The sequence below is a fragment of the Solenopsis invicta genome, chromosome 5, assembly GCF_016802725.1.
Source record: "Solenopsis invicta isolate M01_SB chromosome 5, UNIL_Sinv_3.0, whole genome shotgun sequence".
Classification (NCBI taxonomy): Eukaryota; Metazoa; Arthropoda; class Insecta; order Hymenoptera; family Formicidae; genus Solenopsis; species Solenopsis invicta.
In genome coordinates this window covers 722,401-838,265 of record NC_052668.1, presented here as the reverse complement: position 1 = coordinate 838,265, position 115,865 = coordinate 722,401, and the positions used below count along the sequence as shown (strand labels likewise).

The window sequence follows — 115,865 nt, the reverse complement described above, 5'->3', positions numbered from 1 at the left end:
GTCTTAAATAATGGAACCATGATTATGCATGCTTTTTATTATATTTTTTGGTATGCTGAATTATTTATAAATGTTAATTTCAAGTTGGCCTGTTAGGAAATTATAATATTAACGTTATGTTGCCATTAATTGGTGTTTTACTAAATATTCAAACGCGTATTACTTTCTGGGTTAATAAAAATTTGAGAGAAAAAGAAAAAGGTGAATGTGAAAATTAACTATTTCTTTGAGTTTTAGACATCGCATTGATATGCATGTTATCATAAGCGCCATTTCATTGACATAATTCAGAATGTCAAAGATGCGTTTTCGGTCTTATTGTTAGTCTAAATGATACTCCGAAGGAACGTGAAAAGAGACATCGTTTTCGAAACATGAATCTACATAACAGCATAAAATGCAACATAAAAACAATAGGTGAAAAGTATTAATTAAAACAATTACCTTTAAATTAAACTAATTATATTTAAAATCAAGATGTAAAAATAATAAATAAAAACAAAAAGTAAAAAAATTTAATTAAATAAAAGCTGTACAAATCAGTGTTGTAAAATTATAAAAAAGAATTAAATTGCTTAAAAAGAAATTGTAAAACAATAATACTATACATATATTATACCTGTGTGTTCCGAAAACTTTATCTTATAATTAGACAATACTGTTACGAATGTCACATCACAGAGTGTTTGGAGACGAATAATAAGAAACGAACGAAAGTGAATTGTCAGAACAGAACGATAGGAGTGGAAAGAAGAGGAGATATGTTCAAGAATAAGAATAAAAATATAAGCATCAGGAAGGATTTTGGCATCACATTGTTGAGTCTTTTTCGTAGTTTTCTAGTACGTAACATCTCAGATATCGATCTTGTTACAAAAGATCGTTTTTTCATTTTTACGTTCTCCAATCAAAATCGTGATCATTCGCGATGTTTCGTGATAACGGAAGGAAAGCTAGATTTTCTAATATTCGCTTTATGAAAAAAATATAGATTACATTACAATAATTTTATATATATACTTACCAAAGATGAAAGGTCCTCTTCCGAGTTTGTCAACCAGTCCTCAATTTCATTGAAAGATTCTATTAAAGTAATCGGAAGTAGCCGACTAAATTTATTTATAGTTATATCATTATTTGTTGTCAGTAAAGCGTCTATTCCTACTTTCATATCTCTCTGATTTTTTCTGATTGTGTCTATTTCATATTTAATTCTTCTATTTGTGTATAAATCTTAGTTAATATTTCTGCAAAAAGAAGATGATAGTTATAACGCTTATATTAGAGGAAGGACGGCGGTCATGGAATATATCAAGGGTGGTGGAATATCATATCTCATATAATTCGCATTGAATTCAACTATTAGAATTATTACGTTACAGTCTACTTATACAGGGTGATTCAAAATAACCTATTGGTCCCGAAGCTGGCATATTCGTAATCGAATTCTGAGACGATTTTTCCTTTTGCAAAAATTTTTCCGGAGCTTAGTTTTCAAGTTACAATAAAAATTAGTTAGCGTATGACGGGTCAGGTACAAGTGGTAGACAGGGGCGGCGCGACTCACTGTTACACGCGGGTGTTTCCGTGGAGCATCTCCTGCGCTCAAATGACTGACAAAAGGACATCACATTCCTATTTAAACTTTCTCTCTCTCTCTCTCTCTCTCTCTTTCTTTCTCTCCGTCACTTTAATTATGCTACATTTAACTTGTCAAATTTCGATCCGGCCGTCAAATATCGGGATGACCGTGAAATCTTTAAGTAAGTTTACATTATTATAATAAATGTACGCCCGCAAATAATAAAATTTAATGCAAATTAGATTACTTAAATGTGCACTTGCAAGTTAAAAGTAGCACTTTTAAAACGCACAAAAAAGGAAGAAAGGAGAGAGAGAGAGAGAGAGAGAGAGAGAGAGAGAGAGAGAGAGAGAGTGAGAGAGATAGAGACGGGGGAAGAAGGAGGCTTTAAACAAGTTTAAGCACGTTCACTCACGCACACGGCAATCAGCTTATTGTTTCCACGATGCGACAGTTCAATTTAAATTTGTCCTTTATCCAAATCTATCCCTCGAAGTTGTTTCATATTTTACCACATTACTATTTACTCTGCACTTGATCGATAAAATCGGAACTACGCGACGAACCGATCGATCAACTTTATTAATTACTATTCTAATCACTACAATTATTCGATTAAAATTACTCGAAGAAACACGTGTTTACGTTACGATCACACAACACGTGTTCACTCGACGATATCAAGCAGTCGACTGGATATTATTGGTTATGTTGTTATAAGAGTGTCGAACGATTGGTTAAAGCCATAAGTCAAAACGCGGCAATTTAAAATGCAAATATTGGTTAATACAATTTACATCAATACAATTTATTAGAAAAATGTTGCAAATGCATATTTATCATTATTTGTTAAAAATTGTATGATAGTGACTTTATCAAGATAATTAAATATTATTCATTCTAAATATTCAAAAAATAATTTTATCAAAATCAATTTTTTCTAAATACTTTTTTTATTTCTTATTTTTGAATATTTGTGAAAACTGTGAAAATATTCCTCAAAATAAAATATTTGATTGCCCTGAAAAGGGAAAATTATCCGTTGCTGCAAGGAGATTTCAAGAATTATATCCTTAAAGTTCTTTTATAATAAATATTCTAAATAATTATCTTGATAAAGTCACTTACAATTTTTAACAAGTAATAATAAACATGCATTTGCCACATTTTTCTAATAAATTGTATCGATGTAAATCGTATTAATCAATATTTCCATTTTGAATTACCGCGTTTTGACTTATGGCTTTAACCAATCGTTCGACACTCTTATAACGACATAACCAATAACATTCAGTCGACTGCTTTATATCGTCGAGTGAACACGTGTTGTGTGATCGTAACGTAAATAGGTGTTTCTTCGAGTAATTTTAACGCATTGAATGATTGTAGTGATTACAGTAGTGATTAATAGTAATTAATAAAGTCGATCGATCGGTTCGTCGCGTAGTTCCGCGTTTATCAATCAAATGAAGAGTAAATAGTGTAAATGTGGTGAAATATGAAACAACTTCGAGGGATAGATCTGGATAAAGCACACATTTAAATTAAATTGTCGCATTGTGGAAACAATAAGCTGATCGCCAAGTGCGTAAGTAAACGTGCTTAAACTTGTTCAAAGCTCCCCCCCCGTCTCTCTCTCTCTCTCCTTTCTATCCCTTTTGTGCGTTTTAAAAGTTCTACTTTTAACTTGCAAGTGCACATTTAAGTAATTTAATTTGCATTAAATTTTATTATTCGCAGGCGTACATTTATTATAATAATGTAAACTTACTTGAAGATTTCACGGTCATCCCGATATTTGACGGCCGGATGGCAGATCGAAATTTGGCAAGTTAAATGTAGCATAATTAAAGTGACAGAGAGAGAGAGAGAGAGAGAGAGAGAGAGAGAGAGAGAGAGAGAGAAAGTTTAAATAGGAATGTGCTGTCCATGTACTTTTGTCAGTCATTTGAGCGCAGGAGGTGCCCCACGGAAACACCCGCGTGTAACAGTGAGTCGCGCCGCCCCTGTCTTCCACTTGTACCTGACCCGTAATACGCTAACTAATTCTCATTGTAACTTGAAAACTAAGCTTCGGACAAATTTTTACAAAAGGAAAAATCGTCTCAGAATTCGATTACGAATATGCCAGCTTCGGGACCAATAGGTTATTTTGAATCACCCTGTATATAAACATATTAAGAAAAGAAAAAATATATTTTAAGAATATTTATACTAGTACTGATTTATATTAAAGTTAATTTATTTTGGTTTCAATAATTGTATGTAAAAGAAGATATGCAGTATATGATATATGGTCTTGAAATACAATGTATTTGGCTTTTATTTATGACAAATCAACTATTTTAATTAATTCGTGTAATTTACTAATTCTAACCTAACCTAAATATTTGTAATTTATGAGATTTACAAGGATAACTAAAATAATTATCGTATTTCATAAATTGCATACAAATATCAAAATAGAATAATATATCTGTTGAGAATTTTTACTAACAATATTACAAATCTGTACAATAGTCCCATCATTTAATAATGCATAACAATTAGATTTAAATTGAGAACGAATTTTAAAGTGATATTTAGTAAAAATTACTTGTTCATACTGAGTTTCAGAGTTATCCTTATCAGCAAGAAACGGTCCACACTTGTGCTCACGTTTTAATTCCGACTTAGAGTTATATTTAAAAAAATTTAACTTGCTTTCCAAAAGTTGTCGTGACAATGATTTATTTCCAGAACGAAAAAATCGTTTTATTTTTCTAAGTAAATTTTTAAAATCAAAAGCACTTGTCTCATCTAATAGTTTTCCAAAGATTCTTACATCATTTGAAAGATAAATAAAATTATAAATGTTGTATATTTTAGAACCTGATCCAAAGAACCCAGGTAGCAGACAGTCGTCATAATAACGTGATATTTACGTCGATTTTTACGTCATTTATACTCAAAATTAACCGGAAGGTGACGTGATTTTGACGGTCCTAAGTCACAGACTAAAGACGTCATCAATGACGTCATTAATAACGTCACCAGTAACGTCAACTTGACGTCATTAATGACGTCATCAATGACGTCATCAGTAATGTCAATTTGACGTTATTCTAATTTACAAAATAACGTAAATAAAATATATCCCAGGTAGCAAGCTGATGTAATTTGTCGTCAGTTTAACGTTAAAATAAGGTCTGTGACGACATTTTGACGACAAATAAACGCGTTTAGTAGACTTAAAATATTGAGGTATTTATTTAATTAATCCTTTAAATTTAGAGCGCTTTCTCAACTGTTGAGTCTGTTGAATGTACCCTTGCTATCTGATATGCATATTACAAGTTGATAAAATTGTACTTTACATGACTTTAGCTTCCAGTAGCATAACTGAAACTTAATTAAAGATGAAGCATAAGTTTAGAATAATAATAATAATTATTATTATTATTTTTAAACAAAATTAAAAAAGGATAAGATAATAAAATAAATATTCTTTTCGAGATGTACCTATAAAATATTTTTAAAAAAACATGTAAATATTTTAAATTAAAATGATATATTTTCCTAAAGTACAAATTAAAATCTTATCACATTTTACCCCATTAATTATATTAAACTATATTACTATATTATATTAAACATTAGATATAAACATTAAATTGTATAAAACATCATTAAACTAGATTGGAAAAATGATTAGATTTTAAAAGGTAGGTTGCAATAATGTAATGCAAAATTTATGTATCATAATATTTATTTTTGAAATTATAATAAAAAATTATATATTTAAACACTATTAAAATTTATAAAATTTTAACAATTTTTGAATACGTTTAATATAAGTACAGTTAATTTTCACATGTATTTAATTTTCAAAAATTAAGATATTGTTAGGGCTAAGGATTCGCGACTCAGAGAGTCGATTAAACGAGATCAAGTTCCAATCAAACGTATATTGCACATGTAAAATATACAGAGAAGAAGTCTCCTCCGCGACAATCACGTTGCGACCGGGAAAGGCAAACTAAAAAGTAGAAAGATAACACCGCAGAAGGCGGCACAATCGTGGCAAGTCACTTATCTCTAACAAATATCGACGAATAAAAAATTTATATTTGAGGAAAAACAAAAAAATATTTCCTTGAAAAAAATTTTCCTTTTTTTTAAATGTGAAGTGTTCAATAAACTGAAAAGTTTTTTTAACTATTATGTGTTTCAAACTGATTACTATATTAGTAACTGATAATATTTCATTATCTGAATAGTAATCATTACTGATATAGTAATCAGTTTAATGAAACACTATCAGTTTTCTTTTTAAGTGTTAAACTAAAACTTCTATAAAAAACATGATTACAATAATCCAATAAAAATACATAATTAATAATTTGAAATATTTTAATTATATTATTTTGTAATTTATTATATATAATAGACACGGAAAGAACAATTTTGCTGAAATACACATTTGAAAGTAATTATGTTAAAACATTTAAAAAATTGCTTTGGACTCTATTAGAGAATATTTAATTTAATTACTAAAATGGCAAAATTGTGCAACAACATTATCATACTTGGGTATTCTACATAATTATTTTGATGGTTTAACATAAAATTATTTTCTGATCTGTTTGTAACTAAATTTTTAAATACTGCAGTAAAATCATTCTTTCTGCGTATGAAGAAGAGGAAAGCACACACAACTATTATTATGTAACGGTAGTAAAATACATTTTGCTTTTATATCTTCAATATCCCACATCTCTAATTGTTTAAATAAGTTTGATAAGCAAAAAATGTTTAATTGTCTTGAATCAAATGGATATAAGTAAAATGAATCGGATGAAACATATTTTTTTCCAATTAGTTTGGTAGAACCATTTGTTGTTAAAATTATATTATTAAGTTGCACTACTTCATTAGTTTTACTTAAAAAATGCGAATCAACAATACAATGTGAATAAATGCTTAAACTATAGTTTATATTACTAATCTTTTTAAATTGTTTGAAAACATGAATGTTAATTAATATGGGACCATTATTATGTTCAATAAAATGTTTGCGGATTGAAATATCCGCTTCATGATAATAATTATTTGTTAAAAATATTTTGTGTAGCCTACGACATACTTGTTCAAGTGGTTTCCTAGATGATTTTATTAAATTTTTTAATGAGCCCAAATAATTTTCAAATGGAAAACAAGAACAATTATCTAGAGATCCATATATTTTTGCATCACTTGTCAAGTGACATAATATGTGGACATTGTAAACAAGAAACTTAAGACCATAAATTTTTTCTGCATGGTTAACAAAAGTTTCAAGTAAGTTCTGAACTAATGATAAACCAAAATTATTAATATTGTTTTTTGAAAACAAGATAGACATGGATGAGTGAAATAACAGAAAATGTTCATAAATTGCTATATCAAGAACATCTTTCAAAACAACAGGTCCTAAATAAATTAAGAAACTTCTAAGTTCAGTTGCTTTCCATCTACACAATTCTGTTAAACTTCGTGGTTTTCGATTAAACTCAGAAGGTATAAATGAATTAAAGGCTACTAAATTTTCAGATATTGAATTAATTGAACGGTAACATAATCTAACATTACCCTTACCACTTACCCAAGTATGTAGCAGTTTTCTTGTAACACCTAAACACACTGCGTGCATATAATCAAGTGGAAATTGTGTAACCATTCTACATTTTAATTGAAGAATAGGTGAAACACCAATATGGTGATCTTCATCTCGTTGTGAAAGAAATGATTCATCTGTTCTTCTGACTGCATAAGTACTTTTAAAAATAATACGTCCCTCTACATATTCACCACCTTCTTCACATCTTTCGCAAGAAGAATATCCGTTATGATTTTTAATTTGTTTAATATAAGCTCGGGCAGGAGCATCACATATAAAAGTATGAATTTTTATTTTAAAATATCTGTCATTTACCTTAAGTCCATCTTTTAACAAAATGGAAAGTTCTTCTACAAAATCTGTTAAATATAAATGTAAAGGATATGGTTTAGATTTGCCATAAAAGATTCCTATAACAAATGGAGGTATTTGCATATTTTTTACCATACCTAAAATAGGCCATAAATGTTTATTTGTACTGTTAAATAAAGGAAGACCGTCTATATTGAAACTAAGCTCGATAGTAGTTCCAATATGAAATTTAGAAATATGTCGTAAGCTCTGTGTTAAACCAATATGACAGTATTCTCCTGTATCTAATTTTTTCTTATTGATAGTAAGTGGAGTTTGTAACAAAGTTCTAGAGTCTAAGGGTAATGTAGGATGAAACCCATGTAAGATATGCAAAAGATCAGTTAAGGCTGAGTGAGTTATATTATGTTTTATAATAGCCCAGTATTTTATCAATTCACGAAGATTAGAATGAGATGTGCTTTCATCTTTTGTATTATTAATTACATTTTTAAAATCAAAACTTGAAACTAAGGAAAACTGATTTGAAATATGATTATTATCACAAATGTTAGTGTCAATAGTATTATCAATAGTATTAGTGTTGGTGTCAATAGTATTGTCAATAGCATCATCTAATATTATTTCTTTACGTCTCTCATACTGCTGTTCTTTTTCATTAACATTTTTTACTTCATTATATTCCTGAGAATTTGACACCATTAATTCTTTTAACAATTTTACCTTTTCGTTGGCAATTCTTCGATATAATTGTCGTTTTCCAACGCAAGATTTTCTATATAACATCACAGACATTTTAAATTAATTAGATTTCTTCTTTATACGTTGAGGAGCGTGTTTCAACCAGACTTTAATTGAATCTTCAATAGCTTGATTGGTAGCCCCTGGTGTTGTAGCTTTAACTGCGTCTGATAATAAATTGAGATATAAAAAAATTATTTTGATATTTATAAATTATTTAAAAGTTATTTAATTTTAGAAAAGAGATATTAAATATTTTAATTATTTAAAATAAAATATCTTTTTTATAAAAAAATATTTTTAAAAGTGTCCTACTTATAACCATATTTTTCATCAATAAGGTGGAGAAAGATTTTTTTCCCAATCGTTTTCCATAAAAACTATAATTTCTACATAAATCATCGGTAAGCAATTGCTTTAAGATTTTATTAGTTTTGTTTGTAGTGTCTCGACCTCCCAAACTGGACAGAAATGAGCACTAGAAATAAAACTTGCGAATAAGTCTTATAAAAAAGAAATAATTAAAAATAGTTTAACATTAATACATAAAAAGCACATATGATATATAAAATAAAATATATGCGTACACACACATAGAAAAATAGGCTAAAAATATATTCAATATTTAGCAAATTAGAACAATTAGTTTCGTCATTAATATATTCTTCTAACAGATTGACATCTTCACTTGTTTTTAATGGTAGATGAAGAGGTAAATTTTCTGGTAATGTAAAAGTGACAACACTTCTTGCTTGTTGAGTATTCCTTATATGAGCTAATATTTGATTATTTTGTTCCTTAATAGTAATTAGAATATTTAACATTTTATTTCCAATTGCTAAAACAAAATATATATAAAATATATTGTTAAAGCTAAAACGTAAAAATTTAAAATATAAATTTAATGCTAAAACGTTAAAAAATATAAATCAGTAACTGAAAATTTTAAAAATATAAGATTCCCTAATTTTTACCTCCTTCATCCAATTCATTACTATTCAACGTTCTTGGTGTTAAAATGTCTGGTATAATATTGATATATTGAGAAGAATCTGTAATTACATTAAATTAAAATATTATATAACTATTTATATACGTACAATATAATATTTTATATTTAACCTTTTTCATTGATGTAGTTGGCACTGAAACTTCATTGTTTGCAAAGTGGTCTGAAAATCAAAATAATGTAAAAAGAAATAATAATAAGAAATGCCACTTTTTCGGTCAAAGTGGATCTTGGTGTTCAATAATATTTTTTATATCAATGAATTTTTAAATACATATTTTGTAAGCTGCATGCACTGTAGACAACATGGTTGTTAGACTTAAAACGCAATTTTAAACTAAAGGCAGAAATAATATTTCAAATTAATTTGATTGTCAGATTTAATAATAATCTTAAAAAACTGTAAATATTGCACTGAAATAAAATTTTTTAAAGTAAATTCTTGATATCTTTTTAAGACTGTAACATTACTTGCTTGTAACATTATTATTAAATACAATTAAGGATTAAATTAATTAAAAATAATAGTTCTTAGATTACGATTGTCTTTTAAATTGGACAATGTAGTTTATATAGTGGAAGATGTATTTAATAATTAATTAATATCAAAAAAATTATGCACATCAAAATCTACTTTAATCGATAAAATTTCTGTGTCATAATAATACAAATTTATTATTTCTTATATTATTCATATATTAGTTTAATATACTTATTGTAAAAATATAATGAAAATATAAGTAAACTTTAAGAAAATTTGTGTACATTGTAAAAAACATAACTTACTATTAAAATTAATCCTTTTTATAGGAGGTGGACGTTCAAAATTTGAAATTGGTTGGTTTTCCTCAGTTGATGAATTATCAGAATCATAGAGACGTCGTGGTGGTTGCCGTTTTCTTTTACTTATTGTATTACAGTCTACATCCGTATATAAATCACTCGTATTTTCCGCCTCTTTTGCTTTTTTTTGCGCTACTTCTATGTTGTCTAAAAAGTATAAAAAATTCTGTACATATAAAAGCAAAATTTATATGTTTCATAAATTAATATATTAAAATTTTACATTTAGAATATATATTGAAAATCTGACTTTAATTTGCATGTACATTTTGTACAATGTTCAAAAACATATATGAGAATTAAGTCAAAAATATAAATTAGTTAAATTTACCTGTTTCATAAAAAATTCGTTACACATTGTATAATGTCCATTCATTTTCATTAACATCTTCATGTTTTTTTAATGCTTTGTTAAAACTTGATACGTTTTTATATGGTGGCCAGAAAACTTCTTTCTTGAGTGGCGTCAACCATTTAGTGCTGACAACGGCCAAATTTGCCCCAGATTTTTCATCAAACTGAATAACAGTGAATCTTTGTTTTTTCCTATATGTTTAATACGAACACGATACAGATGATAAAATCAATAATAAAATCATTCCCGCACACAACTTTTCTGTCAAAGAACTGTCTTAAAATATATTATTTTTTTATTTGGATGATAAAATAGGAAATCTCTATGTAAGGAATAAATAGTACTCGTAGTAAACATTAGAAATGAAATATATAACTTATCTAAACTATATAATTAGGATTAATTACAAATTGCGAATATGTGAATGGCAATGCTGAGTATGCAATTTAAACTCATTCTACAATAGCCGTCACATAAAACCGTATAATTATAAGGCGTGGTGTTACAATATCTTACGGTCTTGTGTTTACGGCTATTGTAGAATGGGCTTTACACAGTGCACAAAATAATTGCATAAAGTAAAAAGAATAAACAACAAACGTGAATATGTTTGTATGTATGGTAGCAAACCACAATGAGGTTAAGGAGGATTGTTAACTGTGCCGTTCTTATTTGTTTCGCATTTATCATAAAAATTATATGACATATCACAAAGGATACCTATGATCTGTTCAATGCCACAAATCCTTTCGAGTGTGAGATATCATTTTCACAATTCTAACAAAAAATTTGTAGTAAAAAAAATTACCTGAAACAATGCCTTCTTCTTCCTTTGCCTGGACTAGTCAAGGCGGAGACGATTTGGCCATTAAATCAATATAGTTCTAGCTTTCAGTATAGTTCTAGCTTTCAAGATTAACGATGCTAGTCGTCCCGACGGCCGATTGTGATGTAGGTTCAAAAATATATATGTAACGGGCGAACACATAAGCAGCTCCAAACGGACTCTCAAAAACAATGCCGGTTGTGCCGGTCGCGTGCGGTCGCGTGTCGCGATATGTCCAATAGTGCGCATGCCCTTTCTAACTTTTTCTATCCGTTTTACGGACGAGTCGCTACTTGTGGTCGTATCACACTGTTCTCGCGTTCTCTGTGTACAAAAATTAAGCTCAGGTGGTCGATCATAAAACTTTATTAAAACAATGTTTTAAATTAGGTAAAATATTAATATTTTATTTATTATTTTTATTTTTTATAATTAATATTAAATATTAAAGATGATTTAACTATTAATGAAGAAAATCGTTCTCGCGACTTTCTCATGTAATTTAACTTTATTATGTATCAAGTTCATAATAAATTTCACGTTAATATTACATCATTATTGCAAAGTTTTTTTGACGTGTTAAAATTACGTTAAATACACGTCACTTAATGTATATATGACGTCAGTAACAAATTATAAATGAATATAGACGTTAAAATAATGATTGTCTGCTACTTGGGGAAAGTTGCTCGCATGTACAAGTTTATGATAAATTTCACGTTAGTATTACGTCATTATTGCAAAGTCTTTTTAACGTGTTAAAATTAACGTTAAATAAACGTCACTTAATGGATACATGACGTCAGTGACGAATTATGACCGGAAAAAGACGTCAAAATGACGACTGTCTGCTACCTGGGAAGTCATCAAAATATTTAACAAATTGTATTAACAAAGACTGCGTAATTACATAATTCAACTGTTAAGTTGGGAGATGAAAAAGTAAATATAGCGACATGGAGAATTTTTAAATGTTCGTAATGATTTTTTAAAATAATTCTATTAAAAACAAACATTTCAGTATATAATAGAAACAGGCGTAATTCTGTAGCTTTCCAACTTTTAATTTTGTTAAAACTTGGTGGTTTTTTTGCAAAATCGAAACAGGAATATATTTACGTAATGACTGTAATATTTCTGACAAGAGACTAACTCTTCTTGCATCCAACTTATAAAAATAATTATTTCCCTGCACAAATACAAAGATAAATCTTTTCATGGCTCCTAAATAAACTAAGTGCATTGGATCCAAAATAAATCCTGTAACCATACACGGAAAAAAAAATTTTTTATTATCAAAAAAATTTTATTTGACTTAAAAAAATGATTTATTTCAATACTCCTAACCAAGTATTTATTTGAAACTAATTCAAACATTTTATTAAGGAAAAAAAAAGTTATCTTTAAAGTAAAAAAATATTTGTTTAAAAAAAGGAATTGAAAAATTAAAACAGCAAAACAAATATTAAACGCAAACAAATATTTACTTTGTAAAAAATTTTTTTTTAATTATACTTAAAAAATAACTTCTAAAGTTAAACAAATTTGTTATTTCAATTTAATAAATGTTATTTTGAAATTTAGTAAGTAATTCATACCAGTATATTCATGAATTTTTTTTATCAAGTAAATATTTTCTTAATTTAAAGAAAATGTTTCTTTTTATCAACAAAATATATTACTTACCTTCAAATTAATATTTGATTTGAAACAAGAATTTAGACCGAAGTGGAATCAAAATCAATAACCATTCCATATCTCTTTCTTTAGTCAAACTGAAATCGTACGTAAATTATACCAAAATTCTCTATAGTTTATAACACCAGAATTATAACGGGATCAATAAAGAAGTTATCAATGATTCTCATGTTATAAACTTATAGAATTTTAGTATGATTATGATTTTTGTTCAACTAAAGAAAGGATTATGGAACGGTTATTGGTTCCGATTCCAGTTCAGTCTGGAAAAATAAATCATTCTTTTAAAATTATGCAAGACTTTCGATTATTATAACTCCTTTTTGTTATGTATAATTTTTACATATAATATGAAATTGCAACGCGAAAAATTTCAATACAAATATATGTATTAACAATGTTTTATGCACTATATATGTATATATACATAAACATTCAAAAAGATACAATTCATTATACAATTAATTGCATTAAAATAATCAAAAGTTTTTTAACGTTTCATAGGATTTACATTTGTCTTACTTTTCACAAAGATATAAGTTATACATGAAATTAAAAAAAAGGAAAAAAAATATATAACTAAAAAAAATATATAACAGATTTTTGATAATGTTTTCAATATTAAAATAAATGTGAACAATATTGTGTTTGAATATTATTTACCAAATTTATTTTTATCAATAAAATATGAATATAATACATAAAATTGAAAAGTTTAAAGTAATAAATGAAAAGTTAATACTTTTATTAACTTTTATTTTAAAATTAGAACTTATTAATATTGACTTAAGACAAAATACAACTAAAAGACATGAGTAAGTTTATTATAAATCGCAAAAAATGATATGTAATACTTTTTATCTGATAACATATTTATAGTATAAACATTATAATCTATAAGATCCTTTGGTGTAAGCAAATCTAATTCTATACTTTCTTCAATTTCATAAGCATTTAAATGGTTACAATAGTGCAAAATTTTTAAATTATGATAAATAAAAAAGGTTAAAAAAGTTCGTTATTATATATTTAATTTTTCCAAAAGAAATTGTATGTGAATTTAATCTAATAACATTGTCAACATTGTAATGAATACCATTAATTATCACCCATTTTATATTATCACAATTAGTTAAAAAATTTGCTGACAATAATTCTTTTATTTTTTCATTATTATCTAAAATAACTTTTGTAATAGAAGGTCCATGTGTAACTCTACCAGAAAAACCTTCATTGCGAACCAATCTATCACACAATTGTAATTGGTGTTTCAAAGATAATGTATAACATGGATTTTTACGTGATGTAATAACTTTACTATTCTCTTTAATTTGCTTATGCTTAGCTTCAAATCGCATTGATGACATGTTTTTTAATGGTCCAAATATTTTCATTATTCTAGAATAATGAACTAATAAATGATGTTTAAATTTTAATTTTATTTGAAATAATTTAAGCAACAATTTCAAATATTCAGTCACAAGTGAATCAAATAAATGAATAATTTCAGTAGGAAAAGTTGGGAGGACAGTAACATAAACAATTTCACGTAACATTAAGTATAGTTTCCAACAAGGATTATTTTTGGGTATTAAATCTCCAATTATCAAATTGAGATTTATTACTAAATAAAACATTTCAGAAGCTGATAGAATTATAAAATTATTTTTTATAGAATCTTCTTGTATTTCGAAAGAAACATTTTTAATGTTTTTATTACAAGAGTTGCGACTGTAATGGAATATTCTTTCATTTAAAATATCTAAAGAAATAAATTGTTGTTTATAAATAAAATTATTTAAAATTTGTCCGATGTCGTATCTACATATGCCTTCTAGTAAGTCATACATAGGATCTACGCTAATATTAGTTATTACATGAAAATTTGGAATTGTATTAAATATGCAAGTTTCTTGTACTCCAAAGCTTCTTTCTTTACAATGTTGTGAATAATTTGTTATAGTTCTCAAAAAAGTAACATTTTCTGTAACATTTTCTTTATAACTGGTTTTGTCCTCGTAACAAATTCTACAACTGTTCTTTGAATTAAAACTTTTAGTAAAGCCTAAAATAGTATTTAATCCTAAATTGTCTCCTACAATATAAACTAGTCTAAAGAATACTTGTTTATTTTGACCATTTATATTTATTACAATTCCAGAATTTTGTAAGTCTGTAATATGTTTGATAACATTGTAAAAAATTTTGTTTCCAATTAGCTTGTGATCACGATAACTGTGTATTTGAAACAAAAATATGTTTTGTAACATACTTGAATATTCTTCTGGTAATCCAAGTATAGTACAGTAAACTATTCCCAATTTATTTATTGATTTATGCGAACCTAAGGGATTGTTTATTTCTAGATCGTCAAAATATAAAATTAATGGAAATATTATTTTTCCATTCATATTATTTTCAACAGATCTCCAAAACGAACTATTAAAAAATGTAGTATAATTATTTGTTCTGCATTTTTCTATGTAATCAATAATACATTCAAAAACGTTTGGAAGCTCTAGAAATTTTTGTAAAATTATTTTTAAAGGAATAAAACATAGTTTTCTCTTACAAATTACAGTTTTCGTAATAAGTCCTACTTTTCTTGATGATAAAAATGTATTAACAGTAAATAATAAAGGTTCAATCAAACAGTTTATAGATTTCAAATATTTTAATGTTAAATATTCACTTTTAAAAGATTTAAATCCATTTTTAAAAACATTTATAAATGCACATAGATCTTTATCATTATTAAATCTATTACTAATGATGGTTAGAAAAACGGAAATGTAGGATTTATATAAATTATTGACTATTTCATGAATGACTTTTCTATTTAGTGAACCACAAGCATATAAATGAGTTAAAAATTGTAGTGTTGCTTTAAATACTTCTTCTTGGAAAATCTGAATGCTCATATTTTTTGCTGTTAGGACATCAGAATCTTCACTTTTTTCAGACACTGATACAAAATTTTTATTTTTTTGAAGCACTGATATGTTATTTAAATCTGGTAAAGTTATATTACATGGACTTCCATTAGATACATTCATTAGACTATTTGTGACAATTTTGTTTGGAATGTCTGATACATTTTCTGAAATATGGACACGTTTAATGTGTCTTTTTAACGAATAAACATGAGTATATTTTGCATAACAATTTTTAAAATTACATTGAACTTCAGAATTTATTAATGTCTTATGTTAACATAATATGTGACATTAAAATATCTATAGTATAAAATGATTTATTGCAAAAAAAACAAGAAATCATTTTGTCCTCTTTACAGTTTTAAACAGAATACAAAAAAATATCGTCTCCTATTATATTATATCAAGTAATATCTATAAATACATGTTTATACTAAAAACTTAAATTTTTACTTCTGATTTGGCTGAACACTTCTGTTTCAGCCAAATAAAAAAAATCTTTATATTATAAATATATTTGTATTTTTGATAAAAGCAATTGAATAACAATGTCTATATTAAAAACTAAAAATTTGAATTTTAGCACTTTGCTTTTATCCAAATAAAAACAATATTAATTTGTTAAATATATTTAATTTGTATTTTCAATTGATTCATTTGCAATCTGTTTTGTTAAAATTTCTGTTCTTCCATCCAGCAATTTTTTTAATATATATGCAGTAAAAGATATATTTAAATCCCACTTTGTCGTGAAACCATAAATACCTCTTTGAATTAACATCCACAGATGTTCACTAGCTGCTGGATACTTTAGTTGAAAAGCATGAAAAACCTTAAAACAAATATCTATACCTTCAATTGTAGTATTAATCTTGTATACAGTTTCATCAATACATACATAAGTGTCAATATTAGTTTTATAATCACCAACAGTTATAATATAAGGTTGAACAGGAGTCTTCAAAGTTTCAGCGTTTTTTTTTGTTTCATATCTAACACGAAGCATATCACCAGGAACCTACATAAAAATTTATTTGCATTATTTATAACATTGATACATTTTGTGTGTGTGTGTGTGTGTGTGTGTGTGTATGTGTGTGTGTGTGCGTGTGTGTGTGTGCGCGCGTGCGTGTTAAATATACATATTTTTACTAACGTTAGCATGATTTATCATACTATCCTTAACTGCTCCAATAGAGGCCTTATAACTATTTTTACCAGATAGAAACACTCTTTTTGGAGGAATAAAATGCGGTAACAATTGTAAAATAATAGCCGTTTTTGCATCTATAAATTAAACATTTGATAAGTTAAATAATAAATAATTTAATTGTAAATAATGTTGCTCTAGAATGAAACGAAAGTGTCATTTCAACTGCACTAATCATTTCGCTTTTTTTTAATTGTACAGCATAGATATATAATATAACACAGCATAAAATTACTAACTCTAATATAAATAATATCAAAATACTTTTTGCTAATTAAAATCATAGCATATGAAATTGCACTTTCGACAGTTCCAGTAGCTGTTTTCACAAATTTTTACCTTCGTTTACTTCTTTGTCTTCTATTTGTTGTAACATTAAATTTAAATTGTCATTTTTATATATTGTCATGATTAATATCTATATATCGTTTAACAATTTCGAAAAAATTCAACCACATATCGTAATTAAGATTAATTTCAGAGATATTCATACTTTTGAAATCTAAAGCTATTAACTCATAACCTTGAGGATACTTATAAAGTGGCCATTTTTCAAATATTTTTGATAAATTTTTGTCTTCACATTGTTTCAAATCCTTAAAGCGAATTGTGTAGCACTTATTCCAGTTTTCTACGACTAGTTCCCATGGTGCTTGATTATATTTTAGCCACTGCACACTTTCTTCTAATCACTCATTTTCATCTACATACAAATATTAAAAATTCTAATCAAATTACAATTCAATTTGGATATACATAAAAAGAAAGTAAAAAATAAATTGTTAGTTTCCTTCTTTTAAATAAACTTTTATTAAAAAATATTAAGTTATGTTTGCTTTAAATTTTTGTTTAGCAATTTTTCACATAAAACAAAATTTGAATGTAATTTAAATTTATTATAAATAAATATAACATTTTTTAATAAGTTTATCCAAAAAATTCATAAAAAACAAGAAAAATTAGTGTATTATAATTATTTTAAATTTAGATTTTTATATGTATATTTATATATAGAAAATGTATTACCATTTTCTTCAGTAACAGCAGATACTCGTATTTCCAACAATTCTTTTTCTTCTTGTATTTTTTTATCCAATATTTTAGTTTTGTGTTGCTTATTTTGCCACATAGTCATTAATTTTCCACGCGATGGAATTGATTTATTTGTGACAGAATTCTTTTTTGTAATAGGGGAAGTATAATATGTTTCTTTTACTTCATTCGGAAATGTTTCTATTATCATAGCAGAAACATATTCCGCTAAATCATTTGTCATGCTACAAATTAAAATATGAACATTTGTAAATAAATGATTAATAAACAAAATAATTATCAAGAATTATATAAAATATTCAATATTTACCGCAGTGATAAATTATCAATATGCGATATGATAATTTCGCATAAATTACGTCTTAATTTTTCACATAATTCATTTCTTGTTGAATAGTACGTTAGAATTTGTTGCCCCGATTTACTGCCATTAAGCATTGTTTTTATAGAAATCAATAATTGTTCAGTAACCGTAGAATTTGGAAAAGATAAGTTTTTTGTTTCTAATTGATTATTGTAATCGGGTAATGAAATATTTACATCATCTGCGAATTTCTGTAAAAAGTAAATTATAATATAATATAATAATTACAAAAATAAAATTTATAAATATTTATTAATGTAAAAATATATTATTTATATGTACTAAAAAATATTTACTCTTTTTTTATTTATACACGTATTATCCTCGTTATTCATTAATACTTTTTCTGAAATATTACTTTTATATTGTTTCCAAAAACTTAAAAATTTTGCTCTTTTACCAATAATAGGAATTAATTCATTAATCATATCTTCATTTAAATCTTTTAATACTTCTTTTGTTATTTCATTTCCTAAAAATAGTAATATTAATAAAATGATGTAGATAATACGTACTTCATTTAATACAACGTACTTTATTTAAGTGGCAATTCATAACACGTTAGTATGAGCAAGCAACTTGAGTTGTCTTTATTTTGAAACCTTCAGCAAAAATATGTATTATACATGTAATATATATGTAGCATTTATTTTAATAAAAAGATTAAGTAATATTGAATGACATGTTATTATATTACTTTTATTCCATATTTTTAATTTTTTATTAAAAATGCTACATAAATACTTCAAGTAAATGCAAGTGTGATTAGTTTTAGTAATTATTGTATAATTGATTAATATTATAAAGCTTCATAACTTTGAAAAACTTATTTTTAAAGCTTTATAAATGTAAGTAAGAAAAGTAAGATAAAATTGTATATAAACAAAGATTAAAAGAAATCGACTGAGAAAGAGAGAGAGAGAGAGAGAGAGACAGACAGACAGACAGACAGACAGACAGACAGACAGACAAACAGACAAACAGAAAATTTGATAACGTGGGTGTGAAATGAGCGAAGCGATTAGATTAGACTGATCTATTTATTCGTGCTGATACAAAGCGGCACATGCCATAGAAGAGAGTGTGTTCAGTAATGAATGTCTGAGTGTATGAACGAGTAAGTGTGTACGGTGGCGCTCAGTGCGCGCGAGTGCTGCTCTCCTGCTGTGAGAGCGGTAGCGCGAGATTTGACAAGCAAACCTCTTCAATCCCCCACTTTTGCGACGTTCAATCCAAGTTTATGCACTCCTCCTTGATGTGCAACCCGTCGTAGTGGCTTCGTCATGATGTCCGCCGGATTCTCGTTCGATGCGATGTAAGACAATGTGATTGTCTTTTCGTCTAGTTTTTCGCGTACGAAATGATGGGCAATATCGATATGCTTCGTATGCCCCTTCTCGACGCAGTTCTTCGAGAAGTCTATCGCCGCTCGATTGTCGCATCGCAATTCACTGGTTTGAGGAAGTAGTTCTGACATACCCAGTTCGGTGATGAACATTTGGATCCAAATGGCTTCCTTCACTCCTGTAGATAATGCGACGTATTCCGCCTCCATGCTTGAAGTGGTGATACTCTTTTGTTTCGCCGATCTCCACTGGATCACGCTCTGGCCCAAGGCGACGACCGTTCCTGAGTACGAATGTCTATCGTCGAGGTCGCCTGCCCAGTCAGCGTCGCTGTAGATCTGAATTGCAGGTGCCTTCTCGGCACGGTATGATAGGGCGTAGTCTCTGGTTCCGCTCAGGTAGCGCAATATGTGCTTGGCTTGATTTCAATGTAGTTGGCCAGGATCTGTGTTGTATTGCGATAGCTTTGTTACTGCGTGCATGATGTCTGGTCGCGTATACAGCGCCAAGTGCATCAGCGATCCTATGAGTTGCCGGTATGACACGTTGATCATCCTTGCCTTTTCGTCTGGTGACTTGGAGCTATCTTCTTTTGACAATTTTAGCCCGTGTTCGAGTGGTGTCGAGGCAGCTCAACATTCTTCCATGTTGAACCTGGACAACAATGACTCGATGTATGCTCTCTGACTTAACTGTAGATCGCCAGATTCGTTTCGTTGAATTTTCACTCCTAGAGCGTATGTAATATCACCAAGATCTCTTGTCTCGTAGCCATTCTTTATTAGTTGCACTGCTTCTAGTAACGGAGCCTTCTTTCGGGAGAATATAAAAATGTCATCGACATAAATTACCAGTATTGTCCAGCGCCCCTTGCAGTATACACAGCTTGCAGAACATAGTCTTTTAAATCCATTTTCGATAAGGAAATTGTTGATCTCAGTATTCCAGCTTCTTCCTGACTGTTTCAATCCGTAGATTGGTCGCTTGAGTTTGACTACCTTTCCTTTTTCAACTTTGTATAGTGGCACCTTCATGTACAGCTCTTCGTCTAGTCTTCCGTTCAAGTAGGCGCACTTTATGTCTATGTGGCCAGTGTACCATGAAAAATTTGCTGTTGCAGCTAACATGAAGCGTATAATTGAGAAGTTAGCAACGGGTGCGTATGTTTCGTGATAGTCGACACCCTTCTCCTGTGAGAACCCTTGCGCTATTAACCTTGCTTTAAATCTACATATCTTGCCATCGGAGTCCGTCTTGAGCTTGAAAGTCCATCTGCATCCTATGCATCGTTTACCTCGTGGTAGTTCTGTCACTTCCCAAGTTCCTTGTTTTTCTAGACTCTTGATTTCTTCGCGGATGGCTCGCTTCCACTCTGTAGCCTGTGGTGAGGCAAGTGCGTCGTTTAGATCACGAGGCTCGACAACTTCGACATGATGAATCTCTACCTCGCTATTATCCTCTGTGTCGCACGTACTTTGGTCATCTGTATTGGATTTGGGCTTCCCTTTTCTGCCGTATGGGTTTCTTATTACCTTCTTCTTCTTCGGTCTGCCAACTTTCCTTGAAGGTTCATCGGTTTCCCCCACTATCCGACATGCTTTAGTCTGGTTTATTGCTTTCTTCGTTGGACTTTCCTCACTATTTTCCGAGTCGTCTTCTGGGGATGACGATGATTCTTCTTTCTTCGTACTTGATCGGCTGTGTCGACGCGTTGTCGTCGGTTCTGGTTCCGATTCGCTGTTGCTCTCTGACCAAGTGTTGTTGTATCTGTACCTAGCGTGTTATCTCTGTAGAGCCATTCGTAGCCTATTTTATCTTCAGCGAAACGTACGTGTTTCGTTGTGATCACGTCTGATTTATCTGGACACCAAAGACGGTATCCCTTGGTTTGCGATGCATAACCAACTAGGAAACATTCTGTTGCTCTGTCGTCGAGTTTCTTTCGACCTTGTCTTGGTAAGTTTGCGTATGCTAGACATCCATACACTTTGAGATGTTGAACGCTAGGCGTTCGTCCTGTCCAAATGGCGAGTGGCACGTCTCCCTTGATTGACGAATGTCCGACTCTGTCTCGAATGTAAGCGGCTGTCACGACAGCTTCCGCCCAGAACCTTTGGGGGAACTTTGCAGATTTCAACATTGATCTCACCAGATCCATAAGCGTTCTATTAATTCGCTCGGCGATCCCATTCATCTGAGGAGTTTCTACGTTGGATCTTTCGTGTTTTATGCCTGTGTCCTCAAAGAAATCTGTAAGTTGTCTGTTGCAGTACTCGAGTCCGTTATCTGTTCGGAATCTCTTTACCTTTTTTCCTTTCTCACGCTCCACTCTAGCCATGTATTTCTTGACGCAGTCTGTGACCTCATCCTTGGATTGTATACACATGACGGTCGTTTTCCTCGAGTAATCATCGGTGAAGGTGATAAAGTATCTGTTGCCGCTTCAAGACTTGACGGGCATCGGACCACAGAGATCCGAGTGTATCAGTTCGCATACGTCCTTGCTTTGTCTCCTTTTAATCTTTTTACAAGGACTCTTCGTTGATTTTCCAATGTAACACGCGTCGCATTTGTATTTATCCATTTTGGTATCGTTCAGACCTCTCACTCTATTGTGTGTAGCGAGTTCTTTGATTGCTCTGTTATTTACATGGCAGAATCGACGATGCCATATGCTGCTGTCTTTGACTGAAGCAAAGTTTGTTTCGGCTGGAGCCTCAGTTTTCAAATCGACTTCAGCTCGGACGACGTACAGGTCGTTCTTTCTGTAGGCTTTGCACATTATTTTTCCTGTATGTGTGTTGCGTATTCTCACTTTGCCATCTTTTATTGTGAGCTCCTTCCCTTTTCTTTCAATCTGTGAAACAGACATTAAATTTTTTCTAATGTGCGGAACGTAGTAAACATTGCGTAGTACTATAGCTTTCTGTGCATTGCCGACGAATGTCTTCAATACGATGTCGCCTTTGCCCTTCGCGCATAGTTGAGTGCCCTTTTGCTTCTCGGGATTCGCTGCGGTGTTGATGGTCTCTCCTTCTATCTCATGGAAGTTCTGAAACCAGTTTTTCCGTTTGCACACGTGATGTGTACATCCGCTGTCCAACAACCAGCTTTCTTCAACGTCGAGGTTGTTCAGAGACACTAAAAATGCATCAAGATTCTTTTTACTTTTGTTGTCTCGTTGGGCTTGTTTGTTACCTGTTTTTGATCGGCAATTTCTTGCGTAATGGCCTGGCTTCTTGCAATTGAAGCAGGTTGCCGTCTTTTCTGCTGCAGACGCGTTCGATGTCTTGTCGCTTTTAGTACCTTTCGATCCTTTGTTTATTTGTAATGCTTCCATCGCTTCTGCGGAGGTATCGTCGTCGCGTGACTTTCGTGCTCGGCTAGTAAGACTCTTATTATGTCAACAGATGTGAATCTGTCATCGGGCAGACTCGCTAGTGCCATATTTAAATTTTCGTATGTATCGGGCAGGCCGGCGAGTACAGCGTACGCGAGGTCTTCATCTTTTACCTCTGCACCCGCCTGTTTGAGGTTAGCCGCCGCAATCTTAGTTCTGGCTACGTATGATGACATCGTTTCATCGTCTTTCATTTTAATGTGATAAAATTCTTTCTTTAACTGCATTATGCGAATTCTATTTATAGGTTGATGTACCTGTTCTAGCGATGACCACGCTTCGTAGGCGTTGTTGCAGTCCTCGATGTGTATCTGTTGGTTCGGCTCTATGTGCAGTCCGATAGCAGCCATGGCTTTGTCATCGTTGGTGCGAAAGACTTTTCTTTCCGCCTCGGTGGCATTCTCGTTCAGCGCAACGGTGCCTAAAACGTAATCTAGAAGGCCTTTACCTCTCAAGTACCACTTCATTTCTGTTTTCCACGTTCTATAATTGCAATCCGATAGCTTCGTTATACGGGTCTCGGTCTTTGCTTCGTGGGTGGCCATGTTGAGGTTATGTTCTTGTCGGGTGATCGTCTACGCGCGAATGCTATGAATCTATATCTTCTCGTGTGCCGGACTGGCGCTTGCACGATTCGCTTCCTATTTCTTACGTACCTGGGCCCATAACCATGATAACGTGGGTGTGAAATGAGCGAAGCGATTGGATTAGACTGATCTATTTATTCGTGCTGATACAAAGCGGCACATGCCATAGAAGAGAGTGTGTTCAGTAATGAATGTCTGAGTGTATGAACGAGTAAGTGTGTACGGTGGCGCTCAGTGCGCGCGAGTGCTGCTCTCCTGCTGTGAGAGCGGTAGCGCGAGATTTGACAAGCAAACCTCTTCAAAATTTATTTAATCAACAAATTGTACTTACTTTCAAAAATGTTAATTAACTCATTTAATTGGAGATTTTCCAATATTTTTTTCATATCTTCATATAGATGTTATAAGAAAAAAGAATGAGTATAATAAAACTCTGAAATAATATAAAATGTTACAGGTAAATTGATACGCAACATCTGCTTGAAGAATAAACCATCTATATAATGAAAACTTTATATACTTAGTGATTGTATTGTACCTTTATATAAATCGCGTAGATGTCCTATCTTAAAGAACAAATTTTCTCGAGAAGAACGTTTATAACATCTACAAATTTTTTTATAAAATGCTGAATTATGAGGGAACTCGTCTCCAAACACCAAGCACATTGGTTAAGGCACGGATACTAGTAAAGATGAGTGGCGTAGCAACAAAATGGTCTCGCGCCGATTCTCGATTGTCGCTTGTCAAGCTATCGCCTTTAGCTATGCACAACATAGAATACGTTTCACTTAATACTCGCAACATTCACGAGCATCATTTATTTTTATACTTAATATTTGATAAACAATAAAGATGAAAAGATTCCAAGAGTGTTGCAAACGTACATAGAATATATATTTTCATAGAAAATTTATTAAAAGATTTTATTAAAAGTTCTGTAATTGAATAAAAAAAATTTTTTAATTAAAATAAAAAAATAATTATTTTTCTATAAATAAATATTTCTTTTAGATTTACGAAATAATTTAGTTAAATTTAGTTTATCTTTGAAAGAAAGAAATTTTTATTTAAATAAACTTTTTACATTTAAAGAAATTAATTTTTTTTCTTAAAAAGAATGAATTATTTTCATTTATGTTACTGCATTTCAAATCAAAAAAATATTTTTTAGGATTAAATATCTCATTATTAGAATTATTATTTTTTATATTTAAAAAAGTATTTTGTTAAATTTATAAATATTCTTCTTTAATCCAATAAATACTTCTTTCACTTAAGCAAAATAATTCAAAAAAATATATTTCTTTAAATTTAACAAATTTTTTTTTCCGTGTAGGAAAACTGAAATTCTGTTAAAGGTGAAACATTGTTGTGATGTTCGATTGAACTGAGTGAGAACTTTTAAATTCAATAACCCATTGAGCAAAATCATTTACTAAATTAGAATTTGAGAAATCTTTAAAATCATTACTATTATTAAAAATTTCTTTGTTATTATTTTAACAACGTTCTTTGGTTACATTATTTTCAATGAAATTATTTTCTATTAAAGAACAAAATACGTTATCAGTCGCATTACATACATATTCAGAAATATTATTATTAACATTTTGTACTGAAGTACAAAATTCGTTATCAGACACATTACTTACATTTTCAACAATATTATTGTTTACATTTTCTACTGTAAAATTTTCATAAAATTGATCTTGTTGGTAATGCTCTGAAACATCAGAATTAATATGATATTGTGTAGGTTTCAACTTGATTCCTTCAACTTGAATTTCGTTTTTTTTTCAGAAAATTATTTTTAGTTTTATTATCTTGTATTTCAAGTATTGCCAAATATTTTTTCACTCTGTTGTTTATTACTTTTTATTTGATATTTGCACGTTTTATTGACGACAGCGTAATAAATAATAAATATTAAAAAACTCTATACATGTATATTTACATATCAAGAGGAATAATTATTTTTCAACAATTAAAAAAATAGAAGGGAGCACAAAATTTATTAGAAATCCTGTAAAATAAAATAATTAAAATATAATATATTATATATTTAATAATTTTTCTTTGCAATTTTCTTTATGTTTTATAAAACAATCATTTGTTAGCTTTTTAACTGCAATTTTGCGTATTAAACGCTCGGTGTAAATTAGTTACAAGATTAGTCAGAGTCTTTTTGTGTTTTAAGTCGTCTTTACGACTGATACTTTTTAATTCCAGGATTAGTTGTTTCTTTCAAGGACAAACTTTTTAAGCCTATAAATCGCAGAGAAGAAATTATTAGAAAAGACGAAGACTATATGTTGATGATAAAAAAAAAACAATTTTTAAAAACAATTTTTTTCTTTTTTGCATAAAATACAAAGATTTTTTTATTAATCTGATAAAATAATATTTAGTAACATTATTCTTGGAGAGAAAATAACCTTCCGGAATATAACCTTAATAGTTCTAAACTGATTTATATAGATATCATTTGGAACTCACCTTCATCACATTTATTTATAATGTATCCTTGTCGGAAGACAAACATTCATTACCAGCAAAGAGGCAATATATATTATTTGTTTCATACGAACAAATCACGTAGGCAGCCACTCGATCAATTCGCATCTATTCATGCGCGTGGTGTGAGCAAAATGCGATCATGCAAAATGGAATTGTGTAGATTCGCATGATCACGATTGTCATTTCACTATTTTTTTCGGCTGGGCTTTTTGAATTTTTGTTGTCTTTTACAAAATCAGGTCTGTCCATAAAAGAAATTTTTACACATAAAATATCTTCTATATAATTTTGAGAAATATGTTACATAATAATTTTTTAATTTTAGTTTAATTTAACGGCCTTGAATATGAATTAAATATACCATAAAATTTAGTGTGTATCGCAATGAGTGTATGTTAATTTTCGGTGTCTAATATGTAATTTTAGTTTTACTTTATTATTTCATTTTATATCTATTTGGTTTTATTATTGAACATAGCATTTATTGCAAAAAATTGTACATTTTTTTAGAGACTCTCAGTAATGCTAAAAGGAAAAAACTCATAAAGGAGAGGGTGCGTCTCATTTGAATAGTGACTCGAATTTTTTAAATTTCTTCCTTAATTTTTATATCATAAAAGAAAGTATTTAACATATTAAATATCAGTCAAAATCCAATAAATTTGCGTTAGGATAAGATATTAAAAAACGTTTTAAATTAAGAATAGCTTAAATTGAAAACATTTACATTACAATTATTCATCTAATATGCGTAAACTCAACAAAATAAATATTTACAAATATCATATCAAATTTCAAAAAGCAACTTTACTATTTACAGTGTGTGCACTTATGTAAGTATATAAATGTTCTTCGTTTTCTTTACGATACACCTATTATAAATGCAATAATAAACGAGAAAAGAATTCTGAATAACCTTGTTATTGCAATGCGCAACACAATTCAGGAAATAATTTGTTCTCACTTATATTGCATTATATAAATAGATATAATAATCATGAAAAGACGGATGTTCTGAAAGTGATAATTTGTGGTAATTCCGCTAATTAAATATAATAAATACACGTGTTCCGTTGGCCGTGATAAGAATTCTAAAAAAACTGTACAGTTACTGGAAGATATGAAATGATAAATACATTTTTTTAGGAAAGTGAGAAACATACTACATTTATAATAAATTCTAACATATCACACAAAAAATCATCCGTATATAAATATAATTTAATTGTAAATAACTGCTAAACATTTATTTGACATTTTAGAGATTCAATCAGAAACTATTTTATCATTATTCTTTATTTATCATTAAGTCTTTGAAAAAAGAGGTACTCATCTTAGAAATCTACTTCAGTATTATTTTGCACGTTGATAAAACTCAAAAAAAAAAAATGAAATTGTGAAAATGTATATTGTTTAAGTTTCAAATGCAAGATTGATTATGGTAAAATTCACAGATACAAATCGGAAAGACGGAAGATGTACCTCTGTCCTTCGGATTTATCAATTTGATATGGTTGCGTAATAAAATCCTTCCGCTCAAGTAGTGATATATATAGGAGTAATAAGCTCTGCAACAAATAATTTTACACATCACAGTGCAGAATATAAAAATACATACGTACTACATAGTGCAGCTTGAAATTTATATCTGCCTTAGATTGCTTTCTGACAATGAGACGGTTTATTCTTTTGTAAGTAAATAACAATTATTTTTTAATCCTGTTGTTATCATAAGTGAATTCAACGATTCCTAATTCTATTTTACAAAAAATTAATTTGTTTTCATGGATTAGAAAAGGCGTTGAAAATAAAAAAAAACAATCGAATATCATGTAAACTTTTTTATATTGTTTCAAATTCTAAAGCTCTTCGAAAAATGATATGAATTAAGAGTTATCATTTCTTTATCATCTTATTTACTATTTTATTATTTTTATATATTGCATTACTTATCATTTTCAATATATATGTACATTGTACTAATTTTTTTTCCAATTGTACGTTAAAGCGCCTTTATTGGCGTACTTTTAATGAAGAATGCAATGCCGTTTGAAAACCAAGGATATCCTTCACATCTGGCATGGTTATTTGACTCAAACAATAAATTAACTGAAAATAAAGAAAACAATGAGAGTGAACATAAGGAAGAAAACAAGCCTATCGTATGTCAAACTCAAGAGTGCGAAAAATTTGGTATTTGACAATGAAAACTATTCCTAGAATTATTATTATTACTAGTTACAGCTAGTGTGAAAATTCAAATCATAATTTATTTTTACTTTTTTTCTTGTTTTTTATTATCTTTCAGCACAAATATTATCGGGGAGCATAGACAAATCTGCGGATCCGTGCGACGACTTCTATGAATACGCGTGTGGAAAATGGCCGGAGCATAATCCCATTCCGGAAGGAATGGATTCATGGAATATGATGCATAGAGCGCAAGTAAATGTTGCGAAACAAATAAAAGGTTAATATTAAATCACTTACACTCTAGCTCGAAATGTGTATGTAATAAAATTCTAAAATATTATACAATATTTCGCAGAAATCTTCGACGAGGGTCCAAAGGATGACGATCTTTATGCAATAAAACTCGCAAAAAGATGGTATGCAGCTTGCATGGATACAGGTAAGCATTGACATAGTATAGATATAAGTAGTTGTTATAAGCCGATTCCGGACCACTATGTGTTAGTGTATACGTATACGTGTACGTGTGTGTGTGTGTGTGAGGGACGTTACAAGGGTCAGGTATATTTGCTGTCTTTCTCCCTCTCTCTTTCCCACTCTTTCCAATAACGGTTTTTCCCGAATCATTGTTATATGCTAAACTAATTTTTAATAAAATTGATATGAATTTTTGTTTGATTGATATGAATTGTTTGCTCGCTCGCATTTTCTTTTTTATATATACTAAAGAGGAAAAGTGGACAGGGCAAATCATTTTTAAATTTAATATATGTTTCAATTAATGGCACTCACGTTGCAGACAAATCTTTACGAGTCCGTACGGGGTAATGTTTTCGCTCGTACCCCCCGCTGCGGACAGTTTACTACGAATACTACCAATAGTACAATTTTTACTACGTATAATACTATTTCCATACGCTATGCATGCATATTCGCTCGCGTATTATAACACTAAAAAGGATTTTGACACGAAAACGGAATTTTATGGCAAGGCAAATAATCGGGTAATCATCTCCGAAAGAGATGAGACTCTTGACCGCTGCTTATGGGTAGAACGACCCACAAAAAATGGGTCAAAAATATTTGATACATGCTTAGGGAGGGAAGGTGAATAATATAAATAATATTAGACATTATTTAAAAAAAACTTTTTGCATTTATTAAACGTGTAAGGCATTATATACAATATTGTCCAAAGCGTACATTAATAGTTCACAGTCTATGAGTGAAGTTTTATCATACATTTCGCGTAACAATTTCGCCGCATCGCACTTATTGTTAACACAATTTTTGCGCAAAAGAGATACAAAATGTTTATATTTTTCGTTTACAGCATATATATTCTGGTATAACTGGTAATACGCATGCTCGACGCAATGCTCGATTTCCAATAAAAACAATATAGTTGACGGTTTCATGTACATGCAAGTACCACACGACGTCAACTTTACTATAGTTCCATTGCTCACATTTACAACTTGTATAGTTAAATTGCAAATGGTGAGTGATGCCGCAGCAGTTGCATGCACAAGTTGCTCGATGTCCGCACGTCTTTGAAGCACTGCCTTCCACGGTTCGTAAAGTAGAATTATTTGGTTGCCTCGGTTGTCTCCGATAATTAATTCGACAAAGGAAATCGGCCCTGCGCTGATCCCAATGTCAAGATATTTATAAGCTGTAGGCGTCAATGCGAATCTCCTTCCCAGAATGCGAGGCGTATACTTTGGTTCCAAAGGTGATCTGTAAATAAAAAAATAAGGATGAGTGAGGTGTAGAAAATAAGAAAAAATATAAAAATATTTATTTAAAAGTATGTATAGATACTTACAATTTTTTTTCACACGCTTCAGCCTGGATCGGAACGTAGTAATTCGCCATATTTTATGTTCTTTTTCGTTATTTCAGTGACTGATACTCCGATGCTAGATCCGTTCACACGAGCAACTAATGTACGACTGATCGCAAATTTTAACGTTTTTAGAAATAAGGTCTTATGGAATTTTTAAGAGGGGAAAACATCCCTTCTTTTCCCAAGAATTTAATCGTTGCCGCTTAAACATGTTGCGGCACGTATACGGGTAATTTTAAACTCGTAAAATGCTTTGTTAGTTTTCCTTACAAGCAATATTTCATCTAACACCTTCATAAATACACCGGATAACCTTTCCGTTTGATCTTTTCGAACAATAGTTTCGTATTTGACTCAGGTAAAAGACCGATGCATCGGTCATCACGAGTTTCTTTCTTTGTAAAAAAACCAAAACTAATCGATATATTTCACACAAACGTTCTTGCAAATTGAGTGTCACTTAAAAAAAAATCACCTATAATGTTGAAGAGAAGAACCTACAATAGTTAGTCTTAAGTCGCCTCTTGTAGCGAACGCATCGTTCGTGTCAAAAATAAAAACTTTTAAGAGTACAACTGTTTGTGAAATTTTTTCGTGTAACAGAATGTGCTATTTTAATCGCAAATTTTAAATAAAAGAAATGGAAAATCGTGCAAATATCGACGAAGACGATTTTTCGAGAATATCGGGAACATAGATCCAGAAAATCACGTAGACAGTGATAACGAAGCGTTCGAAAAAGTGAATTTTGAAGACATTTTGGACGAAGAAGAAGAAGAAGAAGAAGAAGAAGAAGAAGAAGAAGAAGAAGAAGAAGAAGAAGAAGAAGAAGAAGAAGAAGAAGAAGAAGAAGAAGAAGTAGAAGAAGAAAAAGAAGAAGAAGAAGGCGAGACGTTCTCCGACGATAACGGTTACAACAGTGATCGTAGTGTGCACCTTGAGGATTGCATGGAAAGAGATGTGCCATCTGCTATGCAACTCAATGCTCTGCATATGACTACGAAAGTTTGCAAGATATCAGTTTATTATATGCTTACTCTCCATGAAGATTACACTCAAGTAACATGTATTTCATGCATGATGGAATCATGGTGATCCCGCGGACTTTGGATTAGCACAAGTCATTCGACTCCATCAAACTGGGCCTTATATTGAGCTTTCTGACAAGTATTGCGAATGCTGCCGAAAACCAACGTTTATAAACATTCCGTGCAACATGTGCCCAATGTGTATGCCCACCCAATGAAAAACTGAAAAAATGGAAAACATTGAGCAAGTAGAACGTGAACTCCTCGAGCAATGCTCGCAGGTTGCGACTTTGGTGAAGTTTTTTGCGTGGCTGCAACGATGTAACGAGTGCCTCGAACAGCTTGAAGAACGCTGTAGTGCCAAGCGTCCTCGACTCGCTATTGGGCATAAACAATCTCTAGTTGCGAGAATCACACGACTCGCTAGTGCAAAGACTCAGTTAGAGAAACGTTTTGGTGGTGGGGAATACGCGAGCACTAGTGCCGATGATAAGAAAGCGCTTGTATGGCGTGAGATTAACGCCGCGTTCAAGAGCCGCATTTTGACCGGCGCGGTGATTAATATGGACTATATCGAGCCGCGACAATTCTTGGAGGACGCCAGTGATATGGTTATTGAGCATGTGCGAGACGCTATCCAGAAACATGATAATGTAAAAGTGAATACTGTGTTCAACGGTGAGTTTGTGAACACTCATGGTGAACGCGATAATAAAAATATTGCAACAAAAAATAATGAGCTTTACCAAACGTCGAATGTGCGTGAGTGGTACGAGCAGCGCGTCATCGATGTCACGTTGGCGATGCTCGATGAGTTCCAGAAACGCGAAAGCGGATGGGCTCTCATGCGAATACAGAATCTAACTGTGAACATTAATAAACTTAATCCCATGCACGCGGGATGTGAAATTGAGTTGCCACGCGAAATTATATTGAAGACAGCAGTGGTCAATTTGAAATCTATGGACAATGCGTGTTTTGCATGGTCAGTGGTTGCCGCTTTGTATCCAGCCAAACATCATGTGGATCGAATATCTTCGTATCCGCATTATAGAACAGTGTTAAATCTCGAAGGCATTGAGTTTCCGATGACGCTCAAGCAAATTAAAAAATTTGAACGATTAAACAACGTATCGATCAACGTATATTGCATCGAGAGGAAACGATCTGATATTTCGATTCTTCCAATTCAACTTACTGATGAGAAGATGGACAAGCACGTAAATTTGTTGTACGTGCAAAAAGATAATGACGTGGGCCACTTCGTATGGATCAAGAATCTGTCCCGCCTCGTTAGCTCACAACTCAACAAACATGGTCATAAAAAGTATTTTTGCGATCGGTAAGCATATGATTAAATAAAAAAGTATGCAAAAAATTTAAAACATATTTAAATTATTTTTTTTATTTTACAGATGTCTGCACTATTTTGGTTCCAACGAAAAATTGCAATCACACATAGTGGACTGCAGAAAAATGAACGACTGTGCCATCCGACTGCCGAGCGAGAAAGACAAATGGCTCGAATTTGACAACCCATGCAGCAAGGAGCGTGCACCCTTTATCGTTTACGCCGATCTTGAATGTGTGCTACAGAAGACAGAACCCGAGAAGAAAGTCACGTCATATTACTATCAACATCATCAGGTATTTAGCGTAGGATATTATGTACACTGCTCATACGACAACACGTTGTCGTATTATCGGTTTAGTCGCGATAAAGATTGCATCGCGTGGTTCGTCGAGCAACTTCAAGACTTAGCGCGCAATGTACATAGTATTTTATTAACTAATACATCGATGAAACTCACGCAAGACGACTGGGCAAAACATAATAGCGCAACGTGTTGCCACATATGCGAGAAACCGTTCACGCCGGATGAAAAGCGGGTACGCGATCATTGCCACCTTACCGGTCGTTACCGAGGTCCAGCTCATTCAATTTGTAATTTAAATTATAAAGATACGCGTTACATCCCCATAGTTTTTCACAATTTAGCTGGTTATGATGCCCATTTTATAATTGAGAAAATATCTAATGCATTTGAAGGCAATATCAATTTGTTGCCTATAACGAAAGAAAAATATATTTCATTTACTAAACATGTTAAAGGCACCGAGGATAAAAAAACACAGACATGCATAAAATTAAGATTTATTGATTCTTTTAAATTTCTAAGTACTGGTCTCGATAAATTGGCATCGTTTCTCAGCAAGGATAAACTACGTATAACGCAACGCGAATATTGTAATTTATCTAACGAAAATTTTGATTTACTAACGCGAAAAGGTGTCTTCCCGTATGAGTACATTGACAGTTTTAAAAAATTGGATGAGCCACGTTTGCCACCGCGCGATTTATTTTTTAGTTCTTTAACCGGCGATACCGTGTCTGAGAAAGACTATGCTCACGCCGTTAACGTGTGGCAGCGGTTCTCTATCGAAACCTTGGGCGAATATAGTGATTTATATTTGAAGACTGATGTCTTGTTATTGGCAGATATTTTCGAAAACTTTCGCGATAGTTGCATTACTAGTTACGGACTCGATCCAGCGCATTATTACACATTGCCCGGTTACACGTGGGATGCAATGTTAGAATATACGCGTATCAAATTTGAATTGCTCACCGACATTGATATGGTAATGTTTATCGAACGTGGAATACGTGGCGGTCTTAGCCAATGTTCTGGTAGATACGCGCATGCCAATAATAAGTACATGCAGTCGTACGATCCATTGAAATCATCGTCATATTTAATGTACTATGATGTAAACAATTTGTACGGCTTCGCGATGTGCCAACCGCTGCCTTACGGCGAATTTCGATGGGTTGAAGACGTTGAGAATTTTGACGTGAACGCGATCTCACCAGATTCGCCCACGGGTTATATTCTAGAGGTTGACTTGGAATATCCGCAAAATCTCCACGATGCGCACGCCGATTTACCGTTCTGCCCTACACACGATAAACCACCCGGCAAGCGACAAGACAAGCTTCTCGCGACACTATATGATAAAAAGCAATATGTAATTCATTATCGAAACTTGCAGCAATGTACTCGTCACGGTCTTCGCCTAACAAAAATTCACCGCGCGCTACAATTTGCGCAATCTCCATGGCTTCGCGATTATATAGAATTAAACACTAAATTTAGAACTAATGCAAAAAATAATTTTGAAAAAAATTTATATAAACTAATGAATAACGCAGTATTCGGCAAAACCATGGAGAACGTACGCAATCACGTTGATGTAAAATTATTGACAAAATGGGATGGTAGATTTGGTGCGGAAGCAATGATTTCGAAACCAAATTTTCACAGCCGCAGTGTCTTTGCAGAAAACTTGGTTGCCATCGAAATGAGTAAACTCGAGGTAAACTTCAACAAGCCGATTTATGTGGGTATGTGTATACTTGACGTATCAAAAGTCTGCTTGTATGAATTTCATCACGAGTACATGTTACCACTGTATCGTGAGAAATGTAAGGTTATGTACACCGACACAGATAGTCTTATATATTACATAGAATGCGATGATATATACAGCATAATGAAACGCGATATCAATAAATTTGATACGAGCGATTACCCATCTAATAATGCATATGGTATACCTCTCGCAAATAAAAAAGTACCAGGGTTAATGAAGGACGAGAACAATGGTGCGATTATGACTGAATTCGCAGGACTTAGAGCGAAAATGTACGCGTTACGCGTCGACGGTAAAAAAGACACGAAAAAAGTCAAAGGTGTCAAAAGTAACGTCGTAGCGCGAACAATAACGTTCGATGATTACACGCGATGTCTATTTAACGAGATTGAAATGACTCGTCGCCAATCGTGTATAAGATCGAAATTGCACAAGGTATATACTGTATCCGAGGCAAAAGTCGCTCTAAGTCCTTACGATGATAAGAGATACATTGTGCCTAATTCTACCGACACACTCCCATGGGGGCATTATAAAATACCATTGTAATACATGTATTTCATAAATAAACAACACATTTTTGTATTTCTTTATACTTTTTATATTTCAAAATGTCAATACATAATATGTTTTTTATATTGTAATAAACATGAGTATAATAATAATAATAATGTAGCGTATAATTTATTTTACAACACACTATCCTTGTGTATCCATGAATTGTGTGAATTGTCAAATCCAAGCCATTTCACATAAATCTCATCCCCCCTTTTGCGCAACACTTTTTCAACGAGATACACGTCAGGATGAGTAGCACGATGCAACTCGTACTCGTAGAATCCTCCGGCAACAGGTTTTCCATTGTAATCTTTTAGTGGATAAGTCACAGGATTAGTTATTTGTACTTTGGCAATTTTAAACACCTCGGTTGTCCAATTGGGCGTATATCCTTTCTCAAAGACTGTCTTGTACTTGCTAACGCGTACCGAATCGCCTACTTTGAATTTTGCAGGACCCGCAATCTTAACGTGGCTATACACCGTGTCCAACAGCTTTTCAGCAACAGCGGGAGTAACATCGATGGGCCGCATACCGATTGTTCGATGCTTTCGCGCATTATAGTTTGACACGAGACGTGGTAACAAGTCGATCCATTTATAGTTTCCATTGAGCGTAAATTGTTTCCATATGTCGTTCTTCAAAGTCCGGTTGAACCGTTCAACGATGGATGCTTTCAACACTGAATACGTGGAATAATGGTTGATGTCATGTTTCTTCAAGAGTTTCTGCACATCAGCGTTGTAAAACTCCTTGCCCATATCCGTCTGTAAGTTTTTCGGACATCTTCCGCTCTCTCGAATTATCCTGGCGATAGCTTCAGCCGTCTCTCTTCCACCCTTGGCTTTAAGCGGTATGGCCCATGCAAACTTGCTCAACGCATCGATGACGGTGAGTATGTAGTGATAGCCTCTGTTGGAGCTCGAGTACGGACGCATCTCGACCACATCAGCTTGCCACATATTGTCGTATCCCCGAATTATAACGCGTCTTCGTGGAAAATTTCTTCTTGCAGAGGCATGCAGTTCCTCCACCAGTCGTCGCCTCTCGGCACTAATATTTTGTTTTTCTTTACGCCTATCTGATGACATCATGTTTCACACCCAACTGTGGTTCTTTGACGTTTCGTTCACGTTATATTTAACGTGAACTGTGGTTCTTTGACGTTTCGTTCACGTTATATTTAACGTTAAATATAACGTGAACGAAACGTCAAAGAACCACAGTTGGGTGTGAAACATGATGTCATCAGATAGGCGTAAAGAAAAACAAAATATTAGTGCCGAGAGGCGACGACTGGTGGAGGAACTGCATGCCTCTGCAAGAAGAAATTTTCCACGAAGACGCGTTATAATTCGGGGATACAACAATATGTGGCAAGCTGATGTGGTCGAGATGCGTCCGTACTCGAGCTCCAACAGAGGCTATCACTACATACTCACCGTCATCGATGCGTTGAGCAAGTTTGCATGGGCCATACCGCTTAAAGCCAAGGGTGGAAGAGAGACGGCTGAAGCTATCGCCAGGATAATTCGAGAGAGCGGAAGATGTCCGAAAAACTTACAGACGGATATGGGCAAGGAGTTTTACAACGCTGATGTGCAGAAACTCTTGAAGAAACATGACATCAACCATTATTCCACGTATTCAGTGTTGTAAGCATCCATCGTTGAACGGTTCAACCGGACTTTGAAGAACGACATATGGAAACAATTTACGCTCAATGGAAACTATAAATGGATCGACTTGTTACCACGTCTCGTGTCAAACTGTAATGCGCGAAAGCATCAAACAATCGGTATGCGGCCCATCGATGTTACTCCCGCTGTTGCTGAAAAGCTGTTGGGCACGGTGTATAGCCACGTTAAGATTGCGGGTCCTGCAAAATTCAAAGTAGGCGATTCGGTACGCGTTAGCAAGTACAAGACAGTCTTTGAGAAAGGATATACGCCCAATTGGACAACCGAGGTGTTTAAAATTGCCAAAGTACAAATAACTAATCCTGTGACTTATCCACTAAAAGATTACAATGGAAAACCTGTTGCCGAAGGATTCTACGAGTACGAGTTGCATCGTGCTACTCATCCTGACGTGTATCTCGTTGAAAAAGTGTTGCGCAAAAGGGGGGATGAGGTTTATGTGAAATGGCTTGGATTTGACAATTCACACAATTCATGGATACACAAAGATAGTGTGTTGTAAAATAAATTATACGCTACATTATTATTATTATACTCATGTTTATTACAATATAAAAAACATATTATGTATTGACATTTTGAAATATAAAAAGTATAAAAAAAATACAAAAATGTGTTGTTTATTTATGAAATACATGTATTACAATAGTATTTTATAATGCCCCCATGGGAGTGTGTCGGTAGAATTAGGCACAATGTATCTCTTATCATCGTAAGGACTTAGAGCGACTTTTGCTTCGGATACAGTATATACCTTGTGCAATTTCGATCTTATACACGATTGGCGACGAGTCATTTCAATCTCGTTAAATAGACATCGCGTGTAATCATCGAACGTTATTGTTCGCGCTACGACGTTACTTTTGACACCTTTGACTTTTTTCGTGTCTTTTTTACCGTCGACGCGTAACGCGTACATTTTCGCTCTAAGTCCTGCGAATTCAGTCATAATCGCACCATTGTTCTCGTCCTTCATTAACCCTGGTACTTTTTTATTTGCGAGAGGTATACCATATGCATTATTAGATGGGTAATCGCTCGTATCAAATTTATTGATATCGCGTTTCATTATGCTGTATATATCATCGCATTCTATGTAATATATAAGACTATCTGTGTCGGTGTACATAACCTTACATTTCTCACGATACAGTGGTAACATGTACTCGTGATGAAATTCATACAAGCAGACTTTTGATACGTCAAGTATACACATACCCACATAAATCGGCTTGTTGAAGTTTACCTCGAGTTTACTCATTTCGATGGCAACCAAGTTTTCTGCAAAGACACTGCGGCTGTGAAAATTTGGTTTCGAAATCATTGCTTCCGCACCAAATCTACCATCCCATTTTGTCAATAATTTTACATCAACGTGATTGCGTACGTTCTCCATGGTTTTGCCGAATACTGCGTTATTCATTAGTTTATATAAATTTTTTTCAAAATTATTTTTTGCATTAGTTCTAAATTTAGTGTTTAATTCTATATAATCGCGAAGCCATGGAGATTGCGCAAATTGTAGCGCGCGGTGAATTTTTGTTAGGCGAAGACCGTGACGAGTACATTGCTGCAAGTTTCGATAATGAATTACATATTGCTTTTTATCATATAGTGTCGCGAGAAGCTTGTCTTGTCGCTTGCCGGGTGGTTTATCGTGTGTAGGGCAGAACGGTAAATCGGCGTGCGCATCGTGGAGATTTTGCGGATATTCCAAGTCAACCTCTAGAATATAACCCGTGGGCGAATCTGGTGAGATCGCGTTCACGTCAAAATTCTCAACGTCTTCAACCCATCGAAATTCACCGTAAGGCAGCGGTTGGCACATCGCGAAGCCGTACAAATTGTTTACATCATAGTACATTAAATATGACGATGATTTCAATGGATCGTACGACTGCATGTACTTATTATTGGCATGCGCGTATCTACCAGAACATTGGCTAAGACCGCCACGTATTCCACGTTCGATAAACATTACCATATCAATGTCGGTGAGCAATTCAAATTTGATACGCGTATATTCTAACATTGCATCCCACGTGTAACCGGGCAATGTGTAATAATGCGCTGGATCGAGTCCGTAACTAGTAATGCAACTATCGCGAAAGTTCTCGAAAATATCTGCCAATAACAAGACATCAGTCTTCAAATATAAATCACTATATTCGCCCAAGGTTTCGATAGAGAACCGCTGCCACACGTTAACGGCGTGAGCATAGTCTTTCTCAGACACGGTATCGCCGGTTAAAGAACTAAAAAATAAATCGCGCGGTGGCAAACGTGGCTCATCCAATTTTTTAAAACTGTCAATGTACTCATACGGGAAGACACCTTTTCGCGTTAGTAAATCAAAATTTTCGTTAGATAAATTACAATATTCGCGTTGCGTTATACGTAGTTTATCCTTGCTGAGAAACGATGCCAATTTATCGAGACCAGTACTTAGAAATTTAAAAGAATCAATAAATCTTAATTTTATGCATGTCTGTGTTTTTTTATCCTCGGTGCCTTTAACATGTTTAGTAAATGAAATATATTTTTCTTTCGTTATAGGCAACAAATTGATATTGCCTTCAAATGCATTAGATATTTTCTCAATTATAAAATGGGCATCATAACCAGCTAAATTGTGAAAAACTATGGGGATGTAACGCGTATCTTTATAATTTAAATTACAAATTGAATGAGCTGGACCTCGGTAACGACCGGTAAGGTGGCAATGATCGCGTACCCGCTTTTCATCCGGCGTGAACGGTTTCTCGCATATGTGGCAACACGTTGCGCTATTATGTTTTGCCCAGTCGTCTTGCGTGAGTTTCATCGATGTATTAGTTAATAAAATACTATGTACATTGCGCGCTAAGTCTTGAAGTTGCTCGACGAACCACGCGATGCAATCCTTATCGCGACTAAACCGATAATACGACAACGTATTGTCGTATGAGCAGTGTACATAATATCCTACGCTAAATACCTGATGATGTTGATAGTAATATGACGTGACTTTCTTCTCGGGTTCTGTCTTCTGTAGCACACATTCAAGATCGGCGTAAACGATAAAGGGTGCACGCTCCTTGCTGCATGGGTTGTCAAATTCGAGCCATTTGTCTTTCTCGCTCGGCAGTCGGATGGCACAGTTGTTCATTTTTCTGCAGTCCACTATGTGTGATTGCAATTTTTCGTTGGAACCAAAATAGTGCAGACATCTGTAAAATAAAAAAAATAATTTAAATATGTTTTAAATTTTTTGCATACTTTTTTATTTAATCATATGCTTACCGATCGCAAAAATACTTTTTATGACCATGTTTGTTGAGTTGTGAGCTAACGAGGCGGGACAGATTCTTGATCCATACGAAGTGGCCCACGTCATTATCTTTTTGCACGTACAACAAATTTACGTGCTTGTCCATCTTCTCATCAGTAAGTTGAATTGGAAGAATCGAAATATCAGATCGTTTCCTCTCGATGCAATATACGTTGATCGATACGTTGTTTAATCGTTCAAATTTTTTAATTTGCTTGAGCGTCATCGGAAACTCAATGCCTTCGAGATTTAACACTGTTCTATAATGCGGATACGAAGATATTCGATCCACATGATGTTTGGCTGGATACAAAGCGGCAACCACTGACCATGCAAAACACGCATTGTCCATAGATTTCAAATTGACCACTGCTGTCTTCAATATAATTTCGCGTGGCAACTCAATTTCACATCCCGCGTGCATGGGATTAAGTTTATTAATGTTCACAGTTAGATTCTGTATTCGCATGAGAGCCCATCCGCTTTCGCGTTTCTGGAACTCATCGAGCATCGCCAACGTGACATCGATGACGCGCTGCTCGTACCACTCACGCACATTCGACGTTTGGTAAAGCTCATTATTTTTTGTTGCAATATTTTTATTATCGCGTTCACCATGAGTGTTCACAAACTCACCGTTGAACACAGTATTCACTTTTACATTATCATGTTTCTGGATAGCGTCTCGCACATGCTCAATAACCATATCACTGGCGTCCTCCAAGAATTGTCGCGGCTCGATATAGTCCATATTAATCACCGCGCCGGTCAAAATGCGGCTCTTGAACGCGGCGTTAATCTCACGCCATACAAGCGCTTTCTTATCATCGGCACTAGTGCTCGCGTATTCCCCACCACCAAAACGTTTCTCTAACTGAGTCTTTGCACTAGCGAGTCGTGTGATTCTCGCAACTAGAGATTGTTTATGCCCAATAGCGAGTCGAGGACGCTTGGCACTACAGCGTTCTTCAAGCTGTTCGAGGCACTCGTTACATCGTTGCAGCCACGCAAAAAACTTCACCAAAGTCGCAACCTGCGAGCATTGCTCGAGGAGTTCACGTTCTACTTGCTCAATGTTTTCCATTTTTTCAGTTTTTCATTGGGTGGGCATACACATTGGGCACATGTTGCACGGAATGTTTATAAACGTTGGTTTTCGGCAGCATTCGCAATACTTGTCAGAAAGCTCAATATAAGGCCCAGTTTGATGGAGTCGAATGACTTGTGCTAATCCAAAGTCCGCGGGATCACCATGATTCCATCATGCATGAAATACATGTTACTTGAGTGTAATCTTCATGGAGAGTAAGCATATAATAAACTGATATCTTGCAAACTTTCGTAGTCATATGCAGAGCATTGAGTTGCATAGCAGATGGCACATCTCTTTCCATGCAATCCTCAAGGTGCACACTACGATCACTGTTGTAACCGTTATCGTCGGAGAACGTCTCGCCTTCTTCTTCTTCTTCTTCTTCTTCTTTTTCTTCTTCTACTTCTTCTTCTTCTTCTTCTTCTTCTTCTTCTTCTTCTTCTTCTTCTTCTTCTTCTTCTTCTTCTTCTTCTTCTTCTTCTTCGTCCAAAATGTCTTCAAAATTCACTTTTTCGAACGCTTCGTTATCACTGTCTACGTGATTTTCTGGATCTATGTTCCCGATATTCTCGAAAAATCGTCTTCGTCGATATTTGCACGATTTTCCATTTCTTTTATTTAAAATTTGCGATTAAAATAGCACATTCTGTTACACGAAAAAATTTCACAAACAGTTGTACTCTTAAAAGTTTTTATTTTTGACACGAACGATGCGTTCGCTACAAGAGGCGACTTAAGACTAACTATTGTAGGTTCTTCTCTTCAACATTATAGGTGATTTTTTTTTAAGTGACACTCAATTTGCAAGAACGTTTGTGTGAAATATATCGATTAGTTTTGGTTTTTTTACAAAGAAAGAAACTCGTGATGACCGATGCATCGGTCTTTTACCTGAGTCAAATACGAAACTCTTGTTCGAAAAGATCAAACGGAAAGGTTATCCGGTGTATTTATGAAGGTGTTAGATGAAATATTGCTTGTAAGGAAAACTAACAAAGCATTTTACGAGTTTAAAATTACCCGTATACGTGCCGCAACATATTTAAGCGGCAACGATTAAATTCTTGGGAAAAGAAGGGATGTTTTCCCCTCTTAAAAATTCCATAAGACCTTATTTCTAAAAACGTTAAAATTTGCGATCAGTCGTACATTAGTTGCTCGTGTGAACGGATCTAGCATCGGAGTATCAATCACTGAAATAACGAAAAAGAACATAAAATATGGCGAATTACTACGTTCCGATCCAGGCTGAAGCGTGTGAAAAAAAATTGTAAGTATCTATACATACTTTTAAATAAATATTTTTATATTTTTTCTTATTTTCTACACCTCACTCATCCTTATTTTTTTATTTACAGATCACCTTTGGAACCAAAGTATACGCCTCGCATTCTGGGAAGGAGATTCGCATTGACGCCTACAGCTTATAAATATCTTGACATTGGGATCAGCGCAGGGCCGATTTCCTTTGTCGAATTAATTATCGGAGACAACCGAGGCAACCAAATAATTCTACATTACGAACCGTGGAAGGCAGTGCTTCAAAGACGTGCGGACATCGAGCAACTTGTGCATGCAACTGCTGCGGCATCACTCACCATTTGCAATTTAACTATACAAGTTGTAAATGTGAGCAATGGAACTATAGTAAAGTTGACGTCGTGTGGTACTTGCATGTACATGAAACCGTCAACTATATTGTTTTTATTGGAAATCGAGCATTGCGTCGAGCATGCGTATTACCAGTTATACCAGAATATATATGCTGTAAACGAAAAATATAAACATTTTGTATCTCTTTTGCGCAAAAATTGTGTTAACAATAAGTGCGATGCGGCGAAATTGTTACGCGAAATGTATGATAAAACTTCACTCATAGACTGTGAACTATTAATGTACGCTTTGGACAATATTGTATATAATGCCTTACACGTTTAATAAATGCAAAAAGTTTTTTTTTAATAATGTCTAATATTATTTATATTATTCACCTTCCCTCCCTAAGCATGTATCAAATATTTTTGACCTATTTTTTTGTGGGTCGTTCTACCCATAAGCAGCGGTCAAGGGTCTCATCTCTTTCGCAGATGAATACCCGATTATTTGCCTTGCCATAAAATTCCGTTTTCGTGTCAAAATCCTTTTTAGTGTTATAATACGCGAGCGAATATGCATGCATAGCGTATGGAAATAGTATTATACGTAGTAAAAATTGTACTATTGGTAGTATTCGTAGTAAACTGTCCGCAGCGGGGGTACGAGCGAAAACATTACCCCGTACGGACTCGTAAAGATTTGTCTGCAACTTGAGTGCCATTAATTGAAACATATATTAAATTTAAAAATGATTTGCCCTGTCCACTTTTCCTCTTTAGTATATATAAAAAAGAAAATGCGAGCGAGCAAACAATTCATATCAATCAAACAAAAATTCATATCAATTTTATTAAAAATTAGTTTAGCATATAACAATGATTCGGGAAAAACCGTTATTGGAAAGAGTGGGAAAGAGAGAGGGAGAAAGACAGCAAATATACCTGACCCTTGTAACGTCCCTCACACACACACACACACACACGTACACGTATACGTATACACTAACACATAGTGGTCCGGAATCGGCTTATAACAACTACTGCAGTACAAATGTGTTTATAAAGCTGGCAAATTCTTTCCGCTCGAGGTGAGAAATATTATACCGATCGCTTTTTGTAATCTTGCGAGCTACATTGTGAAGTTGAAGATTAACAAATGTCCGCCATGGATCGTGCGATAAAACTCTCGATGCGTATAAATGCGTACGAACGGCTTCGATCTATTCACGTGGTAGCGCTCGCTCTGACGCAAATCGAATAAATTCTCTTTATTTTCAATTAGAAATGAATTCTGGAACTGTAAAACAATTGTTCAATTTTTGTGTAAAGAATTACTGCAAACTTGTTAAAAATGAGTCATGAAATCAAATACACTGTTAAAAATAGGCAGCAGAATTTAGTGTAAGCGATGGAAGCAAATTTCAAGTAAGTACATTAAAAACATTTAATCACATTTAATATAAATTCAATAGTCAAAAGTGCACTAAATTTCAGTTATGTGTAATTTAAAACACATAGAACCTCATAACTTTTCTAGCAGTGTACAAGCAGAAGAGACAAATAATATATTTCAGTGTATGTCAATATAAAAATAAAGAAATAAATATAGGAATTATTAAACGATGTTAATATATTGATTGCAAAATGTCAAAGTAAATACTTGACAATGAAATAGTTCGAACCAAGTCTTACAGCTAGATCGGAAACGTCGCGATCATTTATTTCGTTTATAATTTAAACGAGGCCGACGTCGAAACCAGATACCGTCGAGCTCCCGCCGAGGACGTCACCATAAATTCCGCGCGCGGGTGAAACCGCGCGGACTCGAGGGGTTTTCAGACGGCGGCGGGTCTCTCGGAGAAAAGGGCCCGACGAAGTCTCCGTGGCACGATGCAGGCCGGGGCGTTCCGTTCGCAAGGGCCGCTTAATCACCGGGGGTCTCGCGCGCGGGTTGGGCCCCGTTGTTGAAATTAATAAGCGCCAAATAAACGAATCCGCCGAGACAAATGGCGGCGCATTGTGCATGGACGAGCGCATTCGCGGCCGGCTTATTTATTTCGCCGCACGGGGAAAAGAGAGAGAGAGAGAAAGAGCGAAACGGAAAGGACCCCTCGAGGCCGAACACGGGTCCCGCCGTGATTAAGAATATGAACGGATACCACGGCGGAGATTTTTTTCACTCCTTTTTTCCGGGGTGCACCGCCCGATCCGTAACGTCCATCCATTCGCTCCGTTTCGCTCATCCGCGCGGCGTATACAGGGTGTCCCTTAGCCGGTCATAATTTCGAGATTTTATTCTCGTAACGCTAAAAAATATTTCTAGTCAAATAATTAATTTGGAGAGAAGCGGAGGCGGTTATTTATTAACTATGATGAATTGTTCCTGCAATCGTGCCTTTTGACAGCATTATCTGCACATACAATTCGTCAAATGATTAGCGACGTCATGCAACAGATGATGGAAAATAATTAATGTGATCCAACCGAGAGATAAATACTTGAATGTATATTGTTATTCGTGCGACTCCCTTGCAAAGATAAATTCTTCGTCGATGGAAAACGGGTTCGCCGAAAACGTGGTAACACCCTGTATACCCAGTAGAGAAGACCGGTGGCCTCTCTTCCGACGTCCGCGAGATGGGTAATGTACGATACAAACAAAAAGCCGCGCACGCTATAAATCAAGTATCGAGAGAACCGGGAGAGATTGCAGTCAGTCAGAGACGAGAGTGAGTAGGTACTCGCATCCGGTCGACTTCGCGGCTGATCGCCGTTCGACATTGTTAGCGGCCCGGCGTGCGAAGAGCTGGTTAACCGAGAGCTTTTTCCGTCGCCCCTCTTACCTTTTACCGGCGAGAGAGAGTGAGAGAGTGAGAGGGGGGGGGGGAATACTTACGAATCCAAAATGAAAAAGGCAACGCGTGGCAATGCACAGCTACGACGGAAAGAAATCGAGATCGTTAACTAGCTTTTAGCCTTCGCGAAAGAAGTTCGATAATTAAAGGGGAGAAAATAAGGTACTTGAAATATATTACTCGCTGATGATTAATCGCCGAAGACGCGGGGAGAAAAAGATATCTTTCAAGCACGTATTTTCGTCCTCGCTTTCCTGCAGCTTTGATTTAACATGACAAATTTTCAATTCTAATGCTCGCCGTCGTAATGAGATCCCGACGAGCCGCCAGTTAAAGTTGCAACATTTATCCCAGACGAGAATTTATGACTCGTTTGGCTCATCGGATCGTCTCCCGTTTCAAGACGTCAATGATCATCGCTCACGACCGAAAGAAATAAACCGGCCGGATGCCGCGACTGCGATCTGATCGCGAGCGCGCACCCAGTCGGATACAAATTTTCCGCGGCATAAATTTTAATCGCGTCATTAATGATCTTAATGCGAGCTGCGCTGAGGCCGGCGTCAGTAGAGAAAACTGGTGGCTACTGCGAACGACGACTCTGAAAGAGAGAGAGAGAAGAGAAGAGAAGACGCGAGTCTTCTTCCTCGCAAGATTGTTTTTTTGCTCTCACCAGGCGAACATGTAGCGTCCGGTATGTGCGCCGTGTTATACATTGGAATCCCTCAACGACGGCAATTCAGCCCCCTCGTTACAACGTCGTCGCTGCAGCGGCGATGGAACGACCGGTTATAAATCACGCAAAGAGTTAGGATCGTCACGAGGTGCGTATTAATTCGATATCGAAGCTCGACAAACTCGAGTCGCTTAATAGCCGCTAAGCAAAAGTCGAGAAGCTCAAAAAGAAGAGTCGTATAACTTAGCGTGTGGAACGCGAATTATTTGTTGTAAAAAAATAAACGACTGCAAAGAAATAAAATTCACGTTATGCTTCAAAGGAGAGCACATGAAAATGTAATAATAAAGCAAAGTGAGATCAACAATCGATGTCCTCGTCGTTGGTCTCGGATTAGAACGGTGAATTTAAAAAATTCAATATTAAAAATCTGATCATGTAGAAATAAAGAAAATTGAAACGCAATGTCACGTATGCAGTGCGTAATTTGTATGACATTTTATTGTTATCAGCAATTTTTTGCCCACACTTCCCGGCATTATAAATAATCTTTTTCTCTTTCAAATACATTAAAAAATTATGTCCTGTGGAATTAGTTTTTTATGTTTCTGCTCGGGGTGAATTTTGGCCATTTTCATATACCCGGCTTTAAATGTGCAATTAGAAAACAAACTGAAATTCCTACATGTAAAAAAATGTTATTATGTATAGTTCCAAAGTGATTTCTCTGTGATACGTTAACAAATGTTACACTCATGAAAATTTCTTCTTGCATTACATTTAAGAAATTAAGAATCCAAATAACTAAAATACATTTATAATATAAAAATATATTTATATTTTATATTTTATATTATAAATATAAAAATATATAAATAAAATTTCTGTCACAATAAATGTTATACCAAGATGCGTATATTTCGTTGCATCGCTAAACAAGGAAAATGAGGCGAAAAGAATTCAGGGCATTCCTAATCGTCACGCACGAATTAGTCGCTAATTAATCATTTAGCCTTCGCGAGTGGTCGACAGTGAGAGCGCGAAAACTGGATCGAGAACTCAAAGGAGATTTACCGAAGTGCCATTCATTGTTATTCGATAACGAGTTGAATGACGCACGATGGGGGGGGTCTTTATCGGTTATGTTAAACAGCCCTGTCATATTCAGTGAACCCAACGCTCCAAAAGAATCTTGAGAAGCATGTTTCGTTGCAAGTAATTAAAAAAAACCTTCTGGAATGAGCACTGAGACGGAAGCGATTTCGACAGAGACGGTCTTGCCGATTTTAGGTAGATAGCTAGAAATACTCTCTCCTCTTTGCCTCAAATATTGAGGAAGAGGAGAAAGAAAACGATCCCCGAGTGCGCTAACGTTAAATTATGGATTTTTAATTTCACTTTTTAATCAAGATAATACGTAACTAAACTTATTAAGAACGTGGAAAAAAAAACGAGAATTAATTTTTAATAATTATTAAAAGACTTCCGTCTGATCAATTTTATCTCAAGCAACTCTAAATGATAAGAGCTCAAATTACCTATCTACCTGTTATATACCTATTGAAATAAACGGAAATAAATTCGAAAATCTGCGACAAAGGCATGCTTCTTCCGTGAGCGAAACGACCGCAATGAGAAATCGAAGGGAACCCGGTTTGGCCATGCGAGGCTCGATTTTTAAAACTGTCAGCTGGCCCGAGGGGGCCGTAGATCTCCCGATAGTGCGCAACTTAGGCTCCATTAGAGGTGCGTAAAACCGTCGGAGGAGAGAAAGAATCGGCCGTCTCGGACGGTCGGTCTTGGAGAGTAAGCGGAGCGCGGCTGTAAAGGCACATCGGCCGATTTCACGTGCGGTACCTAACCGCGATTTTTTGTTTCCGCCGCAAGAGGTAGAAGCATGGTGGAAGGATAACATGGTGTGTGCAGTTCGCGCGTGTCTCTCTCTAAAAATTTGCCCTCTTCGTCTATCGGTGGGTTATAGTTAATAAGACAGCCAACTGTGAAAAGCAAAATTATTTAGCGTCAGCCTGTTGGTATGCTGAGTCATCTATCCTTGTTTCATGCACTTATTCAAGTATCTGCTTCTCTTTCTATCGGGAACAGTTATGCACGTGAAGTGTTACACTAATTTTTGACCGAAGATTCGGTTCATTCGGTTAGTTTCCTCCATTTCCTTTTCATCGTAAGAACACGTGTGAAAGAAATAGGAAACAGCGTAAGAGTGTGCAAGAAATTGACAAGCTTTTAATATGTTGTAAAACAGATAAAAATGTGGGACACGTATTTTTATATGTATAACAACGGGCCCATATGATTGTCAAGAGGATAAAACACACTCTTGAAATAAATTGATTTTTTAATTTCTGAATTAAAAAATCTTAATACTTAAGTAATACCATCGAAATGGTAAAAAATATAAAAAAAAGTTTTAAATAAAAGTTTTATATATTTCTATGTATTTTATAACACTTTGTTTAGATTTTTTTTAATGTTATTTTTCTCGAAATTTTCCTTCTCTTCTAAATTTCTGAAAAATTTAAAATTTACTTTATATCAAAACTTATAGCATATTTAACAACAAATTCAAACATGTATGGTGAAGTTATAGTTCGAAGACACATTTTTCAGAAATAAACTAAAAATATCTATATTGCTATACACGCGCCCCATCCATATCTGCTTTATGGCGTCTATTGTTAATATATATTTATTTTTTTAATAACTACAAAATTTTTCGTATTATTATATTTTTATATGTTTTTTAGGTTTAATTTTATTGTTTTTTATTTTTTATTTATTTATTTATTTACTTATTTAATTTTTACCTATTTACTTTTTATTGCTAAAAATCTATACAATAATGAGGACGCTCAGAATTTAACTGAACAAAAATAACTGTATTTGCTTGTCTTATTATTAAGTTTTTCCAATTTAATATTTAATTTTGATATAACAACAAACTTGTTCAATTGTAAAATATTAAAAAATATCACTTACATGCAAATCACACCTTCCTTCTGACGTATGTAAATCGAGCCATGAAAATATACATACAAGGATAGAAAGAGAAACTAACATGTGTGAAACAAAGAAGGTAGATCCAGCATACCAACAGGCTGACACTAAATAATTTTACTTTTCACAGTTGGCTGTCTTATTAACTATAACCCTTGCAGAGCAAAAGTGGGCGTGGTTTAGCCGAACTGCACACACCATGCTATCCCTTCCACCATGGGTAGAAGAGAGAGAAAGAGAAGAAATGGAACCCCGACCCCGTTCCAATGGGAACAAACGCGAGCCTTTGTGATTCACTGCCGCACGTCGTCGCGCCGTCGAGCGGCCTGCAATTTTCGCATGCAAGTTCGCATGTAAAGACCGTCCGGGAGCGAGCTTGGTTTCAATAATTTCCTGAGTTTTTCGAAGCGCGAGGAGAAGCAGAATAATGACTCCTTAAAAAATAAATAATAAAAGAAAGTAGAGAGAAGAAATAAAGAAGGAAACAGATATTAGTTTCTTCCGAGAAAAACTCGCATTCGGTCTGCGGTATTGTAAAAACCGAATGTCTTTTCTGTCTTAGGACATTTCGGAATTGTCCTACACTTCATCTTTTCATTCTTTGATGCAACTGAAGTTAATCTATTCCTTTACTAAAAGATTTAATCTTCAACGCGATCATTTTACACAGCTTCTTAACCAGGATAAGGTAAAAAGTCGTAATCATTTTTAACACTTACATAATACTTTTGTCTTTTGAAAGTTCTTCAAACTGATTGAAAAGTGTCGTATGCATGCACGAACGCACATTCTCAAGCTGCAATTTTATAAACCAAATCAATCGTAGCGAGATTGACAACGAAGTGATTCGCGTGTAACGTTTTACGCAACGCGCCGCTCGCTAAGCGCCGTGTCGTGTTAGATTTCGCGCTTCGCTGAAAGGTGCTAGACAAGAGTTTGACATGCGTTAGATAACTAGGAAGCTAAGAGCAAACGAAGTGTCAGAATTAGATCAATACACTTCGTAATATTCAATTTTTGCGTTATGAAATAATTTTACTATAAAAATATCTTTTCTAACGCAATTACTTCTTATTATTATTAATAATACAATTATATATTAAGGTCTAATTATTATTATCGATGATGCAAAGTATTTAAAAGTAAGATTTATTTCGCTTGGAAAACAGTACTTTCTAAATATTCAAAAAATATAATTTAAATAAAATGCATTTTTCTGTTATACATATTTAATGTGCAAATTTCAATTAGAGAGTTGAAAAAAAAATGTTCTCTAGACTAGTCCATTGATTTCATTGCGATCTATAAGTTGTATGGAAATGGGAGAAATTAATTGAATCAAATAAATTAAGTATCTTTAATCTTTCGTTCCTTTTTCGAATGCAAGATTACGATATCAAAAAGTATCGACAAACTACGTTGAAAACTACGTTTTGTTACGATAAAAACTAGTTTTCCTCGCTAATAATGATCCAAGATAACTTTCCAAGTTCCTACTTCCGCAAGCTAATGCCTCGGCAGTCATTAACGCAAGATGCTGTTTTTCAATTAAGCAAAGCTTCTCTGGTTGCTGACAGAGAAATGGCGGAAGCGGCAGTTTATACTGCGACGATAACGCGCGATCGTGAACAGGATATATTTTGCGAAAAGAATAACCTTTATTCATCGGCGGCGGTGGTGGCCGCGAGTATCGCCGAGTACTCCCCTCGGCGTTTCTCCTTGCATGAGATTTTACGGCGGATGCACGCATTACGGAATTTTTGTGAGACTGCACCGAGCGACGAACAAAAAGCGTCGTATTTTATAGAGCGAACCCCTTCGTCAGTGTTTGGTCAGAAAACACCTCTTCCGGTCTCGCGGAACTTCCCGTGCCTCGAGAGGCAGCCTTCCGAGACGTTCTCATGAAAATATTCACTATATAGAGACGCGCGAGTAACAAAGCTTTACTGCAACAGTCTCGAGGTATTTTGTATTAAAAATGTAACTTTTTATAACTGCCTATTGCGCGATTAGAAAACAAATTGTAGAAAGTAATCGGAGCATCATTTGCCACGTTTCACTAAAAATTTATATAACAATTCAAAGTCTCTTATTTTTAAATAATTAAATTTAAAAATATCAATAATTTATCTATAAGAAACTTAGCTTCAAAATTATTTATACGTAATAAACGTGAGACTGCTAAGGATATTTATAATCGACCGAATGTAAAAGATATGCATGTAATGTATTCTACTACGAAAATATATTACTATTCGTAAAGAAACATCCCCTCAAAAAAAAAACCCTGCGTCCCCTGCGTGAACACTCATTATCATCGCAAACGCAAACGACACAAACTGTTTAATTTCGCAATTGCGTGCGTTTTACAAGCAATTCGGCGTCGCCCCCACGTCGCGCGCAGAATTTCTCCTCTGCATGGAATCTCCACCAAAATCGCGTGAATTTGTCCGCGACGGAGAGACTTATTCACTTATTTCAGAATTTCTCTCCGGGAAAACCGACGATGTTGACGCGAGCCGAAGGTCACACGTCCGATGGCAGGATTATTTCCAAGGATGCGTCTCGGAGGTGGATGCGCCGCGTTCTTTTGCACCTCTCTTTTGTATCTTTGCGCTTGCCAATGGATCCGCGCGGGAACGTCTCCGTATTCCCGGAGGGAGCCTTCGAACCGACCTCTCGACACCGAGAGAGGCGGTGCACGCAACTGCATAAAAGAACGGCTCCGAAGAGAAGATTCATCACGCGCGCGCGGCGTCGCCGTCCCCTCTGATTCGATAATAATTATCGACCTTGCGGTGAAAAAAAAAAATCCGCGGGAATACTAATAACCCGCGAGACAATGCAACGCGCCAAAATGCAACGCGCCAAAAGCGGCGTACCCTTTATCTTGTTCCGCGAGCGTTTGCCAATAGCTCTCGGCGTGTGCTGTCCTAGAAATTCCACCTGGCGAGGAAGTGCGCACGCGCGAGACTGATTTTTTTTTCCTTATAATTAAAGGATACATATGAATTTTAGCTTTAGCTTTCCTACTCCATTTACTTAAATCCACTTAACATTTCGTGGCACACCCGTGGAGAAAAGTTTCTTCGAATAAAAATAAAATTTGTTTGAATGGAAGAGATTTGTGCATTGCTATACGGTTAAAGAAAAGTTTCTTTGAAGATTTGAAGAAATGTTTTGGTTGTGTAACCCAAATTTTTTTTTTATGAAAAAAAGTATATTTTAAAAACCAGAACAACTAAATTATTTCTTACATTTCTGCCAATATTTTCTTCGAATTAAAAGATCGTTTGTTGAAATTAATTAAATAATTTATTTTGAAAAGAAGAGCTAGTAACATTTCTTGAAATCGAATAAACATTTATTTTTCTCAAAGCTATTTTCGCTTCAAATTAAAAAGAAATCAAGTTGGAGAAACGATTTCCTCAATTTAAACGTAACTTTTCTCTGGGTGGCATTTATAAAAACGTGTGTGTGTCATATATAAATGTACACGAGTGGCCGGAATGTATCGAGCTCGGGTCCGTGAGTTCGCTAAACCCAAATGACTGTGCGGATCAGTCATCCTATGCGGAAGCGACAGATTGAAGGAGGAAAAAAGACCTCACGCTGCGCTTGCGGTTAGGGAAGAAAATGATTGTACGTGCGGAAAATGAGCTTTCGCGCGAGGTGGACGTAAAATTGATGCCGCGTTTGGCAAGCAGGTGCCTTTTACGAGAGGCATAATAGCCCGCGCCATATCGCGGCACTTTTCTCTCGCGACGACGGCGTTCGAGGCCGAGAGACGGAATTACAGCGACAAATTACGGCGACGTTCACGCACATATTTTGACACTAGCTATTACGTACGCACAAAGAAGACGGAGAAAACGCGTTCGTAACATCGCGTTCTTATGCATCACTAACGTAAACGTTTATACTTGCGTATAAACGTAAATCAGGACAAAAGTCGAGATCTCATTGGTGTCGCCAGCTTAACACCTTCGTGACAATTAACGTCGCGCCGTGTGTGGAAATGTGAATCATCGTTTTAAAAATGACGAAGACACGTTAACCGGTAGCGTCACGACACTTAATGCCAACGCGCGTGTAGCGACTTCGTTATCGCGCCGAGAGCCGCAAAAATCCGCGAACGATCCCTGCCTTTTACGAAGACGCACTCTCTATCGCTAACATAGACGTTAGTTTTACGATAACTGCAAATGTTAGCACGAAACTCTCGAACCTTCTTCTTCACTTCGTTCGCCCACTCGTTAACCCGGTTACGATAAATCGCAGTTAGCGTATTCCTTGTTCGACCACATTTCCTCGCCGTCTTCGCGGACGTTATCGTGGTGCGATCAACGACTTTTAGAATATAGAAACTCACGGTCTTACAACTCTGAGCGAATCGAGCGAGCAGATTAGGCGTAATTATTGCCACGAGTTATTGTCCCGAAAGACTGTAAAATTGTCGACGTAACGAAAATTGTATTTCATAAGAGTTTCTCTTTCTGCAACGAATTTTCAGACGCCTCGCCGCCGCAAGTCATACGACGTAAATTCTAATTAGCGTCTTCTAATTACGCTATTTCGATACTCTTAACGTAAGCGTAATCTCGACGTACTAATACGATATCGCGCATTGCGAGACGTTCTTGAATAGTCGTTCTCAAATAAACGCAATATATTCGCTCGCGGGCCTTTAAAATTACCATTACTATACGCGAGCCGCAAATAGCGGGAAGGTCGCGAATAAAGATCAACTTAATTGCACTGCCAAAGTGCATAGATATCTATACTATGGCATTGATAATTCAATAATCAAAGCAATCAAAGAGTCATGCCTGACTTGCATAATATTATTTTCGTTCATAATTGTGGTCCATGATATGTTTGTTGAATCACAAAATGTTTTCAGATACAGCGGAGAGGCAAGGTCTCCAGCCTATTATTAACACTATATCCCGAATAGGTGGATGGCCAATGATAATGGAACCGGAGGAATGGAACGAGGAGGAGTACAGCTGGCAAAAAGTGGATGATCAATATATGCATTTAACAGGTAGCAATGCTTTCCACGAGGTGGAGGTATGGAACTTTGCTTCGGAAACACCTCAAAAAATGATATTTGTACGTATCACCTGTGCTACGTAAATTCCTAATGAAAATTATGATTATACTAATATTACATCGCCAGCTGAAAAAGGGAGATAAAAGTTCAATATTAAGATGTATATATATATATATATATATATATATATATATATATATATCTCAGAGATGGGCATTATTGAATAATTTTTTATTTAAATAATAAAAAATTGATGAATAAAAATTTATTCATTATTTGGCCTCTTATAAATGACGAATAAAAATTTATTCGTTATTCAGTCTCTCGTAAATAATGAATAAAAATTTATTCGTTACGTGTAAATGATGAATAAAAATTTAATCATTATTCAGCTACTTAAAAGTGACAAATAAAAATTTAAACATTATTTGGTCATTCTTAAATAATGAATTAGCACTTATCCTTTATTCAATACATCTTGAATAAGGAACAAAAATTTATTTTTCTATTCAATTCTCTTTGAATAACGAAATAAACGATTGAAATTATTATTATTTTTATTCTATAAATTCTGAATAACGAATAAAGATTAATTTCTAATTTTGTTTGTAACAAATAACTGCCTTAGCATTAACTGATATACAGGGTGATTCAGAATAACCTTATGTCCTTGAAGAGACATATTACTGAGGTTATTCTGAAACTACTTTTCCTTTGGCAAAAATTTATCCAAAGCGTAGTTTTTAAATAATAAAAGGAAATAACCGGGCGCAGTGAGGCAGGGCCGGCGCAATTCACCGTTCGATACGAGCGATTACGTGAGGCGATCGCAGTGATAAGCTGACAGCTAGAACACTGCTTTTCCTCCCTTTCCTCTATCTCTCTCACTCTCTTTCCCGCTTTTTCAAAGCCTCTATCTCATTTTCATTCTTATTCTTTTCTTATTTATTTACGTTATCAATTCATACACTAACACTGAAATAATGCTAGAATTAAAAACGATATTTAATTATTTGACGTCTTGCTTTTAATAATTCTGTATGTGTAAAAAATATTTTTTTTTAGTAAAAAATAACATATTTAAAATGCGTGATTAAAAAATAAAAATGCAAAGTGAAAGAGAGAGAGAGAGAGAGAGAGAGAGAGAGAGAGACTAGTTTGATCAAATTTGAACGTGTATACTCATTTATCATTTTTTTTTTTAGTAATTCTCACGCGTGATTAGTAGTGACTAATAGTGATTGACGATAGTGATTTGTATAAAGTAATGCCTTAGTAATTTTCAATCAAAAAATGATTACAGTGACAAGTGATGTGATTTAAGAAGAAAAGAGAAAAATCTCGAGTTTAATATGGATATTTTGTCTTTGTGAAGATAAAGCTGATTGCTGTGCAAGATGATAAGTGAGTACACATGTTCAAATTTGATTGTACTTGTCTCTCTCTCTCTCTCTCTCTCTTTCTCTTTTACTCTGCAATTTGATTTTTTAATCACGCGTTTTAAATATGCTATTTTTGACTTAAAAAGAATATTTTTTTACTCGTACAAAATTATTAAAAGGAAGACGTCAAATAATTAAATATTGTTTCTAATTCTAACATTATTTTAGTGTCAGTGCATGAATTGATAAATAAATAAGAAAAAAATGATAATGAGAATGGGATAGAGGTTTTGAAAGAGTGGGAAAGAGAGAAAGAGAGAGAAGAGTGGGAGAGAGGGAAAGCAATGTTCGACCTGTCAGCTGGTCATTGCCTCTTGTAATCGCCCCTAACGAATAATGATTTGTATCGGCCTGTCTCACCGCTATACTCGTCCGGTTATTGGATAACTATTTCTTTTTATAATTTAAAAACTAAGCTTTGGAGAAATTTTTGCCAAATAAAAAGTTGTTTCAGAATAACCTCAGGAATATGTCTTTTCAAGGATATAAGGTTATTTTGAATCACCCTGTATATCATAATAATTTAAAGTTATTTTACTGATAACTAAAGAATGTAAAGGATTTGAAAAAAATGTTATCGGTTAACATAGTTTTAAAAATTTTAATATAATATATTTATTACATGTGTATGTGTGTGTGCGTGCGTGCGCACGCGTGCATGTGTTACCATTTTTGTTTTATGTTGCTTGTTGTTAAAACTCGTTCTTCGAAGTTTTCATCCATTAGTCTATTATAGCGTGGCAAATTATGCACTGTTGCATATGAGAATAATCGTTCCACTGGAGCAGAAGAAGGTATCGGCGTATTATATTTGATAAATAATTTTTTTACAATTGGATATGCGTTAATTGCAAATATATTTTTACATGGCTCGTATATGTATTTTCGTACTTCCATTTCAACAGAATTTTCAAATGTTTCTAATGATGAAACGGAATTATTTTCTTCATCTCCAAAGTCAAAAAAATCATCATTTAAATTTTGATTGGAAGCAGTAATTAGTTGAATTCTACTTTCAATTCGGGCAGCATGTATCACAGCTTTATAAGCTTCTGATTGAGCAGTATCACTTAAGCATTTAATCCACTGTTTTGAATTTTGGATGTACAATGGCTGCAATTGCTGCGAAACATCCGTTTCCTTGAATATTAAAAAAATCGGTAAATCTTCTTTCAATGCTGCTTAATAAACCTTCTGCTATTAGTTGACAACAGACTAAATTACTGTCATTGCTAATGCGCCTTAATTTTTGACGCAGAGAAACTAAGCATGAAAGTAGATATCCATATGAACATTGTGGTTCTCCTTGTAGTTTATCAATAGTTTCTGCAACTGGTCGCGAACATATGAGATATTCCTCAATATATTGAAAACTTGTATCTTTTAGGGGATTAGAAAGTTTAAGCTGTTCATTAGTCTCTGATATTTTTTCTCTTAAAAAACATATTTGTTTAGAGAATAGAATAATGAATTCCATCTAGTGAAAATTTGTTTTATTAGTGCTTTCTCTAGATGCTGTATTAAAATTTCTCTTTTTTTTGGAGAACGTAATTGTTTCCACAATACCTCACATCGAGTAATGGTTTCATTGTGCCGTGCAGCTAGTGTTCTCGTATTTTTTATGCAATTTCTAACATCCATAGTCGCAATTAAATTTAATGTGTGACTTGCACATCGATAATGTACTGATAACATTGTATTTAATTGAAAATCAGGAAAATCTATTGGTATCGCCGGAATATTATTTAATAATTGATGTTTAATTATTTCTTCATCAGAAACACTTTCATTATCATTATCATCATTGTCAAAATGATCAAGTATACTTTCGTTAAATAAATTTAGAGATGATTGAATACCAAATTCATGAAAAGCTTTTACAAAATTTGTTCCGTTATCAGTAATAACAGCAACAATTTTGTTGGTATTTAATCTAAAAGATGTATGAATTTCATGCATCAATTGTGCTAATTGACCATAAGAATGGGTTCCTAAAAATCGACGGCAAGCAAATGCTGCTGATTTTCTAATTAAACTTTTGGAATCGATCCAGTGGACAGTAATTCCTAAAAATCGACGAGTACTACTTGTCCAGATGTCAGCTGTGGCACAAACATAGTCAACTTCTTCAGTTCGATAAGTACTTAACCTACAAAAGAAAAACGAAAATTTTGGAAAAGTGGCGATTTATTTCTCAACATATTCTCCTTTTAGCTCGATACACTTGATCCAGCGATGCTCCAACTTCTTTAACCCATTTGAAAAATATGTTTTCTCAAGGTCTGCAAAGTAGGCCTCCGTGGCGGCGATGACTTCCTCATTCGACTAAAATTTCTGCCCGGCGAGTGACTTTTTCAAGTTTGGAAACAAAAAAAAGTCGCACGGGGCCAAATTTGGAAAATACGGTGGATGGGGCAGCAGTTCGTAGTGCAATTCGACCAATTTGGCCGTGGCGACGGCGGAGATGTGAGCCGGTGCGTTGTCATGGTGGAAGAGCACTTTTTTCTTCGCCAAATGGGGCCATTTTTTCTGCGTCGAATCGGCCCAATAATTCGGCATAGTAGAGCCCTGTGACCATTTTGCCCTTCTCCAGGTAGTCGATGTAGATCACACTTTGTGAATTTCAGAAAACGGTGGCCATCACCTTTCCGGCCGATAGTACAGTCTTTGCCTTCTTCGGAGCACGTTCACCGGGTGAAGTCCACTGTTTCGACTGTTCCTTGGTCTCTGATGTGTACCAGTGGATCCATGTTTCATCGATGGTCACAAAACGACGTAGAAACTCCTTCGGATTGCGCTTAAACAACGTCAAACACTGCTCTGAAGTGGTTTCACGGTTGCGCTTGTTGTTCGGAGTGAGCAAACGCGGCACCCATCGCGCCGACAGCTTTCTTATGCCCAAAATTTCATTCAGGATATGACCCACGCGGCCTTTGCCTACTGTTTCAGTTATCTCGCGCACCTTCAATCAGCGGTTTACCAATACGAGATCGTGGATTTTTGTCACGTTATCCTCCGTGGTAGCCATTTTTGGGGCACCTGGGCGTGGCTCATCAAAAACCGACGTGCGACCACGTTGAAACTCGTTAAACCAATTTTTGACGGTCGCCATCGAAGGAGAAGAGTCACCGTACACAGCATCCAAGCACTCTTTGATTTCGCTGCGCGATTTCTCTTCCAAAAACAAGAATCGAATCACCGACCGATATTGCTCTTTTTCCATTTTTCTAAAATCCGCGGACACGCCCGTTTCCACACGCGGTCAAAACAAAACTACGAGTCCGATTCGGCTGAAATTTTGACAGTAGCCGTCTACGAGAATGTACTACACGATAGTAAATCTCTCTTGCGATACTGACACCATCGGGCAGTGAGACTAAGTACTTATCAGACCGCCCTCGTAATATGCGTTGTAATCCTTTTATATTTTGGCAATGTTGTTTCGCTATTTTTCTTCCTAAAGTACGTTTCGTCAAATGGTTAATAAAAACGTTTTCTTTTGATAATAAGAGATCGTCAAACATTTTGCAAAAAAAAGGCATATCAATTGTTGAGAGAGGTGCCATGCTCTCCAAAATATAATTTATTACATTTTTTTCATATTGATTGTAATAATAAATTTTTGTCTTCTTGGTGTATATTTTCATCATCTAATATTTGTTTCTTAGTTTTCACATTATCTAAATATTCATCTCGATACACAAATAAATGTGTTCTTTTCAAGTGAGAAATAAAATTAGAAGATGAACGTACCATGCCTTTAATTTTAAAAATTCAATGTCAGGCTCAGATAAATAAGATTCTAATAAAGAGAAATATAAAGGACAATGAGGGCTACGCCAGCCCATACAACACCAAAATCATTCATAAATATTTCACTTGAGAAAATAAAACGTTACAGAAAGATTCCTGAAATATCTCTACAACGATGTCTCTAAGATATCAAAATGTTCGTCTTTAAAATCTTGCAAAAATATTGCTGAAAGTTTTCTGAAATTTTTCTAAAATATTGGCGATCGTAATCCTCTGAATATAATTAATTTAAAATTATTTCTGAAGTTTTTTAAATCTAAAGTATACTTAACTTTAAAGTATACTCCAACTGTTTAGCACACATCAATCGTCCACTCAGCAAAAGCAATACGCCGAGAATGGACTTAAAATATTTTGCTCAGCCAGTCAGCAAAAGCAACAAAACAAATTTTCTGTTTGCATATATATTAATATACTCAAGCAAAAAATTTGCTGAATTTTACAAAATTTAAGAAGTCCAATTTTGTAATAATTATAAAATATATAAAATAATTATAAAGTATACAAGAATTGTCCTTTGTATCATATTTGTATCTTTAATTCTTTTTTCGGAATTGCATAATTTGCATATTCCTGGAATAGATCCTGTCAAGGATAAATTTTCAGCATCTAATTTGAAATATTGGTCGTCAAGATATGATGTCTCCTGACATTTAATCTTCAAGATTGTCAACTGATTGATGCTTTCCATAGCTGTAGAACCGGATGCACTCAAATCCAAAAAATCAACATGTGCATCTATACTATTAATAGAGTCTTTTTCAACAGCAATTGGATTATCCAATTTATATATTCCAAAATATTTACTACCTGTGTTCAAACAATACAATCTAAAATTTTAATCTCAATTATAAAATATGTTATTTCTAATCTTTATTTCTAATTTTTAATCTTACCTGGACAAGAATTCACAACTACAATTACAACGAGTTGGAAATTATAGAAATATTTCACGTACTACTGTAAGCGAACGAGCAAGAAGCGTCTTTACCGAACTGTAGAACATTCGATACGAGAAGTTTACGATATTTTTCTAGAAGTAAGTTATGTGAACACATAGTATAGAGGAGAAAGAGGTCAAAGTGTTGTTTAACAGATTTTAGACTCAAAAATATGTGCCATATGACCTCTACTTTGTTGTCTTGTTTACATTACTTATGTATTACTAAATAATTTCAATCGTTTATTTTGTTATTCAAATAGAATTAAATAGGTAAATAAATTTTTGTTCCTTATTCAAAATGTATTGAATAAAGGATAGGTGCTTATTCATTATTTAAGAATGACTAAATAACGTTTAAATTTTTATTCGTCATTTTCAAGTAGCTGAATAATGATTAAACTTTTATTCATCATTCACAAGTGAATGAATAACGAATAAATTTTTATTCATTATTTATAAGAGGCTAAATAACGAGTAAATTTTTATTCATTATTTACAAGCGGCTGAATAACGAATAAATTTTTATTCGTCATTCACAAGTAATTGAATAACAAATAAACTTTTATTCATTATTTATAAAAAACCGAATAACGAATAAATTTTTATTCATTATTTACGAGAGGCTGATTAACGAATAAATTTTTATTCATTATTTATAAGAGGCTGAATAACGAATAAATTTTTATTCATTATTTACGAGAGGCTGAATAACGAATAAATTTTTATTCGTCATTTATAAGAGGCCGAATAATGAATAAATTTTTATTCATCAATTATCAATCATTGAATGTCAATCATGCCCATCCTTGATATATATATATATATATAGAGAGAGATATATATATATATATAGAGAGAGAGAGAGAGAGAGAGAGAGAGAGAGAGAGAGAGAGAGAGAGAGGGGGGAAAGAGAGAGAGAGAGAGTTTCATAATTAAATTCTATATGTTAATATGAAATTTTCCAAAATCCGCGAGGTACTTGGACCTGCCTTTGTGAATAAAAGTGTAATTATGGTGTAATTGGATTTTATAATTGCGTTACATAATTCATAGTACTACTGTGCGTCTTGTTTCTATTTTGCTTTTTCTATTTTATATAGGTATAAATTTATATTTAAAAAATATGCTTCAATTTCTCAACAATGATATTTTAAAATAAAACTTTTATTGCTAGATACGCATTCCAGAGTTACTTTTGAAATCATACTTTAACTGGATTAATTTCAACGATAGCAAAGAAGCATATGACGAAAGCGACGAGCAGGAAGATAGTCAAGAACTTGGAAGCAAAGACAAAAGTGATAATAACAATAACGATGACGATGATAATAATAATCATGATAAAGATAATAACGACAATGAAGATGACGATAATGATGGTGATACAAACGAACAATCTAATGATGAAAACACAAAGAAAGAGGTTAGTATGAAAAAGATCGGTAAGTTGGTGAAAAATACAAATGTGAAGCATAGCAGAAAAATGAAGAGTATCATTTATTCCACGAAACATGAAAATTATAAGACAAAAAAAGAAAAGGTAAAAAGACGAGTAATACCAACAAATGTTAGAGAAAAATTACTCTCGCCAAAAAACGAAAAAAATCACATGAAGCAAGCACGTAGGGAGAGACTGCAGAAAATTTTAGAGGCGACAACACCACAAATTAGCACAGAAAATATAACTGACATAGATAACTTTAGAAAGCAGTATGCTGATTACATCTCAAAAGTAGCACGCGCCACAGCGAAAGCAAGAGGCGTCGAGATTACGGAAAAACATATGAATAAAGATATTCAAGACATGATCGATTTCCAAATAAAGCTATTTCATGTAAGTGTTGCAATGCTTCATCAAACAACAAACAAGAAAAATAATAATACACGTAATGATAATGTATTCTAGATTCTGGGCAACAGGAGACATAAAACAATGAAGCTCACTGATCTCCAAGAATGGTATGATAAAAAAAATCCTAAAACTGCTAATAGCAAAGTAAGTTGTTATTTTAATCGATTAACATCATGTGTAATTTTCTCTGATTAAATAAGCTTGATTAAAATCGCAGATTAACTGGCTACACAAAATTGGGGAAATATTTGATGAGGCCCATGTAGACATAGATGTCAATTCAAATCTAACTATTTATTCAAATTATGTCGCAAATCTTGTCACTTTGTTAGACGAGACGTCAAGTAGAACAATCGGTAAATTCTGAAAAAAAGTGCTGCTATCATAATAAAATATCGTCAATAAATATACTTACGTGGAGTATATATTTCAGTGAACTACATACATTGGAATTTTTTGAGCAACATAATAAAAACTACTACAAGTGAAATGAAAAAATTATACTACGAATGGGAAAAGAAACAGAAAAATGATAATGCACAAATTTTTGGAATGCCAAAGAGGTGTGGTATAAGCTCTTTTATGTGTAAAACAAGAGTTCGCTTTTCAACTAACTGAAAATATAACTCCTTATATTATATTCTTTTATAAAACATAGTTTTAATGCACAATTCAAAATCAAAGTTTTAAATTTTATATGTGTGTACGAAGTGTGATCAAAAAGTAAGATGACTTTTCATTTTTATAAAAAAATATTCATTTATTCATCCAAAATTATGTTATCCCCTTCAAAATAATCCCCCTCTGATACAATGCATTTGTGCCAGTGCTTTTTCCAGTCGTCAAAACATTTCTGAAATGCACTTTTGGGTATTGCCTTGAGCTCCTCCAGCGATGCAGCCTTAATCTCCTCAATCGTCGCAAATCTTTGTCCTTTCATAGGCCTTTTCAATTTTGGGAAGAGGAAAAAGTCGCAGGGGGCCAAGTCTGGTGAATACGGTGGCTGAGGCATGATGATAGTATTGTTTTTGGCCAAAAAAGTACTCACTAGTAACGACGTGTGCGCAGGTGCATTATCATGGTGCAGAATCCATGAATTTTCTTTCCACACTTCCGGACGTTTTTTTCTTATTAATTCACGCAAACGCCGCATAACTTCAAGGTAATACTCCTTGTTTACCGTACGACCTTGTGGTAGGAATTCTTGATGCACAACGTCATGGTAATCAAAGAAAACTGTGAGCAAAACCTTCACATTCGAACGAACTTGGCGTGCCTTTTTCGGTCTTGGCTCTCCTGGGCTCTTCCACTGGGATGATTGGGCTTTGGTTTCAACGTCATAACCATATACCCATTTCGTCACCAGTTATAACCCTTTTGAGCAGATCAGGATCATCATTGACGTCGTTCAACATGTCTTGGGCGATGTTCATGCGACGCTGCTTCTGATCAAAATTAAGCAATTTTAGAACGAATTTCGCTGACACACGTGTCATACCCAAAACATCCGTTAAAATTGATTGGCATGAGCCGATATGTTAAGATCATCAGCTATTTCTGTAATTGTGATTCGACGATTTTTCAACACAATTTCTTTCACTTCCTGAACATTTTCGTCGGTTTTTGACGTGCTGGGGCGTCCAGAGCGAGGTTCATCGTTAACATTTTCTCGGCCCTCTTGGAATAACTTATACCATTTATAAACATTTTTTTTGCTTAAAGTTGACTCACCGTACGCCATTGTCAACATTTTAAGAGTTTTTGTACACTTAATATTTTTTACACAAAAATTAATACAAACTCTCTGCTCCATTATTTTCAACAGTAAAAAATCGCCGAGCACGCAAACACGAGTCTAACCTTTATGCCTCTCACATAAAAACAACACATGCTATATAGTCAAAACTGTGAACATGATCGTGACGAGTGTACCAACACAAAAAAAAAAAAAAAAATTTGAAATTAGAGTGTACAGAGCGCGCGAAATTCAAAAAGTCACCTTACTTTTTGATCACACCTCGTATTTATATTGAACTCGCAATAAACTATTACAGATTGTTTGCAGAATGCTTACAGAAAAAAGAGATGAGAGATATTGCAGCATACGAATACGTGAAAAATCATTTTTCTGATGAAATCACGACAATAGTAAGCACATTGTACTGTTTAAAAGTTTTATTCTGCCAGTCCCTATATATCATAGCTCTCTGTTTAAAAATATATAATTAAATCATTCATTTCTAATGCAGGCATCAGACATGTTAGATGATATACAAAAGGAAGTCGAAGATGAAATTAAAAAGACGGATTGGTTGAATGATGATACTAAGGATATTATTTTAGCGAAGTTAATAAATATGAAGAAATTTATTGGATATCCAGATTGGTATAAAAATAACACTATTGTTAAAAAATATTTTCAAGGAGTAAGTTGTTCAAATTTATTAAATGCTACTACATAATAACTATTTGATTTAATTGCTCTATTTCATTATAGCTCACGGTCATTAATTCGTATTATGAAAATACACTCAGTTTTAATAGATACAGCAAGTGGAAATCATTGCGACAGATGCCAAATGAAAATGATGTATTGTAAGAAATGCATATACACATATTTATACCAGTATAATTACAGTTTTATTTCCTAATTTGCAAAACTAAACTTATATAAATTCCGTGTTACAGAATGATAAGTCCTATATTAGTAAATGCTGTTTTTGACGACTTCTTAGATGCTCTAGGTACGTCATATACCTTTTTTTAATGGCTTATATAAATTTGCAGCAATTTACATTAATTAGTGAATTATATAAATTTGTAATAATTTATTTCAACGTATACAAGTTTCTAATAATTCACATTATTACCGATGTTATGCTCTCTTCAATTATAGGTCTCTCGGCAGCGGATTTCCAGAGCCCATTGTTTGCTTATGATAGACCACAGTAAATAAACAGATTTGATTTAAAAAATATAGACGATGAGGAAACGTAGCGATAGATTTATATAAACTATATACAATTTCGACAATGTTATAATTTTTAATAAATTCTTACTAAATTGGTTTTCTAATTATTTTTTATTCCAGAGTTATTAATTATGGCGTTATTGGAGTAATAATGGCTCATGAAGTTAATCATGGATTCGATAACTATGGTAACGTTATCAAATAATAATTTACATTAAATTATTTGCTTTTCTAAATTATAGTACATACGTGTATATGTATATAAAATTATTGCGGTAATATAACAATAGCTATCACTTTTCAAGGGAAGCTGGAGTTAAAAGTAATATTCATAAGTTGTAACATCCATATAAAGAATATTATGAAAGAGGTATAAAAGCATAAAGAAAGATAGTAATCTGTTATAGTAATCATAACAAAATTTCTATCCTTTCTTACGTTGTTATCATTGTTATCATGTTCATAAATTTTTTGTATAAATGTTATAACTTATTCTCTTCTTCCTTTCTTGTTACTTTTAACCCTAGTTCCTTTACTGCAAAAAGTATATTTTCACAAATAATCTTTAAAAATGTTTAAGAAGTATGGTTAAACAAAGGACAATTTTTTTAGGATATACTTATAATAAGAAAGGAAAATTGATAAACTTATCATCTGCAGTAACTGAAGAACACGACAAAAGAACAGAATGTTTTGTAGAACAATTTAATAATTATTCCATTTCAAAGGAGTCAAATTACAAAATAAACGTTCGTTATTTGTTCTGCATTTGATTATCGTAATTCACATTATGTCTCTTGCTGTGTATTTTAAAAATATCTAATTGAATTGATTATTGAGAAAAATTGCAGGACTATGGAAAGAAGACGATAGGGGATAATATCGCTGACACAATGGGATTAGAGGCTGCGTTTAGAGCATATAAAAGGAGAGAAAGGGAATGCGAAAAAATGGACACTGTATTGCCGGGCCATGAAGATATTACTAATGATCAACTTTTCTTCTTATCCTTTGCTAATGTAAGTATACAGATAAATAGTGAATTCACAGATGTAAAAATTTGTTGTACGTACAAAATCGTGCATAAGCCCGACGCCGTGAAGGGGGTGAGGACTCACGAAATCGTTGGCCATGGAAAGGAATCCGAACGTTTGAATATAAGCGTATATTTATAAACGTTTGATAAGACTCACAAGCGGCAGCTCGTATTACAGCTGTGGTACCTCGAGTGATAATATTGTGTATGTGCTAACGGTGTGACTATGCTCTTCGTAGGTATGACTGCTGCTCGTGGCTAATTTCTTGACGGAGATGTGTTTTGTATCGAGGCTTGGAATGACTGATCGCCGCTTGAGTGTCAAGCGGCGTTTTTATATTGATCGCAATTGCGAAAGGCTATTGCCAATTGCAAGTGCGATGTTTGATATTTCCGCGCGGTTAGCGTATGTTAGTGTTGTCGCAACTAATTCGGGGAATTACCGTTGAGTTTTAAAGTTCCCGCGTTGCGATAGCGTTTTAAAAATAAGTTTAATTTCGTTCCGGTGCATGCTAACCAAAGATCGGTTGCCATGCCCCTAGTTATTATAATGCTCGGTTATAACAAAATAAATTATGAAAATAACAATAGTAATCAAAATAAATTATGAAAAAACAATACTAATTGAACTAAACGTTTATGTACATACTATAATGCATTAAATTGCGATAATATTTGCAGATTTTCTGTGAAGATATAACAAATAGAACCCTAGAAGAGGCCAAATCAGATATGCATAGCATCGGAAGACTGAGAGTGATAGGGTCTGTTTCAAATTCGCGAGACTTTGCCAAAGCTTACAATTGTCCGGTCGGCAGTGCGATGAATCCCGAAAAGAAATGTCATGTCTGGAAGTGACTTTTTTACACATAACTTACAAAATAAGTTTGCCAATGCTTAACAAAAATGGAAAACGATTAACAAAACTTACCTTATTACATATATCGATAAATAAAGGGAAGCATACGATATAAAACAATTGTTTTACTTTTTCTTCATTATAATAGTTTGTGATCTATATCATATTTTTATTTTTTATAAAGATAACAATTTAAAACATTTTTGTGCATCAATTATACATGAAAGACATACACAATGTGTGTAGTTATGATGCAAAGCGATGCCACGAAAGATCAAAGCATTAGAAAATTTTTTTTTAATACAAAGGACGATAGATAAAATGATCTAATTTTGTCTTAAATAATGAAACCATCATTATGCATGTTTTTTAGTTATATTTTTTAGTATGTTGAATTATTTATAAATGTTAATTTCAAGTTGGTCTGGTAGGAAATTATAATATTTACGTTATGTTACTTTTAATTAGTGTTTACTGAATATTCAAACGCTTATTACTTTCTGGGTTAATAAAAATTTGAGAGAAAAAGGAAAAGGTAAATGTGGAAATTAATTATTTCTTGAGTTTTAGACAATGCATTGATATACACGTTATCATAAGCGCCATTGCATTGGCATGTATCAGAAGGACAAACATGCGTTTCCGGCCTTAGACACTATCAATTCAATATAGTGATGTAGCTGTATCCTTCCGCTTAAAGTGATATATAAAAGCGTAAACTGTGCAATAATTTCACATTGTAGCGGAAAACATAAAAATATACATTTACTGCATAGTGCAACTGAATCTTATATCGGCTTCAGACAACGTTGCAACAATGAGATGGTGCGCTTTTTTGTAAGTAAATTATACACTGAGAAAAAAGTTTTTTTAATTTTAGTAAATGTATTTACTAAATCTACATTTACTTAATTTAAAAAAAAAATTTTTTTTAATTATAAAACTTTTTTTCTTAATTATAGTAAATTGTTTCATTCAAATAAATAAATGATTCTTTGTTTAAAAATTTATTTATATCTAACATAAAAAGGTATCGAAGTGTCCGCCTCAGATTTAAACGAGTTTGTTGTAGTACAAATAAAAATAAGGGACACGTTTTTTTATACGTGCCTCTTTTCACTTTTAGGGAGTAAAACACCGTTCTGAAGAAATTCGGTTTTTTTTCGAAGCGTATATTGTCGAAATGATAAGAGATAGAGAAAAAGTTTTAAATGAAAGTTGAATGTTTTGAAGAGTATTTTATAACAGCGGAAAAATCTTTTTAACTTTTTTTACACTTTTTCCCACCTCTTGTATATTCTTTTTAATTTTAATTTTTTTAACAAGCAAAATAAAGCTTATTTTATTACAAATTTAACGGTATATGATAACGTTACAAAGCGATATTCCTATTTTCCAAAAGTAATTAAAAATCTCTTTATACGCATAATACGCGCGTTTGTGCACTACGAAAGTGACTCCCTCCCGTTTCAACGTGCCTTTAATATGTTGCACAGATAAAAATAAAGGACACGTATTTTTTTATACGTGCCCTAATGCACTTTTAAGAGTGAAAGACCTCTTTGAAGAGAATCGGTTTCTTTCTCTCAAAGCGTGTATCGTCGATACTATAAGAGATAGAGAAAAATGTTCCGCATGAAAGTTGAATGGTTGCAAGAGTATATTATAACAGTGATGAAAAAAATTTTTTAAAAATTTCTTTTTTTAAATTTTTTCTCAACACTTACCTATTTTTTTCAAAACTTTTATTTTTTTTTATAAGCAAAGTAAAATTTATTTTATTACGAATTCAATGATATATGATAAAGTTATGTTTCAACATTTCCATTTTCAAAAATAATAGAAACTTCTCCATAAGCATATGGTACGTGTACTCGATACTTCACGCATCATGTTTTTCTTGCATTTTTCTGGAATACGAAATGACGAAAATATTTCAAGGACAGTCTGCGTAAATATCATAGAAACGCACAGCGAGAAAAACACTTACATAACTCTTGAATCTATACATATTAAGGTCAATACTGCCGAGAGACGTAAAAATTAAATTTCAAGATACGGATCCAAAATCCATGCATCAAGTGGCGTCGTTATGCATATTTCTACATTAACCAAATTTTGTATATAATAAACACAAATTGAATTGTATAAATGCAGTATAAAAGCGAAGAAATTTCTAACTAATTTTTAAATTAGTTTTATGTTAGTTTTCTTGTTGTTAGTCGATGAGATAGTATTAGATAGTAAAGGTACGGAATGTGTGAGTAATAATGTTTTGTAATCCAAATCTTCTTATCTGTAAAATGCTGAAGAGAACAAATATTCTAGTCAAATCATGTAGATTAGTAAATAAATGTTTAACTTTTATTAATTACATATTAATTCGTACACAAAAAATTAATGTCTTACAACACCGTAATTGCTGTTATTTTTCAGTGTGGTGTCATTTTATTTTGAAGAAACCAAAAAAAATATTTGAAATTAAAAACGAGTTATGAATTAATAATAATTTCTTTATTAATAATTTGTTTTCTGTACATACTGTAACATATTATCAAAAAAATGTAACTAATTTTAGCGGTTTAAAATAAGTCACTATTATTTTATTATTACTATTATTATTATTATTATTATTATTATTAAACTCTTATTTCAACATTTATTGTATTGTATTGATTTGTCTTCAATGCTCTTTTGCGTAGTCAACATATAAGACAAATCCGTTTTGTTGTGAAGAAATATTGAACGCACGAAGGCGTAGGCGTACCATGCGTTATGGAGTGGTTTTTAATTATTTTTGGAAATGGAAAGGTCGCATTATAACTTTGTCATATATTATTAAATTCGTAATAAAATAAGCTTTATTTTGCTAATAAAAAGAAATAAAAGTTTAAAAAAAAATAGATACGTGTTGTAAAAAAGTGTAAAAAAATTTAAAAAAAAATTTTTTTACTGTTATAAAGTACTTTTTGAGCCATTCAACTTTTATTTACAACATTTTTTTTTATTGCTTATAGTTTTGACAAAATATGCTTTGAAAAAAAACGATTTTCTTTAGGGGGGTGTTTCACCCCCTAAAAGTGCAAAGAGACACGTATAAAAAAAGACGTGACCCTTATATTTATCCGTACTACACATATTAAAAACTTATTTAAAACTGAGGTGGACACTTCTGTGCTTTTCTTTGTAAGTCAGATTTCTTAAATTACATTAAAATATTTGTTGAAATCTAGCAAATAAATTTTAAATATATTTAGTACAGATTTATTAATTTTAAAAATAATGTTTTGATATATATTTGTTCAAACTTCATTTTTTTAAACAAATTGATAAATAATTTGTTAAAAAAAATAAATAATCGCGTTAAAAACAATTTGTTAATTTTGAGAAAACGTAAACTTGAATAATGGTAATAAATTCGATAAAAATCAAGACAATTTTTTATTTTCAGGAAATGTATTTTTTTTACTTTTATAAAACAATTTTTAAATCTAAAAGTTCTTTTTCCTACTATTAAATTATTTTCTTGTATATTTTTAATATAAGTCTCAAGGGATAAATTCGGTTTTTCGGCTCAAAAAAATCGATTATTGTTTTTTTACGGGATATTTAAGTTTAACATCTTGAGAATATCTCCAGAAAATTTCATTTCGAAATTCGTAAAATTTCCGAAATTATGAGTCAGTTTTAATTGATTCGAGCGCAGGTCTTAATGAATTCGATCATGAACCGTCACTACATGAAGATATTCAGCAAGCCATAAAGCCAATTTTCAAAGATTTATCATCAAGAGAATTGTTAGAAAGACGTTTGAGTGGTAAAATTCAAAGTAATGACGAGAGTTTTTACTCTACCTACGATTCGCGACTAAACAACTTCATTGTGAATCCGAAATAATTGAAATTGCGGCTTATTTAGCAATCGTAATTTTTAATGAAGGTTTTTATCCTGTCTTGAAAACTGTAACAACGATAGGAAGAGTTATGGAAGAAAAAGCCAAAATATATTTCGAAGAGCGAGATCAATATCGGCTTGAAAGATCAGTGCGATGAAGCCTCGAGACTACAAAAAAAAGCTTGGACAAAGCGTAGAAGCAAACAAATGGCTCAAAACCAATTCTACGAAGAAGGGGAAGGACTACTATACGGCCCTGAAATAGCAGAGTAACAGAAAAATCATGTAAGAACTTGATGTACTTATATAAACTAAACTTAAAACTTCAAACGCTTTTCTCGAAAAAGCATTTTTGTGGATGGTGTGCGTGATATTTTTCCAACCATTAAACTGATTACTTTTAAACTTGGCCTGCATGTTCATTAAACATTAATTTATTGTTTAATGAACCAGAATATTGATAAATTACATATTTTTTTTACATAATAAAAATAGACGAATTTTGACAGTAAAAACTATAGTTTTGATTTGAAAATTAATAACTTCCGCAATAATCTTTTTTTTTTTGTAATTCTGGTTCATCAAACTGAATCTATATGTGTATAAAGTAAAACGCCGTTTTATTTTCCTGTTTCAGATTACTTGGAAGATCAATATCGTGCACACCAAAGATGAAGATTATTGCGCAGGGTGATATTCATATATAACTTTTTTATTTATAATTAAAAATTAACAAAATAAATTGTACGTTCTTAAAACATGGATAGAAACATGGTGCAAATTTCAAATTAACTAAATTGTTACTTTTTGAAAAAAAATTCTAAATTTTACTGTTTTTGGCCAAAAAAACCGAATTTCCCTCTTAAGGACAATGTTTAGCAAAGAAAATAACTCAATAAGCATTTAGTGATTATTATCTCGGATTGTGAAACTGTTATTAAAATAATATAAGAAAAAATATGTAAATAAATACTTTCAAAATCAATTTTTAATTTATTTAACAATGTTATACTATTTTATAAAGATTGCATAAATCAAATGTAATAAATATTTTATTAATGATATTAAATTATTTATAGTTTATTTTTTTGTATAAAATATGAATGATTTAAGAAAGAGTCATATATATTTCTTTAGTAATTTTTTCCGTAAAATTGATTGGCACAATCAGTTTTCCTCTACAGTTAATCTTTAATAACTTGTTTATAACAATTAATTGCAAAAATTGAGATGCTTCTTCAAAGATGAATAAATGTAAGTTGAAAACATTAAATCGGCAGGTCTAACTATTTACTTAAAATTAATTCTTAAAAATTGCCTTGAAAACGGGCCGTCATATCAGAATACTCCCTTAATAAACAGTTTTTATCACCACAGAGCTTAGAATCTATAACAACAAACGATTAAATTATACGGTTTATCACAAATTTAACATATCGAAATAATAATTCGAATTTTATATAAATTTGAATATGAATCAGCGACATTCACTTAAAAAAACGTACAATTAAAATCAAGCTTACACATAATATGTCGAAATCGCCTTAGTCTAAATGATTATCTCAAGGAACGTAAATAAAGACATCGTTTTCGGAACATGAATCTAGTGAAACAGCACAAAGTGCAACATAAAAACAATAAGTGAAAAATATTAATTATCACAATTATCTTTAAATTAAAGTATTTATACTTAAAGTCAAGATGTAAAAATATAATAATAAGAATAAAAAGTAAAAAAATTAATAAAATAAAAGCCAAGTCAATGTTGTAAAATTGAAAAAAAATTAAATAGCTTAAAAAGAAATTGTAAGGAAATAATATTATATATTATACCTGCTATGTCCAGTCTTAGAGGAAAGATGGTTAAGGAAAGGCCATCTGGAATTTAGGAAAGGCAGGGAAGAACGTAATAAAATCCTTTAACTCGTGGGCCGTACTAGACGTACCTACAACACGAGGACGAATGCACTTTTATGATTCTGGAAATTGGGTCAGCGTGTCACGACACGCTTTAACGCTCTTCCGAGAGTCGTGCGATCGTCGGTCTTATTTGAGTCAGAGAATCTAATCTCTTTAACTCGGACCTCGCGTGATCTTTTATTAGGAGGAGGCGTTCAACGAGATCGGTTAATTTGCGGAGAAAATAAAATGAATTTTAACAATTGATTTTCTTTGTAAAAGAATAATATAACATTTATTTTAAAATTGTCCTATTGTATCTCTTGACAAGAATAACTGAAAACTAAAATTAAAATACAATAAAAAGTAAAATAAAAAAATATATAAAATATGCCACAGCTTTAATAGCACAGTAATAGCATTAAAAAAAAGTAAAAATAAAATAAATGATACAAGTGTATTCATCTTGCGAATTACTGCCTAACTATCCTCAATCGATTGTACAAAAATAAAACAACCATTTTTTACATAAATAATATACGAAAAATGTACGATTACTCTTATTCGTGGTGTAGAAAGAATTTGATTGCACATGTGGTTTTTACGGCGTGATAATTTAAAGAATATAGAATTTTTTTCTTTTTTAGAAAATATATCTCTTGCCAAGAATAACTAAAAACTAAAATTAAAATACAATAAAAATTAAAATAAAAAATACAATAAAAGTAAAAGTAAAATAAATAATACAAAGATTTAATGTGGCATTATAAGAGAAATTATAAAAGAAGATTTTTTAACATTAATGACTGATTCACTTTGGTTTCATAATTGACCATTTCTTTATTTAATTTAAATGTTTTTGTGAAATCGGTTATTTTGGTTTTTTATCTTTAATGTATTTGTAAATTAAAAATGGCACACATTTGTTTAAGATTGAACGCTCGCAATTGTGCAATGAACATAATTGAATAAACGTATCAGAATTTTCAAAATAAGTTTGAAAACGATCAGTTAACATAAAAATATGCCCGTTTTTGTCGAAAAATTTATATGAATATTTATGTATGTTTTTAATAAGTTGCATTACATTTTCGCTTGGATATGTTAATCGAGTAACATCATCATGCTCTTTGAAAGAAAGAAATATATGTTTCTCTGTACTTTCTGAAAATAAGCTGCGCTGATAAGTTTCACAATCCTGTGAAATGATTATTATTTTTTTTAATATATATCCTGCAACATATGCTAATGCATGGCAATTTTCTGTAAGTAATTTATCTTTATTATTTGTTATTGTATCACTTAGAGTTAATGGAATATCATTCTCTTCTAAAGAGCAATTGTTATTATTATTATCGTTATCATTATGAGCTGTTATCAACAGTGTACATAAATTGTTTAATGGCTGACAGCCATCATCTTTACAATTGCCATTATTTACCGGTAAAACAAGATTATTTAATACAGATGTTTTCAAAGCAATAAATTGATGACAAGTTGGATTTGTATTTGTTATGCCATGTTGTCTGATTATACAAAAAAGATTTTCTACAGGATTTTGATTTAATGATCGTAAAGAAAAGAAGTTAAACCCCAAATCAGGCAAAAATATTCACAAGTCCTTTACAGATTGAATTGTGATAATCCATCCATTAATAAATGCATATTGACTTGTAACGTCCTCACTATTACGTTTATCAATTAAACGCCTTTGCGATAATTCTTTGAGCATTGAATTCCATAAAGAGAAATGTGGAGAATTTTCTGTCAAAACACATGCGTATTTTTTATTATTTAAAAATTTTAAACATGAACTATTCATTGAATCAAATAAATCGTCAATTTTTTTGAGCAAATTTGGCAGTGTGTAGAGAAGCAGCTGGCATTGTGCCGCAACAAAACTCGATCGCTGCAGTAACAGAATTACTAAGTTGTTTAGCAGCTATCTTAACTTTCATCTTTATATACAAATCTTGAAATTTAAAATATTCACTTTTAAGTTTTGGTAAAGTCTTAAACATTCTTTTTTGATCTAAATCAAAAGCAGTTCTTATGTAAATAAAATCAGCCTCTTTGTACTGAGAAAATTTAATGTTACAACAAAGCATGGCATTTCTAGTATTTTTTAAAAGATGAACGTTAAAAATAATAAATATGCGTGTTACGCTAGTAGTTTCCGATGCGAGATATCGGGATAGGTTGCTCGGATGTGCTCGCCGGATGCCAGGGTTTGCGAGATGATAACCTTCATGATTTGATATAAAAATATTAGGAGTATAAATAAGTTTTCGCCGTTTCACAAAAAATGGTGCCACTAGTATGTTATGGTTGAAATTTCTGTTGTGAAACGTTATATCGTAAGGTTGGACATCTGGCAACAACATAACCTTAAAATATTAGCGATTTTGTATCAGCATCATATATCTTTTTTCTTGCGAAAATGTCGAGTTTTGAGCCGAATAAGCGTCATTTGCGGGAGCTTTTGATTTACTTCTTTAATTTGAAGAAATCTGCAGCCGAGGCGCATCGATTGCTTGTAGAAGCATATGGTGAGGCTGCCTTAAGTTGCCGTGAGTGGTTTCACAAGTTTAAGAACGTAGCGGAATTTGACGTCGAAGACAGAACGTAGCGGAAGGCCGAAAGTGTACGAAGACGCAGAATTGGAAACATTATTAGATGAAGATTCGTACCAAACGCAAGAAGCACTTGTACTTACATTAGGAGTGACTCAAGTAGCAATTTCACATCGCTTAAAATCATTGGGAATGATTCAAAAACAAGGAAACCGGGTTCCATATGAACTGAAGCCGAGAAACGTTGAACGTCGATTTTTTATATGTGAAATGCTGCTTGCCAGGCATAAACGAAAGGGTTTTTTGCATCGTATAGTCACTGGTGATGAAAAATAGATCCACTACGATAACCCAAAGAAGAAGAAATCATGGGGCCATGCTTTAACATCGACAGCCAAGTTGAACATTCATGGAAAAGAGCTCATGTTGTGTATTTGGTGGGATCAGCTTGGTGTCGTGTATTATTTGCTCAAACCGAATGAAACCATTACTGGGGCTCTCTACCGAACATAATTGATGAGATTGAGCCGAGTACTCAAGGAAAAACGTGCCCACTACTACTCAAGACACGACAAAGTTATTCTTCTGCATGATAATGCTCGTCCACATGTTGCGGCGCCGGTTAAAACCTACCTGGAAACACTCAATTGGGAAGTTTTACCCCACCCGCCGTATTCACCAGACATTGCTCCTTCTGATTACTACCTGTTTCGATCGATGGCGCATGGCCTGTCTGAGCAACACTTCACATTATATAAAGATACAAAAAATTGGGTCGATTTGTGGATAGCTTCAAAAGATGAAGCATTCTTCCGACGCGGTATCCGTATGCTGCCAAAAAAATGGGAAAAAGTAGTGGCTAGCGATGGACAATACTTTGAATAAAACATTAGGTACCGTTCTTTCACAATAAATGCCCAATTTTTGATAGAAAACGGCGGAAACTTATTTATACTCCTAATAAAATTGTATTATTTATACATCAAGATGCTGTGTTGGCTTTTATTGACTTTATCTATTTCATTGGCAACGTTTTATTTGCTTTACAGAAAGAAATAATGGAAGTAGAGTATTTAGATGAAGATGAAGATATAATATCAATAATTCATGACATAGATGCAAATAATGATAACTGTACCATAACATCCCAAACCAAAGAAAGTAATGTAGACAAAGAATGTAATTATTTGCAGAACATAGTAAGTGGAAAAGAAAATATTAATAAAACATCAAAAAGTTACAAAATTAAAAGAAATAAACAACAATGTATGGTGCAATATAATAAATTCATCCAACAAAGTGAAATTTTGCAAAACAATTCAAATTCCACACAAAATATATACACTATTAAGAAAAACCAAACGCCTTTTAATGCGAAAAAAAAATTAAAAAAGTAAGCAATTAAAAAATTGTATTGAAGTATCAGAAAATCTAAATAATATTTACGAAAAAACATACAAATTGAAAAAAACTTATTACGAAAATAAATTACAGTATCTAAAAAAAATTGTTGAAGCTGCTGAAAAAGCGACCAACATTTTAGAACATTTTTCTCATTGATTTTACTTACATATAACGTATATGAGACTGCAAATAAAGTTATTCTTAAAACATATTTAATACAATTAATAATATAAGAATTATTTTTATTTTTATTTTATTTTATTTCTATTTTGTTTTAATTTAATTTTGTTTGTTTTTTTTATTTTGTTTTTTGTTTTGTTTTTTGTAATACACAAATAATTAAAGAAGCGTCAAACACGAAGCTGAATTTTTGTTGCCTAATAATAATTTATATGTATTGTAAATACATTTTAAAAAAATAAAAAGAAGAGAATGTAAAAAGATTACTTAATTTAATTAATGTGTTATATCTGTTATATGTGTTATATGGGTTACGTGTTATGTGTTATGTGTTATATGTGTTATGTGTTATATGTGTTATGTGTTATATGTGTTATGTGTTATATGTGTTATATGTTATGTGTTATATGTTATATGTTATGTGCTAAATGTGTTATATGTTATGTGACTTTTATTATATGTTATATTACAAAAATAAATGTTTGAAAACAATTTTTTATTTTTATCCTATTCTTCTGTTAATGTTATTAAAATACAAAATATAATTATTGACATATATAATATTTAAGCCAAAGATAGATACATGTTTAAATCGTTTAGAGACAAAACAATATGCAACTGGACTTAAGTGTATTGAATATATTGTCACGTATTAATATTGAATTTTATACAAATAAATATATATAAAATATAAACGTAGAATATATGTAGAAATATATTGAAACATAACAGTTTTTTAAATTATTATTCAAGAAAATAATTTCTTATCATCTGTCGCTGTTTTTTTCTACCAACTGCTAAATCAGGATTGATTCTTTAAATATTCCTTTCAGGATTATTTTCTCCATTTTCAATATTATTTCTATTAATATTCATTCCTAAATCAAAATCTTCATCTAGATCATTTAAGTCCAACGGCATTGGCACATTTTTGCTGATACATATATTGTACAATACTGCACATGTATTTATAATTTTCGCTGTTATTGGTGGAGAATAACGTAGTACTCTATGCTTTAACAAACATCTAAAACGCATTTTGAGTACTCCATTGCATTGTTCTATTAATGCACAGCATCTCATTTGTTTCTTATTATATGTTGATTCTGGACTATCTTCTGCTGCATCTGTTATGGGAGTCATCATCCATGATCTTAAGGCATATCCTGAATCACCTATAAATTTTGATACAAGAATTTAATACTTTTACTTGTACGTTTGCAATATAGGCTGCGGCCTATTGGTACAAATTGATCAAGAAATACTTGGAAGTGTTTGTAGCATTAAGTAGATTATAATCATAGCCTTGCAGCATGCAAAGATGGCTAAATTAATAATCTTTTTTAATTTAATTAAATTGAAGTTAATAGTTTATAAAATTAATTTAGTTACATTACGACTTACATAGCACGTAATATTTCTGTGATATTAGAGAAATATTGCAATATCATGGAAATATTACATATTACTGTGAAATATCACAGAAATATTACTGTGGTATTACATAGTGATAGAGACTTTGAAATATTCCACTAATATCACAAGAATATCACAGAAATATTACTGTGATATTACACAGTGATAATAACATTTAAAATATTCCAGTGATATCATTGCAATATATTGTTACAATATTTAATTCCAAATAACAAGTACTGTCAAATGACGTTTTTATTATGTCGTATTAATGCAACGTCACTACCTCTTTGATTATTTTTGATATTTTCAGTATCCATAATATTCTTGGTAATTTCGATATCCTATAGAAGAAATCAACTTACAAATAAAATAATTATGTTTTTGCCCTTTCATGGAATAAAAGTAAAAGTTCGAAAAAAAATTAATTAACTTTATTATTAGTTTAAATGTTTACTTAGTTTATCCCTTAAACTGTATATATAAACTATAATGTACTTCTATGTAATTTATCAATTTAATTATTGCTTTACAACTCGATCAATAACGATTTTATTAAAAAATTACAGAAAAACCTTTGTATTTGTCTTATTGCCATTTATAATTTTTACAGGAGCACAAAAATCGATTTTAATTTTTCAAAATTTTTATCATGACAAATTTTTTTAAAGGAAATGTTTACAAAAAGTTTTGTCAATACACATTTATTATTTACTTGGCAATAAATATTTTAAGGTATATTTAGAAGTTTTTGAAAAAAATATACATTTTTACGTCGTTTAATATTTACTGCTCGGTACATTATTTTGTGAAATAGTTTATTCATTAATATTGATTAGATTATTATACACCACAGTAACAGATTTTTCAAGTTAATTAAAATATTAAATTTCCAACAAATTTTTCTTTAGATTTCACTTTTTTTCAACTTTATTAAAAAATATGATTATATACATTCCATCATTAATTAGGTATTTTACGATGTTCATTACTTATATGTATGTATATAATGTTGCGGCTCGGTCATCGACCGTCACAACATACGACGAAACAAGCGAGCGCGTGCACAGCCGCTATGCGGTCCCGCCGTGTGTATAAAACTCCACGCAAATAAGTGAGTGCTGGCACCACCGCTAGGTTAACTCACACTTCAGTGAGATTTTAAAGAAAATTGTTGCTTGTTGTAATTTGGAGACAAATACTCGTTCTGATTCTTTTCCCAATGTAACGTACGTGTGGAACGCTGTTCCACATAAAATTTTATATTTTTACTTGTAAATAATATTTTGCATTGTTATTTAAGCTTAAACAAAAATTAAAATTATAATACAAATTAAATCTTTTTTAACAAAAATGAAAAAGGACACAAGAGATATTTTTTTGTAAATTAAACATTTATTACATTATTTACATTATTTACATTATTATATTTTGTTTTAATAAATATAATTATTTTTTTCTATACATTACATGTAACAATATAAAAATAATATTAAGAATAATAATAAAAATAAAAGAAATTAAAATCATTTAGTTAATTCCTTGCAATATCATTTAAATATCACATAAACATCACAGAAATATTGTGAAATATCACAGTAATATTACTGTGATGCGTTTTCGCGGACATTTTGATATTAATGTGATATCACAGTAATATTTTATGATATTTCTGCAATATTTCATTTGTAATATTGCAATGAAAAAGTGATATTGCTGTGATGTCACTGCAATATTACGTGCTATGAATTACATAAATGAAAATCTAATTTAGTTCAAAAAGTTACGTTGAGACTCAATTTTATTGCATAAAATAATTTAAATTTAATAAAAGTTAATTTTAAAAAGCATTATTTATATTAAATTAGAAAATATTAGGAGTACAAATTGAACCGCCGTTTTCCAGTAGATGGCCCCAGCGGTAAATGCTGGCGCCAAACGTTAGATCAAAAATTTTAAATGTAAGGTTGGGCATCTGGCAACAATTCCTTATCATTGCAGTTGTGAATTTTTATCGGCGTTATATATTTTTTTGTGATCGAAAATGTCGTTTGTGCCCAATAAGCGTCATTTGCGGGAAGTTTTGCTTTTTGCCTTCAATTCGAAAAAATCTGCGGCTGAGGCGCGTCGAATGATTGTAACAACTTATGGTGAGGCATTCATTTGTGAAAGAACGTGTCGAGAATGGTTCCAACGCTTCAAAAGTGGTGATTTCGGCGTAGAAGACAAGGAGCGTCCCGGACAAGTGAAAAAGTTTGAAGACGCACAATTGGAAACATTACTGAATGAAGATTCATCTCAAACACAACAGGAGCTTGCAGATTCATTGGGCGTGACTCAACAAGCTATTTCACATTGTTTGAAAACCATGGGAATGATCCAAAAGCATGGACACTGGGTGCCATACGAATTAAAGCCGAGAGACGTCGAACGGCGTTTTTTCGCGTGCGAACAGCTGCTCCAACGGCAAAAACGGAAGGATTTTCTGCATCGTATTGTAACCGGCGATGAAAAGTGAATCCATTATGATAATCTAAAGCGAAAAAAATCGTGGGGCTACCGCGGCCATGCATCAACATCGACGGCCAAGCCAAACATCCATGGCTCGAAGCTCATGCTGTGTATTTGGTGGGACCAGCTCGGCGTGATTTATTATGAGCTGTTGCCGGGTGAAACCATCACAGGAGCTCGCTACCGAACACAACTAATGCGTTTGAGCCGAGCATTGCAGGAAAAACGGCCACAATACGAGCAAAGACACGAAAAAGTGATGTTGCTGCACGACAACGCTCGGCCACATATTGCTCAGGTCGTTAAAACCTATCTGGAAACATTGAAATGGGACCTCTTACCTCATCCGCCGTATTTTCCTGATATCGCCCCTTCAGATTACCACTTGTTCCGATCCATGGCGCATGGCCTGGCTGAGCAGCACATCCATTATTACGAAGAGGCCAAAAACTGGGTCGATTCGTGGATCGCCGCAAAAGACGAGCAGTTTTTTCGACGCGGGATTCGTATGCTGCCCGAAAGGTGGAAGAAAGTAGTGGCCAGCGATGGACAATACTTTCAAGAATAAGTATGTAACCATTTTTCAACAATCAATCCTCAAATTTTGACAAAAAACGGCGGTTTTCAATTTGTACTCCTAATAGTAATTTTTTTTAATTACAGCTTTTTGCTGAATCTAATTTTTCTTTATACTACGTACTAAATTGTGTAATAAACTTACCTAATAAGTGGTAATTACTATTTGGATATCCTCTGTACAGATGAACCATCGCATTCTTTACATTTGAATTATTCCAAATGTATGAATCGTGAGTACTACCGGGATAACGTGCGTTTATACTTAAAATTTTTAGACGCCAATCACAGATCTGTAATGAAATGCAATATATTACTGTAACATACATTTATAAGATTTAAAAAACTGAGATAGTTTATTAAATATATATTAAGGCATGTATTATAAGAACGCGTATAGAGTTGTTAGAGCTTTTTTATCGTTTTATCTTTGTTTTAAAGCTAAGGAATAACGATAGAATGAGAAAAACACAACCAATATCTTTATAAGCGTTGAATACGAATATAAATACATATAATAAATATTTTATTATTACTAGTTGAGTATTAATTGAATGATAGCCCTTCCTGTTTATATATAATATATATATATATATATATATATATATATTTATATACTAAATTAAAACTATAAAATACTTTAGATATATAATAATAATGGAAAAAAATTTTTTGACATCGGATTTTAATGCTATGTAATAAATATATTGTGCACATTAATAAATATCAAAAATAATAAAAGAATACAGTCTTCTAATACTTTGCACCAATTGAAAAAATTGAAATAATTGAAGGAATGGTAGTAGTAAATAATAATATTGTATAAAAACATTTTTAAAACCACAGCAACACTTTTGTGAATTTGTAAATGCCAATAAACACCAAAAATATGAGAAGAAAATGTTTTTATTTTTCTTTAACTATTTTGCAACAATGCTAAAATTATAAAAATATATAGGGCACAATAAGAGTGAAAGACGACATAATATTACTTTTTATTTAGAATTTTAATGTATTGAAATAACAGTTTTTTCAGGGAGAAAGGGTTAATTTAGATGCTAGTAAGCATCAAGTATTATTAAATTAATTTTAATTTAATAAAAGTGATATTACTAATTCTTATTCGATTATAATTGTGTTATATGACCGAAAGTAACGACGCGCAGTTTGGTTGAGTCTGAGAAAGTATATAAAATCACACATAAAGCACTAAAGATCCAGCTATGACCGAATAGGCCTTCTTATTTAAATTGTATGTTTCAATGTATTAAATTTAGTATAATTTTTTAATTCAGTGTTAAGTGATTAAAATAATAATTGAAAAATTTACAATATAGATATCATTAACATACGTTAATGATATCTATATTGTAAATTTTTTTCATAAGAACCGCTTAACTAGAAGAACAGAGAAAGTTAAAAACTGAAAAAACATATAAAACGCTCCAGAGGAATAAATAATAGGGATAGAAGGCTGAAACTTGGTAAACATTTTTTTTCTTCCATCTCAAATTTGGATCCTAGTTTTAATCTGATCCCTTCAAGTGCAATTTTCACATACTTATCCGGCTAGATCCTTTCGATGAGAATTTGATCACTTACTTTATACCTAACACATTGTGTTCGGATTGTTAATGCTGCATCTTTTCGTCTAAACTAAAATGTATATACTATCGGATTTGATTGCATCTGTCGAAAAATTTTTATTTTTGCTTCCCGTCTAAGTAAAAAAAATTTTCACCGCATTAATTCAGACGCGTCGAATTTACTACCAAGTGTCAGTAAAAGATGAGCAGAAGTTTAAAAAAAAATTTACAAAATAAGAATATTCCGAAATACTTTATCTGTTCCTCAAACTCATAGACAGAACCGACGTTTGTGATTTTTTTTAGATGTCTTGGTTCTGCAATGTAAAGTGCTTTGTTTCGAGACAAAAACGTAAGAAGCTTTCATGAGATCGTATGTTACCTTGAGAGACACTAAAGAGTCACGGAACAGAAAGTATTCGTCATTTTTAATTGCAAATATACTAAAATTTTATGTACAAAAATTATAGGAAGAGGATGAAAAAATAGCTTAATTTTCAATACCACATACCAACTTTTATTTATAGAGATAGATATACAATGTATTTTCTATTTTTTTTTTTTAAGATATAGAAGAGGCTATTATGGTTACTGTCGACAATATGGCCCCTATTAATACCCCTATTATTTCCGTTATTAGGTGATGTATTCTAACAATTGCTTATGGAATTATTTATTTAGTAGCCCGCCATTTTTTAGTGATGCTAACGTGCCAATACATAATAACTGACAATTGTTATAAGGCATTTTTACTTTTGAGCACTTCTAAACTTTTTTAAGGTACACCTGTACCTTCAATTACATACTCTTTCTCATTATTTTTAAGCTAGAGTGTATTATCACACGAAGGTACATGCACTCAAATGTTTTTTTGTTATTTAACTTTTTATTCAGCCATATACATTTCGAGTTATACAATGTTAAAACAATAACATGGAATCTTGTTAATACGATTTTTTAAGCAAAATTTTTATATCGAAATATTTCTTCGATAAATCGATTGTCATTCTAAAGAACGGTGTTTAGAAACATTAGAGATATTATTTTATGTTTGTTGTTTAATGTTAAACAGGGATAAAATGATATTTTTAATGAAATTTTTAATGGTATTTCTAAAGTTTCTGAATGCAGGAAAATTCTAAATCAGGAAAATTCTAAAAAATGGAAAATTAAAAATATATAATTTTGTAACAAGGTACTGTATTTCTTTGAAACTAAACCAATTTTTTAAAATTATTTTTATGAATAGCCATATTACAACCACCTTTTCTTCCACCGATTATGCAGTGCATTAGATTTTTATAAATTACGTCCTCAATAATAAATATTTCATTACTTTGAGTCTAGAATCTGTTAAACAACACTCTAACGAATGTAACCGTTCAAGTTTCAATAGAAAATATTAATTATAAACAAAATTATTCAATAAAATGTAAATGGGTGCCATATTACCCTTTTCTCCTCTAATAATATTGGGCAAATTTTATGCTTGAGTATGCTAATATACTTAAATAAAAAATTTACTTAATTCGAAAATTTGGAAATTTATGGCACAAATTTTAGAAACATTTTTGTTGCAAAATATGATGTTTTGCAGAAGTTTTCCAGAAGTGCACTTGAAATGCGATATATTGATATTTTTCAGTAAATTTTGCGCAACAGTCTGTGCTAGTGGTCTGTTGAACTTTGTAATTATTTTTTTAGAATTAAAGTACTTTGTTATTGTACGCGACCATTAAGCGCGCTGCCTTGTTTACCAACATTCCTGTCACAGTGTATTCCTTCCGTAAGATATGACCGACTATACCACAATATGTCATTCCGGTAGTAACGGCGATTATCACAGATTATACGTTCCTTATCTCTGAAAGATCTTACTGCACTCTACTGTCGCATCTGCGATTCCAGGACGTGTTTGTCACCACACATTCCAAATATCCATAGAAATATTAGATTTATTGAAAAGAGATGTCTTGTTCACGCATCCGTGCATTTCGCAGACTACTCTTAAGAAACATTAGTTCTTTTAAATTAAAACATCATTTAATTGAAAATCAATTTGATAATAGTGATACTAACTTGCATCTCTAAAATTCCCCAATCTTCAAAAAAGTGAAAAGTAAGTTGGTTTTTCAATGAGCTATAGAAGATATAAATAATAATAGGTTTATGAATAATCTCCGTACACATTTCAGTTTTTCTAAGATTACGTAAATAAAATTATGTAAATAAATCCTTTGAAAACAAATACAATTCTTTAGTAAAGGTTTGGTACAAAAGTCCATGTATGAATGTAAAATTACAGTATAGACACGCACGCACGAACGCACGCACGCACGCACGCACGCACGCACGCACGCACGCACGCACGCACGCACGCACGCACGCACACACACACACACACACACACACAATAGTTTAATGAAATATAACTTGTTACATTCCCTGCGAGACGTCTCGTGGTGGCAGACAAAGCACTGACTGACTGACCGCTATCATAAGCAGCACTATTAATCGGGTTTAATAAGATCCGCAGTTATGAAACTGTCCGCAACTCATAGTTCATAATTAACGTAACGACCAATAAGCTCTAGTCGTTACATTAATCATGAACTGTAAATATGTAAAAAGATGGTGACTTTTCAATTTGGAAAATTTTCTGAGGGACATAATCGATGACCGTGGGTGTACTCACAATCAGTACTCACAACTAATGTAACTGTATGTAACTGTAATGCTTCGAAAGCAAACTTCATATTCTAAAGCTACAATCAAACAATACATGATTTTTTGAGCAGGTTGCATGCTGCAAAGCCATCGTTGAGAAAGCTGGCATTTATTTCCTTCTTCTTTTTCATAAAGCTTTCTCTTCTCGCTGTCTTTAAATTTTATTGGTAATCATCTTTCGTAACAAACGGTGTTGAATGCAAGACATTTTTATTAATACTTTTGGATTTAATTATAACCTTATCCTAAAACAATTAAAATAGTCGTATATATAGAGCAGAAGATTATTTTTCTTTAATTAAAGGAAAGTATGCATAAATTAATAAATTGATAATAACACTGAAACAATTAATCATTCTTACTCAAAAAATAATGAGTTAAAAATTCACAGTTATGTCCAATCGCGTCACCGTTTATTTTTTTAATGCGAAAATACTGTTCTGTCGATCTAGAGAATTAAAGTCAAGTGATAAAAACTGTAAAAATACTTAAAATATCTCACAACCAAAGTCGTTGCATATGCATTTTCACAATATGTAAGATATAAGTTATTAGTTAAGAAAACATAGTAACGAAGCTAGGACTTGTAGAATTTAATGTTACAACATATAAAAAATAAACTTGTAAGACAACAAAAAAAACGTATACTGAAAAAAATTTTACTTTTAATAAATACTTTTTAACATGATTTCCTTGATTAAAAAATATATTTCCCAAGTTTAAAACGAATTTTAGACTAATATTTGTTTAAATCAAAGAAGTTATTTGAACTAAGTAAACGTTCTTTCAGTACAAATTTTTGATAAAGGAAAACCTAATTTTGTAACAAGTATATTTTTAATTGTAATATTTGTTATTTGAATCAAATATGATATTTTGACATTTTTAAAAGTATTTTCTATATTACTGAGAAAATAGATGATTAAGTGTATGCGCTCGCTCACAATCTGAAAATTTTCTATTGTATCACTGGCATTTTGCGTTATTGTTCTCGCCTTATTTCCCCCACTACGGGAGGATGAAAAGCGTTAGGAAGAGATCTGTCAGTTTATTTACATGGCATCATTAATCAGATTTAATAATATTCAAAGTTATAAAACTGGCCAATCACAGTTATTCCATTCTTCAGAAGAATACACTTGATTGGCCAATTTCACAACTACGGATATTATTAAATCCGATTAATAGTGCCGTGTGATAGCAGTTAGTCAGTCAGTGCTTTGTCTACAACGACGAGTCGTCTCACAGGGAATGTAACAAATTACAACATTCCATTAAACAAAAGGAATGAAAAAAAAGAGTTTTTAAGAAACTTCTGAAAATTTATTCATATAAATAAATTTATGAAATAGTGAAGATAAAAGAAAATTCTATAATAGAAAGGCGAAAATTTCATGTTTTTTTACTGCACACATTGCTGAGTAAATATTTCGCAGCTTGTTAGCACGATCGTTGTTAGCAGTTTTACATTATCTTTATAATAGACGCATATATCTTGTAAGTTGCAATAAGCATGTAAATCAGTATTCTAATACTTAAGAATTAATTTTCTATTATTCACAACTAAATGTTTCCTATAATTTTCAACAAGTTTTTCAAACAAATCTGTAGTGTATATTTAGATACGTATATCAAACAGAAAAAGAATATTTTAATATTAAGTTGACATAACAAATATATATATATATATATATATATATATATATATATGTACATACATATGTATGTGTATACTGTAACTTTATATATATACATGGACTTTTGTTCCAAACCTTTACTAAAAAATTGTATTTTTTTTCAAAATATTTATTTACTTAATTTTATTTACATAATATTAGAAAAATTGAAAACTGTATGAAGATTATTCATAAACCTATTATTATTTGTATATTCTAAAGCTCATTGAAAGAATAACTTACTTTTCACTTTCTTGGAGGGTGGGAAATTTTAGAGATGCAAGTTAGCATCGCTATTGTCAAATTAATTTTTAATTAAATGATGTTTTAATTTAAAAAAAAACTGTATGAATCCAAAAGTAACGGCGCGCAGTTCAAAATATTGTAAACTGAAACATATATAAATATTATTTTAGCATGAAGATCTTGTTATGACCGTCTATTCTCAGTTAATTTGTTGAGAACAAATATTTATTCTGCAATGGAAAATTAAAACTTTACCAAAATAAAATTTTGTAATTATTATCGACCAATGCTCATTGCATTTGTTTCTCATTGCAGACTGCATACTGCACAGAAATACGAAAAGTATTTCCATTGGCATTTACAACTAAGGCTTTTCTTACAATCCACTTCGTTTTCTTATAATCTTGAGTTGACAACAAATAAGTTGACAGATATGAAATCCATTCTGTTTTCACTTATACTTATTATGATATTCTCAGAGGAAAAATCGCAGGGCCTGTCATTTCAAGACAACTTTCTAAATTCTTTATTTCCTAAGGATCCTGGTTTGGTGAAAGTAAGAAGGATGAATCAAACCGAAAAAATGACGATCAATGCAAAAGTATTGGATTTCGTGAGTAAAAAATCGCTTTTAATCAACTTAAGTATAAGTATCTTGTATAAAGTCCCACTTTATTTTTAACAGCTCTATAATAAATGTAGACTAAGTTATATGACTGGACCGTCTTAATTTCATCATTGTTGACAATTTCAAATGTTGTATAAATACTTGATGTTTAGAAATCATAATGATGTAAAACAACTACATCTCTCATAGATACATATATTCTTTTACGTAGGTTGGCATGGTAGAACAATATGATTATCCTGCTGAAGAGCATAACGTTACAACAAATGATGGTTATAACTTGATAATTCATAGGATACCTGGAAGTCCATCAGTAGATAACAAAGTAAACAAGGAAATTGTATTCCTTCTGCACGGTATTTTGGGTTCATCTGATAGTTGGGTATTGTATGGTCCGGAAAAAGATCTTGGTATGTATTCACTGTTAGTACATAACGTACTTGTAATGTAATGTGCGAGTCGATTCAAAGCACCACGTAAAATTTTACCATACAACGTTTTTGTAAAAAAAAGATTTTATTAAAAAGTCTTAGAGTTCGAAAATCATCACTGCCTAATAATTTTGTAAATATAGTCTTTTAAAAAATTTTTATCGAACTTTTTTGATACAAAAATATCAATAGTGTATTTAAAATTATCTTATGACTGCAAAAAAATTGATAGGTTTTCAACAGATGTAACGCTTTTTTTAATAATGCACATATTAAAATTTATCATTATAAAAAACAGTTCTATCATCTTTAAAAAAGAAATTGGCTAAATCTGGTTAAATTATAGCGTTTTTAAATCAAACTGAAAATGAGCGAGAAATAGCTTCATGCACATGTAATAATAATTTATAAATTGCGGAGGAAAACAAATATTCGCAATAGTGTCATAAAAACTTTTATAATGTGTTCAAAGAGAATGCTGTGTGTGAATTCCAAACCTGCAAAAGATGGTTTGCTACATTTAACTTTTAAGGAGTTTCATCTTTTGCGAGAGGCGTGCGATAAGGAGAGCAACTCTTTTATTTTAGCATAGAAAAGAATGAGATAGAAAGAACCACTAACATATTTAAAATTATAACAAAACATATTTTATCGAAAAATACTTGATTGACAATAATAGTTTCTTGATTTATTATCGTTTGTCGCACAGGAATCATGCAGTAAATGTTAATCGTGTTTATACTAACTATTTGTTGATATATGCAGTTTATAATGGAAAACTTTTATTCAGATAGTAGCATTATTTACGTATAGCTATAAGAATTTTTATGCAATTCGTAGCATTTTCATAAAGGTGAACAAACTCTTTAAGTAGGTAAATGGTCAAAAGTTACGTAAGTAAATAGATAAGATGCTGACACTATCTTAAAGAAATACTATTATTATTGCTAATTTTTCATTAATATATTTTATGTTATATTAAATTTATAATAATTAATCCCCCCAACCCTCTTAAGACATAGAGTTTACACCGATAATGACAATTTTAATTTTATATTACATGTAGCAATGCTGTGTTATGTTGCATAAAGAAGATAATAAAAAATAATACAATATAATATATACAAAAAAGTATTAGTTGACTAAAAACTAATCTACAATATGCTCTTGGCTTTTTATTCTTTATTTTTTACCTATTGCTTTTTTGCTTCTTTATACCATTTTATCGATAATCATGTTTTTTTATCATACGTTTATGTCTCCAGCATTCAACTTTTACCTCATCAATTTTCATAAAACATTGCGAAGAGACAAATGGATAATAGGCCAAGAGAAAGAAACAGCAAGCAAAAACTAATTACAGATTAGTTTTAAGATTAAATAATTAATAACTCGAAGTATAATAAAATCAAAATGTAAATGGATAAATGGAATGCACTTCAGCACATTTGACGCTTTGTCATTGTTTATTACTTCAATATAAATGATCCATTCCGAGATAGCATGAAGTATTGCAGCATGCTGCCTGGGATCAATAAATCAAGATTAATAATAAGAAGATGATAAAATAATTAAATCGATGAGTAACTGTTGTTAACCTATGTAAACATATGAAGTATTTAAAAAAATTATTTTTCGAGTGCTATAGCCACTTCACCTCTCTACTTAAAAGTTAAAACACGAGGTGTTCAGAGATTAATTTGTATCTCAAATTAATCTTTGAACAGTCTTCTGACATTGACAATGACAATGTGCGCAATTTAGTGGATACAAACCTACGAATTTTAACACAAGAAGCTGCATAGAAATTAAACGTTCTGCATTTAAGAAAACATAATGAACTTTTAATGAAATCTTATCAACATTTTTATCTTCCTCCAATAATGTAACTTTTCAATTAAGTAATGAACTATTAAAGATAAAAAGTTTTTTCATAGTTATATTAGATTTCAGAAAGGTACATGCAAAAAAATAATATAACATTAGTGTCCATCTTTTAATTTAAACTGCAGTTAAATAGAATTTGTAGCAAGTTTTAAAAAATATTAATGTTTCTGGCGCTTAAAAAATAAATATAATTAAAAAAAAATAACTGTTCATACTTTACAAATATGTTATTGGACCGATAGTGTAACAACACAATGATAGTAAGAAAGCCTTCATCGGTCGTAGCTAGGTCTTAGTGCTTTTATTTTTATTTATGTGATTTTATATACTTCTCCGAATTCAACCAGAATGTGCGCCGAATTAATTTTCGGTCATAACACAGCATGTCGAATAAGAATTAGTAATATCACTATTTATATTAAATTAATTAATTTAATATAATACTTGATGCTGATTTTGCATCTATATACCCATTCCCCCCTGTTCATACTTTGTTTGGAATTATTTGCTTTTAACATATTAACTTATTATTTTTGTTATAGCGTTTCTATTAGCCGATCGAGGATATGATGTGTGGATTGGAAATGTAAGAGGAAATACTTACTGTAGATCGCATGTGAATATGACGACATACGATCGCAAATTCTGGCAGTATAGGTACTTAATACTTTATAACTTTACATTAAAAATTATTTTGAAAAATACAATGGAATAAACAAAGCCTTACACGGTCGTAGCTGGATCTTCGTGCTATTTTTGTTTTTTTTGTGAATTTCTATACACATTCAAACCTAGCAAAACTGTGCGCTGATTACTTTTCAGACATAACACAATCATAAGCTAAATAAGAAATAGTAATATCACGTAATTTATTAAACTAAATAATAATAATAATTGATGCTAACTTGTTTTGAAAAACATTGGATTATGTTTAAAAATCTATTTTACATCGAAAAGACTTAATTACTACGTAAGAATGAGTGATACATTTTTCTACTGAGAACAAAGTAACGATAAAGTTATTGTTACTTTCAATGAATAAAATCTAGATACAAATATAATATCAGGAATTTGTAAAAAAATGTAATAATGATGTATAAAAATAAAGAAAAGTTGCTATAACACGTTTTGTAACGCGATGGAATAAGTATTAACTTATATTTTATATATTTTGTTAAACAAGTATATACATTGGTTTTTATTTTACAATTCTTCTCTCATTGTAAATTGATTGTTTGTATTTGCCAAAGAGGAGAAAAAAGTGAGCAAATATTTTTTGTATCTTGATTTTTATTTTTTAGCTTTCACGAGATTGGAACGAAAGATCTGCCAGCTATGTTTGAATATATCTTTAGATATACAGACCAAAAAGATTTATACTATATCGGTCATTCAATGGGAACCACTTCATTATTCGTTCTTCTATCAACAAAACCGGAATACAATGTAAAAATAAAAATGGCCATTTGTCTGGCTCCAGTTGCTATTTGGATGAAAACATCACCTGTAATACATGAACTTTCTAGCATTGTGCCAATAGTAAAGGTAAAGTCCAAAACCAGTTACTACATAATGCAAGCAGTAACTTTTAAAGTACAATTGAAGTAATCATTATTTTTATTACTAATATGCTAGCAATAGTGTTAGTTATTATGAGCTAACACTTGAATGATTATGTCATATATTCCAGAAGTTTCTAGCAAAGCACAAAATATACGATGTTATCCCACAATCTTTAACGACTGTTACATTAGCAAGAATATTATGTAATGATAAGGTGATAACTCAGAGTATTTGCACCACTATAATATTTTCACTCACCGGTGCGGATCCAGCACAACTTAATACCGTAAGTTACATAACACAAAATACAATGCATTACAATTTGTATAAAATCATATTATATACCTTTTATTATATTATATTATATAAATCTTTTACCTTTTTATAATTATATAAATTTATTGTGACAGATATATCCACATCTTACTTTCTTCTTTTAATTAGTTATATTTATTCTAGTTTTTTTTTTATATGTATATAAATTATTTATGTCGTAGACAAGCTTGCCAGAAGTGATTTCTCATTGTCCAGCTGGTGCTTCTGTACAAGCATTTGAGCATTATTATCAAAATGTTCACACAAGTGAGTATTTCAATTTGCATAAAGAAATAATCTAATTTATGTATAATGTTAAACAAATAAGACGTACGCGTATTGCCGTTTAAGAAATCATTAAAAAATATAAAAAACTTCGCCCATTTTCGTAAGAGTTTTGGCCCATCCGTGTCCTGTCATTAATCATAATATAATTTTATATATAATAATGGTTTAAAAATTAAAAAGAAAGGTTAGATCCTCAAACCCTCGCCGAAAGTAGTTCTGTACTGTTCATTCTGGATGTCCTTATTTTGTTATCTATGTTTACATGAGTCTTTCACGTGTTCAATCACCAAAAGATTTTTTATTATTTAGTTGTATAAGGCTAGAATTTTTAATGTATTATTACCTTTTCCTAAAGATTTAAGAATTAATGTTAAACAGTTTCAATATTGGAAAAAAACGATCAACATTTCATAGGTTTTAGTATCAAATCAATATCTACAATAAAGACTAGGTCTTACTACGAGGAGCAGGTAGTCTAGAATGAACGATACAGAATAGAACTCATTGTTAGTCTTCTCAGCCACGACGCTCTCTTGGATAGTGGTTCAAGATTCTAGTACTTAACGTACAAATGTGGATTCGCTGGTCGGCCGCGTACCAGTAAGCGTGTTTGTAATAGAGTGAAAAAGCGCGGTTAGGATTGCTGATGCAATCCTCGAGTTCTTCACCGAGTTTTAACTCGAGTATATTTCTTGGTATTCTTATTTACGTTTTTGTCTTCCTAAATTGTTTTGTTTTGGTCGTATCACTCCCGCCCAACTAATACACAGGGAGTGAGTACCATTAATCAAGAAGAAGAAGAACGTACAAATGTCCAAATGTTAAACTTTAATTGCAATTTTCTTAAAAAGTAAGGCTCATTCACGCTAACCTTTTTACACTTTTAATATACTTGTTCTCCCCTTTTGAATAAGCTATAATTCATCTCATTTAGTATTTTACAGTTCTTGCCTACTCTTTGTCACGTCTTGTCAGACGTGATATAGAAATTGTTAATCTCGCTAATTATAATATCAATTTATCAATCTAATATTTCTTAAAGTTCAAATACAGTCCAGACATGTTAATAAAATGCAATATCATGTCTACCTTGTAGCAGAACGAAATAGTAAAGAAAAAGATAATATTAATTAAAGAATATTATTGCATCTGTAAGAATGCCCTAGTGCTCGTATTGTAGTTTATCGTGCCCATATCATATTGCTTTAGGATACGCTAAATACTTTTTCAATGACATATGGATACTTTCTAAGCACAGCAATGACATATTTGTTGAATAGCTCTGGTGATGAGCCATCAAACAAATAAAATGACATTTATTAAAACTACTTTCGACGAAGTATTGAAGATCAAAATCTATACTTTTATCTGCATAATTTTATATAATAGATGACTGAACACGAATAGCTCAAAATGGCCGAAAGTTTTTATAACTTTCTATAAATTTATAATTATACGCATAAATATACAGGGTGTCAGAAAATAACCTTCCATGCTCTTGTGAGTTGATAGAGCAAGTTATACTGAAAAGTCCTGTACCATTTTTCATTATTCGCAATAGTTACCAAAATAAAAATTAGTAGAATTTGAGACAGGTACGTGCGCGGCTTCGCGTGTGTGGCAATCGAGCGCCAGCGCGCTGGCCGAAAGACAATTAACTATTACGAATAATGAAAAATGGTAAGAGACTTTTCTTCTCATGGCTTGCTCTATCAACCCATGAGAGCACGGAAGGTTATTTTCTGACACCTTGTATATTGTGATAAGTATTTTTAAATATACGAATAATATCGTTTGTTGCAGAAGATTTTCGGCAATATGATTATGGAATAGATGAAAATTATAGACGATATAAACGGAAAACTCCCCCAAAATATGATCTTAAAAAGATTACTGCTCCAATTGTTATGTTTTATGCAGAAAATGATTTCTTTGTTCAAGAACAGGTAATAACACTGTTAGTTTCTGATATCTTAATTTTTACTTATTTTATTGCTCTTAATTTTTCAATTAAAAGCAAAATAAAAATTTATATGTAAATGTAACGAAATAGTGATTATGTAATTGTTGATAATATACCGAAAAGCATCAATCGAATTTAATACAAAATGTAAAAGAAAAATAATTTATATTTAATAGATTTATTTTCTACTCTTCGTAGGTTTAAATAGTCTTGTTATTAAAATTATTTTATTTTTATACTTTCTGATTTTCAGAATGTGCATGAACTTAGCAAACGCTTACCAAACGTTGTTCTGACTGAAAAAGTTCCATATAAACTTTTCAACCACATAGATTTCACATGGGCAATCGACGCTAAAACTCTTTTATTCGATCGTGTATTAGAATTAATACAAAAGTTTGAGACTAATAAAAATATATCCATAAAATAAACCAAATTAAAGAATATAAATCTTTTTGTCACTTTATGTTGTAATTTTAAATATTGGTATAAAAGAACAACTTAAAAAATCTCTCAGAAAGTCATCAAATCAGATATTAGGTTGATGCAAATGAATTGATCGTATTTTTTAATTTAAATTTTAAACTCAAAATTTGCTTTATTATTCAAAATAGTTTCTATATACTTCAAAGTACTTCTGCCAATGTACAACTCACATCAATGCCAATCTTAAAAAAATTAAAACGGCGACATCAATGGTGGAGGATGCATGCGCGCGGAGCAAATGGTCGAGATTTGTGACTCCAGATCAAAACTTTTCGAATCAATGCAATGTCTCGTCGTCATTTTAGTGGCGAAAGCTTTGCAGAAAGCAGTATTAATGTTTCACAGTGCCTTGATATTTTGACTGAATTTGCACTTTTACAAGTAAATTAAATAAACTTCTTTATTTTCAATGTTATAAAATTTTGATTTATACATATATTTATTAAAGAAGGAATTGAATACATCAGACAAACGATCATTTTGCTGAATAAAAAAATTACAAAAAGAAGTTAGAAAATGTCTGCGTAAAAAATTTGTGCGCGGTAAATGTACGAAGAGAATTATGTACAAATGCATTTTATGTAGAAGAGAGTTGCTGAATATATACCGATCTTCTAAAGCATGCCTATTCAATATTTTATACTTTTACTTTATATAAGCAACATTTAGTGACAAAAATGAAAAATAAATAAGAATTAAATAATATATACAAGAATTTAACAAGTTTCAATTTGTTTTGAACAAATTATTAATGATTTAAGAAATCAGGTACCTTTAATGTAAATTTTTCATCAACTTATATTTACGTACAGCTTATAATGACGTAATTACGCAATTTTATTTTGAATTGTTATATTTGTTATAAAAGAAAACTTGTTAAAAAACATTTTACATTTATTGTATATACATATTTAAAATTATAATAAAAATTAAATCGATATTTTTATAAACTCCATCAAGTTTCCTAATTCGTAACACCACAAATTTTATTTAAAAAAAATGATACTAATGTAAGAAAGAATAATAAAACTAGTAATTCATATGAATAAATTACATCAGTTACGAAAATAAATTCGAGCCATTTTTATTTCAGTGTTCTTAACTTTTCATTACGGTGCGTGCGAGTGATGTCTTGAATTAATTCCCGAAATCTTTAAATATTTTTACCGGTTTTAATTTTTGTAAGGCACTAAAGATATGAGTATTCTTATGGTCCGCCACTTTTAGTCCCCCCTCCCCACTTCCTCACTTCTTGCCTATATGCTGCCTCCTGTATACAATAACAAGGAATGAGGAGGCAGAGGGGGGAGGGGAAGGGGAAAGAACTAAAAGTGGCGGACTGTAGAAATACCTATAATCGTAATTCTACGTTCATAGAGCGGTAGCACGTGCCCGCTATGGATTTTTGGTTTAAGATTCACTTTTTTATTATTATCTCTGTAAATTTTAATTTCATTTATCTTGGAATTTTCTGGGATTTTTAACAGCTATAATTTTTAAGATATTTTGATATGGTGAACACAGTGCGGTAACAGTGCGCACGCGCAATAAAACTGCAGGTTGAATTTTATAATCTTATTGTTGCTACTATATGAAAATTATTTTTCTTTGTACCTGAAATACAAAAGAAATTGGCGTGCGAAAATTACGGGGTGCCAGCAGTACGAGCCGCGAGGCGCGGAGAAGGTGTGTGCGAGTATCGCGAGACGAATTCCTTAAATTCCGCGTATACATTAAATTCAATATAAATTATATTTTATGGGTGATCTCAGTTTAACGTATACGGCGCGATAACAGCTAGTACACGCAATTATTATGCAATCTTAAATTTATCAATTTATTATTGTTACCATCTTTAATCATAATAAGAAGTATTACAGAAAAATAAACGGCTACGCGTAGCCGCTACAGTTTCAAATATATAAATTCTAATTTGAAGAGCAAATTTATTTTTATATTTTAATCTTTGATCTAAATTTCGTATCTACTGCGGTTTTTTAAAAATTAACAGTGTTGAAAATTATTTTGACGGATGGTGCGAGAAAAAAAAAGTATTTTGGGCGCCAGATGTAACATTGACAATCTTTAGAGTACTCTTTCCAATTTATGTTTAAAAGCTTATGTGTTATAAAAATAATTGGTTGAAATTAAAAATTAAATCGTTTAAAATTAACTCAATTAAGTTAAAAGTTATTAATTTTTTAATTTTGTTATTTAAATTCTATCTTTTTCATTAATTACTAACCAACCTTGTTTATTCCATTTAAAATACAAGTGTAAAAATAAAATTAGTATAATAATCTAAATATTTTATATCTCATGTTATAAATAAAATATATTAAATATTATGAGCGCATGACGGGGATTCGCATCCTAAATTTCGTCGCGCGTTAATTCTGAAATTCATCGAAAAAAAGTGTCGTGATCTTAGTGCTGTCACAAGCGCCTGTCGAACTGCAGCCCGGTAAGAGCAAAAGCGACAAACCGCATTAATTACCGCGAGTAGCGACAGATGGCCGCGGTCGGGAGTAGTTACTCCCATTTAAGATTCAGCACAAATGATATAAGAGGCGTAACGCTAAGACCACCGACGCCGTTCTGGCCCATCGTTCTTTCTCAGGCACGTTGTTCTAAACCTGTGGTGTTTTTTTTTTACCTCAAGCCGTGGGCCTGTGTTATTATGAAGACATACTCACGCGCATATGAATAATCAGAGTTGTCAAAGTATGACGTTATAAGAAAAGCGATGAATTTAAAACTGTTGTTTCTCAATAGCGCTTACATTAATGGCCTTTTTGTCAGATAATTATTAATTTGATTTTAAGTTTGCAGAGAAAAATTAGTTTTGAAGTAATATTTTATGAACTAAAAAATATCCTATAACAAATGTAATATTAAATTAACATTACCAATGTAACAAAGATAGAAAAGATTTCAATGCAATTTTAATTATATTAGCAATTTTCATTTATGAAAAATGAATTTGTCTTTTCTAACAATAAAATTTGAACCGTGATACTTTGAGAATTCGATATTCAAGATTCGTGCAGCTTTTAAAAGATCAGGTAATGGGTATATACATTTCTCTCGAGAAATGAATTGTAATCATTGTTACTGATCATTGGTAGCTCGGTTTGTTTATTTAATGTGTTGCGTTTATTTTTGAACTTGTATGCTACATATCCAGCTATCCTATCTGAAAAAATCCATGTTAAATCGATAGTTACAATCTCTCGAAGTTTATTGTTTACGCTTTTCCGAAATGCTGATTGGTTCTCGCGCTGTTCTTACTTTGTGAGTTGCTGTCATCGCGGAGATTGCGTTGATAGTTATGCTTAATCGCGTTGACAGTTATAATAATTGTTACATGCATCAAGGGGTTAAAAGTGTAATATTAATATATTATCAAATTAATTATTACAAATTTTTTTATTGTATTGGTTCTATTTTCTGTGTCTAAAGATTCGTCTTTTCCTCTTGGACGATTTCGTGATTGTTTAACATAAATCTTATTATTAAACATTTTTATTTATGGTGGAAAAAATTATCATAATAAAAAATTGATATTTTGTGTTGTACTTTATTTTCAGATAGCAATTTCGTTTAACATTTATTATAGTATTATTATTAAAATGCTCCTTTATATACAGACATTATTATTGTAAGGTTGGATTTGAAAACTGATATTAATGAATTAATAATAGAAAGAAGGAAGGAGTAAGAGATTTGACATGAAACAAATAAAGAAAGGTATTTTAATCTATTATAAGAAGGCGGAGAAGAATAAAGATTTAAAGATTTTTAAATAAAGGAATATTGGTTGAATATCTCAAGTAATATTTTGATATTTTGATGAATAAAATTAAGACATCATGCAATTGAATACCAGTTTGAAGGTTTTTTTTTAATAATGTGCTAATATTACATGAAATTTTGATATTTTGTGTCATAAAAATAAAAATTTCTCTAATAAAATACTATGTATTTTAGTAAAGTTTTTTAAAAATGTGAAATGAAGATATAGAAAAGAAGAGAAATAGAGTAATAAAATGAAAGGAGGAAAGATCGAAGAAGTGTAGAATAGAAATAAAATTGTATGGAGAAAGGAAGAAAGGAGGAAGGGGGGTTTAGAATGGAAATAAAATTGAAAAGAGAAAAGAATTGTAGGTGTCGGAGAAGGTTAAGGTTTTTAAATAAAGGATGAATAAAATTAACACATCAATTAGACACCAGTTTGAAGGTTTTTTTTAATAATGTGCTAATATTACATGATTTTTTGATGTTTTGAGTCACACAAATAAAAATTTTTTTAATAGAATTTTGTCTTTTTAGTAAAGTTTTTTAAAAATGTGAAATGACGATAAAGAAAAGAAGAGGAATAGAATAGAATAATATAAAGAAAAAGATAGGAAGGAGAAAGAATCGAATTTCTTTAATTGAACATTATTTCTTCTGGTAAAGGTTTCAGAAAATATGCAATGAAAGTAGAGAAACGAAGAGGAATGAAATAATATACGAAGAAAGAAATATTCTAAAAGTGTCAAATAGAAAAAAAATAGAAAGGAGAAAGGCATTAAAGAAATTTGATATGATAATGATCATTAAATAAAGAATGAAACAAATTAAGAATGCAATTAAACGCAAGTTTGAAGATTTTTTTAATAACTGGTGTACATCATATCATATTTTGAGGTTTTATGTTATAGGTAGAAATAAAAATTTCTTTAATCGAACATTATATCTTTTAGTAAAAATTTTAAAATATTTGCAATGAGGGTAGAAAAACGAAGAGGAATGAAATAATGTACGAAGGAAGGAGTAAGAATTGTACTAGTGTAAAATAGATAAAAAATAGAAAGAAGAAAAGAATTAAATAAATCGGATAAAGTAATGATTGGTAAATAAAGAACCAAAAAAATTAAGAATGCAATTAAACGCGAATATTAAGATTTTTTTAATAACTGGTGAATATTATATCATATTTTGAGGTTTTGCGTTATAGAAATAAAAATTTCTTAAATTAAACATTATTTTTTCCGATAAAGATTTTAAAAGATGCGCAATGAAGGTAGAGAAGCGAAGAAGACTGAAATAATATAAGAAGTAAGGAGGCAATATTGTGAGAGTGTAAAATAATTAAAAAGTAGAAAGGAGAAAGGAATTAGAGAAGGTGGAGAATGTAAAGTTTTTTAAATAAAGTACGAAAGAAATTAAGAATATAATTGAACACGAATTTGAAGATTTTTTAAATAATGCATATCATAGTATTTTGACATTTTTTGTTTTAAGAATTAAAATTTCATTAACCGAACATTATCTCTTTTAGTAAAGATTTTAAAAAATGTATAAAATAATGTAAGGAAGAAGGAGTGTTATTATATTTGTTTTAATATCTGAAAATGTTATAAAAGAGTAAAAAAAAAGAATTCTAATAATAATAAAGTTTAATAATTTATTTTATAAAAAGAATATACAGATATAATTAATTTTTAGAAAATAACAATGAAACATATCTGCTGGATCCACGTTTTCTGTCATAGTCCACATTACTCATAAAGATTCATATTAAGTACTTGAAGATAATCATCTTGATGAGCCGTTGCTCCGAAAGTTTTACATACCTCCAAAATGAACTCGGGAAAGTGCGGAATTTACCCCTTGACTACGGATATTCGAGAGATCTACTTCCTTCAACGGGTATTCGTGAAAATGCAGGTTAACCCCCTGCCTACGGGTATCATCGGGAAATTGCAGGTTTGATCCCCTGCCTACGGGTAATAGCGAAATTGCAGGTTGACCCCCTGCCTACGGATATTCGAAAGTTTTGCAGGTTTACCTCCTGCTTACGGATTACTAATTTTTTAATACTTTATCAAGCGTCTTGTATTTATGGAAGCTCAAACAAGAGTGAGTGTAAAAAAAATAAACAATTAACAATAAATAATGTTGTGTAGAAAATTCGTTTTATTAAAAATTATCTATTACACTGATTTGAATTATGTGATATACAATGAATTATGAGAGGACACGGCCTCGTATATTAATGCCCTTATAATGGTAAATAAAATGTGAGAGGACTCGGCCTTGTATATTATGGTTTTACGACGAGAGCTCTCGGGCTCGCAAAGCTATAGTAACGATTGCTATCCAAAATAAAAAAGAGAGTTTTCGTCAACGGACGTCTCATATATATACCGGGAAATAAGACCGCGCCGGCCAATCGCTGCCCTGCAGTCCTGGCTGCAGTCCCTTGGTAGGTAGACGCGTGGCGACGCATCACGCTGCACGGATGTACCAGAAATTTCGTGTACGCTCTAGAAGTTCATGGAATTATCTAGATCGGCGTTTTTATATGTAATAGTGGGCCCACAAATGCGCATTCGACGCAACATACTCCCCCCGTTGAGAGAGTATTCGATCAACAAATTCATGTTTCGCAATAAGAGGATTCGGCCTCGTTGTAGATAGAAGGACTCGGCCTTGACAAGAATAGGAGGACTTCGGCCTCGTATAATCGTTTTACCGTGATGATGCTGCACGGTATTATCGCTCGATTGGAAGTGGGCACAGACACTTCATGGATCGCTTCAATAAGCCAGCAATGGTTTTGACGGTGACAGTTCGTGTCGTTCCGTCTTCGCCGGGATGAGTTTCCACGACTCTACCCAGAGCCCACTGCATACAGGGAAGGTTTCTCTCCTTGACGAGGACTATTGCTCCGACGTTGATTGTCTCTCCGTCCTTGATCCACTTGCTACGAGCTTGCAATTCGTTAAGGTACTCCAGGCTCCAGCGTGCCCAAAAATCTTAACGCACCTTGGTGATGTGTTGCCAAGTACTTAGACGGTTGGCTGGGACAGACGACAGATTAGGCTCGGGCAGATTGTTCAAAGGCTTGCCGATTAAGCAATGTGCGGGTGTTAGGATTAAAAGATCGTTAGGATCGGATGAAAGAGCGGAAATGGGTCTAGAATTTAATATTCCTTCGACTTCTACTGTGAAGGTGTTCAATTCTTCGAACGTGAATAAGAGTTCACCGACCACTCGTTTGAAATGGTGTTTGAATAGTTTAACGGTTGACTCCCATAACCCACCGAAGTGCGGTGCGACGGGGGGTATGAAATGCCACGTGATTTTATGTTCTATTGAGAATCGATTTATTCGATTCTTATATTCATCCGAATTAAAAAGAACATACAGCTCCTTTAAATGATTATTTGCTCCGACAAAATTTGTTCCGTTATCGGAATAGATGTGTGATGGAATACCTCGTCGAGCTATGAAACGTCGCAGGGCGGCGAGAAACCCGTCGGTGGTCAACTCGCTTACTACCTCTAGGTGTACCGCTTTCATGACCATGCATACGAACACGCAAATATATACCTTAACTCGATTTCTATTTCTGTGCTTTTTCTCTTTGACGTAAAATGGTCCGCAAAAATCGATTCCCGTATTAGTGAATGGAAATGCGTCCCTAACTCGTACCTTCGGTAAATCGCTCATTTTATAATTTACGGTATCGGGATTGAATCGAAAACATCGCATGCACGATCGCACGACCTTACGGACTTGGTTTCGACCGTCGAGCACCCAAAATTTTTGTCTAATTGCGTATAAAGTTGTTTGAATACCTGCGTGATAATATCTTTCGCGTGTCGCTTTAATGATGAGGTCAGTAAGGAAGTGACGACTCGGAATTAAGATTGGGTGTTTTTGTGAAAAAGTTAATTTTGATTCCTTTAAACGCCCTCCGACACAAATCAAACCACTCTCGTCGATAAACGGGTTTAGTGCTGCTATGTTAATCTTGCTTACTGATCGTTTATTTGAAAGTTCTTTTGACTCACGCGAGAAGCACGAGGATTGAACAATTTTTATTATTCTTAGTTCCGCTTCATCTATCTCCTTTGCCTCTAAACATTGTCCACGATAGGCATTTTTGCGACGAAAGCGAAGACACCACGCTATTACTCATAATAATTTTGGATATGACGAATATCTATGTAAAATACTGTGATCGTTGGAAGTTAGCGTTAAATAAGCAGTTTTTCGTAATTCCGGTATTTTATTTAGTTTTATAATTTCTTTAGGCCATTCAGTTTCCTTGTCAGTTAACCACGACGGGCCCGAGAACCACGTCGGATTATTTAAGAATACGTTCGGTGTTTGACCCTTCGATAATGCATCGGCCGGATTATTTTGTGATCTAATATGTCGCCAGGTTTTAGGGTCAGTAATTTCTTGAATCTGAGCAACGCGATTTGACACGTATGTATTCAAAAGGTAAGGTGCTGTGTTCACCCAATGTAAAACTATGGTCGAATCGGTCCACATTATTGTTCTATTAATGGAAAATTCTACCGCATTACATACTTCACGATAGAGCTTAGCTAGTAAAAGAGCGCCGCATGATTCTAAGCGAGGTATCGTCGTTGTCTTTAATAGGGCGACTTTAGATTTGGCGCATAAGAGCTGGGATCGTACATTGTTATGGTGGTCGATTGATCGGATGTATATACAAGCGCCGTAGCCTGTGTTGCTGGCATCGCAGAAACCGTGAATTTCACTATCGGTATGGTCAGGAATTAATCCTAGACGATCTATTGATAATTCGTTAATTAGATTCAACTGAGTTGCAAATTCTGTCCATGCAGTGTATATGTCAGGGGGAATGCAATCGTCCCAGTCTATTTTGCGCTTCCATATGTCTTGCATCATTTTTTTTAGCATATAACGTAACGGATCCTAATAGACCTAAAGGATCGAAAATCTTAGCAATTTCTGCGATGACGACTCGTTTTGTGATTCTTTCCGGGTGTTTGATAGTGCGGACTCTATAATGCAATGTGTCGTTATTCGCTTCCCAAGATATGCCTAGGGTCTTTAATGGATTGTCTTTGTCGAGTAGAAAATTCGAATTTATGACTTCCGAATTCAAGTCGTCAATAATGCGTTTCTCGTTTGAAGCCCATTGCCGTATATTAAAACCGCCTCGTGATAATAACGCGATAATGTCGTTTCGTACTTCGCGAGCTTCTTTAATCGTATTTGCGCCTGTAAGTAAGTCATCGACATACAAGTGTTTTTTGAGTACTCTCGCTGCGTTAGAATGTCTTTCGTTCTCGTCGTCTGCTAATTTATGGATTGTGCGTATGGCGAGATATGGTGATGAAGATACCCCAAATGTGAGCGTGTTAAGTTGAAATGTTTTAATTTCATTATTTTGACGCCAAAGAATGCGTTGGTATCTTCGATCGTCTTCGTGCAATAATATTTGCCGATACATCTTCTCTATATCTGCAGTGAGAACATATTTATACGTCCGAAACCTAAGTAAATGAGTAAATAAAGTGTCTTGTATGGTCGGTCCCGTCATTAATATGTCATTTAAAGATGTACCGTTTTTTGTTTTCGCTGATGCGTCAAAAACTACTCGGACTCTCGTTGTACTGCTCGAAGATTTGATTACTACATGATGTGGGATAAAGAAACCGTCTTCTAATGGTTCATTTATTAGAGTCATTTGCTTCAATTCTAAATATTCTTGTATTACTTGCGAATAGGCTATCTTTAATTCTGGATCTGATTCGAGTTTTCGCTCGAGAGAATATAAACGTCTGAGAGCGGCAGTTCGCGATTCACCGAGGCGATTTCTCTCCTTGCGGAAAGGTACTATATAACGTCCGTTATTATCACGAGTAACATTTTTTTCGAAATGCGTTTCACAATCTACTTCTTCGATAGATCTTGGCGAATTCGATGTTAACTCTTCAATTGTCCAGAACTTAGTAAGTTGTTGATCTAAACTGTTGAATGCGCATACGGTTTTCTTTGAAGATTGCGACGCGCTCCCTCCCGCGATCCAGCCGAGCCGCGTATTTTGTAAATATAAATCATAATTTTTGTACTCAAGTTTTTTGTACGGTTTAGAGTTTTGATGTTGTACGACTATCGTTTGCTTCTTGAGTGTAATGGGAATAGGTTTACGGTTTAGAGTTTTGATGTTGTTCGTCGAAGGAGAGGACAAGGTCGAAGACGAATAACGTCAGCTAGAGAAGACAACATCGAGGTGTTACCACATCCAGCAATGAGCCCGGACTTGAATCCCATTGAACATGTCTGGGATATGATGGGAAGAAGATTGCGAGATGTGGAGAGACAACCAACAAATCTGCAGGAGTTAGGAGCAATATTACAGCAAATATGGCACGAAATTCCTCAAGCCACAATTAGGTCATGCATTAATATGCATGATTCAACTGAGTTTACAAGAAGTCATTCGAAGACGAGGTGGGAATACCTCATATTAAATGCGAGAGCACCCACATTTTTTATGCAACACACACACACGCGCACGCGCGCGCACACACACACACACACACACACACACACAGCAGAGAGGGTTTGGAGTCATAAAATACTGCGGAAGTGACGAACCATGGGGTCCTCATCTCTGCTGTCACACACCACACACACACACACACACACACACACACACACACACACACACACACGATGTGCGAAATCCGACCAGCAACCTCCCCGTGGTGCACATCGGGTAATGCTAATGCTGACGGTAACTGACCAAAATGCATACATAACTTTGATACATCCTAACTCCTCAAAAAAAAATCGTACGAACCTCTTTTTTTTTTAATTTGCAGCGAAAAGTCCAAATTTTACGATGATTATTGTGACATTTGCGAAAAAAATTCGTCCTACTCCGTGGAGTGCGTCAAACTTTGCAAATGTTCGGAGACAAAATATGTCTTTACTTTTAAAAAGACGGCGGAAGGAGGAAAGAAGAAATTCAAAATTGGCCAAATGCATCTTAAAGTAGAGACTTTAAACTTTAAAATAAAAAAAAATTTTTTCAAGTACGATAATTTTTAACGAAGTTACGATTATTTGAAGTTGTGCGAAATTTTGATATAAATGAGTGTTGCGATAATTTTGTTGCCCAGTGTATTATCACTGGCGATAATCCCTTACGTTGTATAAAATTCAGTATTTTTCACTCATTTAAAATAAATTAATGTTATTTTTAAAATTCTATGTTAATCATATTTATAACACTTTTTCAGTCTACGCAGAGATACTTATGGCTACATTTTAAACCTCATTCAACCAGATTTGGAAAAGTGGCCAGAACGTTTGGGAAGATATCCCATATCAGCTAGTAAACAACTGTATATCGCATTATGGATGTTAGCAACTCCAGACTCATTCAGGTAAAAAAATAATAAATATCTTACAAAATTTATCACTGAATTAATTTAACTGAATATTTTCAATTTTATGATTTTATTTATTTAATTTTTCTTGGGTACAAACTTATAGTCAATTTTCAGAATTCAAGATCAGCCTATCTTTGTCACATATATTACGTTTTATCATATATGGAACAGAGATATGCTTGAAATTGGAAAACCGTCTATAAATTTAGATTTTAAACTTTATGTTATAAAGATATGTTTTCAGAAAAATAGTTTAATAAATATTTGTACATTTTTCCTAAAAACTGATTATCACAATTTAAATAAAAAATAATGCTATTAATGAATATTACTTTGTAACTCTTAATAAAGAAATGTTTGTTGTTTTCCACTTAATATGACTCATTACAGATCAGTATGCACAAAGTTCGACGTTGGAAAGGCAACTGCTTGGCGATGTTTATTAAGGGTTGTGAAAGCATTATATAAATTGCGAAATGTATTTATATCTTGGCCAACAAGGGAAAAAGCTGAACATACCTGGACAAAAATGGAACAACAATACCAGTTTCCAGGAATAATAGGTGCAGTAGATGGCACACTCGTAAAAATAACTGCGCCTAAAGTACATCCTGAAGCATATATATGCAGGAAAAATTATCATGCAGTACAGCTACAAGTAAATGTGTTACTAATAATAATAATTAACTATGTGAATTCCAATGACAAATAATCATTTTCTAATGCATTGTGCAGGTTGTATGCGATGCAGAACTGCGATTCATTCACTGTTACGCGGGGCAACCAGGATCGGTTCATGATATGCGAACTTTTATGTATTCCGGATTGCAACAAAAATGCAATGAACATTTTTTTCCGGAAGACAGCCATTTACTCGGGGATGCAGCATACACGATACAACGACATATAATGGTGCCGTATAGAGATAATGGTCACCTGACAGCGGCCGAAAATCGTTTCAACAAGAAATTGTCATCTGCGCGAATGGTCGTAGAACGGTCTATTGGACTGTTGAAAGGACGATGGCGTTGTTTACTGGACAAACTTCCAATGACACGAACAGATTTAATACCGCGCTATATTATCGCATGTTGCGTTTTACACAATATTTGTTTATTGAGACGCGATGAAATAGAAATACCAATATTAATAGGAGATCCTCGAAATAATATGATTATAGAATTACATCCACTTGACGTAAATGTCGAAGACCGCAATGGGGTCTTAAAACGTAAGAATTTAACACGTAGATTCGTGGAATAATACACTGGAAGTAATTTAAGAAAAAAATTTGGTTAAGCAGATCTTGTTTATAATATTGTATATATAATATTATAATATGTATTTTTTATTAATTATTAAATAACTTTTCAATTCTATAGACTATACAATATGGTTTATCAAATTTGAAACGCAATCTTAAACTAAAACTAAATAATGTCTCGAATTTGAGATCGTCAGATTTGCTAGCAATGATATAAGCATTTTAAAAAAAGTAAACTGAATAAAATAAAATTGTACTCAAATATAAAAGTTATGTCTTTCTTTCATTATATTTCTTTTTTGGTGTGAATGACTGTAGAATGTTCAATTGGATTATTGAAAGGACAATTCAGAATGTTACTAGATAAACTTTGTGTGAGACGATCTTATTCTTAATTATGTAATGGCGCTTTGCGTATTGCGTAATATATGTTTACCGAGAATTGACATGATTGATGATATTCCAATATTTGTTGGAAACAATGATGTACAAAATGTGAGGAATGAAGCTGATATTAATTCAGAATTACGTGCTAAAGGTATACGGAAAAAAGAACAAATACAAAATGCACTCGATATACAGTTATCGTAATTATTTACTATATTATTTACTATATGTATAATGTATAAATTAGGACTAAAAATATTTTATGTAGTGCATAATAACAAACTATAATATAAGAAATTAAAGAAAAAAGAACTACAAATTCAGAATTTTATTTTCTCTTGTGTTTATTCTGTCCATATAAAATTAAGTACACGTTTTATATACTAATGTTTGGCAGCTTATAATCACAGTCATTTTACAATCACTCTAACGTTATGACCTTATTACTGCACATTATTTTTATACATTAAAATGTTAGTAATGCAATAACTTTGTGAAACCTTACATAAATACATAAATGTAAACATAAAATCATTGAGCGTGTTGATCCATATTAAAAACAAAATAAAAAGATACATGTAACAATAAACAAAACCCTACTAGAACTAGTTCTTATTTTTGATAATTTGTAAGTCTTACAAATACAAGCATTACATTTTTTACTAAAATTACTATTAATGTAATCAGTCTTAATTGTTTTAATGTAATGAAATTTAATATGAGCTCAAAAATTAAATCTATAAACAAAATGTTTCATATAGCAAAATTAACTTCGTGAAAAATATAAAATTGCTATTGAAAATTTCAGAATGTTTTAAATTTGTAAACCTTATATACATTAATGACTTATTAATACTTACGATTTATTAGATTATTTTAAAAAATATATTGAAAAATTAAACAAAATATAATTTCCCGAACAAAAAAACAAATAAAAATAAAAAAAATGTATGAAATCAAGCAAATAAGTTACAAATATATTTTATATGGGCCTTTTTTACTGTTTTCTTGGTTCAGCAACTTCCAACAAGAACTTTTGATTTCGCGCAATTTCGCGTAGGTATAGTGCTTTTACTCATGTGTCTCACCTCTTAGGATCAGGTAAAGTAACCGGAAATCAGCAATCCGCTAGAATTAATTTATGCAGAATAATTAGTAATTTTCAATATCCGACAGTACTAGAAATTATAAAATAATTATACATATTGGATGTCGTTCTCACCTTCATTGCTTTTTTTTAACGTTTGAATTAGTTTCTTCATAAGGGACAGCTTTTCATTTCTGTATACTTCCGTTTTTGCTGTTTTATTTTTTCTTTCTTCTAGGATATCTTTCAGAATTACGTTTCTTTTCCGTTTTCCTGTGTCTATAAATTTAGAAAGCACATATTAATTATAGATATTATACATATCATATTTCAGATTCTATTCCTATGAACACAGCACACTTATCTGAGGACGAATTACGCTCATCTATATTTTCAAATGTTGAATCTTGTAACTCGAAACTCGCAATCGCGACCGGTGTTATCCATGGTTGCTTTCTGAAAATCTCGTCCAGTTCCTAGAAACAATAAAATATATGATTAACACGAGAAAGATGTTTTCAAAACAAATAAAAATAATTAAACCACACTTACGTCAAAATACTTATAAGTCATTAAATTATTTCCCGATTGTTTATTGTGGTCAAAGACCTTTTTATACTGGCGTTTTAGAGTATCCATTTTAGTGGCGCATTTGGTCGCTGGGATGTTATAACCATTTTCTCTCATTTTGTCAGCAACCAGCTGCCATAACTTTCGTAATAGCATTTTACCATTACCTATCTTTAAATATTCTTCCCTGTATATATTTATTAAAAGCAATGTTTGCTCCTGCGTCCAATTAGTCATTCCTTCACGACCTGAGACTTGAGATGATACTGTAAATAGATAACTTTTATTATTCATTAATTAATCATGAATAATAATGCAACATCAACTGATATAAATCTTCATATATTTTTTAATATTTCAATATCGTCGTGAATAAACATTATTGAATATCATTGATATTGATGAAAAATGAATCAAATTTATACCTGCATTATCAATGTTATGAGACCTATTAGTACTTTCATGCAACGGTGAAATGTCTTTTTCGAAATCGTCTTCATTAAAATTTATTTTTGCCTTTATTTTTTCCTCATGGATCAATCCGTTAAAGATATGCTGGGCAAATACCATATCTATAAAATTACATAAACAATTTTCGAAAAACAATGTACATTTTTGTTTTGAATTACATTTCAGCACTAGACATACAAGTATTAAAAATAATTTTCGATATAACTATGTTTGTACAGACATCTGAATACAAAATAATTATATTATTGCAAAAAGGAATTACCTGTTGATGCTCGCCGAGCATCTTCGGGAGATAAACAACACTTGTATAATTTATTAGATTTGGCATCTAAAAACTGAATACATTTTTTGGATGTTTCTGCCATTTTCTTCTCTTTCATCTGAATCAAACCTCACATAGAATTTTAATAAATAAAACAATATACAAAACGATATATATGATATGACATAATATAAAAAAAAAGTAAAGAAGAAAAACAATCTTACTTACTTCTAACTCCAAATTTTATAATTATGCAAATACTATACACGTCAGAAAACGATTGAAGCACGTGGAAGCACGGATTTTACAAGTTTACTGAAACTATTTTACTAGAGAAAGGGAACGCTCGTCCAGTAAAATATTCAGTACAACATGGCGGCTACTGTACTAAAAATCAGCAAATGGGAACACACCCAATATTACTGGCCATGATTGACACAAACTTTTACATGCATCATATTGTGCTAACCACCTAGTCTGGGAAAGACTTTTTACTGTAGAATTAGATTTCAAATGAGATGTAAGAATTTCCCATCTGTGTGTAGATGTTGAAAAAAAAATATATAATTCTTGCACAATAGTAAAGAAGCAAACAGCCTTTGGACAACAATCAGCAGCATATGTACCAATAAGGTTTAAAAAGTGTGCAGAACATGGAACGTATTCAGCAAGAGGATTTGCCTCTTTAACGCGTGATTGAAGTCCTGTACACGCTCCAGACATATTGCTGGCATTATCATAAGACTCTCTACGACAGTTTTTAAAATCCAATCCAAGTTCCTGGAGAATGTTAAATACGGTTTTAGCCAAATCTTTCGATTTGTGGTCACAGTTCGGTATGAATTTAGTAAATTGCTCCTTTACAGTGCCATTTTCGGATACATTTATTTCCTAATTGTTAATTTTTTTTTAATTTTTTAAATTTGTAACGCTGGTACTTTCTCGGTGCGGTTACGGGATTATGTTCAGGATCGGTTGCTCGGATGTGCTCGCCGGATGTCCGGGTTTGTGTAAATGATAATGCCGTTTGGTGGTGAAAACAAAACAGCTTAAATGTATTTTGAAACGTGAGTTTCGTACAAAATAATAATGTCCCGATATCTTTATCTGATAGGATTGAAATACACGAGTAGTGTTACGGCATCGGAGTGCTCGGTTACGCAATAGTCGGACCCGCGCAAAATAAAAAGAACGGACAAGTTATATTCGCGGCGTACTTAATATTTAAACACAAAGAAACGGATTCGAGTAACTAGAGAAACGGACGGACGTGTGTTATGTGCTATGCGCTCGGAGGTAGCAATCAGAGTTGCTCGGTTAAATGATAATCGGACAAAATGTAATTCGCGGCGTAGCTTAATATTCCGACAAAAGAACGGATTCGGATAACTACGGTAACGAACGGACGGATTCGGTTTACGCGCTGGGCGTGCGGTATCAGTGCTCAGAGTTGCGGCGCGGGGGCGAACTTCGAGTGCCGTGAAACGGGCCGTGATTGGCCCGTGCAGTCGACCGGTAGCGGTCGTGGTATCGATGGCTCGCGGCGCGACGGACGGTTCCGCGCTGCGCGAAGGTCGACGACGGTGTCGGCCTGAGCGGCCTCATCTCGCGTGGTGAATACCCCGTGAGGTACAGTATGCCGGACACGGGAGCGGTGTCGGCGCGGTTGGTCCCCGAGAATGCCCGGAGACACACGGAATGGTTTGGTCGGATTGTCCGGACGACAAGAATGCCCATCGTCCGGCCGAACGGAACGGATAAGCCGTGCGGTGAGAATGCCCGCCGCACAGCGTAACGGATGCGGATCAACCGGACGCACGAGAATGCCCGTCGCGCGGCTGAGCGGATCGGATTGGCCGAGCATACCCGGCCTCCGGAACGACGAGTATACCCATCGTGGGATGGCTGAAATGCCCGTTCCCGAGGAGGTGCTTGAGAATGCCCGAGCTAGGAGGCGCCGAGTAAGCCCGGCGCTAATCAGGATCCGGTGAGATTGGATGTTCAGGAGGCTCTCTCTCTTTTCGGCTGCCCACTGCCGGCTTATATACCGCTCCGCGCGGCTGGACGCACCAATCAGCTCGCGCGGTCAAGCCGGCCGGAGTGGGAACGCTTGCCGAACGCGGCGCGTGGCGCACCGGTCGCGCTGGGTGTCACGTAGTCGCGCTATGGTAAGCCGAGCGTACACAAGCAGTCATTAATGCTTTTCCTCTATCTAGTATGGGAGATTTTCCAATAAATAAACACAGACGGAAAATAAAATCTTTATCGGAGATTTACCTGGTCCGCAAGGACCAGAAAGGGACCTCTGAACATAGGGAAATAAGATCACTTTCTTCCAAAAATAATCTCGCGACTTCCACTGTATCGAACCAATTACGAAACATAGATACAAACACAACAGAAGAACGATCTTTCGAGGATCTTGCCCACTCAAGACAAGGTCCTAGCACATTTTACACAGACCTTGAGGGGAACTCTAATCTGTCCTCTCATTTTGAAACCAAAACTAGCATAACATACAAGAAGGAGAATGCAAATATTAACACACAATCTCCGGACTATACAAACGATAAAACATCGAGTATCTGCTCAGTATCTGCGGAGGACAAATCAGACGATATCAGAGTTCTAGAAGAAATAAATAAAATGATCCAATCGAAGGAGCTAATCCTCTTAGACCTCATCAAAATTAACAATCTGAAAAGAACACGCTCGAGCAAAGAAAGACTATTAACCAATTACATCAACAAAATTTCTTCAAATATAAACTTAAATAAATATCATTTAAATTTAGAGTACTTGAATTAACCAATTTATATCACTATTACAACTTATATCCTACCTAAACCATAAACATAAGTCTCGAGTCACAATAAGCAAAATGATCAAATTACTCCAATGGAACTGTAGAGGTATCAAAAACAAATACAACGAATTTAGCAACATTCTATTAAACTACGATATAATCTGCCTTCAAGAGACTTGGCTTCACTCAAAAGATATTCTAAGATTTAATAATTATGTTACTTTTAGAATCGATAGATTGGACGACTTTTAAGGAGGAGGAGTAGCCATAATATGTAAAAACGTGCTAGATCCCATATTACACAAAACAGAAAGTATCACAAACCGTTCGAACCTGGAGGTGATATGCATCTCATACCAAATAGATGAGTTCTCTTCAGATAGAATATCTGTCATATCTATATACAGACCACCAGATATTTACATCACTAAAAACATATGGACAAATCTATTAAAGCTAACGGATACTAACAATATCCCGACCCATGCGATTCTATGCGGAGACTTCAACGGACATCATCCCGCATGGGGATCTTCCAGACAAAACGGAGTGGGGAAAACTCTGAGTGAGGTCATATTTTCCTTTTCATTCAGAATCCTAAACGACGGTCAGGCTACTAGGATTTCGGTGAACTCTGAACATAAAAGCACACCTGACCTCTTTCTTTCTAACATCGATTTCATGGAAATAGATTGGAACATTTGTGAAGAAGTGATGGGTAACGACCATTTTCCCATTATAATAGATCTATATAATCCACGGAAAAATGCGACTCTTAACCACGGCGAAGATCTCTCCTCTAAAGGGAATAAAGGTAAACTGATACTCAAAGATTTTGATACTAAAAGATACGTCAAATTATGGCATGAGACAAAATTAGACTTCAACAAAGATAGTCTCACTGGAGCAGACGCGTATACACTCTGGTACCAAAACATGCTAAACTGTCTCCTTAAAGCAGGAGCCACTATAATAAGTGAACAAAATATCAAACAAGTCTTTGATCCCGCAAGTAAACAAGTCGTAAACACAAATCTGAATAACCAACCTATTTATAAGTCAAAAAATAGGAAAAAAATAATACGGAAACATTCCAAGATGTGGTGGGATGAGGAATGTGACAATGCAGTAATGATGAGAAAAGAAGCATTTATCAACCTAATTTCCAACCCTTCCAGAGAAACCTTAAGAGAGTATAGAAAAGTCTCAAACGAAACCAGGAAAACATTGGCTAAAAAGAAAAAAGAGAATTTTAGAAACATTAACGACCTCTCCAAAGGACCGTCGATCAAAAAATTTTGGGATAAGGTCGCACAATACAAGAAAAGCGCTATTTTAAACACCTACCTTTCTCCCACAAAAAGCAAAAGAGAATCTATTGATAAGTTTATTGAGGAATTCGCTCCTCCTGGAGTTGCTTACGACTTCAAAACTAAACAATTCGAGGTACCTTCCTCGGCTCCGGAAGTATGCTGCACGCGTTCCCGGAGCCCCCCAGGCAGGACACCCGGAAGGGTTTTAGTGGGTATGTCTCCGCCGACACGTCGTCGGCGGGGAAGAGCCTCACATAACCACCAGGCCTCCCCCGGGGCCTGGGGTATGCGGTAACGCATTTCCTCTCCGTTATCAAAAAAAAAAAAAAAGGTACCTTCCTCTGAGTCTCTAACTCAGAGCTGCCGTCAGTCTCACAGTCAGGGAAACAACAACAATTATCAACAACAGCAAAATCAAAAGTAGTCCTGGCAGAGACCTGATCAGTTACCACATCCTAAAAAGTTCGCCTCATGAGGCAATTGCTTACCTAGAGTGCTTTAACAAAATTATCCGAGATGG

General features: G+C 32.7%; 8 protein-coding genes and 1 long non-coding RNA gene across 19 annotated transcripts; 4 read left to right on the top strand and 5 right to left on the bottom strand.

Moving 5' to 3' along the window:
- Positions 1 to 5,312: 5,312 nt before the first annotated feature.
- Positions 5,313 to 11,783, bottom strand: LOC113003254. 5 transcript variants are annotated; one of them, XM_039449030.1, is made up of 8 exons: positions 11,289 to 11,783; positions 10,457 to 10,671; positions 10,069 to 10,272; positions 9,396 to 9,445; positions 9,248 to 9,325; positions 8,861 to 9,111; positions 8,589 to 8,751; positions 5,313 to 8,440 (listed from the first exon to the last, which is right to left on the bottom strand). In XM_039449030.1, exon 8 carries the CDS (start codon positions 8,325 to 8,327, stop codon positions 6,240 to 6,242), a length of 2,088 nt encoding a protein of 695 aa, XP_039304964.1. In that variant the 5' UTR covers positions 8,328 to 8,440; positions 8,589 to 8,751; positions 8,861 to 9,111; positions 9,248 to 9,325; positions 9,396 to 9,445; positions 10,069 to 10,272; positions 10,457 to 10,671; positions 11,289 to 11,783; the 3' UTR covers positions 5,313 to 6,239. The 5 variants fall into 5 exon arrangements, with proteins under 5 accessions (XP_039304964.1, XP_039304962.1, XP_039304963.1 ...); XM_039449028.1 differs by having other exon boundaries at positions 10,457 to 10,643; XM_039449029.1 differs by having other exon boundaries at positions 8,867 to 9,111; positions 10,457 to 10,643.
- Positions 11,784 to 24,454: 12,671 nt separating this feature from the next.
- Positions 24,455 to 28,168, bottom strand: LOC120357723. The gene is made up of 3 exons (XR_005574741.1): positions 27,903 to 28,168; positions 26,400 to 26,661; positions 24,455 to 24,664 (listed from the first exon to the last, which is right to left on the bottom strand). It is a non-coding gene; the product is annotated as an uncharacterized LOC120357723 (long non-coding RNA).
- LOC105204282 (membrane metallo-endopeptidase-like 1) lies at positions 27,777 to 67,819 on the top strand. The gene is made up of 18 exons (XM_039449026.1): positions 27,777 to 28,111; positions 28,429 to 28,613; positions 28,729 to 28,890; positions 28,969 to 29,052; positions 54,631 to 54,842; positions 62,156 to 62,815; positions 62,888 to 62,977; positions 63,051 to 63,189; positions 63,267 to 63,396; positions 64,888 to 64,981; positions 65,083 to 65,259; positions 65,331 to 65,428; positions 65,522 to 65,577; positions 65,730 to 65,781; positions 65,925 to 65,992; positions 66,417 to 66,553; positions 66,656 to 66,823; positions 67,522 to 67,819. The coding sequence occupies exons 1-18, from the start codon at positions 28,092 to 28,094 to the stop codon at positions 67,696 to 67,698; spliced, it is 2,709 nt and encodes a 902-aa protein (XP_039304960.1). The 5' UTR covers positions 27,777 to 28,091; the 3' UTR covers positions 67,699 to 67,819.
- LOC120357721 lies at positions 29,756 to 30,645 on the bottom strand. Its single transcript, XM_039449032.1, has 2 exons — positions 30,442 to 30,645; positions 29,756 to 30,353 (listed from the first exon to the last, which is right to left on the bottom strand). The coding sequence occupies exons 1-2, from the start codon at positions 30,489 to 30,491 to the stop codon at positions 29,774 to 29,776; spliced, it is 630 nt and encodes a 209-aa protein (XP_039304966.1). The 5' UTR covers positions 30,492 to 30,645; the 3' UTR covers positions 29,756 to 29,773.
- Positions 42,771 to 43,542, top strand: LOC120357722. Its single transcript, XM_039449033.1, has 2 exons — positions 42,771 to 42,856; positions 42,945 to 43,542. The coding sequence occupies exons 1-2, from the start codon at positions 42,807 to 42,809 to the stop codon at positions 43,522 to 43,524; spliced, it is 630 nt and encodes a 209-aa protein (XP_039304967.1). The 5' UTR covers positions 42,771 to 42,806; the 3' UTR covers positions 43,525 to 43,542.
- A 619-nt stretch (positions 67,820 to 68,438) lies between the features above and the next one.
- LOC105204290 (lipase 3) lies at positions 68,439 to 97,016 on the top strand. Of its 7 annotated transcripts, none has more exons than XM_039449021.1 (9): positions 68,439 to 68,536; positions 88,703 to 89,000; positions 89,227 to 89,425; positions 91,876 to 91,990; positions 92,635 to 92,878; positions 93,027 to 93,182; positions 93,394 to 93,478; positions 95,303 to 95,445; positions 95,716 to 97,016. In XM_039449021.1, the coding sequence occupies exons 1-9, from the start codon at positions 68,517 to 68,519 to the stop codon at positions 95,890 to 95,892; spliced, it is 1,437 nt and encodes a 478-aa protein (XP_039304955.1). In that variant the 5' UTR covers positions 68,439 to 68,516; the 3' UTR covers positions 95,893 to 97,016. The 7 variants fall into 7 exon arrangements, with proteins under 7 accessions (XP_039304955.1, XP_039304956.1, XP_039304954.1 ...); XM_039449022.1 differs by having other exon boundaries at positions 68,440 to 68,536; positions 93,024 to 93,182; positions 95,306 to 95,445; XM_039449020.1 differs by having other exon boundaries at positions 68,444 to 68,536; positions 93,024 to 93,182.
- On the bottom strand, positions 78,142 to 85,609 carry LOC113005362 (putative nuclease HARBI1). The gene is made up of 3 exons (XM_026140838.2): positions 85,496 to 85,609; positions 82,298 to 82,445; positions 78,142 to 78,824 (listed from the first exon to the last, which is right to left on the bottom strand). The coding sequence occupies exons 1-3, from the start codon at positions 85,556 to 85,558 to the stop codon at positions 78,466 to 78,468; spliced, it is 570 nt and encodes a 189-aa protein (XP_025996623.2). The 5' UTR covers positions 85,559 to 85,609; the 3' UTR covers positions 78,142 to 78,465.
- A 9,786-nt stretch (positions 97,017 to 106,802) lies between the features above and the next one.
- LOC105206347 (putative nuclease HARBI1) lies at positions 106,803 to 109,101 on the top strand. The gene is made up of 3 exons (XM_011175853.3): positions 106,803 to 107,179; positions 107,576 to 107,843; positions 107,921 to 109,101. Exons 1-3 carry the CDS (start codon positions 107,154 to 107,156, stop codon positions 108,446 to 108,448), a joined length of 822 nt encoding a protein of 273 aa, XP_011174155.3. The 5' UTR covers positions 106,803 to 107,153; the 3' UTR covers positions 108,449 to 109,101.
- Positions 109,102 to 109,756: 655 nt separating this feature from the next.
- Positions 109,757 to 111,349, bottom strand: LOC120357880. The gene is made up of 5 exons (XM_039449685.1): positions 111,227 to 111,349; positions 110,919 to 111,065; positions 110,476 to 110,759; positions 110,059 to 110,399; positions 109,757 to 109,964 (listed from the first exon to the last, which is right to left on the bottom strand). The coding sequence occupies exons 1-4, from the start codon at positions 111,342 to 111,344 to the stop codon at positions 110,247 to 110,249; spliced, it is 702 nt and encodes a 233-aa protein (XP_039305619.1). The 5' UTR covers positions 111,345 to 111,349; the 3' UTR covers positions 109,757 to 109,964; positions 110,059 to 110,246.
- Positions 111,350 to 115,865: the final 4,516 nt, after the last annotated feature.

What these genes read in the sequence shown, in the direction of transcription:
- LOC113003254 (XM_039449030.1), bottom strand. Translation starts at nt 8,327, where the DNA reads ATGTCTGTGATGTTATATAGAAAATCTTGCGTTGGAAAACGACAATTA.
- LOC105204282 (XM_039449026.1), top strand. Translation starts at nt 28,092, where the DNA reads ATGAGACGGTTTATTCTTTT. An exon ending in CCAAATGAAAATGATGTATT is followed by an intron (nt 65,429 to 65,521) that starts GTAAGAAATGCA and finishes TCCGTGTTACAG; the next exon opens with AATGATAAGTCCTATATTAG. An exon ending in AGTCAAATTACAAAATAAAC is followed by an intron (nt 66,554 to 66,655) that starts GTTCGTTATTTG and finishes GAAAAATTGCAG; the next exon opens with GACTATGGAAAGAAGACGAT.
- LOC120357721 (XM_039449032.1), bottom strand. Translation starts at nt 30,491, where the DNA reads ATGGCGAATTACTACGTTCCGATCCAGGCTGAAGCGTGTGAAAAAAAA. An exon ending in GAAGCGTGTGAAAAAAAATT is followed by an intron (nt 30,354 to 30,441) that starts GTAAGTATCTAT and finishes TTTTATTTACAG; the next exon opens with ATCACCTTTGGAACCAAAGT.
- LOC120357722 (XM_039449033.1), top strand. Translation starts at nt 42,807, where the DNA reads ATGGCGAATTACTACGTTCCGATCCAGGCTGAAGCGTGTGAAAAAAAA. An exon ending in GAAGCGTGTGAAAAAAAATT is followed by an intron (nt 42,857 to 42,944) that starts GTAAGTATCTAT and finishes TTTTATTTACAG; the next exon opens with ATCACCTTTGGAACCAAAGT.
- LOC105204290 (XM_039449020.1), top strand. Translation starts at nt 68,517, where the DNA reads ATGAGATGGTGCGCTTTTTT. An exon ending in TGGTCCGGAAAAAGATCTTG is followed by an intron (nt 89,426 to 91,875) that starts GTATGTATTCAC and finishes TTTTTGTTATAG; the next exon opens with CGTTTCTATTAGCCGATCGA. An exon ending in GCATTGTGCCAATAGTAAAG is followed by an intron (nt 92,879 to 93,023) that starts GTAAAGTCCAAA and finishes CATATATTCCAG; the next exon opens with AAGTTTCTAGCAAAGCACAA.
- LOC113005362 (XM_026140838.2), bottom strand. Translation starts at nt 85,558, where the DNA reads ATGACATATTGTGGTATAGTCGGTCATATCTTACGGAAGGAATACACT. An exon ending in ACACTGTGACAGGAATGTTG is followed by an intron (nt 82,446 to 85,495) that starts GTAAACAAGGCA and finishes ATTTCATTACAG; the next exon opens with ATCTGTGATTGGCGTCTAAA. An exon ending in TAGTAATTACCACTTATTAG is followed by an intron (nt 78,825 to 82,297) that starts GTAAGTTTATTA and finishes CAAAATTTATAG; the next exon opens with GTGATTCAGGATATGCCTTA.
- LOC105206347 (XM_011175853.3), top strand. Translation starts at nt 107,154, where the DNA reads ATGTTAGCAACTCCAGACTCATTCAG. An exon ending in GCAACTCCAGACTCATTCAG is followed by an intron (nt 107,180 to 107,575) that starts GTAAAAAAATAA and finishes GACTCATTACAG; the next exon opens with ATCAGTATGCACAAAGTTCG. An exon ending in ATCATGCAGTACAGCTACAA is followed by an intron (nt 107,844 to 107,920) that starts GTAAATGTGTTA and finishes TGCATTGTGCAG; the next exon opens with GTTGTATGCGATGCAGAACT.
- LOC120357880 (XM_039449685.1), bottom strand. Translation starts at nt 111,344, where the DNA reads ATGAAAGAGAAGAAAATGGCAGAAACATCCAAAAAATGTATTCAGTTT. An exon ending in TCATAACATTGATAATGCAG is followed by an intron (nt 110,760 to 110,918) that starts GTATAAATTTGA and finishes ATCTATTTACAG; the next exon opens with TATCATCTCAAGTCTCAGGT. An exon ending in TGACTTATAAGTATTTTGAC is followed by an intron (nt 110,400 to 110,475) that starts GTAAGTGTGGTT and finishes TATTGTTTCTAG; the next exon opens with GAACTGGACGAGATTTTCAG.